At 44.4% G+C, this 125,764-nt stretch overlaps 1 protein-coding gene across 2 annotated transcripts; it reads left to right on the top strand.

The window, feature by feature from the left end:
* The first annotated feature begins 17,407 nt into the window (after window positions 1–17,407).
* Window positions 17,408–101,453, top strand: CBFA2T2 (CBFA2/RUNX1 partner transcriptional co-repressor 2). Of its 2 annotated transcripts, none has more exons than XM_082271839.1 (11): window positions 17,408–17,542; window positions 71,201–71,344; window positions 83,761–84,002; window positions 85,202–85,291; window positions 85,376–85,557; window positions 87,635–87,894; window positions 89,067–89,164; window positions 92,080–92,272; window positions 94,886–94,954; window positions 98,177–98,367; window positions 100,616–101,453. In XM_082271839.1, the coding sequence occupies exons 1-11, from the start codon at window positions 17,515–17,517 to the stop codon at window positions 100,889–100,891; spliced, it is 1,773 nt and encodes a 590-aa protein (XP_082127965.1). In that variant the 5' UTR covers window positions 17,408–17,514; the 3' UTR covers window positions 100,892–101,453. The 2 variants fall into 2 exon arrangements, with proteins under 2 accessions (XP_082127965.1, XP_082127966.1); XM_082271840.1 differs by lacking the exon at window positions 17,408–17,542 and adding an exon at window positions 54,502–54,753.
* Window positions 101,454–125,764: the final 24,311 nt, after the last annotated feature.

Genomic DNA, 125,764 nt, shown 5'->3' with positions numbered 1-125,764 from the left:
TGTCCTTGCACAGAAAAAAAAAGTGCGTATAGAAAAATTAATTAATTAAATAATAATAATAATAATAAAAAAAAAATACCTAGATCAAGGTTTGATCTAGGCCAGTGCCAGGGTTAGTGTTTGTGTCAAGGCCAGAGTCAAATGTCAAGGTCAGGTCAGTATTTTTTTTTTGGGGGCGAGAAAATATTTTTTTTTATTTATTTATTTATTTTTTAAGCTACAGAATCGTTATATATTGTCTGAATACAAGACTCATTTGTATTCGTCCTTGGTGTGCGTTGTGTATTTCTTCCAGATCTGTGCAGTAATCCAGTGTGAGTGCCGGTTCACACTCTTGCGGCTGCGGCGATCGCATGTAATATCGGAGCGCACTGCTCCTTCATTACATGCGATCGGCTGTGCAGTGCGAACTCAGCCATACACTCTGCACTGCACCCGCACCAAAGTCGCACAGGACCCTTTTTTTTCAGCCGCATCAGGATCGAATCGCGTGGTTTACACTTACGCGATCCGATCCTGTGCGAACTGTAAAGATCACACTGCGATATGCGATCAAACTGGGGGTGTTGTTAACACTTCATTGACACCCCCAGCGTATCGCATATGGCAGTGTGAACTGCCAAGGGTGCGTTTGCGATGCGGGAACAGGCTGCAAATTCGCAGCCTTCCCGCATCGCGTAAGTGTGACCCGGCACTGAAACTTTTCCCTCTGTGCAGGAGCTTCCTGTAATAAAGACTGGTCTATGCTGCTAGCTGCCATTACCCTTCTAAATCTGATAAAAGTGGTCCCAGCGCCGGATTCACCCTTGGAGGACCGGAGCGACATCAGGTGTCACTTCCGCCTTTCGGTCTTAAAGAGCTGAATTTTTTTTTGTTGGGAAGAAGCTTGGGCGGAGCTGGGAAGTAGAAAGTGCAAAATGTCTTTTACATTTTTATTTTATTTTTTATTTTTTTTGCTTTTTATGGGTAAATGAGAGTCTTTTTGACCACAGATCTCTTAATAAAGTGCTTATTTCTATTACAAGGGATGTTGCATTCCTTGTAATAGAAATAAAAGTGATCACAAAAAAATAAAAATAAAGGGACAGTGTAAATATAAAAAATAAAAATAAAAAGTAAAATAAATAAGAAAAAAAAATGTAAAGCGCCCCCGCCCCGTCCTTTCGTGCTTATGTGTAGAAGCGAACTCATACGCAAGTCAAGCCGGCATATGTAAACAGTGTTCAAACCACACATGCGAGGTATCGCTACGATCGTTACAACAAGAGCAATAATTCTAGTGCAGGACCTCCTCTGTTACTCTAAGAGCCCATTCAGACTGGCACGACACGACTTGGTGGGGCGACCTGTGAAGTGCACGGTGACCTCGGCGCGACTTGCACGGACTTCATATAATTGAAGTCAATGCAAGTCGCCTCCAGGTCGTCCCAAAGTAGTACAGGACCCTTTTTCTAAGTCGGAGCGACTTGTGTCGCTCCTATTAGAACGGGTCCTGTACTATTCAATGGCGAGCGACCGACCGCGACTTGTCAGGCGACCAAGTCGCCTGACAAGTCGCGCTAGTGTGAATGGACCCTAAACAGGTAACCAGTAAAAAATTGTTAAAGCGTTGCCTATGGAGATTTTTCAGTACCGTAGTTTGTTGCCATTCCACGAGCGTGCGCAATTTTAAAGCATGACATGTTAGGTATCTATTTACTTGGTATAAAACATCATCTTTCACAGTTGCAAAAAAATTGTGATAATTTTTGTGTTTTTTTTTTTTTTAAATTCATTAAAGTGTATTTTTTTTTTTTTTTTAATTGCGTTTGAAAGATCGCTGTGCAAATACGGTGTGAAATAAAATATTGCAACAATCGCCATTTTATTCTCTAGGTTCTCTGCTGCTTGGGGGGTTTTAAATAATTTCTAGCAAAAAATACTAATTTAAACTTGTAAACAAAAAGTTCCAAAAAAGGCCTGGTCAGCAAGTGGAATGCAAAAAACATATACACAATAGGGGGGGGGATTACTAAAACTGGAGCATTTAATATCTGTTGCAGTTTTGCATGGTAACCAATCAGCTTCTAACTTCAGCTTGTTAATTAAGCTTTGGCAATAAAACCTGGAAGCTGGTTTCTATGCAGAGCTGCACCAGATTTTGCACTCTCCAGTATTAGTAAATGACCCCCCCCCATATATCTTAGAACCTACACAACATCCTCTATTAATTGACAGTAAAAGACAGTAGAGAATGTATTTTCCTATGTAAATGCTAAGCTGACAAGGCCATATGGACAGAAGCCCATAGGGGTGAGACTGATCCAATGACCCGCTATGTAAATCAGCTGTTTGTCCAATAAAAGGCACACGCTCCTTCTCTACAAACAGTCAACAGGCCCTCAGCCTGCCACCTGCCCCTGTGACACCAGATACTTGATGAGCACACAAAGTGACAGCCAGCAAAGGACGTGTCCCCAGCAAACACAACACAGACTTGGAATGGTGATTTACTCTGCACAGCAAACATTCGCCAATTATGCATTTCACTTGAAAATGAACTTGGGAATGGAAAACAAAAGGTTAATTTAACAAAAAATAAAAAAAAAACTGCAAGGGTTAAATGCTCATTTTTGTCTAGAGTAGCATTTCCCAACCTTTTTTTTTTTTTTTTTTACTGACAGCAGCCTTTAAAAATATGCAAAATCTCCAGGCAGCAATGACGTAAATGTTACTTACCATCAATGGGAAATCTGACCCTGGGACGAAGAACACAACTACCATGATGAAATCAACTTCACATCAGAAGCCCCCCTTCATATCAGAGGTCCCCCTCCATCACATCAGAGTCCCCATCATATTAGCAGCATCCCATCCATCACAACAAAAGCCCCGCTCTTCCTATCAGAGGCTCCCGAAACATCAGAGTCCCCCATCACAGGGTCCCCTCTGGCAGAGAAAAGGAGGTGAAGCAGGCCTTGACAGAGGTGCACTCTGTCCTCTCCTGAATGCTGGGGGGCAGCCCTGCATGCCACCTTCCCCGGCTCAATGGCAAGCAATGCCATGGCACTGATTCCGTGCATTCTGGCCCTAGAGCTTCATTGGTTGTTATGGCGCTGGTGACCGGCCTGCTCTATGCTAATTCAGTGCAAACTGCATTTGCGACCACCCAGGGGAACCAAAACTGCACCCCAGGGTGCCGTAAAAACCCGGTAGAAAAATGCTGGCCTAGTGTAACTTTAACTAGCAGCTTTACTCACCCTATTCCTCAATCACCCAGGCTTCCTTCTCACCATGTGGCTGCTCCTCTAGTGCCCCGTACACACGCGACGATAGTTGGCCGTGAATTTTCGGCCAACGTCCGATCGGCCGTTTTTCGGCTTGTTAGTATGATGCTTCCGACAACCGACTCCGACTTTTCAGCCGAAAAAAATCTGGTGTGCATGCTATAAAATTTTTGTTGGCCGTCAACACAACGGCCGATTTTCCGTCAGTCAGTACAGATTTCAGCAGACAAAAATCTGATGAGCAAGACTGGGCATGCTCAGAGAAGAAAAAACACACGGAAAGTAAACCAGCACATGACATCACTTCTGAAGTAGATTTTTGTTGGCCGAGAAAATTCGTGTGCAGTCTAGGCACATTCCAACCAACAAAACACAACTTGGACAAAAGTCGGACGATCGGTCAGCTGATAATCGTTGCGTGTGTACGAGGCTAACTCCACTCTCCATCAGCCACACTCTGATGTCATCCTATACTGTGCAGGACCAGAAGTCCTGTATTGTAAGTGAGGATGCCGAGGACCCACCCACAACCCAGAGCGTTGGAGGGAAGAGGAGAGCGCCGGCTGCTGGAGGAGTGAGGGATAGAGTAAGAAAAATAGTTTAATGCTCCGCTAGACAGAAACAAGCATTCAACCTGTGCAGTGCAGGGGGAGCCTCACTTCTAATATTTCCCCGCAGATCAGATTGTAAATTTGTAGCAGCGTAATATATTAGTGTTGATTCCGCTTAGATTGGAAGTTAGGGCAAATTTTTTAAAGTTTAGTATAATATGAGGAAGGGTTAGACCATCTGTCGGACTTTAAAGTATTTTTCAGGGCAAAGTCAAAATATGCTGCACATCTCTGCAGTATATGCACAGTCCCCTATGTTTTGTCCCATTAGACATGTGCGGTTCCTTTCATTCCGAATAAATATTCGGACAAATGTTTAGTTATTCAGAGATTCGGATATATCCAAATGCCCAAATTACAGTATAAACAAAGTTTACCAAATGCTCTGAATAACGAAACAAAATTTGTAGGAATTTACGAATTTTGAATTGAAATTCCATTTGAATTCGAACTGTAAACTTATTTCTGCATTTAAAGACTGTGTGTGTTTTTAGAGTACCATTTCGTAATAATGCTGTCTTTGTTAAGCCAAAAATGATTTAAAGAGTCATTGTAATCATTTGATAAAGATTTTTGTTTTGTTTGTTCTCTTTGCCGCATTCGAATCGCAAAAAAATTGGAAATTTTTGATTCAAGCGATTCAAACAGAAAAAATTGGTAAACTCAAAGAAAATGTAAAAAAGACAAAAAACGAATGCCGAATATGAATTCCGAATACGAATCCTGATTACGAATTGAACAAATCAACCGAATTTAACGAAACTAAATGACTAGATTAACTAATCTAAATGAATTGAAACAAATGTTTTCGTCATGCACTTGTCTGTGTCCCATTCACCTCTTGCTAACCATTAAAGCTTATTTGTGGCAACAGAGCATTTATGTATGGGAACTGGCAGGAAGGGCTTCCAATCATGTGACTGGTGTGACAGCCAACCACAGTGGTCCAAGAACTCCACCTCTGCCTTCCAACATCCAGAACACCTAAAGTACTGGTGGGAGGTAGGTGTAGGAAGATACATAATCTGTAAGTACAGAATATGTGTGGATATGCCAAAAATACACTCAGTTCCCAAAGCCGGCCATAGACGGATCGAAGTTCATCTGGTTCACCAGGACCTGGCCTAATTGCGATTCATTTATGGGCAGGCTGGTTGTACTGAAATTGATCTATCGATCATGTTCAATACAGCCAGCCTGGTTGAAGGAAAGAAAATTCCATAATGAATGGCCTGCCTAACTCCTGTTGGGCTGACCACTGTGAGAACTAGCATTAACGGTAGAGGACTCGGCCCCTCACTTTCTTTTTATTTTTAAGGGCTTTTCCTGCCCAATTTTATGAAAAGAGAGTTCCGAAAAAACACCATAACAGGAGTTTCCCACACAGGGGTATTTAGCATTTGCAGAGAGATAATCCGCACACCAGTTACTGCTCTTAAAAAAATCTTCATTTTTTTTCAAAAACCAAAATGTACAAACTCAGATAAGATCAGTTGACTGATTTCAGCCTATACGGCCTTAATCATTACAGGTTATGACTAAGGCCTCATAGACTGAAACACGTCAACTGATCTTATCTGCGTTTGTACACTGTGGTCTTTGAATAGAGATGAAGATTTTTTAAGAGCTGCAACTGTTGTGGGGATCATCTCTCTGCATTATCTACTCATTATTATATGGGTAGTAGCACGATTCTTCTGTTTGCTATTCAGCATTTGTCTCGCATCTAAAAAAATATTCAGCCCTTCTGGCTTGCACTTGCAGCATTGCTGCTCTGGCCTTACTCTCCAAGCTCTTGTCTGTCTTCTACAAACTGCTCGCCCATCAACGTTTGGACCGTACACTTAGCAGCCCCTTTGCTGCTTTGTCTCCTACCTCTCTCCTGACTTCCAGGCCAGACCTCCCATCTGCAGACGTGGAGCCCAGAACCATGGTCAGGTCACTACTAATAGCCCAGCACACACCTGACCAACTAGTGTGCTGAAAACCTGGACCCAGGGTTAGAGATTTCATCCCACCCGGATCACTTTGAAATTTCCAAGCTTGAAGTCCCAAAACGGGCTTTACCAAACACTGAGGAAACTGAAAAGCCAGTTTTCTCTCCATGACACAAGCTCCCTGGATCCCCTCAACCCACCTGGTTCGGAATTCTGTGTCATATTCTTTTTCTTGACCCTGGCAAGGCAACGCTCTGCCATACCACATACACCATTTTTGTAGACTGAATGGTGTAATCCCTGCCTAGTTTATTTTTGCTAAACTACTACTAACCTTCCCACCCTCCTATTTTCTACAACAGCCTATCTTTAACACAAGGATAAGGCTCTTTATTTTATCTACGTAAGTGTTGTTTTCAAATCTCATTGGACTCATTGGAAAAAAAACTGTCACTTCTGTTTAAAAATAATAATCCAAATTCCAGTGTTGTAGCTCTGTAAATTGAGCCTGAAGGAGGACACTGAACAGCCCTGAATTTCTGACATAATCAACGGGTATTATTTTGTACTTAAAGCGGTTGTATACTGCCTAGAAAAAAAAAAAAACCCTGCAAGACAAAGGCATAATGAGCTAGTATGCATCGCATACTAGCTCATTATGAAATACTTACCTTAGAACGAAGCCCCGACACGGACCCCTGGACACCGCTGTGAGAGCTGTCATGCTCCCTCGGCGTCTCTTCCGGGTTTGGCGGCTCCGGCGCTGTGAGTGGCCGGAGCCGCGATGACATCACTTTCCGGCAAGTGCCCGGCAAGGAACTCTGAAGGTCCCCCGAACCTTCAGAGCGCATGCGCCGCTGGTGTCTGCGGCTGCATACAGGGCAAATATCTCCTAAACCGTGCAGGTTTAGGAGCTATTAATTGTACCTACAGGTAAGCCTTATTATAGGCTTATCTGTAGGTAAAATAAAAAAAAAAAGGGGTATACTACCGCTTTAACGAACGGATATAACAAAACATTTTTCCTGTGGTATATTAACTAGTGATCAACCGATATCGTTTTTTTAATGCCGATACCGATATTTTGGTAAAAATTTTATTTTTGTTTATTTTCTTCAGGTACTCCTTGTGGAGGGATCTGGGGGTCTAAAAAACCCCAAACCCCTCCTCAGCACTGAAAAGTTTGGCTGTTTTGAATGCTGTCAGTTTTTTTAATTCGGAGCCGAGTACCCTGATGTGATTTCATCACTTGGAGACCGGCGCATGCGCACTTGGGGCAGGGATACAGGCTTTCACGGGGACACATCTTCATGCTACACCGGGTCTTCTCTTCGGCGGCGGCGGTGGCGCTAGGATGCCCGGGTCTCCCGGAGGGACGGGAGACCCGGGTGAGCCGTGGAAGGCGGTGGGAGGAGGGGGAGACGTCCCCTCCCGCTCCTTGAAATGACAGCCGAGCGGCTCCTGAGCCGCATCAGTTGTCGTTACAAGTCAGCCGACCGTCGGCTATGGACACCGGTAACGGGGTGATGCCTCTAGCTGCAGGCATCACTCCAGTACAGCACTTTCCCTAAATATCGGCAATATCAGTAACCTCAGGGGCCGATTCCGATATATTGGGGAAAGTGCATATCGGCCCCCGATATATCGGTGTTGCCGATAATCGGTCGATCTCTAATATTAACCACTTTAAGACCGGAAAGGATTTGCCCCCTAAGCCCCGGTTCACACTACTGCGTGTGCGGGGTTCGCATGTCATGTTGGAGTGCACTGCTCCGACATGACATGCGATCAGCTGTGCGGTGCGAGTTTAGCCATACAGTTTGTATGGCTAAATTCGCATCGCACCCGCAGCAAACACGCACAGGAGGCATTTTTGCTGCCGCATCAGGATCGGATCGCACAGCGGTTCACACTTGTGCGATCCGATCCTGTGCGAACTGCACGATCGCACTGCGATATGCGATCAAACTGGGGGTGTCGTTAAGATTACATTGACACCCCCAGCAGATCGCATATGGCAGTGTGAACTGCCGGGGGTGCGTGTGCGATGCGGGAACAGGCTGCGAATTCGCAGCCTTCCCACATCGCATCAGTGTGAACCGAGCCTAAATGACCAGGCCACTTTTTTCAACTTGGCACTGCGTGAATTTAACTGACAATTGCGCAGTCGTGCGATGCTGTATGTCCTTTTTTTCCCCACAAATAGAGCTTTCTTTTGGTGGCATTTGATCACCTGTACGGTTTTTATTTTTTGCGCTATAAACAAAAAAAGAACGACAATTCTGAAAAAAAAAAAAAAAAAAAAACAATATTTTTCACATTCTGCTATATAACATTCTCAAAAAAAAAATTCAAAATCTAAATTTTTTAACATTTTAGGCCAATTTGTTTTCTGCTACATATTTTTGGTAAAAAAAAAATTGCAATAAGCGTATTTTGATTGATTTATGCAAAAGTTATCGCGTCTACTAACTACGGGAAAGATTTATGTCATTTTTATTGTTTGTTTTTTTTTTTTTTACTAGTAATGGCAGCGATCTGCGATTGTTAACAGGCCTGCGACATTGTGACGAACAGAGTGGACCCCTAACTGACATTTTTGACACTTTTGGTGGCACCAGTGACATTACTACAGTAATCAGTGCTACAAATATGCACTGTTACTGTAATAATGACACTGGCAGGGAATGGGTTAACATTGTGGGTGATCAAGGGGTTAAATGTGAGCCTAGGGGAGTGATTCTAACTGTGGGGGGGCGTGGCTTCTGAAATGACCATAGAGACCTGCGATCCTATATAGAAGGATCACAGGAGCTCTATGATCATTCCAGGGAGAAGAACGGTCAGCGGTGTTTACAACAGCTGACTGTTCTCCTCTAAGCGGGGAGCGATCGCGGGTGTCAGGTGGCAATCGGAGCTGCCTGACCCATGCATCGGCTTCCCCGCTGCCGAGTGGGGACGGGAGCGCCCTCGCCCCCTAGCTTCCTGCGCGCGACCGATGTAGATCTACGTCGGTTTGCGCAGGAAAGTCACCTTGCCGCTGTAAATAGGCGGCGGGTGGTCGAGAAGCGGTTAAACAGACTAAAAGGGATGTTGTTTTTTTTTTACCCTTTTAAGTGGTTGTAAAGCTCAGACATGAAATCTGAACAAAGCATATCCCTTATTGTGTCTATTTGTCTAATTCCAGAGCTGCCTCTCTCCTCTGCTATCTGCATGAGTCACACCTTTCACACCTGACAACAAGAGACTAAAAAGTGATAGGGGAGGGAGCTTCAGCACACCGCCTGTGATTGACAGCCTCAGCTCTGTTCCTGTATGCTGTGTGAAAGTGGTGTGTCACCTCCTTCCCATCAGCTCTCACAGAGCTCTGCAGAGTGTAACTTCAGCTCTCAATCTCCTGCTTTCTGGAAGCTCAAACATGCTGTATAAATTCTTCACTTTGAATGCTATGGAGAAAAGACAACTGCAGATAAACAGGTACAACTAATGCAGGAGGATATGTTTTATCTCTGTGTATCACATGAGACCAGTCACTTCACTGGGTATATATTAAGGGTTTGCCACTTTAAGTCAGCAGTTTAACATTATATAAAGGGAAAGGGAAACAATTATTTATGTCTCTTAAATGTCCAATGATTAGCCACTGCACCTGTCACCAGTGATCTGGACAATGACCCTCATTAGACCTTACATGCATTCAGAGTGGTGTCAAGTCAAAAAGGCTCCATTTTATTGTAGTACAAACTAGATGCCTTTCATTCAATGCAATTTACTGATCACCGAGAGAGATCAATGGCCACAAAAAGGACACTTTGTCATGTAAAAGTAAGACAGCAAAGCTGGGTGGTAATTTCCCTGAATTCAAAGCGAATGTAGAGGAAACTATTGGAGTAACATAGACGTCTGCACAGACAGAGTTTTAAAAATAAGTCCACTAAGCACAGTTAAAAAAAAATATACTGGATATGTTAAATAGAACAAAAACATACCTTGGGATTCCAAAAAATTAGAAAAGAAAGCCTTAGACCCCGGTTCAGACAGGGGCGACACGACTTGATGGGGCGACCTGTGATCGGCGCGACTTGCACGGACTTCATATCATTGAAGTCAATGCAAGTCGCCTCCAGGTCGCCCCAAAGTAGTACAGGACCCTTTTTCTAAGTCGGAGCGACTTGTGTCGCTCCTATTAGAACGGGTCCTGTTCTAATCAATGGCGAGCGACCCACCGCAACTTGTCAGGCAACCAAGTCGTCTGACAAGTCGCGCTAGTGTGAATGGGGACTTAAAATGTTACTAAACCCAGGACCCTGCAATCACTATATCTGCTCTCCCACAGTACACAGAACATCGAAATGCAATTATTTTAGTAAATATAAACTGCTAAATACCTTTTCTCATCAGCAGTATATAGCAATCTTGTGACTTCTATCAGTGTCTGGTTAACCACTTTACCGCTGCTCACTGGAGCTCTACTGCAGCAAAGTGGCTCGATAACGTCTGGCGACGTAGACCTATGTCGCCAGACATTCCCCTCTCTCGGCGGCGCGCGCGCGCCGCCGGAGGCTCGCTCCTGCTGTATTCAGTCACAGCGGGAGTCGGGCCAGGGGAGGAGCGGCGGTGATCACCGCCGCTCTTCCCAGATCATCGGGGAATCGAGTGTGGAGATCCGCCCGCTTGTGTAAACAAAGCGGGCGGATCTCCTAAGTGACAGGCAGGGTCAGATTGCAGGATTCAGCATAGCTGAACCTGCGATCTGTCCCTGTGTCACTCAGTCCCCTCCCCCCACACACGTTAGTAAGCACCAGGCATACATTAACCCCTTGATCACCAATAAAAATTAACCCCTTCCCTGCCAGTGTCATTTTTACAGTAACAGTTCATATTTATAGCACTGATTGCTGTAGTAATGTCACTGGTACCCCCAAAAGTGTCAAAAATGTCAGTCAAGGGTCCGATCTGTCCGCCGCAATGTCGCAGTCCCGCGAAAAAAATCGCAGATCGCCGCCATTATTCGTTAAAAAAAAACAGCAAAAACGACAGAAATCTTTCCCTTAGTTAGTAAACGCAATAACTTTTGCGCAAACCAATCAAAATACGCTTATTGCGATTTTTTTACCAAAAATATGTAGCAGAAAACAAATTGGCCTAAAATGATAACAAATTTTGATTTTTTACATTTTTTTGGGGGGAATTTCATATAAAAAAATGTGAAAAGTATTGTTATTTTTTCAAAATTGTCGCTATTTTTTTGTTTATAGCACAAAAAGTAAAAGTCGCACAGGTGATCAAATACCACCAAAAGAAAGCTCTGTTTGTGGGGAAAAAAGGACGTAAATTTCGTTTGGGTACGGCGTTGCATGACCGCGCAATTGTCAGTTAAATTTACAAAGTGCCGAATCGCAAAAAGTGGCCTCATACGTAAGACAGCAAAATCCTCCAGTGGTAAAGTGGTTAAAGCTTGTAGGAGGAGATTTTATTGTGCTCTGACTGTCCTATGAGGCTGCAGGACCCCTGAATTTCTGTCTGGACAGTGCTGATTGTCCCTGTGCTGATTACCTGCACCCTGCAGCTGTATGTGCACAAAGTGTTGGTGATGTTTGGGACTTTATTACCTGAATATGACCAGGTGGTCATTATACGTCAATGATCACAGGATTTGATGAAATTGTAGGCTACAATATATACAATTTAGTTTTTGAGGTTAGGTTTTAAATCTTCTCGCCAATTCAAGATCTGAATGAACCTGTGGGTTAATTTATGTTGTTAGGTGTCTCCAGGTCCATAAAGCTGACAATTAAAATTCCTACTTGCTGGCCTAGTTTATCATTACAGTATTTAGGAATCCCTAAAACCTGTCTTTCAATTTGACAACTTCAGAGGCCTCCACAGCAGTGTAGATTTCCTACTGAACTCCACTAGACCACTGGACAAGGCTTTATGAGCAGAAACCTTCTCCGCCTTATGGTCCTTACTATTAGCTCACAAGGTTGGGCTGACCATCAAAGTAATGGGCCACTAGTAAGACACAAGAGCCAAGGGGGAACTTGTCTTTCAACAAAAGGAAGTGGTCCGAATTTGCATGCTCACAATTCAGGTCTTCCAGGCAGATACAGATAAAAAAAAGAATGGAACCCTGGTCAAGATAGCAGCTTTGCCCTCCCCCACCATTCCTTCAAAGGGAATTGATAAAGGCTGCAATAGGCACAGAGAGGCTGTTCCATCTGGGTTGTGTCTACTGTCATGGGCCCCATCACAGACCAATACCTGTATGCATTAAACTTATCCCAGCCATACATGGATTGAAACTCAGCCGGTTCAGCAAGGACCTGTTGGATTTCTATCCATGCATGGGCAGGCTGGTTGTACAGAAGTTAACCACTTTACCACCGGAGGATTTTGCTGTCTTACGTCCAGACCATTTTTTACGATTCGGCACTGTGCGACTTTAACTGACAATTGCGTGGTCATGCAACGCCGTACCCAAACGAAATTTACGTCCTTTTTTTCCCACAAACAGAGCTTTCTTTTGGTGGTATTTGATCACCTGTGCGATTTTTACTTTTTGTGCTATAAACAAAAAAAGAGCGACAATTTTGAAAAAATAACAATATTTTTCAAATTTTTTTATATGAAATTCCCCCACCAAAAAATGTAAAAATCTAAATTTTTTAACATTTTAGGCCAATTTGTTTTCTGATACATATTTTTGGTAAAAAAAATCGCAATAAGCGTATTTTGATTGGTTTGCGCAAAAGTTATTGCGTTTACTAACTAAGGGAAAGATTTCTGTCATTTTTGGTGTTTTTTTTTAACGAGTAATGGCGGCGATCTGCAATTTTTTTTTTGCGGGACTGCGACATTGCGGCGGACAGATCGGACCCTTGACTGACATTTTTGACACTTTTGGGGTTACCAGTGACATTACTACAGTAATCAGTGCTATACATATGCACTGTTATTGTAAAAATGACACTGGCAGGGAAGGGGTTAATTTTTATTGGTGATCAAGGGGTTAATGTATGCCTGGTGCTTACTGACATGTGTGGGGGGAGGTGACTGAGTGACACAGGGACAGATCGAGGAAGAGCGGCGGTGATCACCGCCGCTCCTCCCCTGGCCCGACTGTGACTGAATACAGCGGGAGCGAGCCTCCGGCGGCGCGCGCGCGCCACCCACAAGGGGAGGAGTCCAGCGACGTAGGTCTACATCGCTGGACGATAATTAACCACTTTGCCAGAGTACAGTCAATGTGACTGGTCGGCAAATGGTTAATCTACTGATCAACCAGCCTGTCAGATTTTGCTCACTCGATAGGCGCTGCTGGATATAGCCGGCAGCGCTGATCAGTGTATTCTGATGGTGAGGAAGTCTCCCCGCCATCAGATACAATAGCTCAGCAGGGAGGATTTACACATCCACATCAAATATGTGGATGAGGGAATCGAGTAATTTTATTTTTCATTCAGCCCGCTGGTTGAACGTAATAAAAAGACTCATCTATGGGCTGCCGTACATACTACCTAGCATGCATGCATTTAACTTGAAATATATATCTGGTGCTAGGTCCACCTTGCGGGTCGTTAACACCAGTAGGCGCACTTATAATGTGACAACATTACATTTTTAAAAGTCTTGTAAGCTGCTTTGTATAAATAATAAATTAGGGGGGAAGTCATGTGACTGGTGACAAAACGCGTAGGGTCAGGACTGGATGACGCCACTGCGCTACACAGCAGTAATTGTACACAGAGAACAGACCGACAGCAGGAGTGTATATTATCAGAATACTGTGTATTTGCATGCAAAATGCTTGGTGCGGTGAAGCACCTATTAAAAGTGTATGAGCTGGGGAAAGGAATAAGGGCCAGTTCACGCCACATGCAGTCCAGTGCATTTTTTTTCTGCATCAAAAATGCATGAATAGTAGGTTATATGGTAGTCAGCAGCTAAGTTTACACCAGTGTGTTCAAGTTCCAGGAAAAAAAGTATAACATGCTGCATTTTTTTCTGCACTGGACTGTACTGAAATGTGGTAAAGCGCACAAAAAATGCGCCAGAACGCACCTAAACGCACTGGAACACACATGTCATTATTTAGGGCCAGTTCACACCACATGCAGTCCTGTGCATTTTTTTCTGCATCAAATACGCATGGAAAGTAGGTTATTTGGTTTCCAATGGCATAGTTCACACCAGTGCTTGCAGTTCCAGTCTGTTCCAGTTCCAGTTCCTGCATTGCACTGTACTGGAAAACGCATCAAAAATGCACTGGAACACACCTAAATGCTCCAAAAACGCACTGGAACACACATGTCCCTATTTGAGATAAAAAAAAAAAAAGAGAGAGGGAAAAATGCACTGGACTGCATCAAAAATGCACCAAAAACACGTAAAAAACACGCATGCAAAAAAGCATCTGGAACGCATCCGGACTGCGTTCTATGGTGTGAACTGACCATAAAGGTTAAGAAAAAAGGGGAACAATGCACTGGACTGCATCAAAAATGCACCAAAAACGCACTTAAACACATGGTCTCTGTGTTCATCTAGTGAGTAGATCCCCCACACAGTTAGAAAGCATCCCCTAGGCACACATTTAACCCTTTGATCGTGTTAACCCCTTCCCTGCTTGATAACTTTTGCGCAACTGGGAAGAAATTAGGGTGCACACCGCTCCAAGGCTGCCTGTAATAGATAATCCCAGTGAAGACTGCAATGTTCCTGAAGCTGAGTGCTCACTAAGGTCCATAGCCTAATGGGCCATACACATTATAAGATTTTCTGAAGACTTACCAAAACCATATAATATGAGGTCAAACCTAAACACGTTCAATTTGTATGCAATCTGGCAGGCCCTTGCACTACATAGAAAAGGTAAATCTGAAGGAAATCTAACCACAAAAGTTGGATAGTGTGTATCCAGCTTAAGAAGTCCATATAGCAAAGAAGAAAACAGCGGCACCTCCAGCAATAAAGGAAACAATGTTTTATTGAAGAATCACAGGTCCAAAAATCGACACACACGAAAACACACTATTCAGCAACTGAATAGTGTGTGAAAAATATTGTTTTTTTTTTCAGAATTGTCGCTATTTTTTTGTTTATAGCGCAAAAAATAAAAATCGCACAGGTGATCAAATACCACCAATAGAAAGTTCTGTTTATGGGAAAAAAAGGACATCAGTTTTATTTTGGTACAGCGTTGCACGACCGCACAATTGTCCGTTAAAGTAACTAAGTGCCGAATCGCAAAATAGGGCTTGGTATTTAAGGGGGCAAATCCTTCCGATCCAGAAGTGGTTAAAGTAACGCAGTGCCGAATCGCAAAATGGCCTGGTCATTAGGGGGTAAAATCTTCCTGTCCTTAAGTGGTTAACCCCATGCATTTGCATGCCTAATGCACAAATGGCGATAAACATATATCCGATGCTAGTTCTGCTGGTTCACACGCACAAACCGAGAGTGCTGTGCACACATGTCGCATTGTATTATTGCAATGCATTGCAGTGCTTGCTTTTTTCTCCCCTTTTCTTATACTTTAACTTATTCTGTAAATAACTCTAATGCCTCGTACACACGCATCGATTATTGGCCGGGAATTTTCGGCCAACGTCCGATCGGCCGATTTTCGGCTTGTTAGTATGATGCTTTCGACAACCGACTCCAACTTTTCGGCCGAAAAAAATCTGGTGTGCAGACTATAAAATTTTTGCTGGCCGTCAACACAACGGCCGATTTTCTGTCAGTCAGTACAGATTTCAGCAGACAAAAATCTGATGAGCAAGACTGGGCATGCTCAGAGAAGAAAAAACACAAAGAAAGCAACTCAACACATGACATCACTTCTGAAGTTGATTTTTGTTGGGCGAGAAAATTCATGTGCAGTCTAGGCACATTCCAACCAACAAAACACAACTCTGGACAAAAGTCGGACGATCGGTCAGCCGATAATCGTTGCGCGTGTACGAGGTATTAGCATGGCAGCATGCCGTGATGCATAAAAGCGCATCAATGCGCTCTGTGCTGCTCAAAAAATCCTATTTTATTTTTTGCGCCACACCAATGCCGATTGCCTTGGGGCTGGTGTGAATGTGTCAGCGATCCCTTATGCCCCGTACACACGTTCCGATAATCGTACGACAAAACTCGCTTTCGACCTGATCTCACGATAATTTGATCGTTAGTACACAGCTTTCGACAGCCGATCACGACAGTTGGTCCAACAAAATCCAAAGGGACGAACAGGAAAACTTCTGCCGTACGACATCTTCTCGAACGATAATCGTTTCGTCAGTACAGTATGCGTACGCTAAAAGTCGATCGACAAATACCAGGCATGATCGGAAACAGTCAAATAATCCGCAGGGGTCAGACATATATATATATACATCACTTCCGATACATAGCTACGAAAAATACACTTGGTCAGTGAATCGTACGAAGAAAATCTGATGGTTGGTACGCAGAGTTGGTTTTTCGATTTTAGTAACATGCAACAATTTACGAAACATTAGTCGTACGATTATCGGAACGTGTGTACGGGGCATTAGGGTAAATATTTGCCCCGTACACACGTACCGAATGTCGGCCGAACGATCGGCCGTCTTTTGTCCGGTGCTGTCCTGTCGGTTGAAAAGTGCTAAAGACTGCACACGAATTTTGTCGGCCAACAACAGCCGACTGCAGAAGTGATGTCATGTGATGGTTAACTTTCCGTGTGTTTTTTCTTTTCTGAGCATGCCCAGTCTTGCTCATCTGCTGTTAGTCGGCCGAATTCTGTACTGACTGGCGAACAATCGGCCGTTCTGGTGACGGCCAACAAAAATTTTATAGCCTGCACACCCGATTCTGTTCGGCCAAAAAGTCGCAGTCGGAAGCATCATACTAACAAGCCGACAATCGGCCGATCGTTCGGCGGCCGAATATTTATGGGCGACAATCGACAATTGTGTACGGGCCTTTAGAGCCCATTCAGACTAGCGCGACTTGCCAGGCGACTTGTCAGCCTGACAAGTCGCGCTCGGTCGCGGTCCATTGAGTAGTACAGGACCCGTTCTAATATAAGCGACACAAGTCACTCCGACTTAGAAAAAGGGTCCTGTACTACTTTGGGGCGACCTCAGAGCGACTTGCATAGACTTCCATTATGTGAAGTCTCTGCGAGTCGCGCCGAAGTCGCGGTGCACAGCGGTGCACGCGACTTCACAGGTCGCCCCCCAAAGTCGTGTCGCGCTAGTCTGAATGGGCTCTTATACTTATATATTTTTATTTTCTTATTATTTATTTATTTTTATTATTATTTTCTTATTATTTCTTATTCTTATATTTTTTTATACAAGTGTCTGTTGTTTATTAAACAATTTATGTTACAACACTTGGAGCTTGCGCACACATAGAACATATTTATGTTTTCTTTTATTTATTTTATTTTTTATGTCATTGTATTTAGTTAAGTAGGGACTACTGCATTGCTACACTTTTCTATGGAGGAGAAAGTGATCCAGAGGAGAGGGGGAAGAGTCCTTTAGAAGGGGGGGAGGGGTTCACTCCAGTAGTCTGTATGCAGGCAGAGCCCTCCCCATTTCTCCTTGTCTCTCCCTGATCCTTTTCCAGTCCCACAGACTCCTCCAACTCCAGCTCAGAAAGCAGGGGGGGCAGAGAGAAGATCGGTTACATTGTATTACACACAGGATATATAAGATGGTTGGGATCCCTGGATCATTTCAATGTAAGTACTGATTCCTATTATCACTTGTTGGGAGCGGTGGAAGGGCAGGCTCGCCTTCTTCTTCCATGTTGATGGAAGGGGCAGCAGAAACATTGCAAGCGGGCTGCACTGATCCCTTGGTATACAGACTGTGTTGATGTTTTGCACTTTGGTGTATGTTGTAACTGCTTGTTGCACATCGAGGGCCTGCAACGCTGAAGGAATCCTAAAGCGCACTGAAAAAATGATGGAGTTCTGTCCATGCATCCCTGATAATTGTGTTCTGGACGGTTCTGGGTTTTGAAAGTTTAACCCAGAAAATACTCCTTGTTGTTCCTCTGAAATGACCATTTAATTCCTTTCTCGTTCTTGTGGACCAAATATTTACGAGTGTCATGGTAGACCTTTAAGTTGATATTTCTAAGAGCCCATTCACACAGGGGCGACACGACTTGCTGGGGCGACCTGTGAAGTCGCGGTGCACGCTGGCGCGACATGTACGGACTTCATATAATTGAAGTCAATGCAAGTCGCCTCCAGGTCGCCCCAAAGAAGTACAGGACCCTTTTTCTAAGTCGTAGCGACTTGTGTCGCTCCTATTAGAACGGGTCCTGTGCTAATCTATGGCAGGCGACCCACCGCGACTTGTCAGGCGACCAAGTCGCCTGACAAGTCACGCTAGTGTGAATGGGGTCTAAATCAGCCTTTCATAACCAGGGTTCAGTGGAACCAGGGGGCTCCTCCAGAGGGGTCAATGCCACTTGAAAGAGCCAGCGACACAACTCCAATAATCTTTGAAGTTGCTTCTAAGGGGGCTTTTTGATCACTGTTGTCAGGGGGGCATTCTTCCCTCTGGCCACCAAAGAATTTGTGTATGCAGGGGTTATCCTAGACCTGAAAAAGATTTATAAATGCCATGTTAGCCCTTTGTGGATATTTCTAAATCAGTCTTTCTCAGCTAGGGTTCCGTGGAACCTGGGGGTTCCTCCAGAGGTTGCTTCGGGATGCTTGAGCTGTGTGGTTGATTGATTTTCATTTGAGGGTGCCTGCATAGTTCTGGGGTCAATGCCACTTTGAAGAGCCAGCGACACAACTATAATAATCTTTGTTGCTGTTTCTAAGGGGGACATTCTGATCACTGATGTACTTTGGGACGACCTCGGAGCGACTTGCATAGACTTCCATTATGTGAAGTCTCTGCAAGTCGCGCCGAAGTCGCGGTGCACGCGACTTCACATGTCGCCCCCTAAAGTCGTGTCGCGCTAGTCTGAATGGGCTCTTATACTTATATTTTTTTTATTTTCTTATTATTTATTTATTTTTATTATTATTTTCTTATTATTTCTTATTCTTGTGGACCAAATATTTACGATTGTCATGGTAGACCTTTTAAGTTGATATTTCTAAATCAGCCTTTCATAACCAGGGTTCAGTGGAACCTGGGGGCTCCTCCAGAGGTTGAGCTGTGGTCCCATAGTTCTGGGGTCAATGCCACTTGAAAGAGTCGGCAACACAACTCTAATAATCTTTGAAGTTGTTTCTAAGGGGGCTTTTCGATCACTGTTGTCAGGGGGGCATTCTTCCCTCTGGCCACCAAAGCATTTGTGTATGCAGGGGTTCCCCTAGACCTGAAATAATTATAAATGTCATGTTAGCCCTTTAAGTTGATATTTCTAAATCAGCCTTTCTCAGCTAGGGTTCTGCGGAACCTGGAGATTCCTCCAGATGCTGTTTCTGGATGCTTGAGCTGTGTGGTTGATTGATTTTCATTTGAGGGTGCCTGCATAGTTCTGGGGTCAATGCCACTTTGAAGACCCAGCAACACAACTGTAATATTTTTTGTCGCTGTTTCTAAGGGGACATTCTGATCATTAATGCACAAGGGGGCATTCTTCTGGCCACCAAAGAATTGTTTTTTTGCAGGGGTTCCCCTAAACCTGAAAAAGATTTCTCGAGTCTCCTGGAATAAAATAAAGTTTGGAAAAGGCAGGTCTGGATCCTCTATTAAGCATGAATCAGAAGTATATAACAGCAGTCCTTCTGATCCAGGCTTCTGTGGAACCTGAGGGTTCTTCCAGATGTTGCTAGGTGTTCTTTGAGCTGTTTTTGCGTGACTTCCCATTTTAGGGTTCCTACATAGTTCTGGAGCCAATGCCACTTGAAAGCATGAGCAGCACTACACCAATAGTGTTTTAAGCGGTTTTAAAGGTCCAGTCTGACCACCACTGAAAGGTGGGCATTTTTCTGACTGGTCAGCAAAGAACTGGTTTTAGAAGGGGTCCTCCTAGACCTCAAAGTTATTTTAAGTAATATCCTTGGGTATAAAGGTTGGGAAAGACTAGATAATAAGCATGAAACAGAAGTCTGTAGAGAAGACTTTCTCAACCAGGGTTTTGTGGAAACCTCCAGAGCTTGCTTGAGCTGTGGGTACTTGATGGTGCCGGCGTAGTTGTGGGCCAATGCCATTTGAAAGAGTCAGCAGCTCAATGCCAAGCTGGTTTCTAAGGTTCTAGCTGTTTCTAAGGTTGGTCAACTGACCGCGACTATGAGGGGGCATTCTTCCCACTCTCAACCATTGGTTTTAACAAAGATTCCCCTAGATCTGACATTTTTTTTTCAAAGCTTCCTCTGGGGCAAAAGTTTGGTTATGGCTTTTCTATATCATCTAATTAGCATAAACCAGATGTATATACAGTAGCCTTTCTCAACCAGGTTACCATGGAACCTAAGGGTTCTAGATCAGGGGTCTTCAAACTTTCTAAACAAACCAGTTTAATTTCCTTCAGACTTTAAGGGGGGCCGACTGTGGCCATTGGGAGTATGAAATGTCCCAGCATTAGTGGGAGTAAACATTCCCCCATCATTGGTGTCAGTGGGAGAAATTGTACCACATCATTGGTGTCATTGGGAGGAATCGTGCTACATTGCTGGTGTCATTGGGAGGAAATGTGCCCCATCGTTGGTGTCAGTGGGAGGAATTTGCCCCATTGTTGGAGTCATTGGGAGAAATTGTGCCCCATTGTGGGTGTAATTGGGAGGAATTTCGCTCCATAATTGGTGTCAATGGGAGGAAATGGAACACCATCACTGGTGTCATTGGGAGGATTCGTACCCCGTTGTTGGTGGAATTGGGCCCCATTGTTGGTGTCATCTGGATGAACTGTGCCCCATCATTGATGTCATTGTTGGTGTAATTGGGAGAAATTGTGCCCCATTGTGGGTGTAATTGGGAGGAATTCTACTCCATAATTGGTGTCAATGGGAGGAAATGGAACACCATCACTGGTGTCATTGGGAGGAATCGTACCCCAGGGGCGTAACTACAGGGGTTGCAATCGCAACCGGGCCCCATGCTCCAGGGGGCACATGCAGCTCCCCTGTACACCTGGATAGGAGGGGTGGTGGGGGCAGCACGTAGAGGAATCACTGCCCTCCTTTTTCCTCCTGTAGCTGCAGGAGGAAAATGGAGGAGATTGGTTCCTCTGTATGCTGCCCCCGCCACTCCTCCTATCCAGTTCACTTGTGTTCTGCTGACTTTGGGCCCCTGTGTTCTCCCCTGGTCCCCCCCCCCCCCCCACTGTGCTCCCTCCCCTGCCGGCTTCTGCAAGGGATGTGTCACAATAGAGAACCAGGAAGGGTCGGTAAATATGTAATTTACCAGCTCCTTCCTTTTCTGAATGGACAGAGTCATAGTCAGTGACATTGTAAAAAAATAAAATGATAAAAAATTAATACAATTATAATACCAAAAAATAAAAACTACTGGCACCAGTGGGTGAACTTCATGGATCGCAGAGGTCACACTTGCGACCAAGCCCTGGCATTCCACCAACGTGGGGAGGCCCCAAGATTGCAGGAAGGGGGCCCAGTGCAGAACTTGTGAAAGGGTGCCACTGCGGGACCATAATAAAGGGCCCCGCAAGCAGAGTAAAGGGCACCAGGATCAGTGGGAAGAGCCCCAGGCTTGAAGGGAAGGGTTCCGGCCAGGAGCCTGGGGGGCCCTTTATGGTTTCTTGCATCGGGGCCCTGAAGGTTCTAGTTACGCCTCTGTCGTACCCCATTGTTGGTGGAATTGGGCCCCATTGTTGGTGTCATCTGGATGAACTGTGCCCCATCATTGATGTCATTGGTAGTAATTGTAAGTGTCATTGTTGGTGTCCTTGGGAGGAATTGTTCCCTTCATTGGTGTCAGTGAATAAAATAGTGCTCCAAGGAATGGATAAAAGCAAGCAAAGGGCCACAGTTTGAAAACCACTGTTCTAGATCCTCTAATAAACATGAAACAGAGGTATATAAAGTGATGTGGTAATTTTAAATACTGTGGCTCATCAGTAAATGTCCTCAAAAAACTATTATAAGAAACTGACCATGAATAGCACTATTTGTAGTAGTTCAAGTGTTGCTAATGATTAGGGTGCATTGGGGATATTGAGCCACCAGTTCTGGACTGGAGTTGGGCAAAGATTCTCTGCATGCTGGAAATCCTTTAAAAACTCTGCAAAAAAAAAAAAAACAATGATTGTATTAAACTTTTCTACATTCAGTTATTTCTTCTTTCTTATATCCACTATATCTACACTGTAATTTTAGTGTAATTTTCTGAGATAGTAGGCAGTAGCTACTATATCAATTGAACCATGTCCCTGGAAATTGCTGGAAAGTAAATTGTGATGCAATGTGTGTGTGGTCTACAGACTGTTGCTGATAAATAGATAATTTGATGTCCATGCTGTGTGATGGCATTTAAGGCATGCTGGGGTGTAATGTGGCTTTTTATCAGTATGGAGAAACTGCTGGTGGTGAGACCAGAAACAACAAAAGGAGTAGATGTGTTACAGGAGATAAAACTTAAGTTTACTACACACAGTCTATTGTACAGTCTCTTAAGATATATGAAGAAATGTAAGAACTACGTTGCGTCAGAGCCTACCTGAGCCCCAATTCACACATGAGAAATTTGGAGCAGTCTTCCAGGAGCACTTCAACGCTTGACCTGAGATTTCCATGTTATTCTATTGAAGCCATTCACATCTAATGTGCCAGCGCTCAACGCTCATAAAAAGTAAAGGAGCTTCATTTGAGCATGATCATGTGTTTTTGGCTGCATAGACTTCAGTGGAAGAGCCTGATAGATGCTCAAGTGTGAATCTAGGCTCATATGTAGCGTGAGTGTTGTTAGGCGATTTAGGCCCCTTTCACACTTGTGCAACTTGTCATGCAACTTTGGACATCAGAGTTGCACGACATGTCGTTTCCAATAATACTTATTCATATATGTGCAACTTCAAAGTAGTTCATGCCCTACTTTGGTCTGACTTTCATGCAACCTGAGGGCCATAGGCTTTAATGTTAACCCTCAGAAGTTGCATGAAAGTCATACCTGAATGTTATACAATGCAACTTGTGTGCAACAGTTGTCCATTAAACTTGTCAAAGCCAAAGTCGTATTTAACTTGCACCCATCCAAAGTTGCGTCAAAGTTGTATCAAAGTAGAACCAAAGTTACACTCCAAAGTTGGCGCAACTTTGGAGTCGTACAAGTGTGCAAGGGGCCTTAGAGGTTTTTTTTGCACATGACTTGCAAAAGAGCAGAATTGCACATGTAGGACTACGTCGCTGGACGGAATCGAGCCACTTTGTCGCAGTACCCTCAATGTGAGCGGTCGGCAAGTGGTTAAAATGTTTAAAGTTAACTCCATTTTCATGGGGAAAAAAATAGCAAATAAAAAAAAAACAATATAGCATATACGAGCGCGACACAAGTCATATTATAATTGAATGTTATTAAAAATTACCTTTCCTTTTCAAACTGCAGCTGTTGTAACTTTCTGAAAATGCAGTGCAATATGGCTGCCTAGAGCTGTATTGTACACAGAATGTGTACTGAGCACACTCCAGAAATATTATTTCCTGCTTGTGTGATTGGCTCACCAATTTCCCCAGAAAATACAAGATACAAGTTTTCTGGTATCCCAAACAACAAAAATGTTATTTTTGGTGAGATACTCCCAATAGGAACACGTCTAAAGTGATGCAGGCCAACCAGCTTTCCTCATTAGTGCTCTGCAGCTGCACAGCTGATTGATAATTATGAAACCACTCCCATTAGACCCACTCAGCACAGAGGAACAAACAATGATTTCTTAAAAAATACCAAAAGGTAGGAATCTGCAACAAAGGTTGTTATAATTCTTGCATTGTACAGAGATCCCACAGAGGGGAATGTTTTTTTTTTTTTCAACAAAAGTGGAGCTTGAAAAAGCAAAGTAGAGTTTTGTTGAGAAAAAAAAAAACATTCCCCTCTGCCAGAAATCTGACTTGTATCTTATGCCCCGAACACACGTACCGATTGTCGGCCGAACAATCGGCCGTCTTTTGTCCAGGGCTGTCGTGTCTGTTGAAAACTGCAAAAGACTGCACACGAATTTTGTCGGCCAACAACAGCCGACTGCAGAAGTGATGTCATGTGATGGTTAACTTTCCTTGTCTTTTCTTTTCTGAGCATGCTCAGTCTTGCAAATCTGATGATTGTCGGCTGAATTCTGTACTGACTGGCGAACAATCGGCCGTTCTGGTGTTGGCCAACAAAAATTTTAAAGCCTGCACATCAGATTCTATTTGGCCGAAAGTGCGCTGTCGGCTGTCGGAAGCATCATACTAACAAGCCTACAATCGGCCGATCGGTCGTCGGCCGAATATTTACGGCCGACAATCGGTACGTGTGTACGGGGCATTAGGCAGACTTCTGGGAATATCAGTGAGCCAATCACACAAGCAGGAAATGACGAGTGAATCTGATGGAACCTCTACAGCCCCGATTTGCCTCCGTGAACAATGACAAGATAAGAAGAAATGGCCGCACATCACTGGAGTTCCAAATGCCTTTATTGTGATATCCAAAGTGGCACGACAAATTAAAAAAACTGACAGCATTCAAAACTTGGCATTTTGAATGCTTTTCAGTGCCGAGGAGGGGTTTGGGGTCTTTTAGACCCCCAGATCCCTCCACAAGGAGTACCTTTAAAAAAAATATCGGCAGATATCGGCCGATACCGATATCCGATGACCAAAATATCGGTATCGGCATTAAAAAAAATATCGGTCGATCACTAGTTCACACCCATCCGATAAGATTCAGGTGTGGGGGAAAAAGGGTCCTACAACACTTTGGTGCAAATGTGATGCAATTTAAGCCATACAAAATATGTGGCTCAAATTGCATCACACAAACATCACATGTGATATGCACAGGAATGCGGTGCATTTTTGGTGCAAATCACATGCGGTGTTCAGCATGCACCAGTGTGAACCCAGGCTATGGTCCATGAACAACACCTCGAAACAGAACCCAGGCTTAAAAAAAGCAATGGAATAAAAAATGTAAAAAAACGCCAGTCGGCAGCGTTTATTTACGTTAGAGTGTTTTTACAGCTGAAAAACGCCACTCAAAACCCACTAGTTTTTGGAGTTTTTTTACAGCCAGAAACTGCCCCTGCCAAAAACTGCTGAAAACAGCCTATGTGTGCATGGATACATAGCCTAACATGCTAGGGCATTTATTGGCTGTAGAAAAAAACATCTGACGCCAAAAACAGCAGCTGTAAAAACGTCCCGTGTGCATGAGGCTCTAAGACCAAGAACTGAGCGATCAAAGATCGCTAATCACTCGGGGTGGTTGTATGATCAGATTGTACAGTGTATGGCCAGCTTTAAATTAATTGGGCAATCGGCAAGGGAGGACTGGGCCGGGGGGCAGGGGGGCAATTGCCCCCTGGGCTGCTCTGATGCCCTGTACAAAGGCTGCACTGCTTCTGCCACAGACATGATTCCTGGTGAAGAGAAGTAAAAAGTCCCCACCGCTGACCTACTGAGTACGGTATGAAGACAAGTACAGAGCACAGGCCTCCCCCCAGCATGGATGGTGTAAACTGTGTCTGAGCAGAGGCCGGTTCCATGCCCCACTCGAGACTCTCCCCTGGCCAGCCCCCAGCTCTGCCCAACAGCCTCCTGCTGGCCAGGTTGGGAACCCAGATTCGGCCAGTGAGTAGAGAGTATCTGGAGCGGAGCTTTAGCCTAGAATGGGGGTCAGGAGGAGGCCGGGAAGAGGGAGAGTGGGAGGGGAGGTGAGTCGCTGCACCGTGGGCCTCTGGACTGTACTTGCCCCCCTGGGCCGAAAGTTGCCAGTCAGCCCCTGGCAATCGGTGATCGCATTTCGTTGCTCTGCCCACTCTACATATATAGGTGAACTTTGATAGCTTGGGGTTAATGGAATTGTGCATTTTGTCATTGCTGCTTGTGCCTTAGTACATATTTCTGTGTATGGTGGTTGGGGTCCTGTCAGTGGAAGATCTTGGTGGGGGGTGGTAATCCCGAGGCACTTAGCCTGTGTGTATATATAGATAGCACTGGTCCGCACGACGTTCTGTAAATATTATGTCTCTGCATGGTGTGATGTTTATTTCAATATATAGTGTTACGCTGTGTATATAGTTCAGCGCGGCCTGTATCCTTTTTTGGTCCTTTTCTACGATGGGGGCCACGCTCTACTACAATGCAGTAATGTCTCTGATCAAAGACTCTTCTATGTGGCTTTGGTGACATTGGACCATTGGGTCTATTAAATCAGACCTGTAGAGGATTCCCCCCATTAGGCCTGATTTACATATTTCAGAACGCAGTAACATGCTTTAAAACGCATTCAAAAAGGCGTGTTAAATATATTTGATGTCCAAAGTTGCATGAAAAGCCACACAAGTGTAAATGGAGTCTAAGGTCTAGCATTAATTGTTAGGGTTAGCGTTCTAACCCTGACCTTAGCCTTTAACCCTAGACCCTAACTTGTGACTTTGAACACATAAAAGATCCTGAACTACTTTGATGTGAGAGAGTGTAAAGTTGCATCAAAACCGCACTCCATGAACAGAACTGTCATACTTTTCTATTAGCCCAAAAAAACAAATGCAAAACGCATCAAAAACTTAACACTTGAGCATTTGGTGAGGGTCCAATGAATTCTATTACACGCAAAATGCAATCCGCTACTGAAAAAAAGTCCATGGCCCTTTCCAAGAAAATGCAGCGGCTCAAAACGCTGTAGTGGGTTTCTGCAAAGCTCACTAAAAAACGCATAGGTGTGAACCAAGGGTAAAAACACAGATCTTCACCTGGTTTGGCCACCCATGTGAATGGAGTCTAAGAAACTGGATTGGAGATGTACCTCTTTCTTGTGGTAGAGTGGTACCGTCTGAAAAGGGGGGATGTTCAGGGCCTGTTTTAAAGAATAGGTGTACCTCGTCCCTTGAGTTCAGCTCCACCTAGTCCAGTACCTACATCTGCCCCTTTTTCAGCGATGTTCACTGTGAGGTCCTTCAGAAAGCATCTTCATCGGGTCCTCTACAGCCCCGCTATGAGGAGAGAATCACTCCATAGGACTGCCGGGGTTCACCAAGAGTATAGCTCCACTATGAGGAGAGCCTCACTCTACAGGACTGCCAGAGTCCACCAAGAGTACAGCCCCACTATGAGGAGAGCCTCACTCTACAGGACTGCCAGGGTCCACTAGGAGTATAGCCCCACTATGAGGAGAGCCTCACTCTACAGGACTGCCGGGGTCCACCAGGAGTACAGCCCCACTATGAGGAGAGCCTCACTCTACAGGACTGCTGGGGTCCACCAGAAGTACAGCCCCACTATGAGGAGAGCCTCACTATACAGGACTGCCGGGGTCCACCAGGAGTACAGCCCCACTATGAGGAGAGCCTCACTCTACAGGACTGCTGGGGTCCACTAGGAGTATAGCCCCACTATGAGGAGAGCCTCACTCTACAGGACTGCCGGGGTCCACTAGGAGTATAGCCCCACTATGAGGAGAGCCTCACTCTACAGGACTGCTGGGGTCCACCAGGAGTATAGCTCCACTATGAGGAAAGCCTCACTCTACAGGACTGCCGGGGTCCACCAGGAGTATAGCCCCACTATGAGGAAAGCCTCACTCTACAGGACTGCCGGGGTCCACCAGGAGTATAGCCCCACTATGAGGAGAGCCTCACTCTACAGGACTGCCGGGGTTCACCAGGAGTACAGCCCCACTATGAGGAGAGTCTCACTCTACAGGACTGCCGGGGTCCACCAGGAGTATAGTCCCACTATGAGGAGAGCCTCACTCTACAGGACTGCCGGGGTCCACCGGGAGTACAGCCCCACTATGAGGAGAGCCTCACTCTACAGGACTGCCAGGGGCCAACCAGGAGTATAGCCCCACTATGAGGAGAGCCTCACTCTACAGGACTGCTGGGGTCCACCAGGAGTATAGCGCCACTATGAGGAGAGCCTCATTTTACAGGACTGCCGGGGTCCACCAGGAGTATAGCCCCACTATGAGGAGAGCCTCACTCTACAGGACTGCCGGGGTCCACCAGGAGTATAGCGCCACTATGAGGAGAGCCTCACTCTACAGGACTGCCGGGGTCCACCAGGAGTACAGCCCCACTATGAGGAGAGCCTCACTCTACAGGACTGCCGGGGTCCACCAGGAGTACAGCCCCACTATGAGGAGAGCCTCACTCTACAGGACTGCCGGGGTCCACCAGGAGTACAGCGCCACTATGAGGAGAGCCTCACTCTACAGGACTGCCGGGGTCCACTAGGAGTATAGCCCCACTATGAGGAGAGCCTCACTCTACAGGACTGCCGGGGTCCACCAGGAGTACAGCGCCACTATGAGGAGAGCCTCACTCTACAGGACTGCCGGGGTCCACCAGGAGTATAGCGCTACTATGAGGAGAGCCTCACTCTACAGGACTGCCGGGGTCCACCAGGAGTACAGCCCCACTATGAGGAGAGCCTCACTCTACAGGACTGCCGGGGTCCACCAGGAGTACAGCCCCATTATGAGGAGAGCCTCACTCTACAGGACTGCCGGGGTCCACCAGGAGTACAGCGCCACTATGAGGAGAGCCTCACTCTACAGGACTGCCGGGGTCCACCAGGAGTATAGCGCCACTATGAGGAGAGCCTCACTCTACAGGACTGCCGGGGTCCACCAGGAGTACAGCCCCACTATGAGGAGAGCCTCACTCTACAGGACTGCCGGGGTCCACCAGGAGTATAGCGCTACTATGAGGAGAGCCTCACTCTACAGGACTGCCGGGGTCCACCGGGAGTATAGCCCCACTATGAGGAGAGCCTCACTCTACAGGACTGCCGGGGTCCACCAGGAGTACAGCCCCACTATGAGGAGAGCCTCACTCTACAGGACTGCCGGGGTCCACCAGGAGTACAGCCCCACCTAGAAATGAATGAGTCCTGGTGCCCAATGGAAGGATGAGGAGGACCTTATGAGGACTTGTCCTGAAGAAGGGATGTGTGGGTTGGGACTGGGACATTAGAGTGGGAACAGGGTTAGGTAGTAGACCAAAAGAAAAAGGCCTAAAGGAAAAAAAAAAAAAGCACAGGCATTAGGAGGCAACAGTATCACTGCAGTGAAAAAAAGATGAATGGGGTGCCTTACTCTAATGCATAAAATAGGATGAGTTAGGGCTGGTTCACACCATACGAGGTGCAGGAAAATCGTGTTTCTGTGCGCATTTCATGCACCCCACAGGGAGGCGTTTTGCCCTTATTAGGTGCAGGGTTGCACTGATACCGAGTATCAATGCAATATCAATACTAAGAATTTAAACAAGTACTCATACTCGTGTAAATACACTGATACCTGAAAACAATACCTTTGCGGTGCGATTTGAGCCCATTAATTTTGTACTGCAAAGAATTGCTTGCGATTTAAACAGGAATGTGATGCGATTCCTGTCCGAATCACATGCAGTTTCCGAAAAGAGGTTTGACCGCACTCCAGTGGATGAAGATAAAATAATCCTTTTATTAAGATTGTAAATACAACAAGACAAGACAATTGAGCCACAGACAGTTGACGTGCTTCACAATTCAAAATCGCTTAACCGCTTTACGACCGCCCGCCGCAGTTTTACTGCGGCAGGAAGCCGCTCCTGCGCGAACCGCTGTAGCTGTATGTCGGTCGTGCGCAGTAGGTTAGGGGGCAAATGCGCCACGCGCTCCCGCCCCCACTCGTCAGCGGGAAAGCTGATGCACGGGTGAGGCGGCTCCAATTGCCACCTGACACACGTGATCGTTCTCCGCTGACAGCTGACCCTTCTTCTCCCTGGAATGATCACAGAGCCCCTGTGATCCTTCTATATAGAAACACAGGTCTCTATGGTCATTTCACAAGCAACCCCCCCCCCCCCCCCACAGTTAGAATTACTCCCCTAGGCTCACATTTAACTCCTTGACTCCTTGATCACCCACAGTGTTAACCCCTTCCCTGCCAGTGTCATTATTACAATAACAGTGCATATTTTTAGCACTTATTACTGTAGTAATGTCACTGGTCCCACCCCCCCCCCCCAAAAGTGTCATAAATGTCAGTCAGGGGTCCGATCTGTTCGCCGCAATGTCGCAGTCCCGCAAAAAAACGTAGATCGCCGCCATTACTAGTAAAAAAAAAAAAACAATAAAAATTACATAAATCTTTCCTGTAGTTAGTAGACGCAATAACTTTTGCGCAAACCAATCAAAATACGCTTATTGCGATTTTTTTTTTTTTTTTTTTTTTTTTTTTTTTTTTACCAAAAATATGTAGCAGAAAACAAATTGGCCTAAAATGTTAAAAAAAATTGATTTCTTTAAATTTTTTTGGGGAATCTTATATAGCAGAATGTGAAAAATATGTAAACACGGCAGACCACTGTTCTGTCAGTGATGAGCACAGGGATCCTGCGTTCCTCCAATTTAGAAACACAGGTCTCTGTGTTCATCCAGTGAGTACATCCCCCACACCGTTAGAAAGCACCCCCTAGGCACACATTTAACACTTTGATCGCCCCTGGTATTAACCCCTTCCCAGCCTGTGTCAGTACTGTAACAGTGCGTATTTTTAGCATTGATTACTGTAGTAATGTCACTGGTCCCCCTCAAAAGTGTCAAAAGTGTCAGTTAGGGGTCCGATCTGTCCGCTGCAATGTCGCAGTCCCAATACAAATCGCTGATCACCGCCATTACTAGTAAAAAATAAATAAATAAAAATTACATAAATCTTTCCCCTAGTTTGTAGACATGATACAGTGGGTACGGAAAGTATTCAGGCCCCCTTAAATTTTTCACTCTTTGTTATATTGCAGCCATTTGCTAAAATCATTTAAGTTCATTCTTCTTCCTCATGAATGTACACATAGCACCCCATACTGACAGAAAAACACAGAATTGTTGACATTGTTGCAGATTTATTAAAAAAGAAAAACTGAAATATCACATGGTCCTAAGTATTCAGACCCTTTGCTGTGACACTCATATATTTAACTCAGGTGCTTTCCATTTCTTCTGATCATCCTTGAGATGGTTCTACACCTTCATTTGAGTCCAGCTGTGTTTGATTATACTGATTGGACTTGATTAGGAAAGCCACACACCTGTCTATATAAGACCTTCCAGATCACAATGCATGTCAGAGCAAATGAGAATCATGAGGTCAAAGGAACTGCCTGAAGAGCTCAGAGACAGAATTGTGGCAAGGCACAGATCTGGCCAAGGTTACAAAAAGATTTCTGCTGCAGTGGCTTCAATAATCCTCAAATGGAAGACGTTTGGAACGACCAGGACCCTTCCTAGAGCTGGCCGTCCGGCCAAACTGAGCTATCGGGGGAGAAGAGCCTTGGTGAGAGAGGTAAAGAAGAACCCAAAGATCACTGTGGCTGAGCTCCAGAGATGCAGTCAGGAGATGGGAGAAAGTTGTAGAAAGTCAACCATCACTGCAGCCCTCCACCAGTCGGGGCTTTATGGCAGAGTGGCCCGACGGAAGCCTCTCCTCAGTGTAAGACACATGAAAGCCCGCATGGAGTTTGCTAAAAAAACACCTGAAGGACTCCAAGATGGTGAGAAATAAGATTCTCTGGTCTGATGAGACCAAAATAGAACTTTTTGGCCTTAATTCTAAGCGGTATGTGTGGAGAAAACCAGGCACTGCTCATCACCTGTCCAATACAGTCCCAACAGTGAAGCATGGTGGTGGCAGCATCATGCTGTGGGGGTGTTTTTCAGCTGCAGGGACAGGACGACTGGTTACAATCGAGGGAAAGATGAATGCGGCCAAGTACAGGGATATCCTGGACAAAAACCTTCTCCAGAGTGCTCTGGACCTCAGACTGGGCCGAAGGTTTACCTTCCAACAAGACAATGACCCTAAGCACACAGCTAAAATAACGAAGGAGTGGCTTCACAACAACTCCGTGACTGTTCTTGAATGGCCCAGCCAGAGCCCTGACTTAAATCCAATTGAGCATCTCTGGAGAGACCTAAAAATGGCTGTCCACCAACGTTTACCATCCAACCTGACAGAACTGGAGAGGATCTGCAAGGAGGAATGGCAGAGGATCCCCAAATCCAGGTGTGAAAGACTTGTTGCATCTTTCCCAAAAAGACTCCTGGCTGTATTAGATCAAAAGGGGGCTTCTACTAAATACTGAGCAAAGGGTCTGAATACTTAGGACCATGTGATATTTCAGTTTTTCTTTTTTAATAAATCTGCAACAATGTCAACAATTCTGTGTTTTTCTGTCAGTATGGGGTGCTATGTGTACATTCATGAGGAAGAAGAATGAACTTAAATGATTTTAGCAAACGGCTGCAATATAACAAAGAGTGAAAAATTTAAGGGGGTCTGAATACTTTTCATACCCACTGTATACTTATATATTCAATATACTTTAATTGGAATTTGTTTTTGTTTTTTTACTGAAAATATATAGCAGAATACATATTGGCCTAAATTGATGGAAATTTTTATTGGGAATGTTTTATAGCAGAGAAAATATTTTTATTTATTTATTTTTTTCTGAATTGTCGCTCTGTTTTTGTTTTATAGCGCAAAAAATATAAACCGCAGAGGTGTTCAAATACCACCAAAAGAAAGCATGATTTGTAGGAAAATGAGGACATACATTTTATTTGGGTACAGCGTCGCACGATCGCGCTATTGTCAGTTAAATTAACGCAGTGCCGAATCGCAAAAACTGGCCTGGTCATTAAGGGGGTAAAACCCTCCGGTCCGTAGGGGGCTAATCATGTCTATGGTTACCCCTAGTGTCAGCCCCCCCATCCTGATCTATTAAAATGCGCCACATAAACTCCACCTACTTAGGTTTGGTGTACATCACACACGCTTCTGGCCAATTTGGGGGGCCCAAAAATAGGGGCCATCCTTTAAAAAGTTGGACTTCTGGGAGACGGGCAATAGAATTACGCAGCTTGTTCACACTCCTTCCATGAAATCTATTTGTCGAATGACATGTTGAGTTTCTATATCGTTCACCATGGTCCAATAAATCTGATGAGTGGCCCAGAGACTGGAATACTGCATGGAGCCAAAGTAAATTCCTTTTTCTCTGTGGACATTTCCAGGCCCCGCGGAAGAAATGTCTAAGTTATGGTGTGTGAGCGTTCACAGAGTCAGCCCGTCTCCTGAACAGCTGCTATAGATTACAGCCTGAGACTCCATTGATTAGAGGTTTTTTTTCTCTTCTTTTTAAACAGACAAAAACCGACCCGCGTATAAATAGATTTTCCTTGAAGAATTTTTTTTTTTCTTTAAAACGAGAAACGTGTTACGAGTTTGCAAGTTTCCCGACATGTGTTTGTCGTTATCGCCGTACACATGTGCGACGCATGTGTGTGAGCAGGTAAAAAACATCAACTCGTTTTAGGGATACATCGTTGGAGCCAGACTGTCTAGCTTCCAAACTTCACCCCGGGCTCCAGAGTTTCAAGGGAATTCTTTATATAAATATCCAAATTCATCCGTTCCGCAGATGAAAAGACCACTGTCCAAGTCACGTCGTATTTTTTCATGGAAAAAAAAAAAAACTGATAGCAAGATCTGTTTGAAGAAGATATGTTGGAAAAGGCAAAAATTGCAATATATATGATCAAAAATGCCTCAAAACTCCGCAGTAGCCACAAATGATCTATTATACAATATACACTACATTACCAAAAGTATTGGGACGCCTGCCTTTACACGCACATGAACTTTAATGGCATCCCAGTCTTAAAGCGGAGTTCCGGCCTCAAAATCGATTATGGGCCATCCGCTTGCTAAGGGGAACCTGAAAAAGAAATGGATACTGGCGATTTTTTTTTTTTTTTTTTTTTTTTTTTTTTTGGTCGCTTACCTTATTATAGAAGAAAATATACTCACCTTCCTTCCACTTCCTCCCTCTGCGGCCGCGGCCCGCGCCGTCTCTTCCAGTTTGCGATGATTCCTGGGAGCTGAACGTCATCGCTCCTAGGAATCAATGCGCCTGCACCGGCCCCGCTCGTCACTTCCGGTGCAGGCGCGGCATCACTGCACAGCTTCGTCACTTCCGGTGCAGGCGCGGCATTCACTGCTAAACAGCTTCTGGGCATGCCCAGAAGCTGCGGAGGGATGACACGCCCCCACTGGAAGTGACGAGTGGGGCCGCGGTGCAGTGCATTCTGGGACTCCGATGACACAAAGAGGACGCGCTGGCTTCAGCTGCCCACACCTGAGATGGCAGCGCTGGAGAAGAAATTTTCAAGGTAAGTATTTCTTCTTACAGGTAAGTGCGACCCGGGACAGTTCAGAGGCTATCCATTATGGAATGTACTAGCCCGGACTGTCCCGGGGGTATTTTTAGCTCAAATTGTAGTTGAGCATCATGGGAAATGTAGTTCCAAAACATCTGGAGTGCCAAGGTTCGCCATCACTGGTATATCATATAATTCTACTTTGTGTGCACGAGATGCCATTACAAGTCCAGATTTTACCTTTAAAAAGTAGCATTGACATCATCATTGTGCTGTAGATAGCCTGGGCAGTGAGCAGAGCTGTGGGAGGAGTCTATTAGATTCCACCCACTACAGGCTGCAGAAAATTACAGGAGGGGGCGGAGACGAGACCAGTCACCCTGCACAAGGAGAGAGAGCAGCAATGAGCGGTCTGCACAGAGGTAGAATCTCACACTGGATTACTGCACAGATTTGGAAGAAATACACAAAGCACACCAAGATTCAAGGAAGAATGTAGATGATGAATGTGTGTACACAATATTTGCTTATCCTGGAGTCCAGCTTTAAAGCTAAACAGTTGCATATAAATGTGAAAACCCTACTCCAGAGTTAAGCCGATGACCTCTCTCTTCTTTACTTTAGCTAAGCAGGACAGCTTGGTCCCTGACCCGCCCCTAGTGCGGTTAATTGGACAATGAAGGAGCTTCAGTAAACTGATGAGTTTGTCACTCTGCTCTCTCCTTCTTTCAGGAAGCTTTCAGTGTTAAGTCAGCCATAGATGGTGCAATTTTCTTTTCTGCCACCATGAGCTGCATGAAAGAAAGTCGCTCCATTCCCCCATCAACACAGTCACTATTGATAGGGGAATAATTCCTGTGGAGCCATTGTGTTCTCCCAGCAGGGAGGGATTTAGGGGAGCCATCCCTGCCAGGAGGAAACACAGTGATTATTGCTAGCGGCTATATAATTGGATGAAAAATCCAACAGGTTGGTTGTACCCAAATTGATAGATCTTGAGTACAATCAGCCTGCCCATACATGGTCTGAATTTCAGCCAGTCCCTGCTGAACCGGCCAAAATTCCAAATGTCTATGGCCAGCTCTAGATTTGACAGCATTGTTCAGTGCAGTAGGGTCTGATTGGCTCTAGGATCTTCTGTGCAGGGATTTCAAGAAAAAATTATTTAGGTACTTATAATAGCTGCTTTTATGAATTACATGTTTTAGTTATATATTATAGAACACCTAGCTGGATTCAAGACCTATTTTTTCAAGCTTGAAGCTGTTATGTGAAACCATCTCCCTTGATATTAAATTGCCATCATCCTCTGGACACCAGCTGGAATTCCAAAACAGGGTCAAGGAGGGAGTTCACACACAAAATGCTGAAATGAAAGACACAGGACAGAACAGGACTGATTGACATAAAATAACATCTGCAGTATATCTCCGTGTTTATCTACCTTTTTGTCATATTTTATACACTGAGAGTTGGTAGGGAAGGTATTTAGGTTGATCAGTTCAGAAGTACAATTTAGGAGGTGGAATCAATAAAAATAATTTTTATAGTTTATAAATTAATAGTGTTAAGTAATTTATTCAGTTAATTTTTATTATTAAAGATATACATTGCATTTGTTTTGTCGGTGGCCACTCCAAGATGGAAACAGGGAAGTAGCGTCTGGGTAGGGTTGGCTCATCGCCAATAATGGCCTGCTCTACAAAGCTCCATCACCCCTCCCTTATCTATATCATGTTATCAGCTATGCACCAGCAACCATACTATAAATGGGGAAGCTACAGGCTAATTTAAATGCCTGCCCATTCTACTCCTACCATCCCCACCGCTCCCCCCATCAGTTTGACATGATGCGTAGGCTGGCGATCATCTCTACAGGTGTCAAGTCTCTTTAGCGATTCTGTGGCTATCTTTCATTGCTTTGGGTGTTGAATCACCAGCATGGCTGGAAATCAACTCTATGGGTGTCCGGTTTCTTTAGGGATCCTGTGGCTGGCAATCATCCCTATGGGTTTCTAGTCTCTTTAGCGGTCCTGTGCCTGGAGATCATCCCTAGTGGTGTCAAGTCTATTTAACAATCCAGTGACTGGCATTCATTCCGACGGCTGTCAAGTATTTAGCAATCTCACGGCTAACAATCATCATCACTATGGGTGTCAAGTCTCTTTAGCGATCCTGTGGCTATCATCTTTGTGTGTTGAATCTCTTTACTGATGCCGTGGCTCGCAATCATCCCAATGGGTGTTGGGTTTCTTTAGGGATCCTGTGGCTGGCAATCCTACCTACGGGTTTTCTTCCATTGCTAGTGATCATTTCTGCGTGTGTCAAGTTTCTTTAGTGATCCCATGGCTGGTGATAATCTCAACAGGTGTCAAATCTGTTTAGCAATCCCATGGCTTACCATCATTGCTTTAAGTTTCTTTAGCGATCATGTGGCTGGCAATCATCCCTACAGGTGTCAAATCTCCTTAGTGATCCCATGGTGGGCAATCATCCCTACAGGTGTCAAGTCTCCTTAGTGATCCCATGGTGGGCAATCATCCCTACAGGTGTCAAGTCTCCTTAGTGATCCCATGGTGGGCAATCATCCCTACAGGTGTCAAGTCTCCTTAGTGATCCCATGGTGGGCAATCATCCCTACAGGTGTCAAGTCTTTAGGGATCCAATGACTGGTGATCATCGATATGGGTGTCAAGTATCTTTAGCCACCCCGTGGAAAATGCTATTTCCTATGGGAGTCAAGTCTCTTTAGCGATCCTGTGGCTGCCAAACATCCCTACAAGTTTTAAGTCGCTCTAGTGATTTTGTCGCTACTGATCATCCCTATGGTTGTCCAGACTCTTTAGTGATCCCTTGCCTGGCGATCATCCCTACAGGTGTAAACTCTGTGATCCCATGGCTAACAATCATTGCTACAGGTGTCAGGTCTTTGGAGATCCTGGGACTGGAAATCCTCCCTACGGATGACAAGTCTTTTTTCGATTTCATGGCTGGCGATCATTCCAAAAGGTGTCAAGTCTCTTTATTGATCCCATAGCTAACCATTATCGCTGAAGGTGTCAAGTCTCTTTAGTGATCCCATGGTTGGCAATTATCCCTAAGGGTGTTGGGTTTCTTTAGTAATCCCATGGTTGAAGATTGTCCCTACGTGTGTCAAGTCTTTAGAGATCCCATGACTGGTGATCATCGCTATGGGTGTCAAGTATCTTTAGTGATCCCATGGTTGGCAATCATCACTAATGCCTCGTACACACACATCGATAGTTGGCCGTGAATTTTCGGCCAACGTCCGATCGGCCGATTTTCGGCTTGTTAGTATGATGCTTTCGACAACCGACTCCGACTTTTCGGCCGAATAAAATCTGGTGTGCAGGCTATAAATTTTTGTTGGCTGTCAACACATCGGCCGATTTTCCGTCAGTCAGTACAGATTTCGGCAGACAAAAATCTGATGAGCAAGACTGGGCATGCTCAGAGAAGAAAAAACACACGGAAAGTAAACCAGCACATGACATCACTTCTGAAGTTGGTTTTTGTTGGCTGAGAAAATTTGTGTGCAGTCTAGAGCACTTTTCAACCAACACAACAACACTGGACAAAAGTCGGCCGATAATCGTTGCGTGTGTACATGGCATAAGGGTGTTGGGTTTCTTTAGCAATTCCATGATTGAAGATTGTCCCTACATGTGTCAAGTCTTTAGAGATCCCATGACTGGTGATCGTCGCTATGGGTGTCAAGTATCTTTAGCGACCACGTGGAACATGATCATTCCTACAGGGGTCAAGTATCTTTAGCGATCCTGTGGCTGACAAACATCCCTACAGAATTTGAGTCCCTTCAGCGATTTTGTGGCTACTGATTATCCCTATGGTTGTCCAGGCTCTTTACCGATCATCTCTACAAGTGTAAACTATCTGTAGTTTGAAGATTATCCCTACGAGTGTAACGTCTCTTCAGCGATCCCATCACTGGTGATCATCCCAAGTCTGGCGATTTGCCGCCAACATCACTATTGCTAGTGTGACATGGTCCATAAACTTCAAATTTTCCTTTGCAGTTTACCATGTGTTTTTTGTATGTAATAGATGCATGTAATTTTACTGTGAAAAGAACCTGCTGACAGCTTGTCATTCAATTTCTCAGTGGCCTCATTGTACGCGGCCTCTGGGTGTGTGTGAACAGCCAGGTGTGTGCTGAGACCCAGCAGGTGTGTCCTCACACTCCTACACCTGGGCTTCCTTCTGCTTTTCCCACCAGGTGCATGAGTCTCCGCATGACCACAGGCTATATGGAAGGGGGGGGGGGGGGTTACATAAAGATCTATAGAAAGATATGCCGCTGTTCGTTTATCCAGCCCTTGCCATGGGGATACGAAATCGCTCCATATCTCTATCTGCATCTCTGTTCCTTTTCTTTGTCGTCCACCCCTCCTTTCTCTTCGGAGGAACAGTTGTGTTTATAGTTTAACAGAGAGAAGAAAGGAATTTTATTTTAGCCAGATGCACTTTTCTAAGGGAAAGCCAGCCCAGTATTTATATGTTAACAGCCCACTCAGCTGGGTGACAAAACATTTCCTTCTTGCAACGAGGGGCCTTTTGTGTGGCTAATGACCCCTCCCAGAGTCCTTTGCAGCAAGCTGCCTATTAGCTGGCTTAGTAATGTGGTTTGAGAACACAAAGGGAGCGTTCCACGCTCGCAGATCAGCTGCAAACAATTCTGTTCGGAAGAATGAATTTGGCTTATTTACTTTTCATTTCTCAATGACAGTCGCTGGGTAAAATGTATAAATGTGGTGTTATATTTCTCAATTGCTTTTCAAGCGCAACATTTTCCCCAAGGGGATTCCGTCTTTACTACCAGAATATTCATGTATTTGTATAGTTATTCCCTACATCAGTGCTTCTTGAGTTGGTCCTATAGCAGGGAAGGTTTTCGTTTTTCATAGACATCTATAAGGGCCTGGTCACACAGTAAAAGGTAAAACCCCAGCCAGAAAAACAGTACTGCCTCCACCCTCACCATAAACCATCTCTAGGCCAAGGGTCTCCAAACTTTTTAACCAAAGGGCCAGTTTACTGTCCTTCAGAATTTAGCGGGGCCGGACTGTGTCCATTGGGAGTAAAAAAAAGTCTCAACATCAGTGAGAAAAAAATATTGCCCCTTGTTTCATTGGGGGTAATTGTGCCCTATTATTGGCGTCAGTGGAAAGAATTGTACCCCATCATTGGCGTCTTCGGGAAGAATTGTGCCCCATCGTTGGCGTCTTTGGGAAAACGTGTGCCTTGTCGTTGGGGTCATTGGAAAGATTTGTGCCCTATTATTGGTCTCACTGGATGAAATAGTGTCCCAGAGGCCAGAAAAAACAAACAAAGGGCCGCATCTAGCCCCCTGGGTTGCAGTTTGGAGACCACTGCTCTAGACCAGGGCTTCCCAAACTTTTTTGGGCCGAGACCCACTTCTAAATACAGTTATTTTTCCTGATCCACTTGCTTGTAATTGAATATTGTAAAGCCCTACAGAATTTGTTGGCGCTATATAAATGCAAATAATAATGCATATTTTAAAGGGAGGGGGATGTTAAATTAAAAATAGAAGCTGCCATGAACTCCTGACACCGCCGGGCTACCTGGTCCTGAATCCATCGCGATTTGACTGCTCTGAATTTGCGCATAATTTGCGTGGGCTCACACAGCACAATTTTAAGCTGGCCCGTTCTCAGTGATTTCTGGCTCAGCATGACCCACTCAAATGCAGCTCGCGACCCACCAGTGGGTCCCGACCCACAATTTGGGAACTCCTGCTCTAGACTATTTTGTTTTAAATCTTCTAGTCCGAAGTACTCCATGTTCCCATGATCTTCCAGTCCACCAGTTATGACAAAATGGTCTTCTGAACTTTTTCAACATCTCGGTCTCTAATCTTGACCTTCCCTTGTGTTGGCATCATCATCACATTTGCATTGTAGGGAGTGCAGAACCAGCGTCCACGTCATCAGGGTGGGAAGTAGGAGCTTACAGGGATTCTCAAACTACGGCCCTCCAGCTGTTGCAGAACTACACATCCCATGAGGCATTGTAAAACTCTGACATGACTAGGCATGATGGGAATTGTAGTTCCTGAACAGCTGGAGGGCCGTAGTTTGAAGACCCCTGTGCTAGAAGAACATTTCACCCTAGAAGATCGGAGGACTGGGATAATAGCTGACATGGATTAGGCTCCATTCACACCTAAGCGTTCACAGAACGTGCAAAAAATGCATGTTGTGCTTGCGGTGCCAATCATTGTTAATGGTACTCTGAACACGGCAAGCAGACACGCATTAAAACGTGCAAAGCTGAACTCCTAAAAAGGTATATGAGCATCTTTGGCATCCTCTGAAATGAATGGGCTGTCCTTTGTGTGGAGCACGCAAAGCATGTCAATAGCCCCTAGTAGTCACCATTTTACCAGTGATGGTTTTCAAGTAAAAAAATGAAGTTTAAACTAGTGGTATAGAAAAACACTCGCGCCAAATTCTAAAACTTGAAAGTAAATGGGACTGCTGCTGCTACAACCCCCCGGGGTAAGTAATTTTTTTTTGTATTTTGAGTATAATATAGATAGCACACATAGATTGAGGAATTGCGCCGCTAATAGCTAGTTGGCTGTTATATTTTTATAAGTTTAAACTAGTATAGTGTGTCACATAACTCAAGTTATGCAAAGGAAGAAGGGGGAATAGTCAAAATATAGGCTTAGTATAGCCAGCTGATATGTGATGATGGTGTCCATAGGCATGGGATGTTAGGTATGTATCCTCAATGTGCACAGGTTAGGGATTCAGCTCAGCAGAGGCTGGCTATGGTCTCCACTATTCCACTTGTTGGTGTCTTGCAACCAATGATGTGCTTGTCCCTGCATTCACAGAAGCACAGAAATTCCTCTGTCCAGACCCCCTCCGCCTCCAGGCTCCTGCCCTGTTGCTACAGCAACTCTGAAAACCTTAAAGTGGAGAGGGGAACTCTGATGTAAGGGGAGACTGTGATGTGAGCCCTCATGTAAAGAGGGGAATCTGATGTAAGGGGGACTGTGATGGGGACCTTGTGGTAAGGGGGGGGGGGCTGTGATGGGGACCCTGATATAAGGAGGGACTGTGATAGAGACCCTGATGTAAGGGGGACTGTGATAGGGACCCTGATGTAAGTGGGGGACTGTGATGTGAACCCTCATGTAAAGAGGGGACCCAAATAGGGAATCTGATGTAAGGGGGACCGTGGTGGGGACCTTGATTTAAGGGGAGGGGGGGCTGTGATGGTGTGATGGGGACCCTGGTGTAAGGGGGGACTGTAATGGTGACCCTGATGTGGGGGGTGGGGGGACTGTGATAGGGACCCTGCTGTAAGTGGGTGACTGTGATGGGGACCTTGATGTAAGTGGGAACTGTGATGGAGACCCTGATGTGAGGGGGAGGGACTGTGATAGGGACCCTGATGTAAGGGGGGGGGCTGTGATGGGGACCCTGAATTAAGGGGGGACTGTGAGGGAGACCCTGATGTAAGGGGGAGACTGTGATAGGGACCCTGCTGTAAGTGGGTGACTGTGATGGGGACCTTGATGTAAGTTGGACCTATGATGGAGACCCTGATGTAAGGGGGAGAGGGGAGCTGTGATGGGATTTTGACATTTAATCCTCCAGATCTCTCATACTGCATTTCCCTATAGAGCAGCTCCGTGGGAGGCCTATTATGTCAGCCATGTATGGTTCCACTTTAGAAAGTGATACAGTATAACCTCCATAATTGCTAGACAAGCCACTTTGTAATAAAAAGCACTCCAGGATCACAAGTCTACTTGATGGAGGTGATACGAGTGCGTAACACTTGTAATGCTCTTCTCTCCATGTAAAGGTTCAAACATAAGGACGCCTTTTGTTTTATTCTACAGATTTTTAAGTACCATATCCTCCACTTACAGAATCTGAACAACCTTTTCTTGTCATAACTAAGAATTGACTGCTTAAGCGGAGTAAGCTGTAGATAACGTGCTTTTCATCTTTGCAACTAAATAGGTTTCACTTTTTAAGGGATCTTTTTCAATTGCACAGACTATTCACAGTATAGTAATAAAGGACTCCGCAGAAATTGTGATCAGCAGTATCGGGTACAAGAACTGCCCGCTACAAGTGGTAAAAATTAAATATAGCTATTCTGCATTTTATTTTTCAGGGTTACATTTAGTTTTTTTTTTTTTTTTTTTGTGCATTGTGTATCATAAACAATGGGCTTGGGTTTTTAGGTCAAAAAATGCTGTTTTCACCTTTTTTTATTTCATTTTTTTTTATTTTACTTCAATGGTTCTGTTCTTCTCCAACCTCTCTAGCCACTTCCTGTCTATATAGGATAAGAAGGGGAGAAGGCGCCTCTAAGTGCAGCATTGACAATGTTTATTTGCACACAAAAACGTCCAGGAATGCCCATCAGAGTCTTCCCTTACATCCAGTAATGCCCATCAGATTCCCCCTTACATCCAGGAATTCCCATCAGAGTCCCCCCTTACATCCCGGAATGCCCATAACAGTCCCCCCTTACACCCAGGCATTCCCATCAGCGTCCCCCCTTACATCCAGGCATTCCCATCAGAGTCCTCCCTTACATTAAGAGTCTCCCCTTACATCCAGGCATTCCCATTAGAGTCCCCCTTTACATCCAGGAATGCCAATCAGAGTCCCCTCTTACATCCAGGAATGCCCCTCAAAGTCTCCCCTTACAGTCAGAAGTGGCGTCAGTCCACCCTTTGGATCCAGGAGCGCCCAACAGAGACCCCCCTTACATCCATGAACGCCCATCAAAGTCGCCCCTTACATCCAGGAGTGCCCATCATAGACCCTCCTTACATCTTGGAACGCTCATCAAAGTCCCCCCTTACATCCAGGAATGCCCATCAGGGGGAATGAGGGAGGATGACCACTGCCGGCCAAATGGGGTACTTTGGTTGACAGTTGCCATAGTTTGGAGACCTCAGCCTAGAACATGGACCTTACAATATATACAACTTTTCCGGAATGAAAACCACACCCACAGTTGTCCACCCTGCTGTATTAAATTTTCTCGCCAAACCTCAATAATTGAACGTCAATTTGACCCCATTAACTATAAGAAAGTCAAATGAATGTTCCAAAAGCTAAAAATTTTGAACAAAATTCCATTGGCGTACTGCTATCTATAGCACGATTGGAGGACGGCCATTCAAGAATCTGCAGTCCTCTATCCAATGGTCCTCAGATAACCGGGAACATGCGTCACCCCCATGACCGATCAATCCCCTGATATTTTTCAGCCATCCCTTCCCCAGCCACTCTCCCTTTTAGCGGTGAAGAGCATAGAGCACTTCTTATTTGTAATATCGTACCGCTTATTAATTATGGATCGCTTCTGCGCGCAGCAAAACATTCCTGAGCTCAATTTGAGGCGGTTATTTTCCTCTGGTGGAATGACATCTTTGTTTACACACATGGAAAGGCACTTTGTGAAGTTTAGAAGAAACCAGCGAGTCCATGCTTATACAAAGTCCAGTCCACACGTTGGAGGAACCCCCCCCCTCTCCCCCTCCTCGGCCCTCCAGGCTATGCTGTAATGACATGCTGTGTAATAGAGGTGGTGGGTGTCTCACTTCCTTGTGAAATGAATAGCTCCAAGCAGCTCAGGCCCCATCAGACTTCCTGGAGCCATAGGCCGGACTTGTGGAATGCAGGCAGACCTCACTCTCTGCTCCCTTCTGCAGGCCCAACAATTACGGGGCGTAGATTCTGTGGTTGGCCGTGGGAGATCAGACTTATCAAACTGCTGTAGACCAGAACTCCATATGTTTAGTGTCAAGAATAGCACAGCGATATCCTATAACAGAATGGTGACTTTGTAGGAGAGGGAAACAAAATCTGGCCATACCCGCTGGGCTGAACGAGAGAACCCAATAGATTCCCCCATCCACACTAAACTGTCCAGCTCCCCATCACCTGCGTCTGTGAGAATATCCGTACAATGACTGTAGCTGATTGGCTGCAGTCACTGTTCAGCCAACTTTTTCCTTCAATTTCTTAAAGCAGAGTTTCACCCATTCTTCCAGAAGCACATTTGTGAGGTCAAGCACTGATGTGGACAAGAAGGCCTGGCTCGCAGTCTCCGCTCTTTTTCACCCAAAGGTGTTCTATCGGGTTGAGGTCAGGACTCTGTGCAGGCCAGTCAAGTTCCTCCACCCCAAACTCGCTTATCCATGTCTTTATGGACCTTGCATTGTGCTCTGGTCCAAATCATTTGGTGAAGGGGCGATTATGGTGTGGGGTTGTTTGTCAGGAGTTGGGCTTGGCTCCTTAGTTCCAGTGAAGGGAACTCCCAAGGCGTTATGGACAATTTCATGCTCCCAACTTTGTAGAAACAGTTTGAAGATGGCACTTTCCTGTTCCAACATGACTGCGCACCAGTGCACAAAACAAGGTCCATAAAGATATGGATGAACGAGTGTGAGTCCTGACCTTACCCCGATTGCAGTGGCGTTACTAGGGTTGGTGTCACCCGGTGCGGTAACTCACGGTGTCACCCCCAACCCCTTTTAATAATGTGTGTTCAATGCAGAATGACCAGCGTGCCCCCTTTCAATGCACAGTGACCAGCGTGCCCCCTTTCAATGCACAGTGACCAGCGTGCCCCCTTTCAATGCACAGTGACCAGCGTGCCCCCTTTCAATGCAGAGACCAGCGTGCCCCCCTTTCAATGCAGAGACCAGCGTGCCCCCCTTTCAATGCAGAGACCAGCGTGCCCCCCTTTCAATGCAGAGACCAGCGTGCCCCCCTTTCAATGCAGAGACCAGCGTGCCCCCCTTTCAATGCAGAGACCAGCGTGCCCCCCTTTCAATGCAGAGACCAGCGTGCCCCCCTTTCAATGCAGAGACCAGCGTGCCCCCCTTTCAATGCAGAGACCAGCGTGCCCCCCTTTCAATGCAGAGACCAGCGTGCCCCCCTTTCAATGCAGAGACCAGCGTGCCCCCCTTTCAATGCAGAGACCAGCGTGCCCCCCTTTCAATGCAGAGACCAGCGTGCCCCCCTTTCAATGCAGAGACCAGCGTGCCCCCCTTTCAATGCAGAGACCAGCGTGCCCCCCTTTCAATGCAGAGACCAGCGTGCCCCCCTTTCAATGCAGAGACCAGCGTGCCCCCCTTTCAATGCAGAGACCAGCGTGCCCCCCTTTCAATGCAGAGACCAGCGTGCCCCCCTTTCAATGCAGAGACCAGCGTGCCCCCCTTTCAATGCAGAGACCAGCGTGCCCCCCTTTCAATGCAGAGACCAGCGTGCCCCCTTTAATGCAGAGACCAGCGTGCCCCCTTTCAATGCAGAGTGAACAGCGTGCCAAGCCCCCCCCCCCCCCCCCCGCCCGAGACCAGTGCACTTACCTGTAGCGGCGGCTTCTCTTTAATCCCCGCGTCTCCTCAAGTCCTCAGTCCTCCCGCCTCCTCCTCGGCCAATGGCATGGGGTTTGCCTTTTGGCCAATCAAGAAGCGGGTCTCAGACCTGCTTCTTGATTGGCCAGGAAGAGGATCCGTGTGACAATAGTGAATTTTCATTCGCTGTTGTCACACAATGGGTGGGCTCGGGGCGCACTGCTCTGCGCCCCGGGTCCACCCTTAGCTGAAGCCTATTAGAGCCTCTGGCTCTAATCAGATGATTTAAAAAAAAAAAAAAGCCCCATTGAACTCCATGCGTCCGGAGCCCCGCATGTAGATTAGGGGGCCGGATGCATGGATAGGGGGGGGCGGCGCCCCTGCACCCCCAACGCACCGGCCGCCACTGGCTGGGAATAACGCAGAGAGACGGTCTTGATGCGATTTTTTTTTTTTTTTTTTTTTTTTTTTTTTTTTTTTTAGATTTCTCTCCCCAGTGCATGAAAGATGAAACAGGGGAGACCCACTAGAAGGACATCTGTACTCAAAACACAGGGGGTCCTTGCAGGCCCAAATCTGTCTGGGGAGTGGCCCTGGCTTGCACACAGAGGAGGAGGAATACTTCACACTGACACTGTGTAAGGATGAAACTTACTGAGAGTGAGACAACACAAGCACTGCTGCATGATGATCTGCTAAAAAAAACATACTGACCGACATAATGAAGCACATAATCTATCTGCATATTTATTTGCAATATCACCCGCACGCACCTCACTACTCACCTCTCCCTAGCATTGCCGTCACCGCGACTGGCTCCGCCCCCGCCCGCGTGAACGTGAGGGCGGGGAGTGAGGGAGGGGAGGCTCAGGGCGACCGAGAGGAGGAGCATGTAAGAGAAGTGCACCCTAGGCAGCTGACACTCAGTACTATGCGGCGCAGCGGCGATGCGATGGCGGCCCACATAGATGAGAAAGAGAGGCAGAGTGGTGTCACCCTCCCCTCGGTGGACACCCTGGTGCGGTCCGCCCCACCCAGCACCCCCCTTTCCTGCCAGTGCCAAACGACCCTGGCAGGAAAGGGGTGAACACTAGGGGTGATCAAGGGGTTAAGTGTGCTCCTAGGGAGTGCTTTCCAACTGTGGGGGGAGTGAATGCCCTAAAGGAAAAGAGAGATCTGTGTTTCAGCCTAGCTGAAACACAAGATCTCTCTTTTCCTTCCAGACAGAACAGCGGTCTGCCTTGTTTACAACTGTCATCCCGCCGAACGATCGGCGGGTCCCGGCAGACACCGCTAGTGCCGGTGTTCCGTGAGAATTACCTACCCGTGAGAAAAACCTACCCTCGTCACTTCCGGTTCACGGCAGTCTGTGTAACGCGAGCAGTTACATTAAAATAGCTGTGCTGCACTATGAGTCATCTCCGCTCCTGTCCCGGTCACTTCCCTGCTCTCGGCTACTAAATATAAAAGCGGCGGCGGCTGTATGAAAAGATAAATCACGGAGCCGCCAGCCGCTTTTATATTTACTAGCCAAGATCAGGGAAGTGACCGGGACAGGAGCGGAGATGACTCATGGTGCAGCACAGCTATTTTATGTCACCGCCGCATCGGTAGATTTTTTTAACGGACACCGAGATCGTTTCAGACTAGTGCGCATGCACACTAGTCTGATCCTCAGCTCTTCCATTAGGTATCCGGGGCTGTGAGCATGCGCACGGCTGCGCTGCTCAGCTGTTCCTGGCCGGAAGTGACGAGGGGTAGGTTTTTCTCATGGGGTAGGTAATTCTCACGTTACACTGGACCCGCTGATTGGCTCCCGCTGTATCCAATCACAGCAGGAGCGGCCCTGAAAACCTGTGCACAAAATCACGTACATGTACTTGATTTAGCACAGCCGGACTGCCCTGCTGCAGTATATATGCGGTGGGCAGTCCGGAAGTGGTTAAGCTTTGGGAAACACCAGGTGTAAAACTATTCAATCAGTCTGAGCTAACTACAGCCCAGCCAAAATCTAACATGGCAAATGCAATACAATGTGGCTCTTGTATTGAAAAGTTTGGAGCCTGTACTAGTCCATCTAACACAGGAGTGTCAAACTGGCGGCTGTCCAGCTGTTGCGAAACTACAAGTCCCATCATGCCTCTCTCTGCCTGTGGGAGTCATGCTTGTAACTGTCAGCTCTGCAATGCCTCATGGGACTTTTAGTTCTGCAACAGCTGGAGGGCCGCCAGTGTTCTTCTCCACAGAAGGGTGATTATGCTGCTACTCCATAGATGCAGTAAAGGAATGAGTGTAGCCATCCTAATACAGGGAGTGTTACTGGCAGGATCATTAGGTGAAAATGGGGAAAAAGCCTAAAAAAACTAAGGCAGCCATCACATCCAAGCATTGGTAAGCTGCAATATATACATTTTTTTTTTTTTTTTTTTTTTTTTTTATTTGGGGTTTAAATATGTTTTAAAAACTGAAAACATAACACAGGGCAGCACCTGTCATACTAAACCTCTTTGTTTCATTATATAACTTTCCTAGGTTTGTTTTGCTAGTGACATAACTGCAGACTGCTCCATTCTACTTGGGTCCAACATACATAGAGGTGACATGACTGCAGCTGTGCATTCAGTACAATTGAAAGCTTTCTTCAGACTGTAAGAAGTGTATTGCTGGTCACAGGAGAATACTTCTCGGTCAAATTACCTTGCCAGAATGTATTTTTTGGGACAAGTCCAGCCCAGCATGGGAGAGGGATTAGATGGGGTTAAAAATCAGATTCCAGATGGAGATGGCAAGTAGGAGGAAGTCATATGGGATCACTTTGCTGCTCGTGGCTCGGTGACATCATAATTTCCTTGTGAGCTTAATGCGGGCGCAGACCACATTGCTGCGTGTGCCATAGTCTACAGAACGCTAGAAGGTTACTACAAATGGATGGCAGATCTGCCTAAATGTTCACCACTTGGGCCTGCTTGCTCATTGGAAGAAAGCCTTCTTTATTTTACATTTCAGATATATTTTAAGCAAATTACAACTTGTGATGTAATATTTAAAGCTAAACTCCAGGCAAACCACTAAATACACAGGTAATGTTTTACCTGCCAAATGAATCATAATTTTGATCACTGGATCGTTTTGCCCAAAACCTGCAGATGTCTTCCATATCATTTCAGGATTTTGAGACCTCTCTCTAAAGCCCCGTATACACGAGTCGAAATTCGGCCGGGAATTTTCGTCCGACGACCGATCTGCCGATTTTCGGCTTGTTAGTATGGTGCTTCCGACAACCGACTCCGACTTTTCGGCCGAAAAAATTCTGGTGTGCAGGCTATAAAATTTTTGTCCTCCGTCAAAACACGTCCGATTTTCGTTCAGTCAGTACAGATTACGACATGGAAAAATCTTATGAGGAAGTCTGGGCATGCTCAGAGAAGAAAGAACACAAAGAAAACAAACCAACACGTGACATCACTTCTGAAGTAGAATTCTGTCGGTCGACAAAAGTTCAGTGTAGTCTAGAGCACATTCCAACCAACAAAACACAACTCTGGACAAAAGACGGACGACCGATCGGCGGAAATTCGTTTCGTGTGTACTAGGCTTAATTTCACCTAAGACAGCCTTTCTCACCCTTTTTAACATGGAAGAACCCTTGAACTAAGCTTCAGGTTTTGGTAAATCCCTCTAATAATTACCATTTCTATAACCCATGGGGCATTAGCAAGAGCAGTAGGTTGATATATAAGAAAAAATTAAAGAATAAGGAATGTGAAATGCTTACAGTACTTGATACCCTTAGGAGCGATACACAACAAAATTATTTAAAGTGACAATATTGCTTAGAAAAGAAAAGCAGACAGTGAAATTAGTAGCGTGCCCTCATTTTGGTGGTCTATGGAGAAGACCCATCTTACACTGGTGGTCAGTGAAGAATACCCTCTTTGCCCTTACAACGAGATGAAGTGTCCTCTTATACTGGTAGCAAGCGGAAAAGTTGGTGATGACTGGGGAAGGGTCCCCTTACATTGGTGATCAGTGGAAAAGACAGTCTTTGCCCTTACAACGAGATGAAGTGTCCCCTTATACTGGTAGCAAGCGGAAAAGTTGGTGATGACTGGGGAAGGGTCCCCTTACATTGGTGATCAGTGGAAAAGACAGTCTTTGCCCTTACAATGAGATGAAGTGTCCTCTTATACTGGTGGCAAGCAGAGAAGTGCCTCCTACTTTGGGGATGACCAGAGAAGAACCATCTGACATTGGTGGCCAGTGGAGAAGACACCCTTTGCCCTTAAAATGCGATGAAATGTCCTCTTATACTGGTGGCAAGCGGAGAAGTGCCCCGTACGTTGGGGACGACTGGAGAAGGGCCCCCTTACATTGGTGGTCAGTGGAGAAGACAGTCTTTGCTCTTACAATGAGATGAAGTGTCCTCTTATACTGGTGGCAAGCAGAGAAGTGCCTCCTACTTTGGGGATGACCAGAGAAGACCCATCTGACATTGGTGGTCAGTGGAGAAGACACCCTTTGCCCTTAAAATGCGGAGAAGTGCCCCCTACGTTGGGGACGACTGGAGAAGGGCCCCCTTACATTGGTGGTCAGTGGAGAAGACACCCTTTGCCCTTAAAATGCAATGAAATGTCCTCTTTACTGGTGGCAAGCGGAGAAGTGCCCCCTACGTTGGACGACTGGAGAAGGGCCCCCTTACATTTGTGGTCAGTGGAGAAGACAGTCTTTGCTCTTACAATGAGATGAAGTGTCCTCTTATACTGGTGGCAAGCAGAAAAGTGCCTCCTACTTTGGTAATGACTGGGGAAGACCCATCTAACATGTTTGTAGCATGTCCACACTCTTGACCTTCATTTCCTCCGTTAGGTCTGCAGTTTCTGACAGCCCTCTCAAGCATTACATATATTGAACATTATGTGACACCTATTGGTGATGTCAGGGGCTCCTTTTGAGGCTCATAAGTTGACAACCACTGCTGTGGAGGCATCCTAAGGTTCAATGGAGCCCAGTTTGAGAGAGGCTGATTTAGGAAGTTGGAGCTATGCCTTCCCCATCCTACCGATGCGTGTCAGAACGGCCTGGCATTTGGCAGTAACAGGTAACAGCAAGGTTCTGGCTGAGAATACAGTTATGTGTAGGCACGTCTAGGTTCCTGCAGCAGTGTTTTTTTTTCTTTCATGACAGTTTCTTCGAAGGTGATAAGCTATAGGATAGCCACACCAATGATCATAAGAAAATAGCTATGCCACTAGGAATTAAGTTAGCGTCGTGATTGAATACAATAAACACCATAACTCCTATAATTTTCCATGAGCTCTATTATTTCAAGCCTGCACAGTTCTCAAGTCCTGATGAAGAGGGAGTGCCTGAATCCCCCCAAAAAATAAGTATGAAATAATTAAAAATCAGCTTAGATTCTACAATTATTGGTGTAGCACTCATTCCTATTTTAAAGTTTGATTTCTCCCCTGGGTTCCCTTTCCAGGGTGTGTTGTTTAATGAGAACAGCCTGAAAAATCATTTGCTAGAGCGTTCAATAGAACCATTATGGACTTGACAAATTCCAAATGAAAACCCATGCCAGTGCCATGCGATGCCGTGTGAAGCACATTACAAAAAGTTCCTGAACGAAAACCATATTCACAGTTAGAATTTTATTAGTTCTAGAAACTCTTTATATCCTTATACATTGATTGCCGATTTGAACACATTAAGTATTAGGAAATCGAACAAATCTATAAACAAATATTTTTTTGAGCCAAATTCTACTGGTGTAAAGCCAGCTTAAAGCGGAACTATACTCACCTTGGATCCAGCGATGCGGCATTTTGGATCTCCCCACCCGGTCGCTGATGGCCAGCTTCCAGGTCTCGATTGGCGGCCGCTTTCATTGGCTAGACGGTATGAACACAAAAGTACTTGGTGAAGATCTATGTCATTAACAAATTAACTATGTTCATTTGGCTGTATTGGGGCAAAAATAAAGCTTATATGTGCCCCAATATGACCAAATGAACATATTTTGTGGACTGTGATGCTGTTCTGTGTGATGTTTGTTTTAGATGATAATTGGACTTGTATGTATGCACAAATGCGATCCAAGGATGGTAATTAAACAGTTCAGACAAAATAGTAATTGTTTGTTCTTGCCAATATGGTCATTTTACTTTGAATGTTAATTTATTTTTTAACCTGCATGTTTAGAATAGTGAAGAACCTTGGTGTGTGTAGGTAGTTGGCCAACAATCTCCCAGTAGAGTAAAGCCCCGTACACACGCGTCGAAAATTGGCAGGGAATTTTCGTCCGACGACCGATCTGCCAATTTTCAGCTTGTTAGTATGATGCTTGCGACAACCGACTCCGACTTTTCGGCCGAAAAAAATCTGGTGTGCAGGCTATAAAATTTTTGTCCTCCGTCAAAACACGGCCGATTTTCGTGCAGTCAGTACAGATTTCGACAGGGAAAAATCTTATGAGCAAGACTGGGCATGCTCAGAGAAGAAAGAACACAAAGAAAGCAAACCAACACATGACATCACTTATGAAGTAGAATTTTGTTGGGCAAGAAAATTCATGTGCAGTCTAGGCACATTCCAACCAACAAAACACCACTCTGGACAAAAGACGGACGATCGGTCGGCCGATAATCGTTGCGTGTATACGGGGCTTAAACCTGATACAAACCTGGGCAATTCAAGCTAAGAATATGATTAATAAAAGCTCAAGCACGGGTTACCTTCAGAGAAAAATAATAATTATAATGACCTGCAGATCTGAAAATAGACAGTTAAAGTGGTGGTAGTAAACTTGGGAAATGCAAAATCTGCTGACAGGCAGGGCCTTTATAACATAAGAGACCCTAGAGGTCTCTTCTTTCATAAATCTCCCTCCTGCCTGACAGTGGGTAATGTGATCTGAGCCACCCATCCGCAGTTCAGACCACATTTACGGCCCACTCTGCGTGTCACAACAAAGTGACTCCCATGCGTCACTGCTGCCTGGCCATTCAAAAAGCCAAAGATTCTGAACCCAGAAGGAAGACCGGTTGAAGATGGAAGAACTGGGGAGCCATGACAGTGCAGCACTGAAGGGCTCAGTTGGTAGGTAAGTCTGTCATTATGTACTAATATGCAGTGCAAGCTAGTACATTATGACTCAAACCTTCAGGGGGTCCATTATTTTACATTGACTATGAGACTTTACTGCCGCTTTAAAGTTATATGCAAATCTTTACTTTTCATACAAAGTCAAGCTTGGTCCAGCTCTAACCTGTTCCTCCCTGTTTACCCATTTATTCAGGGGGGTAACTACAGGGGTTGCAATTGCAACAGGGCCCTATGCTCCAGGGGACCTGTGTGGCTCCCCTGTACACCTGGATAGGAGGGGTGGCGGGGGCAGCATGTAGAGAAATCACTGTCCTCCTTTTTCCTCCTGTAGCTGCAGGAGGAAAATGGAGGAGATTGGTTCCTCTGTATGCTACCCCGCCACTCCTCCTATCCAGTTCACTTGTGTTCTGCTGTCTCTGGGCCTCTGTGTGCTCCCCTGGTCCACCCCTACTGTGCTGCCCCCCACACTGTGCTCCCTCCCCTCTCCTACTGGCTGCTGCAGGGGATGTGTCACAATAAAGAACCAGGAAGGGGTCGGTAAATATGTAATTTTCACAGTTCCTTCCTTTTCTGAATGGACAGAGTCATAGTCCGTAACATTGTAAAAAAAAATAAAATAAAATGATAAAAAATAGTACAATTAAAATACAAAAAAATAAAAACTACTGACACCAGTGGGTGAACTTCCAGGATCGCACAGGTCACACTTGCAACCTGGCCCTGGCATTCCACCAACGTGGGGAGGCCCCAAGATGGCAGGAAGGGGGCCTACTGAACTTGTGAAAGGGTCCCGCTGTGGGACCGTAATAAAGAGCCCCGCAACGAGAGTAAAGGGCCCCAGGATCAGTGGGAATAGCCTCATGTTTGAAGAGAAGGGCCCCTTTATGGTTTCTTGCACCAGGGCCCTAAAGGTTCTAATTACGCCTCTGCATTTATTTGATGGTTGGGCTTATTAACCTATAGAAATTGCTGTGGGGACCCCAGCTTTAAAGCTTTTTCTTTATCTTTCTATCTGATTGTTTTTGGTCATGTAGTTTTTGCTGAAGATGAGCTTTTCAGTATATATCTAAAATTAAAATTTACAGGTTTTCTTTAAAAATTTAAGAGAAGCAGCCATAGCATTTCATGCTTCAAATGCCAACCCAAAAGTAGAAGTTGAGTTTACAGTGATACCATTTATTGATTATTGTCGACGACTAACCTGGCATAACACTATGCTGCTGTCTAATATTAATCCAAAATAATGGAGCTGACCCTATCTCCTGTCCTGGAACTAGTTTGTGTTTTGTAAGTCGGAGAATGGGGTTGATTAACTTGAACTGGGGAGTGCAAAATTTGGTTCAGCCATCCATGGTAGCCAATCAGCTTCTAAATTCAGATTGTTCAATTAAGCTTTGACAAAATAAAAACTGGAAGCTGATTGGTTTCTATGAAGAGCTGCACCAGATTTTGCACTCTCCGGTTTTAGTAGATCAACCCCAACGTCTATCATGACCTTCTCACAGAGGTATTTTGCTTAATAACATTGTCCCATTAAAAGAACAGTCCTGCGTCTGCCCTGTTGTCACATAAGATCTAAAATTTCTCCCTGTGTATGGATATCTTGAGCGCTCCAGACAAATCAATATTTTCCAAGCTGTAAAAGGAATGGCAGTCTTGCGGCCTTCTCTCTCTCCCACCCCTCTGTGCATCCCTCTTGGCTCGGCGACGTCCCCGCTGGTGCACCCAGCCATGCACAAGCCCTGGGTACATTAAGGACTTCCAGTTCTATTGGCTCTGAGCCAGCAGTAGGTGTATATCTAGTGACATAGACATGCAGGAAGCCCTAGTAACAGAGCTGGAGAGAAGGAGAGCGCCAGGCAGCTATAGTCAGGAGGAGGGGGTGTCTCTCCTCCAGGAGGAGAGGAAGGGGGGGGGGGATAATTCAGTTTGACAACACATCTGCAGTCCATCTGCGCCAGCACAGTCCTGCTTCTTCCAACACACTGAGGCATCACAGATGTGTTAAACACACGCAGGGGCGGAGGGCTATCCCACTCCATTCAGCCCAAGAAAAAAAAAATCCTATTTAAAATTCCAAGCTGGCAGATCCCAGACGGTAAGTGGCTTGCATTTCAGCGCACTCCCCTCTTGTGTCCTTGACTAGATCAACACCCCTGTCCCCACTGCAGACTTCTTATAATGGGTTAATAGAATAAGCTTAATTAGTTAAGAAAAAAAAAAAAAAAACTATATACATATACTTTGTTATTGCATGCCTTGTCATCCGCCTTGCCTGCTATTGGAAATAACTGTCATGAATGTTAAGAGGATGGTACAGGGGAGTAAAATGGGCTGGTGCTGGGCCATGGAGAAACTGGCGGGTCTATTTTTTTTTTTTTTTTTTTTTTTTTTTATATATGTGACCCCTACATTAACTTATGAACCTTAATTTGTGTAATAGGTATTACATATGCATATATACATATGCTTTACTAGAATAAGACGTATGAACCCTTGCATGTTAAATACATGTGTATTTTAAGGTATACAATATATATATATATATCTATCTATCTGTATATCTATCTATCTGTATATCTATCTATCTATATCTATCTATATATATATATATATATATTATCTATCTATCTATCAAATGTAATTAAAAATAATAAATAATAATAATAAAAATTGTATGTATGAGTGTGTGTGTGTATGTGTATGTGTATATGTATATGTGTGTGTGTATGTATATATATATATATATATATATATATATATATATATATATATATATATATATATATATTAAACTATTTATCTATCTGTCTATCTTAAAATGTATTTATGTACATACGTATGTATTTTTTTTGTATGCTTGTGTAGCTTGTACTCTATGACTAACATATCATCAACATCATTCTGTCTAGTCTTTCATTGTATGGGCAAATTATTGTAGAATTCAGTAGACAGTCAACAACAGCCAGCAGTTGTTTCCAAGGACCGGTCCTCACCCAAATTAAAGGAGTTTTGGGTGGCATTAACCTTTATTAAGTATTTGTACAAAACTAAGCCACAAATTATTATTAAGGTAGCAAAAGCTTCTTGCCAATGATAGTACGTAAATTATAGTCAAGCTTTTTGCTAATGAGAATACGTAAGTTATATTCTAGCTCAAGGGTCTCCAAAATTTCTAAGCAGAGGGCCAGTTAACTGTCATTCAGGTTTTAGGAGGACCAGACTGTGGCCATTGGAATTAGAAAACATTCTGGTGTTAGTGGGATTAAACAATGCCCCATCATTGGTTTAATTAGTGGGAGAAATAGAGCCCCATTGTTAGTACCCGTGGGAGGAATAGAGCCCCATCATTGGTGTCTGTGGGAGGAATAGTCCCCCATCACTGGTGTAGGGGAAAGAATAGTGCCCCATCAGTGGTGCCAGTGGATGGAATGGTGCATCAAGGGCTGAATAAAGGCAAGCAAAGGCCAACATCCAGCCCGTGGGCCACAGTTTGGAGACCACTGCTCTAGCTCAACCTTTTCAACACAGAGGAACCCTTGAAATATCCTTCCCGTTTCAGGGAACCCCTGCTAAAAATTGTTACATCTAGAACTCATGTTCCATTAGTGTGATGGTCAGTTTGGAAGAATGCTCCTTACACTTGTGATCATTGGGAAGAATTACCCCCTTAGAGATAGCTAAAAAGATGAATGGTGGCGATGAGAACTTCACTGAAAGGCAGAAATCTCTTATTTCTCAAGGGACCCCTAGCAAACTCTGGAGCAGGGTTTCTCAAACAGGGTTCCTCCAGAGGTTGCTTGGGGTTTCTTGAGCAATTTCTTCCAGATAAATAGGTCCCCACTGACACCACTGATCTTTTTAGCTATCTGTAAGTGGGTAATTCTTCCCAATGACCACAAGTGTAAGGATTATTCATCCCACTGACCATCACACTAATGTATCATGAGCTGAATATATAGACGGTAGTTATTTTTAGCAGGGGTTCCCTGAGACCGGAAAGGTATGTCAAGGGTTATTCTGTGTTGAAAAGGTGGCTCTGGAGGAACCCTGGTTGAGAAACCCTGCTCTAGCTTTTTGCTAATAATACTATGTAAATTTAGTGGAGTTCGTTGAAATTAGAAAATTATTTTTTTATCCCCATAATTTTGGACAAATGAGCATAAATGAAATTTAGCATTGGCATATTGATCCACTCTTTCTGTCCATTGACAAAACCATAGGAACGAAAAAATGTGGTATCTAGGTTTTTATTTGACTGTGAATGGTGTCAGTTATGACTGCATAAAACATTCTTTTGCAGTTAGCATTAATTCTAGGGGGAGCAAGGACCTAGAAGCCAAAATAAACTTGGCTTGCCACATCTTATGATAAACATTGAAGTCAATAATAAATTGAAAGTTTTCAGGTCATGGGAAATCATACTGCTATATCTTCATATTTTTTAGAGTTGTCGTCATAGTGTATAATGTATGTTTGGTTTTCAATAAACACACTGATGCATTATAAGCTATGGGCTAAACTTAGATTAAACAGTAAATCCCATTTATCAAGGTGTCTTAAATTGGATTTTTCATCAAAATTGAGCTAGCGCTATTTAGTAGACCCCCATCCACAATTAAAAACAGTACGAACAAATACCGATTAATAAAATTAACAATTAAAAAAACATTAGAGGCGCATTCTCGTGAGATTTGGGATTTGCAGCATTCCCAGGATCCCACTGCAATGAGTGACTTCACTGGCACTAAGAAAAGGAGGCTGGAATCCAGGAGTTTTTTTTTTTCCTTTCTTTTTTGTTATTTGTTTGTTGCTTTTTACATGGTTAGAGAAAGTGGCTCACTACTTAGAGCCGGTTCACACTGAGGCGATCCGACTTCGGGGGGTGACCTGTGAAGTCGCGTGCACCGCTGTGCACCGCGACTTCGGCGCGACTTGCAGGGACTTCACATAATGGAAGTCTATGCAAGTCGCTCCCAGGTCGCCCCAAAGTAGTACAGGACCCTTTTTCTAAGTCGGAGCGACTTGTGTCGCACCTATTAGAACGGGTCCTGTACTACTCAATGGACCGCGACTTGTCATGCTGACAAGTCGCGCTAGTCTAAATGGGCTCTAAGTGGTACCATGCATTTTGATACTTAGTCTGCTTACAGCATAACCCCCCCCCCCCCAAAAAAAAATGCAAATGAATACATTGTTGCTTACTTATCGGTGGATGTGGTGGCTGCAGCAGTTTTCTGATGTTCAGCCAAGAACACACCTTCTGCCATGGAGTGGCTACATTCGCTCCTCCACTATATCTATGGAAGAGCAACATAGCCACCCTTGGGGAGCAGCGTTGTCAATCAGTGGAGAGGGTGGTTTTGGATGGACCAGTAAATTTAGATGACTAAGAATTTAAAACCCAACTCCAGCTAACACGTATTAAGCAGTTACAGCAATAGTTTGTTTTTTGACCGTGTTGGGTCTTTCAAGATATAAGGCCTCATGTACACTGGGCGTTTTCTCCACTTTCCTGAACGTCTTTCTCCTGGCGGGAGAAAAGCAGCGTATAAATAATAATAATTTATTCTGGCCATTGAAATGAATTAATGCTCAAGTGCTAAATTCACCTGGTGTTAATGCATGTTTTCTGACAAAACGCTGCTGCTCCTGAATTCGTCGGTAGTGGGGGGTTTCTGCCTCTAAATGCCTGTAAGCGGCTATGTGTGCATGGACACATAGACTACCATGAAGGGGCGTTTAGAAGCAGAAAGAAAAGTCCAACGCTCCTAAAAGTGGCCTTTTAAAACCCAGTGTGTATTAGGCCTAAAACTGTAGGCTCCTGGCTCCAAAGTACACAGTTTGCTGACTTCTCTAGACTTTGTATTTTTTGATAAGCCTTTAAAGTAGAGTTCCAGCCAAAATCAACAAGACAATTATAGGCTCTAATGAGCGGGAAAATGTATAAATGTGAAAAAACTTTCCGTGCTATCCCTGTGTATTAACCACCTATTACTCAACTCTATATACTATAGGAAGCAGCTAGCACCACTATGCATCCAACCACCTGTAAAAAAATGCATTCTATATATATATATATATATATATATATATATATATATATATATATATATATAATCACAAAAAAGTGCAGCACTCTCCTTCAATAAAGAGCATTCAAATTATAGTGCATAAATGAATATCTGAAGACAGTGTAAAAATCACCTATATATATATATATATATATATATATATATATATATATATATATACTAAATTAACATGAGTCAGTCTTTTCGTTTAAATATACATATACAGTCCATCAATAAATGATTCAATGTCCGTGAAAAAAAGGTTGCAATCCCATACACCAGAAACTCTTCAGTAATTGCCTCTGATTACCACAGTGCTCTTCACCCCACCTATGGGTGTCTTCTCACCTACTTGAATGGACCTCACTAATTAAAGGTGGTCTATATGCGCTTTGCAGTGGTATAAGTGGCACGGCTTCCACTGGGTGTACACTCCAAATCCGTGGCTCTCAGTGGTATCAATCATATAGGAGGCAAGAGGAAACAACCATAGTGCAAATTGCTAATAAAAAGTATATAATTCCATATACATATCCACTCACATTTTAGGAGTAAAAAAACGAGCATTTCACAATGCAATCCTCTGCACACACAGCTCCACCTAGTCCTAGCGTGATTACGTCACCACCCACCTCACGCGTAGCGCCCAATGGGCTTTCTCAGAGGTTCAGAAGACTGAACCTTTGACTGCCGGGGACTGCCTGGGTGGATGCCAACTGCAGAGCTGAGGTCTAAAAGGCTGAGTACAATCTGCCAGACTAGGGACTGATGAGGTAGATGCAATCTACAGTGCTGGGGACTGATAGGCGGGGTTCAATTTGCAGGGGACTGATGGGATGGGTGCAATCTGCAAGGCTGGAAACTAACATGGTGTCTGCTATATACAGCAGTGGTCCTCAACTCCGGTCCTCAGGGCCCACTAACAGGCCAGATTTTAAGTATTACCTTGGGGAGATGCAGACTAGAGTACTGCAATCACTGAGCAGCAAATGATATCACCTGGGATTTATTTCAGTTATCTTGCAAACCTGGCCTGTTAGTGGGCCCTGTAGGCCAGGGTTGAGGACCACTGATCTACAGAACTAGAAGGGTCAGTAGCTCTAATATCCCCTACATCTACATGAGTGAAAATGAAGCCATTGTACATCATTCCTTTCCTACCATGAACAGAAGTCATTGAAGACCCCCACACAAGAAAATGTTTGGAGACCTCCAATTCTAAAAAAGAATAATGAAATGACAGGGTAGCAGTGCAGTGCCTTGGCTGCATGGTTGAGTGTGGGGGGACATAGAGGGAGCAAAAACATGGCAAGTCCTCCTTAGAATTCCATGGAGAATCAATGATCAACTAATTTCCCATCTGAAAAAGTTGAATGTCCAAAATGTACCAGCAACAGCAGTTGTAACTTTCACGGTATTACAAATAATGAATGTTACAGACTCCCAGATTCCCCATCGAACCATGTACGGCGTCTACTGCACCTTGACATGGCGAATGTGTGGGCCAGTTTGGTCAATGAAAATCCTTTTTACCTTTGACAAGAAATCCGTGAAGGTCCGAGAGTGAATACATTTTGAAATGTAGAAGAGTGATGGCAGAAAAGTGACAAAGAAGTCCATCAAGTCGGCCCCATTTTTTTTCTTATATTTGCTTTTTAACCTTTTTTGTCAGAGTATAGATCTAGAGGGAGCAAAAACATGGCAAGTGCTTCTTGGAATTCCATGGAGAATCAATGATCAACTAATTTCCCATCTGAAAAAGTTGAATGTCCATAATGTACCAGCAACAGCAGTTGTAACATTCACTGTATTACAAACAATGAATGTTACAGACTCACAGATTTCCCATCGAACCATGTACTGGGTCTACTGCACCTTGACATGGCAAATGCGTGGGCCAGTTTGGTCAATGAAAATCTTTTTCACCTTTGACAAGAAATCCGTGGGGGTCCGAGAATGAATACATTTAGAAACATAGAAGAGTGATGGCAGAAAAATGACAAAAGTCCATTTTTTTCCTTTTTTTTTGCTTTTTAACCTTCTTTGTCAGAGTATAGATCTTTTGGGTTCAGGTTTAAAAGATTATGGGATAGGTATTGTATATTTTTGTTTATTATTATTTGATTAATACCTAAATTTTTTTTTTTAAGAGGAACCTATTTGTTTTGTATGAAGATTGCTTATATTATATTATAATGTAATAATATATTCTTGTTGTGCAATTGAGATATACTTTATAGCTGGTGGTTAAATGTCAAGGGTTAACTACTTGGCACTCTGTGTAATGGATGTTTTGTCCCCAAAGTGTGCTTGATGTGCCGCTGGTGTCCACTAAAAAAATAAAAATTCATTCCAACTTGTTGCATTTCTGGATCAGCTGAGCCCAAGATAAACCCATGTGCGTGGAAGAGTGAAGAGGAGGTGGAAAAGCACTTTGCTATTGTCTAGTAACAGATGTGCGCTGTGCCTCCCCCCTCGCTACTGACACCAGGTGCAGCCTGTGCTACTCCTAATCCCAGTCACCAACGCTCATCTGTTTCCATTGTCTCTTAAGGAAATTAGCATTGCATTCTGACCTCCCCTATGGTTGCAGGTGACTGTCACAGCATCAGCTGTTGTCCTTGACTCCTGTGTATAACAGACATATGAGGAGGAGAGAGGGGAGGACTTTTTTTGTGCTTCAATTAGTCCTTTACACAACAAAACCGTGCATGATTACACTTCGTACATAAGTAGTTTGAGGTGGTCATTTATCCTTGCAAACTTATTTTCTGTAGGGTCATAAACTCTACAAGTTCCATTGTATCCCTAAAAATAACTATACCAACTGTTTAAAAAAAAAAAGTGTCCGTGTCCGCTGTGTACGTTTTGTATTAAGTAGAAAACATATTTAATTGTGAAATTATGATGTGTACCTTGGAGACTATGGAGCTAAGTATATTTAAAAGACGAGTATGTGTTTAACTTGTAGGAGGTACCACATTGAGCAGATAAATATGTGCAACTGAAGGAGTTGCAAATAAAAAATAATAACAATAAATGTAGGATTGTACAAATTCTGTAACCTCTCATTTATCAAGGGATATGCATCTGTCAGTGCTTGAGAATGTGGCATTTGCATGCAAAATACTGCCAACCTCAGGGCTAGGTCAAATTCAAATGTCACTTTTGCCCAGGGGCAGACTGGCAACTTTCGGCCCAGGGGGCAAGTACAAACCAGAGGCCCATGTCGCAGCGACTTCTTCCCATCCTCCTTCTGACCCCCATTCCATACTGAAGCCCTCCTCCAAATAGTCTCTACTTACCGGCTGAATCCGGGTTCCCGACCTGGCCAGCAAGGGGCAGTTGGGGGGAGCTGGGACAGCTCAGCCGGGGCTGGCCAGGAGAGAAGAGTCTCCAGTGGGGCATGGAACCGGCCTCTGCTCAGAGTTTACACCATCCATGCTGGGGGAGGGGCCTGCACTCTGTCCTTGTCTTTAACCCACACTCATTAGGTCAGTGGCAGGGACTTTTTACTTCTCTTCCCCAGAAATCCTTTAGATATGTCTGTGGCAGAAGAAGCAGTGCAGCCTTTTTACGGGGCATCACAGTGGCCCAGGGGGCAATTGCCCCCCTGCCCTCTGGCCCAGTCCTCCCCTGCTTTTGCCCCTACTTACATATTGCCTATCCCTAACCTTTTTCTTCACCCATATTAAACTATGGTTTAACCACTTTAGCCCCGGAGGATTTTCCTGCTTGACTTCCAGGCCACTTTTTGCAACTTGGCTCTGTGCAAATTTAACTGACAATTGCGCGGTCATGCAACGCTGTACCCAAACAAAATTTACGTTCTTTTTCCCACAAACAGAGCTTTCTTTTGGTGGTATTTGACCACCTCTGCCCTTTTCATTTTTTACGAAATTAATAAAAAAAGAGCGAAAATTTTGCGAAAAAATTGACATTTTCTACTTTTGACAGTTAAAAAATATCCAATATATTCAATTGTTGTCATATATTTAGGCCACTGACGTGTGTGGGGGGGGGGGGAGGGGGTTGTGTGACACAGACACAGATCACAGGCTCAGCTATGCTAAATCCTGTAATCTGTCCCTGCTTGTCACAGAGGTTTGTGTAAACAAAGCGGGCGGATTTCATCACTCGATCCCCGACGATTGGGGAAGAGCAACGGTGATCACTGCCTCTCCTCCCCTGGCCCAACTCCCGCTGCGTCTGAATACAGCGGGAGCGAGCCTCCGGTGGTGCGTGGCGCAGAGAGAGGGGAGAATCTGGTGACATAGGTCTACATCGCCAGACCTTAACGAGCCACTTTGCCGCAGTACTGTCAATTTGAACAGTCGGCAAGTGGTTAAATGAGAAGTACGGGGAAAGCTCGTTTGGCTGTACTTCTCCTGTGGATCACAGGAATGCAGTGCGTTCTGCACTCCTGTAACCCATTTTCAGCACACAGCGGGCTGCAGCCTGCTGATGTCGGCTGACGTCACAGAGCCGGTGCAGGCTCGGGCAAGATCACGGCAATGATGTCGGGATCCGCCCACATGCCTGGACCGGCACCCGACTTAGCCTCTTAGCGGGCCGCGGAGAGTCTGAGCCGGCCACTCATCCCCCTCCAGTGAGTGTGGGGTGCAGAACAGAGAGCGGGTGACTGACAGTCAGCAGCTCTCTGCTCAGGGAGTTGTGAGAACCAAGTGATCAGCAGTGTTTGATAAAAAAAAAACCTCATACATCTCTTTTAAAAGAGAAGTACGGGAATTATTTTTTGGGGGAATCATACTAACTTAGGTGGATGCAGCATCGGTCCGAAGCTGCATTTGTCCCTCGCTGGCTGTAAGACTGAAAACCGAGTGATCAAACACCGCCAATGGCTCGGTTCTCAGAGCTCGGTGAGCAGAGAACTGGTGACTGCCAGTCATCGCATTGCATCTCTGCTCTGCCCCCCGTGCTCACTGGAGCACTTGGCTGTGAATGGGGTGGGAGCAGAAAGCTCAGGCTCTCAGCAGGTCTTTGAGAGGCTGGGCCTGGTGCTGGTCCAGGCATGTGGCCAGATCCCGACCAAATGGTCACGATCGTTCCCGAACGTGAACCGACTCTGTGACATCAGCAGACAGCGAACTTCAGCCTGCTGTCTGCTGAAAATGGGTCACAAGAGTGCAGAACGAAGCTTTGGCTGTAGTTCACCTTTTAGAGTATATTTAAAGCTAAGACTTTTTTTTGTTTTTAACCTAGGGTGATGGGGGTTAAAATGAGCCTCATTATGGTAACAGTCCCATCCTTGATCTTCTGATTGCAAAACCAGCTCAGTTTTGCAACATGTTTTTTTAGCCAAACCTAGGCGTACAGACAATGGCTCCATGACATCTGATATTCCCTATGTTGTTTTTAGCTTTACTGCACAGGGGGTTCATCTTGAACATATTTATACATTAAAAGGGTGTTCATTCCATGTTGAGCACATCTGGTTCTGGGGGTCCCAGGACACTCATAAGGACCACAAAGATGGGTATAGTAGTTTAGATAACATGACAGGCTTAATTGGTAATGCAACATAAAAAAAGCCAGCACTCTTTTTTATTTTTGAAGACTTTTAAGTCCATACATGGCCAACATGCTAACAGGTTTCGGCTGTTAAGACAAAATATGAGCTATGATTAAGGCCTTAATGGTCCAAATGCATTAGTACATTGGACATATAAGGATGTATTTGCCTTTTAAAATAATAAAGGCAAATAAGGATTCACAGTAAAGTTCCTACTTCTTGTATGTTGGATTTTAGTTTGCAGATAACAGGAGCCTTGCCATGGCCTTGCCATGGCACCAGCGTTCTATGAGTGGATAATATAAGGCAAATAAGGATTCGCAGTGAAATTCCTGCTTCTTGTATGTTGGATTATAGTTTGTAGGTAACAGGAGCCTTGCCATAGCACCAGTGTTCTATGAGTCGATAATACAAGGAAAATAAGGATTCGCAGTGAAATTCCTGCTTCTTGTATGTTGGATTTTAGTTTGAAGGTAGCAGGAGCCTTGCCATGGCACCAGTGTTCTATGAGTCGTAATACAAGGAAAATAAGGATTCGCAGTGAAATTCCTGCTTCTTGTATGTTGGATTATAGTTTGTAGGTAACAGGAGCCTTGCCATAGCACCAGTGTTCTATGAGTCGATAATATAGGGCGTGAAGTTTGAGTACACTTATTTTCTGTATCTCCTTAACTGGTAATGAGCAAGTTTTTATTTTGGCTTCATACCATTACTAACCAGTAAAGAAAAGGATTTAATAAATGGATCACAATCTTGTAGTAAATTGGTCCCAACTATTCAAAGGTTTGTTTTTATGATCTTCCTCTTGAGCCTTGGTTGATAAATCTTTTGTTCTATTCTGGAGAAGAATGGAATGCATATTGAAATAGTGGGATTTTCCCAAGGAAGCCTCTGAGCTGGACACTCTGGCCATTGTTCAACTGCACAGCTTAACTCTTTAATTCCTTTACAAGTACTACTTCTACAGTGCATATTATCACCCGCAGGGCCTGGCATATGGTGTGGTGTTTAGCCTTCAGAATTGGAGACCTGGGACTAGCGGATAATTTAATTTATACGTGGCAGGTGTGGCATGGATGACGACCTAATTTTCCTATTAAGCTCCTGCTCCGCATTTTATTATCTCCAAATGATTTCTAAGATGGTAGTAAATACTGTATAATGTTGTGTCTACTGCAGTGTTTGTTATCTACAAGAACCAGAAACGAAGGTTAATAATTGAAAAAAGTAGGGTGTAGGTTGGGCAAAATGGATAGTCATTGAGACTATTTCATACGTGAGATAACGAGTCACAGGAGAGCTAACCAAAGTGGAGGATGGATATAGGTATCTTCTCTCCATAGCTGAAAACTGTCACAGATTCCCCTTGTTTAATACATTTCAAGGATGGTAGTAAATGCTATATAATATTGTGCCTACAGCAGTGTTTGTTGCCCACAAAAACGAGAAACTCATGTTACTAGTGGGTTAAATAACTGAAAACAGAAGTCTGTAGGTGGGGCAACTTGGATAGTCATTGAGACCATTTCATATGTTATAGTTATTAACTGCCACTGATTCACGTTTTTTAACACCTCTTCATAATTTCTAACCTTTTGAAGATCTTTTCAGATGTAGATTTAAAGTGAACCTGTCACAAACGTGGGCAATAGAAACGTATATAAAGGAGAAAATCATAAGCCGAGCTTGTCGTCTTTTAAAACCATGAAATTGTTCAGTAGGCAGCTGAAATGATGTGATAATCTCTACCTGACTTCCTTTCCTTACCTGTTGACCTCTGAGGCTGTCTACCATAATCAAAGGACCAACAAGGAGGCAGGATTAGTGGGGCCAAGAGCAAATTTCAAGATTTGCATGTAAATGTAGCTTTCTCTGTCTCTGGAGGTACTTTTCATTTTTACATTTGGTTTTCCATTAGTCAGTTTTCTGAATTACGAAAGTAGTACTTATGTAGCAGAAGTAGATAGGGAATGGACACACCCCAGTTACATAATTCATTTAGTATCAGAATCCAAAAAAATATTTAGCTACGTCTGCTGGTACTTTTTTTCTCCGCTATAGTATTTGAAAATGATGAATGTGTTCCTTTAGATCATGGGTGTCCAAGCTTTTGGCTTCTCTGGGCCACATTGAGTGTAGAGCAATTTTCTTGGGCCGCATATAAAATATATACTATAGTTAAGGTATATAAGTAATAAAATGCCGCCAAGCCCTTCCCGCGTTCCCGTGACGCCGACCCCCCCCCCCCCCCCCGCACTAATTTAACACAACTAGAGGATGATCAAATGAAATGGAATCAGTATACATAGGATTACTTCTTCTGAGAGATATTAAAGGAACACTCTAACCACCATGACCACTTCAGTGATTTGAAGAAGTGGTCATGGTGGTAGGAGTCAGAAACACTGCACATGCTCGCCTCCCCTCCGAGGCAGCCTCTGCCTACCGTTAGTTGAAAGCCGCTGTGGCCATGCCCCTGACCCGACTTCCTTCCTCCCCAGCAAAAAAAAATTGTCAGGGGGCAGTGGGCCGCATTGCCTGTGGTTCCGGGCCGCATGTGGCCCCCGGGCCGCAGGTTGGACATGCCTGCTTTAGATTAATATGATCGTTTGGTTTTAGATATGTTTTGTGCAATATAACACATTTGAAAGTTGGCGTGCCTGTAGAGACCTGTTGCATGTCAGTAGCACTCACCTCCATTTGCAGTGTGTGTTTCACTGGAGAAGCAGTGCGTGGCTTGGACTTGATTGGGCTCCTCAGAGAGGGTGATTTGCTCCTGGAGGAGTCCCCACTGTCTGCCTGGTGGGCTGCAGGTACTTGAGTGGGTCCCCTGGCGTCCTCTGCCCGGTCAGTGAGGGCCTCTGGCGCGAGCCGCGGCTCACGGCTGCCGCCATTTTGTTGTGGACCGTGGCCTAGCTGTATAAAGTAGTTTTCCATTTTTGGCGGCGATGGGGCTCCAATTTACCCTTAGGCATTGCTAGATGTGATTAGCACAGAGCCAGCATTGTCCAGAAAGAGGGTCAGGGGTGCTGCAGCCTCATAGGACAATCAGGGCAGAATGAAAACTCCTACAAGCTTTAACCAAACACTAATAGAAGTCACAAGACTGCTATATACTGCTGATAAGAAAAGGTATTTAGCAGTTTATAGATCCTAAAATAATTGCATTTCCATGTTCTGCGTTCTGTGGAAGACCAGATATAGTGAATGCAGGCTCCTGGGTTTATTAACACTTTAGGGCTCGGTTTGCACCTGCATAAATGTGAATGGTGCCTTAAGTATATTTCTTCAGCAAGAAAGTATCTTGATAATATTTGAAATTATTCTATTCTGGAAACTTCTGACTTTTAGGTCATGTTGCATAAACAATCTTTATATGCAGCTCTTTTTTTGTGTCCAGTGAGTGTATATCTGCAATTTGCTGCTTTTTATGACACTCTGGATGCACTGATCTTGGGCACGTTTTTCATTTTGGCACTGCAGAGGTTAATATCAGAGGAAAACCTCAGCTTGGCAGAAACGGGAAACAGATGGAAAGTGGTTTTACCACAGCGCTCAGGGAAAAACACAGAGAGGATTCTAGAAAGCTCACAGTCAGGGAATTTTAGTTCAAGATTTCAGATCCTTTTTTCATGGGGCATCATTTATTTGTGTACTGAATATTTCTCTTTGACCCTAAACCCTATTAACGGAGGCCTACGCAAAAAAGATTGACAGTCGATAGCATCTGAATTTCAGCCTGTTGTGGGAAAATCAGTTTCAAAATAGATTTCGATTGGCTACATAGCAATTTTAGTGCAATTTGTGGCCTTATAATAGGTGTAACTTTCTCTACAAATGTTGATATTTTTGAAAATGTCGGTTGAACTTGTTCTTATATGCTTTACTTAAGAGAAAAATCTGTTTCTGGCAGTTCTATGAATAAAATGTAATCTATTTGGTTCCTTAATGCTTGGCAAAGTAGCTAAAAGAATACAGAATATATTGATGTCTACTGAAGGGCCAATTTCTGTCCAAGAAAGTTGGAAGAACTATTCGAAAAATCCAAAGCTTGAATAATGTGCTATGACATGGATAGGGTTACGTTGACCTAGGTCAACCCAATCCTCGTATGAAAAGCATTTACTATTCCAGATGACTGTGTTGGTAAAGTAGTCAAAACAAGATAAAACTTTATGGACAGACCAATTTTTGGCCTGAAAAGGTGGACCTTATTTATTAGCAGTCAGCCAGTGTTGGCAGTGCCCCCATATTTGGAGGCAAGAGATAACCACTGGGATACAGGTCGAAGAAGAGGGGTATTTGAACATCTTACCACAAAGCCTACCGTCTTGTTCTTACCCTCTTACCCCAGTGATTGGACTTAACCACGCCGGAGGCGCGCTCCCGCGCGGTCACGGACCCCCCCGCGCGCGTGCCTGCCGGACCCAATGTCCGCTGGGCACTCGCGATCGTCTGTGACACCGGAAGAAAGGCAGGCGGCTGATGTAAACAAAGCCGCCTGTCATTCTTCCCTGTGTAAGAATGGAGATCAGACGGTTCTACTATGTAGGACCGTTGATCTCTGTTCTTACACCAGTAGCCATGTCCAATCACAGTTAGAAGCACGCCCCTAGGACACACTTAACCCCTCCCTCTCCAATACAGTTAACCCCTTCACTGCCAGTGTCATTTTTACAGTAACAGTGCATATGTATAGCACTGATTACTGCAGTAATGTCACTGGTAACCCCAAAAGTGTCAAAAATGTCAGTCAAGGGTTCGATCTGTCCGCCGCAATGTCGCAGTCCCGCTAAAAAAAAAAAAAAAATCGCAGATCGCCGCCATTACTCGTTAAAAAAAAAAAAACAACAAAAATGACAAAAATCTTTCCCTTAGTTAGTAAACGCGATAACTTTTGCACAAACCAATCAAAATACGCTTTTTGCGATTTTTTTTTTTTTTTTACCAAACATATGTAGCATAAAACAAATTGGCCGAAAATGTTTAAATTTTGATTTTGACTTTTTTTTTTTTTGGGGAATTTCATAAAAAAATGTGAAAAATATTGTTATTTTTGCAAAATTTACACTCTTTTTTTGTTTATAGCGCATGATCAAAAAAATCGCACAGGTGATCAAATACCACCAAAAGAAAGCTCTGTTTGTGGGAAAAAAAGGACGTCAATTTTGTTTAGGTACAGCGTCGCACGTCCGCGCAATTGTCCATTAAAGTCACGCAGTGCCGAATCGCAAAATAGGCCCTGGTCAGGAAGGGGGTAAAATCTTCTGGGGCTTAAGTGGTTAATATTACACTAAAATGGATGGAATCTCCATCGGTTCAGCAGGGACCAGCCAAGATTTGATCCATCTATGGGTAGGCTGGTTGTTCTGAAGTCGATCCATTGATCGACTTCACAACAAAATCCAATGTCATATCCACACAAGACACACCAAGGCTGGGACCATTGAGGTAAAGGAAACTGTTTGCTATATTCCCTGGCAGTACACCTAAAACCAAGAACAGAAGAGTAGATAAACCATGCCGTATTCCCAGTGGTGTATTTTGGTTTTGTGCTGCCCTAGGCAAGACTAAAATTGGGCACCCCCCTTCTGACTCCTATGTAAATTTGCCCCACTCCTTCCTTTTTAACGGATGTGACTCCCTCCAAAATTAAAGGACTCCAAGTCCCAGCATGAACCCCTCAGAGAGAGAGGGGGGGGGGTGAGAGAGAGAGGGGGGATGAGAGAGAAAGGAGGGGGGTGAGAGAGGGAGGGATAAGAGAGAGGGGGGGGGTGAGAGAGAAAGAAAGAGAGGGGGTGAGAGAGAGAGAGGGAGGCATAAGAGAGAGGGGGGATGTGGGAGAAAGAAAGAGAGGGGATGAGAGAAAAAGGGGGGGGAGAGAGAGAGGGGGGGGTGAGAGAGAAAGAAAGAGAGGGGGTGAGAGAGTGGGGGGGGGGGTGAGAGAGGAGGGGCTGAGAGAGAGAGAGAGAGGTGAGAGAGGGGGGGGGGATGAGAGAGAGAGAGAGAGAAAGGGGGCGAGAGAGAGAGGTGGCTCTAGCAACCAGTGGCCAAAAGAATCTCAGGTGGAGGGGGGGCGGCTTTTTTGCTCCCCCCCCCTGCAAAGTGCTGCCCTAGGCCTGGGCCTTGTTGGCCTAGGCCAAAGTACAGCACTGCGTATTCCACTAGCAGTATGAATTTAGGTGTACAGATCGAGATTGGTGGGGAAAAAAAGCAAGTGCAGGGGCAGCAACAAACAGGATAGCACTAGCAAGCCGGACAGCAGTCTATAACCTTTTGATATATATGGGACTGTGCTGACATTCAGCAACATGATGTGTGTGTGGCTGAGTGCCACCCCCAACAGCCCTGCCACCCGAGGCTATGACCTATGTTGTCTATGCAGGCATCCAGGTCTGGGTACAAAATGCAGCCATCTGGTCCTCATACAATTTCAACTGTCCTCCACACAATACAGCTGTCACATGAGATCAATCAATGGATGTGTATAGCCAAATTTCTGTTTCAGATCTGGTTGTCTGTAGCTGATTTAGAAGGCTTGTGCGACCTGATTTTGTGCAAAGGCATCAAAAGATATTGAATGTCTGTAAGAATGAGTTATCGATATAGTATACTCGTTTACAGTACATCATTAACGAAAGTTAATGGTATATGCTGGTCTTTTCGGCACAGTAAAAGTAGAACATTAAAGCCGAACTTCAGCCTTCCCTTCAGTCTTGCAGAGTTGTACAGGTTCCTTTGATATTGCTTACTCAGATTTTACTGCACACTGTGAGCTTCTCACAATGGAAAACTTTCAATTAATCATTTCATTATCATGTAATGATGGGGGGAGGGAGGAACCATGAAAGGCAAAATGTAGGATAAACATCAGCTTTGATAGAGTGTGTGTCTAGTAGTCTCTGTATTCATACTGTACCCTCTCTGTCACTTTGTAGTTCCTGGAGACAAGAGGGTGCCAGCAATGCCCGGGTCCCCCATGGAAGTGAAGATTCATTCTAGATCCTCCCCTCCCACCATGGCACCTCTGCCACCAGTGAATCCATCTGGCCCAAGGCCTGTGTCGTTTCCACCCTCCTCACGTATGTATATTGCACTTTGTGTACTTTTTTTGTTGTTGCATTTACTGTATATACTGTAATAGAATACTTTGCACCATTCACATCTTTCCCTGTCCTAAAGTGACATCACAGTCTCTAGTCTAGTTGGGTATTCACACACTCTCGGATCAGTTTGAGTGGCTGTTGGAACAAACTGGAGCACCTTGGAGAATCACATGCAAACACCATGAAGATAGCACCTAATGTAGGAATTTATCCTAATACCCCAGTGTTACAGATCAACCATGCTATCCTCTAAACCAGTCATCTCAAAACCTTTTATTACGTAAGCCACATTGAAAATTTTAAGAATACTTGAGGCCAAAAAAAAAAAAGATTAATTAATTATAGATTCCCCTTACATCAAGGTCTCCATCAGAGTTCCCCACATACATCATGGTATCCATCAGAGTTCACCCCCCTTACATCAGGGTATCCAACAGAGCCCCCCCTACATCAGGGTCCCCGCCTACACCAGGGTCCCTATCAGAGTTCCCCCCCTTACACCAGGGTCCCCATCAGACCCTCCCCCCCACATCAGGGTCCCCATCAGAGTTCCCCCCTTACATCAGGGTCTCCAACAGAGCCCCCCTACATCAGAGTTCCCTCCTACAACAGGGTCTCTATTAGAGTTTCCCCTTAAATTAGGTCCCCCATCAGAGTGCTCCTTACATCAGTGCCCCATCAGAGTTCCCCCCTTACATCAGGGTCTCCAACAGAGCCCCCCTACATTTGGGTCCCCTCCTACATCAGGTCCCCCATCAGAGCTTGCCCTTACATCAGGTCCCCCATCAGAGCCCTACTTACATCAGGTCCCCCATCAGAACCCTACTTACATCAGGTCCCCCATCAGAGCCCTACTTACATCAGGGTCCCTATCAGAGTTCCCCTCTTACCACTGTAACGCTTACAGTGTGCTGCAAAGCAGGTCTGGATGGAGGACATTAAATGGAGCCATACTGGTTCATATGGACCGGGATGGATTCTTAATCTGGGGCAGTAAAAATAGTGAGTAGTCAGTGCTGGGCTTTCTTACCTGAAAGCCTAGCATGCACTTCAGAGTGCAATCCAAGTACCATGTATCATAAGATTATTTGTAAAATATAAATAAACAATTTGCTCCTGATGGTCAAATGCATGAGGAGGGGTGGGTCTTAACACTCAGCCTCCGTCCTCTGCCTCCGTCCTCCGTACTGTCAGCCCAGTTCCTGGTTATTGTTTATCTCTCAATCGTATGACCACCGTGACAGCCCGCCTCCAAGCATTCAGATCCACTTAAAGGGCCCCTGCCTGGTGACAAGAGATTAATGTGGTATTAAACCAAAAACTAAAAATTTAATATATTGCAGCTTACAATCATTGGATGTGATGGTTGCATTCGGGTTTTTTTAGCCATTTTTCCTTCTGTTTTCACCCGGTGATCTGGCCAGTAACACACCTTCTGTATTAAAGTACCCCCACTCTGGATAAAGGAACACAGGGGATACCTTTGGAAAGCAGAATTGTCAGTCTGGGGGTAGGGGAGTGTTGGATGTACTAGCCGATTTACCTACACTAAAAAAATCGAAGCCAAACTCCAGCTCACACTTTATAAGCAGTTACAGCAAACAGTTGCTCTCCTATGGGAATAAAGGTTTTACATGAATAAATAAATACTGATCATTATAAGCCCCCCTGCCTGTGTTAAATAGTTTGTCTCATCCCCATAAACTGATATATCTGCAAGAGAGCTTGCTCTTTTGAAAAAACAACAGACTTACTGGCCAGATCACCAGGTGAAAACAGAAGAACGAAAGCCTAAATAAGAAAACAAACAAAGTCATCACATCTAAGTAAGCTGCAATATATTAAACATTTACTTTTGGGTTTATTACCAATTTAAGGACTTGTGAATGTAAAAGAAAAATTATTTATATCTGATCCAAAATCTTTATGGCTTCCATTGTAAGGGTAAGCACTGTCAAAACTGTTGCAAGGGGATGTTTGTGATTTGAGAAGTACATTTGTAGTCCTCCAGTCCTCCAGTTGGCTTCAGCTCCTGATCAGTGTATTCTGACAATGGTGAGTCCCACTATCAGAATACAATGTCCCAAAGGGGGGATTCCAACATGCACCTTGTTTATGTGGAAGAAGGAATTGCTGGCTGACAAAACCAAAAAAAAAAACATCTATGGGAAGCTTTACTGTCCTGCTGTATTATCTTTGTTGCCCCGTGATGAATATACCTGGGGTATATGACCCTCCCATAAATAATGTCTGCAAATAAAAGGCAGAGTCTAGAAATGTAAAACACACTAACCCGCGCTTCTATGGGTAAGTAGAAACAGCAGCTAGCACAAAAAACTGGTGGGATAAAACACAATATAAACAAAATTAAAAAATGTAAAGTCAGCAGCTACAAATACTGTAGCTGCTGACTTTTAAATAGTAGAACTTACTGGATTACCTGTCCAGGGAGCCCGCAATGACCGGACCCGAAGCCAATTTACGTATCGGCTCTCAGGTGCCGCCGCCATCCAGAGTAAGGGAACCCGGCAGTGAAGCCTTCCGGCTTCACTGCTGGTCCCCTACTGCGCATGCGCAAGGCGCGCTGCGCTTTGTAATTGGCTCAGTGCCGGAGGAAAAAGGAGGGGGATGAACTTCCGAGGGACAGCGCCGCTGCGCTGTCTCCCAGGAAGTGGGGAAGGGTACCTGTCAAAAACAGGTACCCGTTCCCCCCTCCCTCATGAAAGGTGCCAAATGGGGCACCGGAGAGGGTGACGAAGCAGATCAGCGGAGTTTCACTTTTAAATGGAGCTCCGTTTTAAATAAACATCAGATGACTGAGAGAGTCCCAAAGTGGTCAAGCCAGAATATTCCACCCCGGTGTATCACTCCATATGAAAAAATGTGAACATGATCCTCCACCATCACCGATAGACACACTGATTCTTACCGCAAAATGTAGACCATTATTCCTACAATGGTCAATTGCACATTGAGTGATTTCAAGAGGATCACACAGCCTCTAATCCGGATACATCTTTATAGTCCAACCGCTCCTCAGCATCCAAGATAGGGCAAATAAGAATCTGGAAAAAGCCAGTAAAAGAGTCTCATGGTGTAGTAGATTGAATTTGATTTATTTAAAAGCTAGAAATACACTCACCAAATGACTGACAAAATATCACCTGTAGTATAGTAAAACGTTATGGTGTTTCAATCCAACAAAATGGCCGACCTCCGGACGTGAAGACGTATGCGCAGAACCAACTCCTCCCAACGCTGTTTGTCATGTAGACGTCATCAGGGGCGTTGCTCTTTGGGGAGTGTATTTCTATCTTTTTAAATAAATCAAATCCAATCTACTACACGAGTACTACATGAGACTCTTTTACTGGCTTTTTCCCGATTCTTATGTGCCCTATCTTGGATGCTGATTAGCGGTTGGACTATAAAGATTTATCCGGATTAGAGGCTGTGTGATCCTCTTGAATAACTCAATGTGCAATTGACCATTGTGGGAATAATGGTCTACATTTTGCGGTAAGAGTCAGTGTGTCTATCGGTGATGGTGGAGGATCGTGTTTACATTTTTTCATATTGAGTGATACACCGGGGTGGAAGATTCTGGCTTGACCACTTTGGGACTTTCTCAGTCATCTGATGTTTATTTAATTTAAAGCGCTGCATTTTGCTTATATATAGAGATTTGAAATTCCCCACACATGTCCTCAGTAGCTGAAAATTTGTAAATGGTTAATTCAGGGCCGCCTTCAGGGGGGGACAGCCCATACACATGTAAGGGGCCCAGGCATCCCGAGGGGCCCGGGACCGGGGGACTAGTGTTCGACCACTCTGAGGGGGGGGGGGGGACACTCGCTGCCCGCCGCTTTTTCTAGTTTTGATGTATGGCCTTTCTGTTTGGGATTTCTGCCCATATCAGTGGCAGCTTCTTGCTTAGGCGATGCGAGTGTGTGGGAATTCTCCTTGCATGCATAGATGAGAGCGAGGCCTGGTCCTGTCATTGGCCAACATCATCCCCACCACCACCACTGATTCCATCCACCCCTGCTGCCACTGATCCCATCCAGGGGCATAACTACAGGGGACACATGTGCAACCTTGTCCCATGCTCCATGGGCCTGTGCGGCCCTCTGTACACCTGGATGGGGGGGAGTGACGGGGTCAGCATATACAGGAACCGATCACTCCATTTACCTTCAGCAGCTGCTAAATGCTCGCTTTTTCTCCTCTCCCTCCTGTAGGCATTCCGTGGCCAGGTGATTAGGCCCAGGGAGGCCCAGGCCCAAAGCTGTGTGAGGGGCCCCAAAATTTCTGATGGCTGCACTGGGTTCATTTAGTTTGCTGCGGTCCACCCAAAGCCTGAAAATCTGTTTTTTGTGTGGATTTGGCTTTTAGAAGACATCGAACACCTACTCTGTGTATGTTTAAACCCCCCCCCCCCCAGACATACTGTGTTATTTGGCTTTATGTTTGCTTGCGTTCTGTGGATGATTCAATGTTAACCTTACCGTATCATGACTCATGAATGGAGACATTTTAAAATAATACACTTCCTAATTTTACTAGCCTGGTAATGCTTTTTTTTTTGTTACCCAGCAAGGCCAGATACTTTTATAGAAAACCTGTGATGAAGGGAATATGTGGGCTGCTACTAATGAAATCTTTCCAAAAATAATAGTTGCCTGGCTGTTATAATGATCAGATTTCAGTACCTTCTGGGTCTTTTTGGTCAAGAAGGCAGAAGATATAGATCTGAAACCTTTTTCTGGGTGCTGATCACGCTTACATGCTCGGGGTCAGTGACTCAGAATTGGAACAAGAGGCTCAGCCAGGCAACCAGCCATAAGCCATACCAGCCAGGCAATCAATCATAAGCCATAACAGCCAGGCAACCAATCATAAGCCATAACAACCAGGCAATCAGTCATAAGCCACAACAGTCAAGTAATCAACCATAAGCCATAACATCGGGGCAACCAGACATAAGCCATAACAGCCAGGTAACCAACCATAAGCCATAACATCGGGGCAACCAGACATAAGCCATAACAGCCAGGTAACCAGTCATAAGCCATAACAGCCAGGCAACCAACCCTAAGCCATAACAGCGGGGCAACCAGCTATAAACCATAACAGCCAGGTAACCAATCATAAACCATACCAGCGTGGCAACCAGCTATAAGATAGAATAGCCAGGTAACCAGTTATAAGCCATAACAGCCAGGCAACCAACCATAAGCAATACCAGCGGGGCAACCAGCTATAAGCCATAACAGCCAGGCAACCAGTCCTAAGCCATAACAGCCAGGCAACCAACAATATGCAATAACAGTGGGGCAACCAGTCATAAGTCATAACAGCCCGGCAAACAGCCATAAGCTATAACAGCCAGCTAACCAACCCTAAGCCATAATGGTGGGGCAACCAGCTATAAGCCATAACAGCCAGGTAACCAATCATAAGCCATAACAGCCAGGCAACCAACCATAAGCAATAACAGTGGGGCAACCAGTCATAAGTCATAACAGCCCGGCAAACAGCCATAAGCTATAACAATGCAGCAACCAGTCAAAAGCCATAACAGCCAGTAAACCAGCCTAAAGCCATAAAAGCTAGGCAACCAACCATAAGCAATAACGGGGGCAACCAGTCATAAGCCATAACAGCCTAGTAACCTGTCAAAAGCCATAACAGCCAGAAAACCAGCCTTAAGCCATAACAGCCAGGCAACCAACCATACACAATAATAGCGGGGCAACCAGTCATAAGCCATAACAGCGTGGCAACCAGCCATGAGCCATAACAGTGTAGCAACCAATCAAAAGCCATAATAGCCAGGAAATCAGTCATAAGCCATAACAACGTGACAACCAGTCATAAGTCATAACAGCGTAGCAACCAGTCATAAGCCATAACAGCGTGGCAACCAGCCATAAGCCATAAAAGCCAGGAAATCAGTGTTTTCAGAAAAAGGTCAACAATGATACCCCTTTTAAGGCTGAAGTGTAGGTATGGCAATTTTGGGATCCCTGTGAAAGCTGGAAATCACTGTAGTAAAAAAACGCTACTCTAGTCATTGGCGCTGGCTGCCGGGTCCCATGCTAAGTGGCTGCATTGCTGCTTGGTGAACACCTCCTTAAATGTGGTGGTTTGCAAAAATTTTCTTTACTACCTGGAAAAATATTTCTCTCCTTTGTTTTGAATATACTGCATTTCAGTTAAAGTTTTTGTGCCTGGAGTTCAGCATTAAAAAAAGGGTAAAATTGTTTTTGTACACTTAACTAGCCAATTCTTGTGAGAGTTTGTCTAATCTAATTGGTTGGGACGAAATGCTGTAGCGTCAATGGCTTCCCTTAAAAAAGCCTACAACTTACACTATATTGTCAAAAGTACTGGGACACCTGCCTTTACATGCACATGAACTTTAATGGCATCCCAGTCTTAGTCCGTAGGGTTCAATATTGAGTTGGCCCACCCTTTGCAGCTATAACAGCTTCAACTCTTCTAAGGCTGTCCACAAGGTTTAGGAGTGTGTCTATGGGAATGTTTGACCATTTTTCCAGAAGCGCATTTGTGGGGCCAGGCACTGATGTTTGAGAGAAGGCCTGGCTCACAGTCTCCGCTCTTAATTCATCCCAAAGGTAGTCTATTGGGTTGAGGTCAGACCAGTGAAGTTCCTCCACCCCAAATCCATGTCTTTATGTCTTTATGAATCTTGCTTTGTGCACTGGTCCAAATCAATTAGTGGAGGGGGGGATTATGGTGTTTTTCAGGGATTGGAATGGGCCCCTTTGTTCCAGTGAAGGGAAGAACTCTTAAGCCGTCAGCATATCAAGACATTTTGGACAATTTCATGCTCCCAACTTTGTGGGAACAGTTTGGGGATGGCCCCTTCCAGTTCCAACATGACTGCACACCAATGCACAAAGCAAGGTCAATAAAGACATGGATGAGCGAGTTTGGGGTGGAGGAACTTGACTGACCTGCACCTCAACCCGATAGAACACCTTTGGGAGGAATTAGAGACTGCAAGCCAGGCCTTCTCATCCAAAATCAGTGCCTGATCTCACAAATGCGCTTCTGGAAGAATGGTCAAACATTTCCATAGACACACTCCTAAACCTTATGGACAGCCTTCCCAGAAGAGTTGAAGCTGTTATTGCTGTAAAGGGTGGGCCAACTCAATATTAAACCCTACGGTCTAAGACTGAGATGCCATTAAAGTTAATGTGTGTGTAAAGGCAAGCGTACCAGTACTTTTGACAATATAGCGTATGTGTAAATCCAGTACTCTTGCTGTTTATCCCTTTACCTCTTTGATATAAAAAGTCATGTGAATGCATTTATTTTTTATGCATTTTCTGATTTACCAGTTATCTGATCCCCTCTTTTATTGGTGTGGCTGACAGATGACTGATGGGGTATGGAGTTTATATCGGCTGTATACATTCAGGAAATGTTATGTGTTGCAGCCAGGATGCTATGACGGTTTTATTACTAGATGTTCAGTTCATTAGGATAATGCAAGTTTGTGAACACTGAGAGTCCTGGTATGATCCCAAGCAGTATGCGTTAAAATATCTCTTTAGGTCTCCTTTTCACCTAAATTTTCACTTTCCCTACAATTTGACTTCTAATTTTTCAGCAATTATTTGTGTTAAAACTGGACCTCTATCCAGAGCAAACCCGGTAAAATTGTCTAATAGTCTTATGTCCCTAGCAGGTTCTCCAGTGCCCAGGGAACTGTGCCCCCCTCCCCTGGATGTGGGTGCCTCCAACCGTCCTCTGCAACTGGCATCTATGATACAAGCACTACAGCACTGCTTCTACCTGTCTGACAGTTGCAAGGCACAACAAAAAGAAAAATGTCAGGTAGTCCCGGAATGCCAGTACCCCTCTAAGTACACCAATGGTGCAGACAATGGACCTAACCACCGGAGACTTTACTGCTGCTCTTCCCAGGCTCCTCCTGTTAGGTAGGGCAGATCCCAAAAAGCAGGTCGGGTCAATAAGGGTTCTTCCAGACAGGCAGTAAGCTTACCACCCTCTTAATGTTGTTTTTTTTTTTTTTTTTTTTTTTTTTGTGTCAAATGGCAATTTTACATTGCCAGAACATGCCACAGCTGCGAGTCAAGCTTTTGCCTTGGTGTTGCAGTGCAGTCCCATTAATCTCAATGGGCAAGCTTAACAGGTGGTGCTGCCTGTCCAACTCTGCAGCCTGTGTTTAAAAAATACAGCAGCTGCAGCTTCTGTACAACCCTATCAGTCTGTAATGTTAGAATCCAGGTGGGCAACGGGGGAGGGGGGGGGGGGGCATTAAAATCATTGCTCAGCCACCTGTTTTTACTGCTTCCTGACCCCCTGTGTGAAATTGCCCTAAAGGATGGTAAGGATGAAGGCAGACTCTCAGCTTGGTTGAATGCACTCTATGGGCTGCTGCCTTCAAGCACCCCTCCAATACATTAAGTTACTGTACCCAGGGCAGTTACCCCTCTTGCCCCCAACTAGTCTCAGCCCTACATGCTCCCCAGTCCACTGCTAGAACCCCTCATCCTAAGCAGATACTGACCACTTGTGAAGTTTAGTATTGGCATAGGGCTGAGCATACCCTGTTCAGTCATGTGACAGCGGTCAGGCCTTGGCGTGGAGTAGTGGCGGGAGCAGATAGATCGACGATGTTTTTCTTTTAACGGGTCGTTGAGGATCTGCATCACTGGATGACGTTATTGACGATAGACTTACATCATGGGACATTTTTTGCAATTGCATTCCCCAAAATCCCCACTCTCAAACTGCCTCCCCCACTTACTTGATTTGCTGGGTGCTTCTCCCTGCGGCATCCTATTGTTCGAATTTGGAGTGGCTGCACCTGCACAAGCAGGTCATCCATTCACTGATCCTTTCACTGCAGCTGATGGATTTAAAAATTGTGCCAGCAGAAGTGTGTCCTTGTAGTTCACTGTTAACTTTCTCCATCTCTATAACAGGAGGTCCGTATGGACCTGGTGCTGGGATGTGAATAATGCATGAGCCTAAGAATTGCATCTATGATGCACTGGTCTGCAGGCATCAGTGCAAACGTTAAATAAATATTAATGTGGGTTATTTATTACATTTTTGCAATAGGTGGACTATATTTTTAAATTAGGTGTAATTTATGCCAACAGGGCGCTTCCAATTGGATAGTAGGTAAACAACATTAATTTCCGATATTGTACATTTTTCTGGGATGGTGTGATTAGCAGTGTCTGTGATGAAGCTTTTGTTGACACCTAAGGGCAGTTAGTGGTATGGTATTATACATTTTTAAAGGAACTGAATAATGTTTGTAAATTCTTTCTTTCTGTATTTCTAATGGTAATAACTAAAAAAAAGGTCTCATTTTCATTTTTATTTCCCATGACATTAAAGTATTGCATATTAATACTTTACATAAAATGTTCAATTCCATTCAGCTCTTTCCCCATTTCCATGTATTTTCCAGGCTGTCATTGCTGTACTGAAAAATAGCAACTTGTTTACAGAGCTCAGTATCTCAAGCTAATAATTACTGGTGATCCCGTGACTGGCAACAACTTACCACCAACAGGATTGGTATAGAAGAAAGAAAAGATACTCATTTCCATAATGTCACTCCCAATCCTGAGGCATCATTCTCTTACTGGTTAGGGAAATTCTGCAGCATTTCTGAAAGCAAGGAAGCAATGCAATGCTGGTCCAGCCAGCAAGGGGGTAACACTACAGAAATGTTGTTTCTCAGCCCTCTGTAGTGATCCTTTTGCTGAGGTATTGCCTGCAGCAGGATGGCAAGTGTCAGATAGATTGCACATAGCCAGTTGGAACCGCACACTGCTCAGGTCATCTTATTTCTGCGATGGGTACAGCCAGTTTTTTCTGATATACTGGAAGTCTGTAAAAATCAATGATGGGCTGGCACTGCCTGCAGCTGTTTGCACAGGGATGGATGCTCCTGGATGCAAAGTTTTCTGCATCGATGGGTACATATCCATCCTTAACAGCCCTGGACAGTATCAGCCTGTCATTGATTTGTAGAGCCTTCTTGTTAGCAGCCGATCCAGGAACAACTTGCCATGCCTGTCTCAGAAATACGCTAATCTGGGCAGTATATGATCCTAATCGGCCCACAGCTATTCTTCCTGGGGCCATTAGGGATGGAAGGGTGCCCTGAATACAAACTATCTGCATCAAGGGATGTACGTCTATCCCTTACATCTGTGCACAGCCCTGGATAGTGTCAGCCTGTCATTGATATGTACAGGCTTCCTATCAGCGGCATAACTAGGAACACCTGGCCATACCTGCCTCAGAAATACACTGATCTGGGCAGTATATGATCCTAATCGGCCATGTGCATGAGCCCTAACACACACAAATGATTGAGTCAGAGCAATGACTCCTCCTTCCTTCCCCCTCCATCTCTGTGCATGTTTTTCACTCAGAAAGAGAGAGCCAGAAAGTAAGCAGCTTCTGCTGTGCTATCTTCTATTGCATAGGTGTCTTAAATTTGTATTTATAAAACAAATGTAGTACCCTCCTAGATAGGTGCTAGGTAGGGAGAGTAGTTTTGGCTCTGCCTACCTATCAGGAGAGCATCAGGCAAAATATAGCTGCACTCTGCTTATCAGGGAAGCATGATCACTAGTTAGGCCTGTCCAGTGTGTCTGATGTGTGATTCCTCTGGGCTGAGGGAGGCCTGTTGGACAGTGGAGGAAACCCAGCCAGTGACACACAGGCTTTTGTAGCTGTCTCAGTGGGTTGGCACAGACAAGTGGTGCATCCTGGGATATGCTATAAAAGCCAAGAACACATGTGGCAGGGTGTCTTTGGGCGGGAAGCCAAGTCCCAGAAGGAGGGTGACGGCTGTCCCCTCTTCTGAAGCTGTGGAAGGTGGTCACAGGTAGTCAGCCTAGTGAACCAGAAAGTGTGGCTGAACCCAGAGGTCCAGTGGAAGCTGACTAGTGGAGTTGGAGGCAACGGTGGTTCTGGAAAAACAGTGTCCGTGAGTACAGAACAAGTTGCCCAGGGGTCTGCCAGGAAGGGGACCACTCCAGGGGCTAGAGCCAGCGGACAGGTGTCAGCACACAGGCAGTGAGAGTAAAGGGGGTACCAAGTTAGAACCCTGAAGAGAATAACCAAGCAGGAACCTTTAAAGTATCTTCACTTCAGTGGCAAGGTGAAGCAGCGGCCTTGCCACATTCTACAGTTAGCTGTCCTCAAGACTGTGAATAGTTGGAGTATCCCACTCATCCCTTCTCCTATCCAATTGCTATATAAAAACACAAAAACAACATCCTCTGGATTGATTGACTGAGCTTCATTGCTGTTTATCTGCTATCAGTTGCTAAGGGTAACCCAGGGGAATCCAGAAAGTGTAATTCTCAGCAGTCCTCTAGGGGGCAGTGCTACACAAAAATATTAGAATAGTGAAAAATATATATAAAAAACGTTTACAAATGTATTCATTTACATAAAGTGGCAGGAAACCACTTAACCTAAAGTGTATATAAAACCTAACAATAAACCTTTCCTGTTCGCTCCTTTTTGGTTTCTTACACGCACCATTGAAAATGTTTAGTTATATTTGTTTGATAAACGCAAAAAAAAAAAAAAAATCAATTGATCCTGACGGAAATATTGTGAGCTGATAATTTCCTGTGCTTTCTGCCTCTGCTGACTATTATCAGTTATCAATAATAATCGTTCCCTGTGGGCTACTGACCACCTTTCCCCTTTGTTATGGAAATTACCGTATTTTTCGCCGTGTAAGACACAATTTTTTCTTCCCCAAAACTGGGGGGGGGGGGGGGGGGGGGGAAGCTGTTGCGTCTTATACGACAAATACACATTTTGCCTGCCAGTGGTGGAGCCAGAGGGCTAGCCAGAGGAAGTCCTTCCCACCCCTGTTGCCACCTCAGCCCCGCTCGCGCCTCGCGCTCGCTGAAAATATACGCTCAGTCATAAATAACATTAGCTGCCCTGAAGTTGAACGAGTGGGTAAGAGAGGAGGACGTGTTCTGTAATCCCAATACACTACCTATACTAAGGTGACAAAGTTACAGTTTTTTAGTTCTTCTAAGCTTACTAGAGAACTGTAAAAGAAGGATGTGCTATGAGCACGTAGCTGGTCTGCATCCTCTGCAACTACTATGGCACCAACTCTAGTTAGAAATTATGGAAATTAGTCATATTTCTTACTAGACATCTGACTCACAGAATTTGAACTACACTGGATGCAACTGCCACAGTCTAATGCTAATGTATTCTTACTTGTGATATTTTCAATCCATCTTTTTGTCAGCTTTTTCTGCCCTGCTTATTTGATAAATACTCTGCACACGAAGCTAATCAGTATCTCTCTCATTATTCCTCAGTTTCAAATGGTATGAATCATTCTCCTTCTTTACTGAACGGAGCTCCGTCCCCTCCGCAGCGTTCCAGCAATGGACCTTCCTCCTCGTCTTCATCTTCACTGGCCAATCAGCAGCTGCCGGCCACCTGTGGGGTGAGACAGCTCAGCAAACTCAAGAGGTTCCTCACCACTCTGCAGCAGTTTGGCAACGACATCTCCCCCGAGATTGGAGAGAAGGTCCGAACCCTTGTTCTTGCTCTGGTGGTAAGTGTGCTTGAAAGTAAGGGAAGAAATCTCAGGGTCAGGAAGGGTGGGGAAAATACAGAGTATACAGTGCAAAATACCGTTGGAAGTTATTTTATAGAGGTTGTGATGGCAGCATCACTACCGATAGCATAAATATCCATCCTTCCCCTTAGGCCAGGGTACTAAGTGTAATCCTGGACTCTGACCTCGTCTTTCAACCCCACATCAAAACATTGTCAAAATCTTGTTGTCTTAAACTCCCTAACATTTCCAAAGCATATCCCTCCTTGACAATGCCAAGCTACTAACCCACTCTCTTGTTTTGGCTTGCCTATTCCAGCTCCCTCCTCATTGGCCTACCTCTACAGTACACCGGACATCCCCCCTTCAGTTTTTCATGAATGCTGCTGCCAGACTCAACCAACCTACAAGCCCCCAGTATCCACCATCCACTCCTGCTAATCCCTCTACTACCTTTGGCTCACTCAACAAATTAAATTCATTAACATGATGCAAAGTCGTCTACAACTCTGCCCCAATCTGCATCACCAAACTTGTCTCAAAATACCATCCAAACCATATTCCTCACTTCTCCCAAGACCTCCTGCTCTTTAGCTCCCTTTTTCCTGCTTCCCTCAGTCACTTCCAGGACTTTTGCAGAGCCTCTCCTATCCTCTGGAACCCTTTACCTCAATTTGCCTACTTTATTTGCCTTCAAGAGATTCCTAAAAACTCATCTCTTCAAGAAAGTCTATTTTACCTCTGAACTTTTACTTTCTTCATCAACTCATCTTCATTTTTTGTCACCTGTCCTTCCCTTTTAGATTGTAAGCTCTCATGACCAGGGCCTTCTAACCCTCTTGTCTTTAGTTGTATTGTTACTGTACTGTCTCTCCTTAGAATTTGAAGTGCTGTGTCAACTGTTGACACTATCTGTTGGATTGTGTTAGAAAGGACAAGGAACAGCTTGGAGCTGTTGTCCTCTCTTCTCCTTTGTCAATAAAAACTTCACATTTTTGGATTTTCTCTCATCTCCTGTCCTGGTGACTTTGGTCATCACCCTTTCCAACTCTATCCAAACCTTGAACATTTGACTGGAATTTTAAAATAGAAGAAAAGATAAGCCCAGTGTAATTTTAATAAAAACAAACACCCCCTCGGTTCTTCCTGTTCAAAATTTGCTTGACTGATAATTATTTCTTCTTTCCATAACCTAGAACTCAACTATAACCATAGAAGAATTTCATTGCAAGCTCCAGGAAGCCACCAACTTTCCTCTCCGACCCTTTGTCATCCCATTCCTCAAGGTGGGTGTTTCAGCCACATCCTGAGCTGGTTGCTTTGTGGCAACTCTTGGCTTAAATTAATACTATTTTTGGTTGTATCTCTAGGCCAACTTACCGCTTCTCCAGAGGGAATTGCTGCACTGTGCCCGCACGGCCAAGCAGACTCCATCTCAGTACTTGGCACAACATGAACACCTGCTACTCAACACCAACACATCATCCCCATCTGATTCCTCTGAGCTGCTCTTGGAAGTCAATGGCAATGGGAAAAGACACAGCCCAGAAAGGTAAAGAGAAAGAAGATGGTGTTTTCATTAACATTAATAATTAAAAACTATACATAGAGTTATGAATTTTAAAAATTAACATACAGTATACCGATATAAGGTATTTATACCAAGTTCATTTTACATAGCATATCAAAAAACAGAATAGACTACATTTCCTTTAAAGAGGACCTCCAAGAAAGAAATATAGGTAACCTGTAGTTAAAATAAATATGGAAGTTTTCATTTTTGAGCATCTTTTTATAATGCTAGTTGCTGGCTTGTCAATCCATAGCCAAGAAAGCACTGAAGAAATTAAGCAGTGTGACAACCAACTACTAGCATTTTTAGGAGAGGATAATAATGACAGTCCCCAAATTCCTCAGTATAGACTCTCTTTACGTTCTGTCACAGCCATTTTTAGGTAACTTTTAGCTAAGGGTTCGAGGAGAGATGAAGGTTAAGGCCCTTATCAGAAATGTGCCAGGAGGGACTAGTTGTAAAGCAAGATGCTTGCAGATACTTGCTTAGCTCTAGGAGTATCTTTAGCAGCCTCTTGTCTTAAAATCTTTTATTTTCAATATTTTTTTATTGCAGAATTTAAGCCTACAATGTGACAGCATTGTACAATGGGAGTCAAAATAATTTAATTGACAACAGTCATTAAGCTGCCCCCTCGAAAACAAAAGCAACTGCAATTTACTATAATTTATATATTGGGAGTATCCCTACACCTAAGGCATCAGTGTGTAAACCTAAAGTAGTCATTTGGCAGATGAAGAATGAGGAGTGCGTGGGGTTCTACAGTCTTTTTAAATCTGTACCTCTTATTTTCTGAAAAGGACACCGGTTTAAGACACCCCTTGTAGACAGTAACAAGCTGAGGTCTGCGTCAGAGTCATTGACCCAAAATAAGTAAAACTTGGTGCACTCTATACAGTATAACAAGCTTTATGTACTAATGGGCAGAGGTGGGGGACTTGAGTCACATGACTTGACTTAAGTCACACTTAAGTCACCAGTTTGAGGACTTGAGACTTGCTTGACAAAATTAATAAAAGACTTGATTTGACTTTGACCTGGTATTCATGACTTGAGACGTGACTTGAGACATATGACTCGAAATTACTTTACTTTTTGAAGTTATTAAATATTTGCATCTTCTCAAGATGTGTTAAAGCAATATTTTGACTTGATTTGTGACTTGACCAAATAAATGACTTGACTTGACTTGCTTGACTTCTAGCAGGGACTCGACTTGACTTGCTTGCTTTTCGCCACAGTAACTTGGGACTTGCTTGAGACTTGAAGGTTAAGACTTGAGCCTTGCTTGTGACTTGCACATGTGTGACTTACTCCCATGTCTACTAATGGGTAGCTGCAGTAATATAGATAATGGATGGCACCATTCCTCACAAATCAGGCCATATGTGGATGTCCACAGAGCCTATCGCATTTACATTTTAAAGCCCATGCTTGAGCAATGTTGGAGTTCTGGTAACATCCACATAGAGACATTCACCTAATTCAAGTAAGCAAAATGTGTTTAAAGTTGACCTGTCTTGACTAACATTATGATTACAGATATGCCTGCCAGAAATTTTGTTATTGGTAAAATTCACTTATGTGTGCCTGGAGAGCCCCCATGGTGGCAGGAGCACACTGTCATGGTGGCCTCAACATCAACTCCACCTTAAAGTTGTGATTTGCTGCCCACCTTCCCTCTATCTTTCTCAACCAGGGTTTTTCAGAACCCTACGCTTTCTCCAGATGATGCTAGGGGCTCCTTGCACAATGAGCAGCTTCTGCCTCTCAGATAACTACCCATTGATGCCGATAATCTTTTAAGCTATCTGTGGGAGAGCTTTCTTCCCACTGACTTTCATGCTAATGTTCTGTGAGCTATAGATATGGTTAATATTAGCAGGGTTCCCTGAAAACAGAAAGTGATTTCAGGGGTTCCTCTATTTCAAAAAGGTTGAGAGAGGTTGCTCTACCCAATCGGTACCTCCATTACCATTATAGAAATATCTTACTGAAATGTTCTGTTGATTATCAATCTGTTCACATATTTCTTTTTGAACTGTGTTGTTTGCAGGAGAGAAGATCACGTGTTTGAAAGGGAGCCTCTACCTCCTGAACCACCTGTGAAGAGGGTGTGCACTATTAGCCCAGCTCCCCGTCACAGCCCGGCCCTGTCCTTGCCTATCCTAAATTCTTCTAACCAGTATCACCCCACCCCACCTCCTCTACAACACTACTCATTTGATGACATTCCAGGATCACAGATGTACAGAGATCCACTGTGCAAGATGAGTGAACACAGAGAAGTTAGAGAGCGCCACCATCCGGTGGGTGGTAAGTAAAGGCCTTGTCAGCTGATCTATACAAAGTAGAGGAAAATAAAGTGTATTGTGGCCAAAGCAACTGATCAAGCACCGTTTGATGTCGTGCCATAGAAAAACAGTCATTCTGGGTGATGCCAATAACACATTGGGCTCTATGTGAGACCCGTGAGTCATTCTATCAGAAGAGCAGTGGGAAATCTTGACGTATAGCACCCTCTAGAGGTAGAATGAGACAGTGTTCTCACTTAGCTTCTTGGGCCCCTAGTCACCCCCTTTTTTACAGACTACAGAGCAGTGATGCAGAATTGGCATCTTTACTCCTGCTTCACTTGGCTTGATTTATGGTGGAAAGAAATAGTGCCAACCGGCAAAGCTTTCAGGCCAACTGGAGCTAAAAGTTTAATTTAGTTTTGAATAGGGAAGCAGGGAAGGGTTGCAACCTCCTGTCAGGTTTTTATGACATATTTAAATACATTTGTAAGTCAAAGAAGGAAAGCTGATGAAAAAAAAACACAGGTAAGACATACCCCCATTAAAAAATATACATAAGTGTCCATTGACATGAAAAATGTAGCAAAAATGCATTAAAAATACTGAATATAAATTCATATTTTCTGATACAATTTTTTCCTGTCAATAAACCTTTGTATATCTTATAGTGATGCACCTTGGTGGTGTCTGTTTTCATTGGTTCTACCTTCTTTGGCCTAATTTGAGTATATAGTGTGATGACACCTGCCCAAAAATTGAGAAGCCTCTGTATGTATACAAAATTGAGTAAATATAATTAAATTACATTACAGCACTCCTCATTTTTTATTGTCTCTTTTTTTTTTTTGTTTAGTAGGTTTTAGTGGAGTAGGGGTTGAAGATTTAAGAACATTTTTATTGCTCTTCCTTCTAGTCCATTTGACAACTGCCATCCAAATTTGTTATATGGGTATCATGGGGACAGGAAATGAGGAAAATCTCCTCAATGGGGTTAAAGGCAGAGATAAAAAAATGTCTGAAAGTTATATTATTTTCCCTCTGGCCAAATTAAAAGAAGGAATGAGCTGGAGTTGAGTTTTAAAGGGTTGAAAGGAAAGGATTAGGAGGCAGATTGCATTTCCTGAAATTTTGTAGGGTTTGGTGTGATTGGCAGAGATTAATTCTAATATAATGCTATATGTTTGGCTTCAGGGGTTAACGGCAATGTGACCAATGGTTACCAAGAGGAGTTGGTGGATCACAGGCTGACTGAGAGAGAGTGGGCAGAGGAGTGGAAGCATCTAGACCACGTAAGACAGTCTTTTCATTATCTGATGACACTTAGGGGTGTTTGTGTAAAACGTTTGCTGTGTAAAAATGACAAAAATCGGCACACTAAAAATAAAAATTGCCATATTTTCTCTAATACATGTAGTTCATACATCATCAGCTCCATCTAGGGGCTTTACTGCGTTTGTTTCCCGATTGAGGTATTGTTGGGAAAAAAAATATTGGATTATCGCACCTACATAACCATAGTCTGGCTGGTTACTTTTGCATTACCAGAGACTTGCCCCATACACCCACATTGTGTGGTCATTTACTGTTACATGTATCACAGAGCTAGTAGCAATGAAGACCTTTTTCGGTGTTTACATTTCCAGGACTTCTTGGTACATGTTCTAGCAGCACCAGTCTATATGGACATTTTCCACAAATTTATGGTCATGGATGATTCTTCTTCATCATCTTCGAGCTCAGTTTAGGACAATAGTGGGCAACTGGGCAAAACCTTTATCTTGCTTTTTCCATACATTGGTCTGGCACCATCCAGAGGTTTGTTTTATTCTGGAAAATAAAATGCATACATTGCTTCGGCTAGAGCAGGGGTCTTTAAACTTTTTAAACAAAGGGCCAGCTTACTGTCCTTCAGATTTTAGCGGGGTGGACTGTGGTCATCGGGGTTAGAAATTGTCCCAGTGGCAGTGGGAGTAAAGAACTCATCTTTGGCATTAGTGGGAGGGATAGTGCCCCGTCGTTGGTGTTAGTGGGAGGAATAATGCCCCATCATTGGTATCAGTGGGAGGAATAGTGTCCGATCATTGGTATCAGTGGGAGGATTAGTGCCCCGTCCTTGGTGCCAGTGGAAGGAATAGTGACCCATCACTGGTATCAGTGGGAGGAATATTAACACATTGTTGGTGTTAGCGGGAGGAATAGTGCCCCATTGTTTGTGTTAATGGGAGGAATATTGCCTCATCATTGGTATCAGTGGGAGGAATAGTGCCCCATCATTGGTGTTAGTGGGAGGAATAGTGCCCCATCATTGCTATCAATGGGAGGAATAGTGCCCCATCATTGCTATCAGTGGGAGGAATAGTGCCCCATCATTGCTATCAGTGGGAGGAATAGTGCCCCATCATTGCTATCAGTGGGAGGAATAGTGCCCCATCATTGGTGTTAGTGGGAGGAATAGTGCCCCATCATTGGTGTTAGTGGGAGGAATAGTGCCCCATCATTGCTATCAGTGGGAGGAATAGTGCCCCATCATTGGTGCTAGTGGGAGGAATAGTGCCCCATCATTGGTGTTAGTGGGAGGAATAGTGCCCCATCATTGCTATCAGTGGGAGGAATAGTGCCCCATCATTGCTATCAGTGGGAGGAATAGTGCCCCATCATTGTTGTTAGTGGGAGGAATAGTGCCCCATCATTGGTATCAGTGGGAGGCTTAGTGACACATTGTTTGTGTTAGTGGGAGGAATACCTCCCCATTATTGGTATAAGTTTAAGGAATAGTGCCCCATCATTGGTGTCAATTGGAGAAACAGTGCCCTGTTGTTGTCAGTAGCAGGAATTATGCCTCATTGTTGGGGTCAGTGGGAGGAATTGTGTCTTGTATCAGTGGGAGTAAATGTGCCCCAATGGCCAGATAAAGGCAAGCAAAGGGCCACATCTGGCCCCCGGATCGCAGTTTGGAGACCACTGGGCTAGAGCATCTGGGATGCACTTTAATGCTCCCTAAAGCTGTGCAATATCCTTTAGATTTACCAATAGACCCTTAAGCTTTACAGTTTGGTAAATCTAAAGCTGGCCATACACAATAAAATCTGATTATTTGGTAAGTCTTTTAGATTTACCAATACTATTTAATTTGAGGGCTTATCTTCTCAATCTATTCAGTTTGCACCCAACTAGGAAAGTACTTTTACAACATGGTTGATGGTAGATCTAAAGGAGCTTGGACAATCAGACTGTAACAGATATAGTCATCTTAAAGGATACTGAACAAAGTTTGTCAGGTTTAGGCCTTGTTCAAATGGGCGGCAAGGGGGTGGTAAAAACAGACGGTTGAGCTTCAATTTTACCACCGCATGATCTCCCACCTAAAGAAGAACATGCAGCTGCTCAGGGCTGTACACACAAAAATTATACTCCTTGTCATACTGGGCAGGCAATACTGCCGCCAAATGCATTTAATTTAAAGTGGATGTAAACCTCAAACATGATATATGAACAAAGCATGTCCATCTATAGTGTGTACTTGTCTCAATGCAGAGCACTAAGTGTCATTTTTGTCTGCTGCTTCGTTCCTCTGCTAACAGTGTTAGTCATGTCTGACAAGTTTTCCTAACACCAGCAGAAAAATAGTGACAGGGGAGGGCACAGCCTGTGATTGACAGCCTCAACTTTGTACCTGTATGAAAGGGGGGGGTGTGTCCCTTCCCTCCAATCATCTCCCAGAGTTCTCCTCACAGCTGTACTGTCAGCTCTCCGCCCCCTGCTTTTAATAGCTGAGAGATCCTGTGTAAATTGGCCACTTTGAATGGATGTAGGGGAAAGACAGCTGTAGTTACACAGGTACCACTTATGTAGGGGGGATATGTTAATCTCTGTGTATCATCTGAGACCAGTCATTTCACTGGATATAGGTAAGGGTTTACAACCACTTTAAGTGAAAAGGACCTTCCTGGAGCTTTGTGTAATGCTCGCGGAGCAGTGATGTGGCTTTTCAGGGTTAAAACATGTGATGAGAAGGCAACAAATTGCCTCCCAGCCACCTGTCAACCACCCCCTGAAAAGCAATCCCCTGGGGATCACTTTTCAGAGGGGCTTTAAGGATAGCCAACCGTGTGAACATGCCCTGAGAATCCGGATTTTCTGTTTGTTGTCAGCTAGTTCTTTTTCATTCGTAAACCACTTCATCTTACAATATTCTTTTCAACAGGCCTTGAACTGTATAATGGAAATGGTGGAAAAGACAAAGCGTTCTATGGCCGTGTTACGTAGGTGTCAAGAAGTGGACAGAGAGGAGCTGAATTACTGGAAGAGACGGTACAATGAATCCTCAGAACTCCGGAAAGGAAGCGAGCACTCGAGCAGGCAACACAGTCCAACCAGCACCGAATCTGGTACCAATGGTGAGAACGCCTCTGGTTACATCACTAGCTGACTATGGCTTGATACAATGTTCTTTCTTGTAGGTTGAGGACATATGAAATGCTATGTATCTCTATGAGAACTGCTTCAATTGACACTACTGAAGTCGTTGCGACTTCAGAAAAGGTTTCTGCACTACTTTGATCTGATTTTGACACAACGTCAATGCCAGAGGGTGTAAAAGTCAAATCAAAGTAAATCCAATTTATATTATGGGATACAACAGGAGGAACTGAGATACACAAAGGTGGGTTGGAAAACTCAAAACTCCCAGGTGGACAGGTACAGAGTCAGGAATTTTGGTTAGTAGATGTTGCTGTTGGAGACTTCAAAATATAAAAGAAGGCAGGGGATAAATCACCCACTAGGCTTTACATCTGCCTAATATCACTTTTGGTGGACCACCCTAAAAGTGGCTGAAAACTCTCACATATACCCAATGAAGGGACAACAATTAGAGTATGGGTAGTTTGGCCCGAAAACATAGACATCCATAGATGGGGCTGAGATTACATATATATAGGTAGTCCGTTTATGTCTATATGGCTACCGCCACAAGAGAACAAGTCCACTGGAGCAGGGCTAGTCTTCAAGAAGGGGGGAGTAGCAGCTGTTTCCCAACAACATGTAAAAAAACTGAAAAAAGAGGCACCTCTGAGTGTAGACTGTTAAGTGGTTTATTGAAATAATAAAAGAGTAAAACTCACATAGTGGTATGTTAATACCGGCTTTTCGGGTATTCCCATTACCCAGGGGACGTTCAGAGGTGTAGGGGCCATGGTGCCCGTGCTGGAGCTTTGTTGCTGCCTGGTCACGCTGAATCTGGCCGGCAATCACTGTGGGAAGGGAAACAGCCAGGACCGAGGGTTGGAATGCACGCTGGAACCAGTGCTGCATCTTGGCCTAGGCCAACAAGGCCCAGGCCTAGGGCAGCACTTTGCAGGGGGGCAGCAAAAAAGCTGATGGGGCTGCACTGATATGCTGCCCTGATGGGCACTGATATGTTGAAATGATGGGCACTAATAGACTGCACTGATGGCCACTGATGAGCAGGACTGATGAGCAGGACTGATGAGCAGGACTGATAGGGCTGCACTGATAAGGCAGCACTGATGGGCACTGATAGGCTGCACTAATGGGCAAGAAGAGGCTGCACTGATGGGGCTGTACTGATGGCCACTGATGAGGCCGCACTGATATGCTGCACTGATGAGGCTGCACTGATGGGCAGTAATGAGGCTGCACTGATGAGCACTGATAAGGCTGCACTGATGGGCACTGATGAAGCTGAACTTATGGGAAGTCATGAGGCTGCACTGATGGGCACTGATAGGCTGTGGTTTACAGATGACAGGGCGGGTCATAAACAGGAAAGGGTGTGGCCTTTACTGGAAGGGGTGGGTCATATTTAAATTAGGGATGCCCAAGTTTAGTCAGGCCTAGGGCAGCACAAAACCTAAATACACCACTGGCTGGAACACAGCATCGACCTCTGACCTCACTAGTCTGCGATGCGTTTTGGAGCACGCGCAACAGGTGGAAGAAAGGAGCTTGCATTGTAACCTTCCACCTAATGCGCATGCTCCGAAACACGTCACGGACTAGTGACGTCAGAGGTCGATACTGCGATGAAACAGAGATGAAACAAATCCTCCTACATAAGTTGTACCTGTTAATTTCCAATCTTCTCTTTTCTACAGCCATTCCAAGTGCTGAATTTTAAATTTTGTCTGAGCTGTCAGAAAAAAGGGGGCAGGGAGCTGAAGTCAAACTCTGCAGAGCTTAGTGAGGAGAGGTCTGACAGCTGATTGGAGAAAAGGGATGGAAAGGGATAGAAAGGGAGGACCCCCGCCCCTTCACTCAATACACAGGAACAGACCTGAGGCTGTCAATCAGCTGAAAATCCCTCCCCTGTCACCATTTTGCGCTTGGTGTCAGGAAAACTTGTCATAGCGGAGGAACAAAGCAGCAGGCAAAAGTGGCACTTAGTGCTCCTAACTGAGACAAGTACACACTCTAGAGGAATATGCTTTGTTCATATTTCATGTCTGAGGTTTACAACCACTTTAAAGCAACTTTGGCAGACTGATGGACCTTGTGAAACTCTTCTAGACACAAATAACAAGGAGTTCTCCATGTTAGATCTTGAACACCCTCCTAAGACCCCGTTCACACTGGGGCGACCTGTCAGGCGACCTGGTCGCCTGACAAGTCGTCGTAGGTCGCCTGCCATAGAGTAGCACAGGACCCGTTCTAATAGGAGCGACACAAGTCGCTCCGACTTAGAAAAAGGGTCCGGAGCTTCTTTGGGGTGACCTGGAGCGACCTGCATTGACTTCAGTGATATGAAGTCCATGCCGGCCGCTCCGAGGTCGCGGTGCGAGCTGCGCACCGCGACTTCACAGGTCACCCGGCAAAGTCGGGTCGCCCCAGTGTGAACGGGGTCTTAAACCAATGACCATACTTAGTATCAACAAACCAAAACCATTTATAATAGAAACAGTGCCTTGATCTACGAAGTATGTTTTTTTTTTGTATCATTATCATGTGTTAGGATTTTTTACATTTACTTATATTTTAATTTCCACTTTCAGATCTTCAGAGGGACTTTAGTAGCAGAACAGGAGGAAGCTATGTTACTGATGAGATCTGGAGAAAAGCAGGTACTTAGATAAAGTACAATGGCAAGAAAAAGTATGTGAACCTGAGTCAGAGCCCAGACCTTAACCCCATAGAGATGCTATGGAATGACCTCAAGGGAGCCGTACACACCAGACATTCTACAAATGTGTCTGAGCTGAAGCAGTTTTGTAAAAATTGTCAAAAATTCCTCCTGAACGTTGTGCAAGTCTGATCCAGAGCTACCAAAACTGCTCGTATTCAAAGTAATTGCTACCAAAGAAGGGTTGACCAAGGATTTGCTTACTTTTTCCTCCTATCACCGTGAATGTTAATTGATGATTCCATTGTTGTGAATATGCCTCGGAATTGCTATAGTCAGATGTTTGACCATGTACTTTAAGCGCCGGTTCACACTGGCGCGACGCTACTTTCAGGGGCGACCTCCGAGATCGCGGTGCGAGCAGCGCGCCGCGACCTCGGAGCGGCCGCCACAGACTTCATAACATTGAAGTCTATGGCGGTTGCCTCCTGGTCGCCCCAAAGAAGCTCCGGACCCTTTTTCTAGGTCGGAGCGACTTGTGTCGCTCCTATTAGAACGGGTCCGTAGCTTCCCTATGGGAGGCGACCTGTGAGGCGACCAGGTCGCCTCACAGGTCGCCCTAGTGTGAACCGGGGCTAAAAGCTGACCACTATTATAGAGACACCTAGTGGTGATAAATTAAAATTATTATGGCACATGCATATGGGCGCATTTAGGTGTACAGCACTGGAATCCAGCATACAGTATTTCCATACCCAGGAGTCCACAGGTGTTGCATACAACAGCAGCCAGCAACTGTAACCACTCATCAGTGCTTACATGTACACAGGAGCAGATGAGCAACCCTGGACTGAAACAGTTTGCATCCAAGGCCGCTCACGACAGGCATCTGACTGTATACAACATGGACTTCCAGGCACAGAAAAACACGTAATGATAAATTCTGATGCTCAATGCCCAAATGCATCTATGTGCATGAGCCCCTATACAATACTTTATATAAAGCTGTATGCCCAACTAGGTTTCAGTATATAAGTTTTTTTTTTTTTTTTTTGCCTATTCATAAGTTAGACAACTTAAAAATATTTGCCAGAATATCATCCTAGTTCATTTTAGTTACTATAAGTAGTAGTAGTACTATAATTTGTCACCATTTCAGGAGCATGCAAATTTTTTAGATTTTATATTTTTAGATTTGACATGTTTGGTATCAATTTACTCAGTACAACATCATCTTTTATATTTCACCAACAGTTTGGTATTATATTGTGTTTTTGTGCACTAAAAAGCATTTAAGTTTATTTTTTCCTCAAAAATGTGGCCCAGATGTGGCTAAAGAAAACCTCTTAGGCACACATTAGTTTGAGTGTATGGTTTAGGAGATCAGCTAATGGTTTCATAATCTAACACAAAATTGTTCAATTCTGAAATTGGTTGAGGGCTATATGGCAGGAGTAACAGGAATTCTGAAACTGGTTGTGGACCACATAAAAGGAGTAACAATAATTCTGGAATTGTTTGTGAACCACATTGAAGGAGTAACAGTAATTATGGAATTGGTTGAGGGCCACATGGAAGGATTAACAGAAATTCCGGGAATTGTTTGTGGACCACATGGAGAGAGTAACAGTAATTCTGTAATTGGTTCAGGGCCATATGGAAGGAGTACCACCATTTTTGGAATTGGTTGAGGGCCACATGGAAGTAGTAAAAGCAGAGGCGTAACTAGAACCTTCAGGGCCCCGGTGCAAGAAACCATGAAGGGCCCCTCGGACCCCTGGCCGGGGGCCCTTCCCTTCAAGACGGGGGCTCTTCCCACTGATCCTGGGGTCCTTTACTCACGTTGCGGGGCCCTTTATTACAGTCCCGCAGCGGGACCCTTTCACAAATTCTGCAGTGGGCCCCTTTCCTTCCATCTTGGGGCCTGCAGCTACAGGAGGAAAAAGGCGGACAGTGATTTCTCTACATGCTTCCCCTGCCGCCCCTCCTATCCAGGTGTACAGGGGAGCAGCACAGGCCCCCTGGAGCATGGGGCCCGGTTGCGATTGCAACCCCTGCAACCCCTGTAGTTACGCCCCTGAGTAAAAGAACCCCTGGAATTGGTTGAGGACCACATTGAAGGTGTAATAGTAATACTAGAATTGGTTGAGGGCCACATGGATGTAATACCAGTAATTCTGGAATTGTTTAAGGACCACATGGAAGGAGTAAAGATAGCTCTGGAATTGTTTGTGGACCACATGGAAGGAGTAACAGTAATTCTGGAATTGGTTCAGGGCCATATGGAAGGAGTACCACCATTTTTTGGAATTGGTTGAGGGCCACATGTAAGTAGTAAAAGAAACTCTGGAATTGGTTGAGGACCACATTGAAGGTGTAATAGTAATACTGGAATTGGTTGAGGGCCACATGGATGGAGTACCAGTAATTCTGGAATTGTTTGTGGACCACATGGAAGGAGTAACGGTAGCTTTGGAATTGTTTGTGGACCACATGGAAGGAGTAATTGTAATTCTGGAATTGGTTAAGGGCCACATGGAAGTAGTAACAGAAATTCTGGAATTGTTTGTGGACCACATGTAAGGAGTAACAGAAATTCTGAAATTGGTTGAGGGCCACATGGAAAGGGTACCACAAATTTTTAAATTAGTTGAGGGCCACATATAAGTAGTAACACAAATTCTGGAATTGTTTGAGAACCAAATGGAAGTAGTAACAGAAATTCTGGAATATATGGACCACATGGAAGGAGTAACAGAAATTATGGAATTGTTGTGGACCACATGGAAAGAGTGACAGTAATTCTGGAGTTGGTTGTGGACCACATGGAAAGAGTAACAGTAATTATGGAATTGGTCAGGGGCCACATGAAAGTAGTAACAGAAATTCCAGAATTGGTTGAGGGCCACTTGAAAGGAGTAACAGAAATTATGGAATTGGTTGAGGGCCACGTGTCTCCATTTGGACATGTCCAATCTACCCCATACTTTTTAAACTTAGCCCCAGCTGTTTGGCACTTTGAGAATTTGGACATTCCCTTGAATATAAGAACATAATCAATGTGTAGCTCCTTCCTATCCATGTGTAATATGCTTTGTTCGACCTAAATAAAACGTTAAAATCTTACTAATAGAGAATTGTAAGATGTTTTGATGTATTCATCATCCATCGCAGCCTAATTGTAACTTAGAATGTACCGTAACTCCCTGCTCATCTTTTCCAGAAGAGGCCGTAAATGAGGTGAAGAGGCAAGCCATGTCTGAAGTACAGAAGGCCGTATCTGAGGCCGAACAGAAAGCATTTGAGATGATTGCATCAGAGAGGGCCAGGATGGAACAGACTATTGCAGATGCAAAGAGGAGAGCAACAGAGGATGCGTTCCTTGTAGTGAATGAGCAGGAGGAATCCACTGAGGTATGAGCCAAACTGCCCTACTCTACACCTTTTCATATTGACATTTGTGAACCATTAACTTGCTGTAATGTGTTTGTTAGCATTATAGTATTGGTCTGTTTGCTTCAACCCAGTGACCTGAATGCTAACACCAGTTCTTTTAGAGAACTTAAAGTATATTTAAAGCAATTTTTTGTAATATTTTGTTTTTTAATAAGAGTAGGAAATGGTTAAAACCCTTGTGTCCTGTTGGGGAATTTTTTCCTTACTTTCTGTCTTGAAGACACAAAAGGGAAAGAGTGGTAATACTCAGGATTAAAAGCGCATTATGGGTTTTCTCGATAGAGAGCACAGAAGAAGCTGTTTACCTTCAGGCTCTCTCACATGTTTAAAACATTACATAGAGTCGCCTGAAGGGTTCCAAAGGGAGGGGTGAGTCAGCTTTAGCTATAGGGCTGTGTAAACACTGGGCCTTTTTTTACAATAAAGGAGCCAAGAAAAGCCTAGAAAACATGTAAAAATGATTTGAAAGCTTCCCACGATGGCTGGGTTAGAGAATACAACATTTTAACATGCAATATGAATTTCATATTCATTTACCTGATTCAAAAAAAGAAAAATGTTTTTATCTTATATTTTAGGCCTTACTGTAATAATAAAAAAAAGGTAAAAACTAACTTTTAGAGCACACCTGTCTTTTACCTTTTCAAGGCATAGCAACACGACAAGTTTTTTTTTTTTTTTCTCCTATCCCCAGCAACAAATACATTTTCTTCATTTGAGGCGTTCATAGCCTTTCAATCCTGGTGGCTAAATAGAAAAGTAAAGCGTAGGTATGAATTTGCTGCTGGGGAGACCTACATTAAAGAGGGCTTGTTGCTTTGCCCTGCATTGTGTACTTTAAAGAAAATCTGTGCTGGGGGAACTTGTATGTTACATGCCATTGTTGTTCTCCCCCTCTACAAGTTTTCCTTAAAGCCCAACTTCCGGAAGTGTAAAAATCATCCCCTAGGGTAAAATGCTCATTTAGCCTAGGGGAGAGTAGAATCACCTACCTGATCCTCTGCTCCCCATGCTCTGGCAGTAGACTGTCTCTCGGCATAATTACATCCAATGCAGGGGAACAGACCCTACATAGGTTCTAATGACATCCAAACCATAGAGCGTAGGGGAGAAGATGCTGCGGGGACCGGCAGGGCCATCTTACCGAATGGGCACGCTGGGCAGTTGCCCGGGGACCCCACTTGCCCGGGGGGTCCCACCTGCTCAATGAACCAGCCCAAGTTAAGAATTAGTCCCAATTCCCGTGTGCATTCTGCCGCTGAATTTAGCAGGTGTCAAGCGCCTGTCGGCCCTGCGCTGCTGTCCGGCCACTTGGGCAGTGGAGGGGGAGCCTACAACTGCAGGAATGCCTGTCCGCCTCAATGGGAATAGACACACAGAGGACAGTAGAGTCTGACTCCCATCCGTGTGTGCTCACCGGACCCAGTCATCCAACTTGGAAGCGGTCATTACCCTGGCACTGCTGTACAAATAAATATCGCCTTATCGATAATTTGCATTTTTATTCTCGTGGGTGATTGTGTAGGCAGGGCCCCAGTGCACTGCATTGCCCGGGGCCCTTTAATGCTCTCCGGACCGGTCTAGCCCCACAGAGTATTGGGCAAGTAAATCTTCCTTACTTTAATGAGCAAATGAACCCTTGTGCGTCCACACTGCATAGGGTCATTTTTACCTTCCCTGGAGTTGAGCTTTAAAGGATAATTATACTTTTGATTCAACCCCAGTTGTATAGCCCTCTAAGATAATCTAAGCTAGAACTCTTTCACCCAGGTGCATACTTACTTCTCAATGGCAGGTGTAGTGGTAGCCAACCATAGTGTTTATATTCTCCATGCCAAAATCTCCTCTGGCTTTGCCTGGGCAATAACTTTCAAAAGACATGACTGGAGTTATACTCACACATAGGAGATTCTAAGAGCAGGCCTCCATTCAAGTCTGTAGGGTATTACAGCTGCAGACATGGGCAGCCTCAGTACTTATGTACTGGGGTGGGATTGTTCTAGGTTGGATCACTTTAGATAACTGGAGAAAGTTTTTTTTTTTTTTTCCAAAGTGTAGCTGTACTTTTTAAGGATATACTGTACATGCATAGACTTTTGCACCAAGAAGCATAAAATGGTACATGAAAATGAGTGAACACCTTTGTACTTGTAGCATTCTGCATCTAACTAAATCTCTTACAAGACCTCACTATTTATCCCTGCAGACTTGTTGGAACTGCGGCCGTAAAGCAAGCGAGACTTGCAGCGGATGCAATATTGCTCGTTACTGTGGATCGTTTTGTCAACACAAAGACTGGGAGAAGCATCATCGGATCTGCGGACAGACCCTACATGGTCCAGCCAAGTCCCTAACCTCAGTCCGCTCCCTACTGCCGAAACCCGCCGACCCTCTATTGCTTAGCCCAGCTGTTGAACGCTCCTCCAGCGCCACCTCTCGCTCTTCCACTCCTGCATCTGTGACCGCCGTGGAAAGCTTGTGAATACTGAACTTCCATCCCAAATGTCCCATCTAACATTTTTTTTACCTGCCATTTGTGGATTTGGATTGAAAAAAAAAAAAAGAAAAAAGTGGTCACGTTACAAAAATCAAACCTCTCCATTGAACCCATTTAAGCTATCTATACATTTCAGATACACTTTTATTTTTAAAGGAGACCTAATGGACCAAAATATTTAACTTGTAGGACCCTGTACAGCACCCTGGACTATGAACACACTAAAGAGGCACAAAGCATAGTGAAAGTTGTTGAACATCTCTGATTTTGTCATCATTCTCTGGCAGAGAGCAACCAGTAGGATAATTTATCAACTTGTACAAATCGCCCTTTTGTCAGCATTGGGCTGATTCTTCCAGCTTGGAATAGAAAGACTATTGTATATTTAAATTATTTTACTCTAAAAGCAGCTATACCAAAATGGCAGTATATAGCATTACAAAAAATTGCATGTTTTTATTTTTTTTTTTCTGAAAGTCTTCCCTGTTGTTGTATATGCTTACCTTTGTAGTTAACTTTTTAAATATGTACTATTAAAAGTAAAGAGAAAAAAAGGCTTTTAAACAAAGTATTATTTAAAATATGGCTGACTATACATAATCTGAAACACTACATACAGTATAGCTAATCAAAAAGGGAGGTAGTGAGAGCAAGTGAATAATTAACATCTGTTTTGGAATTTTGGTAGAAATTTGAAACTCTAAAACGTTCCTGGTATCACATTTAGTAACCAAAAAAAAAATAATTTTCTTTTCGTACATCACAGGACACAGACCCATAAATCATGACATATGGGTTATATAGCCACCTATAGGTAAAGGACACTGGCAACCAATCAGAATTGATGATCCCCTATATAACCCCTCCCACACAGGAAGTACCTCAGTTTTTTTGCCAGTGTCTGAAGGTGAAGGTCGCTGTAGAGAGTCGCTCCATATGTTTGTTATGTTTTAAAGAAGAAAACAGAAGATTATGCTACATACCCCGATCAAAGATCACTGGATCTAAGGGGTTAGCTATCAGATCGATCTAAAACAGTCAATGGACTAAAAAGATGGTACCTGAGCCACGGGAAGCAGATACAAGGTTTTCCTGTAACGCTCTCCTTTTTAGGCGCTGGACCCTGGGATCCGGCCCTTGGAATACCAAACCCCAAAGGCGCTCTGTGCAGGGTGCTCTACAGGTTCAAGGCTGTGGCCCCTCTTATATAGGGCAGTGCTCCCCAACCTTTTTATCGCCGCGGACCGGTCGATGTTTGATAATCTTTCTGTGGCCCGCTGAAGGGGGGGGGACATCAATGCACAGTGACCACATCGTGCCCCCAATCAATGCACAGTGACCACAGCGTGCCCCAATCAATGCACAGTGACCACAGCGTGCCCCCAATCAATGCACAGTGCCACAGCATTGCCCCCAATCAATGCACAGTACCACAGCATTGCCCCCAATCAATGCAGAGTGCCACAGCAATGCCCCCAATCAATGCAGAGTGCCACAGCAATGCCCCCAATCAATGCAGAGTGCCACAGCAATGCCCCCAATCAATGCAGAGTGCCACAGCAATGCCCCCAATCAATGCAGAGATGCCAGCGTTCCCCCTTTCAATGCAGATGCCAGCGTTCCCCCCGCGAGACCCGTGCACTTACCTCACGGCATGGGGTTTGCCTTTTGGCCAATCAGGAAGTGGGAGGACCCGCTCCCTGATTGGCCAGGAGGAGGATCCGTGTGACAATAGCGAATTTTCATTCGCTATTGTCACTCAATGGGCGGCTCGGGGTGCACTGCTCTTCTCCCCGGCCACCCCCTGAATCAGTTCAGGAGTATGCAGAGGATGTGGAAGATCAAGCTGAAGATTCCACTTCCGGGGAGTCAGAGGAGTCTCAGCTTCTCAATCCCAGAGATTGTTTATTTAGTCTCTTACTGAGATGGTCTGCTCTGGATACAAGTTTCTTCCCCTAGAGACAACTGAAGCCTTTTTTTCCTCTCCAGGCTCATTGTTCCCTCCTCAGAGTCTGCGAACATTTCCCATACATCCGCTCTTGGAGCAAGAAGTGTATAATGATTGGGATCATCCTGATAGGATTTATGTTCCACCTAAAATGTTTTTTTGTTATATCCTATGGAGGAAAAGTTTACTAAGAGGTGGAAAATTCCCTCTGTGGATGCGGCCATTTCTTCGGTTAACAAGAGTTTAACCTGTCCTGTAGATAATGACCAGGTTTTTAAAGATCCAGCTGATAAAAGGTTGGAGTCTATTGAAGGCCTCCTTTTGTGGTTGCAAGTTCTGCAGTACAACCAGCAATAGCAGCCATAGGGGTGTGTCAGTCTTTGAAAGACCGCATAAAGTGAGTGTCCAAGACAATTCCTTCTCAAGGAGAGTCTGTGGAAGATCTGTCAGATCTGCCTTGCACTTTGTGTTTCGCAGTGAATGCTCTTACAGACTCCATAAGGCACATGTCACGGTTTGCTCTGATGACAGAGCATATGCACAGAATCCTTTGGTTGAAGAGCTGGTCTGCGGATTTACCATGTAAAAGATTATTGCCTAGCTTCCCCTTTCAGGGAGAACGCCTTTTTGGTGATGATCCGGATAAGTATATCCAAACGATCTTGGGGGGGGGGGAGAGTACATTGCTACCTGTAAAGAGGAAAGCAGGCATCCTCCTTTTAAAATCTCCAGCACTCATAATACCAGTGCTTCTATTTCCAGGCAGTGGCAACGGCCTCAACTGTTTGCATCCGGACCCAAGCCTTCAGGGCAGGGTCAGAAAAAGCCCTGGGCCCAGAGATCAGTCAAGTCTTCCCTCTAAGCCCTCTCTGTGAGGGGGCACCCCCACTCACCTGGGTGGGGGGAAGGCTTCTGCAGTTCTCAGGGGTATGGGTGAAGTGAATTCAAGACAACTGGTTTGTCTCCACCATTTCACAGGGATACAGGCTGGAATTTCGGGTATTTCCACATCCTCGGTTTGTAAGGTCAAGTATACCGACAGATCCCCTAAAAAGAAAGTCTCTCTTTCGGGCATTAAACCAGCTGAAAGCTCGAAGGGTGATAACTGAGGTTCCAGACAACAAAAGGTTCAAGGGTTTTTACTCAAACCTGTTCATAATCACCAAGCAAAGCGGGGCTGTGGGACCTATTCTGGATCTCAAAGCTTTAAACCAGTTTCTGAATGAATCCGACTGGGGAGCCATTCTTGAGGAAGCTACTGTCCAGGGGAAATGGTTTTGGGTAGAGCGTTGTCTCCCCATCAACGTTCTGGAAATTCGTGCAGTCAGTCGGGCTCTGAAATTCTGGATGCCCAGACTTTGGGGTCACCCTGTCAGGGTGCAATCCGACAATGCCACAACCGTGGCTTATGTCAACCATCAAGGAGTCGCTCAGCCCAGAAAGAGGTGAATATCATCCTGTCCTGGGCAGAGAGGTTTGTGCCATGCCTGACAGCAGCTTTTATTCCAGGAATAGAGAACTGGCAGGCAGATTTTTTGAGCCATCAACAGATGTTTCAGGAGGAATGGTCCCTAAATCCTGAGATTTTTCAATCGATCAGCCTATGCTGGGGAGTCCCAGACGTAGATCTGTTGGCATCCAGGTTCAACAACAAGTTGGAGAGATTTGTGTCCAGGACCAGGGGTCCACTCGCAGTCAGGGTGGATGCTTTGGTGACTCCTTGGGAGGAGTTTTCCCTGATTTATGCCTTTCCTGAGGTGCAGCTGATACGGCGTCTGTTGCACAAGATCCAGCTAGAGGGGAAACCAGTAATTCTGGTCACTCCGGCATGGCCCAGGAGGATTTGGAATGCACAAATCCAGGAGTTGGAAGTGACGAGGCCTTGGGTTCTTCCACTGCGTTTGGACCTGCTCTCAAGGTCCGATATTCCACCCTGCTGTACAGTTTCTAAATTTGATGGCTTGGCTTTTGAAGCCTTGATCTTGGAGAAGCAGGGTGTATCTGGCCTGGCAGTTCATACGCTGATAAACGCTAGTAAACCAGTCTCTAGAAATAATCATTACATTGCCTGGAAATGGCATCCCCACTCATATATTATAGGGAGAATTCTAGCTTTCCTGCAAGTGGGGGTAGATATTAAATTAGCATTGAGCATGATTAAAGGGCAAATTTCAGCTTCACCAGTTTTTTTCCAGAAACCGATCGCTTCCCACTCCTTGGTTCAAACCTTCGTCAGGGGAATATTGCGTTAGCTTCCACCTGAGAAGCCACCATTGTGTCCTTGGGACTTGACTTTGGTGCTGGCAGTTTTGCAAAAACAGCCTTATGAACCTCTGGGGCAGGCTCCCCTGGTTCTTTTGACCAGAAAACTGATCTTTTTAATTGCAATAACTTCAGCTAGAAGGGTATCGGAACTAGCAGCTCTTTCCTGTAAAGAGCCTTTCTTGATATTTTATCAAGATAGGGTGATTTTATGTCCACACCCAGATTTTTTGCCCAAGGTAAGTGTCTGCTTTTTATTTGAATCAGGACATTATATACTACCTTCTTTTTTTCCAGATCCTCACTCAGAGGAGGAAAAGTTATTGCATTCTCTTAAAGTAATGCGTACACCTAAGTTTTACTTAAAGGAGACCGCTCAGATTTGTAAGACCGAGAGCTTGTTTGTGCTGCCAGAAGGGGGTTGGCAGCATCTAAATCTACAATTTCTTGTTGGATTCGCCAGGTTATTACCCAGGCGTATGGTTTAGTAGGAAAGATTCCACCTTTTCCTGTAAGGGCACATTCTACCAGAGGAGTAGGTGCCTCTTAATCTCATTACCATCAAGCCTCTATGGCTCAGATTTGCAAGGCCGCAACCTGGTCACTGTACATACGTTCACTTGTTTCTACAGAGTGGATGTTGGGACCCAGGAGTCTGCTGTAGGGCTGCAGTGTTCTGCATGCGGCGGTGTAATCATTCTTTTGTGGTCAGATGGCGGTATTTTTTGGTGTCCCCCCCTCCCCTTAGATGCATTGCTTTGGGCCATTCCATATATTATGATTTATGGCTCTGTGTCCCGTGATGTACAAAAAGAAAAATAGATTTTTAATTCATACTTACCTGTAAAATCCATTTCTTGAAGTACATCATGGGACACAGAGGTCAGAGGTTTTTATTGCTTGCTACAAAACTGAGGTACTTCCTGTGTGGGACGGGTTAAATAGGGGGTCATCAATTCTGATTGGTTGCCAATGTCCTTCACCTATAGGTGACTATATAACCCATAAGTTATGATTTATGGTTCTGTATCCTGTGATGTTCTTCAAGAAATGGATTCTACAGGTAAGTATGAATTAAAAATACATTTTTTTTTTTTTTGATTACCCCCACCTTCTAAGCTACACACCTTCCAAATTCTCTCCAGTGACAGGTCCTCTGTGGCTAGTTAGGGTGGTCTCATTGGGCAAGGACTTAAGGGTGGGTAAAGCCTTGATATAGAACCAAGGCCTAAATCTAGACTCTAGCCTTCCCTTCAGTCTTGCACAGTTGTACAGACTCCTTTCCTCAAACTCTTGGTTTGATTTCACTTCATACTGTGAGCTTCTTGTGCATTAGAAGCTGCAGCAAGTCAGATAGAGCCTCATCTCCTAGCTGGGGGACATCCAGCATCATCTAGACCAGCCATTTTCAACCAAAGCTCTGTGGAACTCTAGAGTTCCTTGAGCTGTGGCTGATTGGCCTCCCATTTGATAGTCCCTGCCTAGACACTAAATTATCTTTTTAGCTAATACAGTATAAGGGTGCCATTCGGACCGCCACTTTAAGGGGGATTTTCTTCTCACTGGCCACCAAGGTAAAGGGCATTTTTCACACTGACCCCCAATAAATTGGTTTTAGAAGAGGTTCCCTGAGACCTGAAAATTATTTCCAGGGTTCCTCTGGGGTAAAAAGGGTGATAAATACTGATCCTGATTTTTAATAAGTTAGTCACTTTTGTATGGTTTTACACTATGTGGAGTTTTCTTTTTCATTGAGTCTTTGTGGAGAAGAGATTGTGATCCTTGTTCTGTCTGGATTTTCTTCTGTGGGAATGGTCTGTATCCAAGCGATCTATCGGTTGATGCTGCTACTACGATTGAAGCCCACCTGGATGTCCTTTGGCTTTCTATCCATCTATACATGCTGGTTTAGACCCACTAGGCGTAAGCTTATGTGAGTCCATTTCATCCGGTAAGCCCCCTCTGATGTTGGTGGTGGTTCCTGTGCAGGAGTTTGAATCATTCACCTGGAATAACGTTTGAAGATTTTTGCTTTTTACTTCCTATTTTGGACTCACTTTGGACTTTTTTTTTTTATTCTAGTAATTAGCCAATATTATCATTGCATTATCTGTCTATAGTATATGTGTGTATTGTATCAATTGTCACATAGATAACTTTCATCTTTGCACTACATATCCACCCCTTTCATTTGTTTGATTTCGGTTCTTTCAATCAAGGAAACGCAGCATCACATGTGGACATTACCCTGGGCTGGGTTGACATTTTGACTAAAGCCCCGTACACACGTACCGATTGTCGGCCGTAAATATTCGGCCGACGACCGATCGGCCGATTGTAGGCTTGTTAGTATGATGCTTCCGACCGCCAACAGCGCATTTTCGGCCGAACAGAATCTGTCGTGCAGGCATTAAAATTTTTGTTGGCCAACACCAGAACGGCCGATTGTTCGCCAGTCAGTACAGATTTCGGCCGACAGACAGCCGATTAGCAAGACTGGGCATGCTCAGAAAAGAAAAAAGACAAGGAAAGTTAACCATCACTTGACATCACTTCTGCAGTCGGCTGTTGTTGGCCGACAAAATTCGTGTGCAGTCTTTTGCAGTTTTCAACAGACACGACAGCCCTGGACAAAAGACGGCCGATCGTTCGGCCGACGATCGGTACGTGTGTACGGGGCTTTATTGTCAAAATGTCAACTAAGCCCTAGGTAATGTCCACATGTGATGCTGTACCTCCTTGATTGAAAGAACCAAAATCCAAACCATAACCATCTCGCCTCCTCACCGCCTGCCAAACACACTCTGAAGAGTGATCCATGGCGGTTTGCTTTCCTGAGGGGCGTCAATAATAGCCACTCATATGAACAAGCCCTAAGAAGTTTACACAGAATCTTTTGACATAAAAGCTGGCATGCAGACAGTAGGCTAGGATAGATGCTTGTTTTGGGACCTTGAGTCACGGGCATAGATCCAGGTCACAACTGATCAGGTATACTTGATCTCTAGCCATTGTGCTTAGCCAGGGCAGATGTCTCAACATCTCCTGTTGATGAACCCTATTGTGTCCAAAAATCCCAGTTCATACAGTTTCAAAGCCTTGAAGAAGGGGGAGTGTTGGTTTCCACTAAACATGTTGGCTTTTTTAACCCATGTTGCTTTAATACAGGGTCTCCTTGCTTTCTAAACAAAGGGCCAGTTTACTGTCCTTCGGGCTTTAGCAGGGATAGACTGTGGCCAATGTGAGTAGAAAATGCCCCAAGCATCAGTGGGAGGAATAGTGGCCCATCATTGGTGTAGTGGGTGGAATAGTGGTTCATCTTTGGTTTAGTGGGAGGAATAGTGCCCCATTATTGGTTTAGTGGGAGGAATAGTGCCTTATCATTGGTCTGGTGGGAGGAATATTCCCCCCTTTATTGGTTTATTGGAAGGAATAGTGCCTCATTTTTGGTATCAGTGGATGCCTGGTACAGATGAGGATCAGGAGTGTTGCAACCAAGGTCTACTGGTGTTTGAGAGATCCGCTTTCTAAGACGCTATTTATCTTTATACATAGAATGCAGGAAGGTAAAAAAACCTTGAGCCTTTAGAACCACTTTATTGTCAGTGGGAAGAATGGTGCCCCATCATTGATGTCAGTGGGAGGAATGAAGCCCCATCATTGATGTCAGTGACAGTGGGAGGAATAGTGCCCCATCATTGATGTCAGTGGGAGCAATGGTGCCCCATCATTGGTGTGAGTGGGAGTTATATTGCCCCAATGACCAGATAAAGGCAAACAAATGGCCACACCTAGACCCCGGACTGCAGTTTGGAGACCACTGCTCCAATATAAGGTAAATAAATCAATAATTTTTCGACTCTACTACCATTGGTGTGGTGCTGTTACTACTTGCTCAACTCTTGGGCTTTAACAATGGTGGCAGATTTGGAGTTCCTGGCCTTTCAGGGAAGCTTAACCGGAGTCAGTAAGCTTCATGAACCAGTTTCAGCTTTATAACATAAGATTGCAATCGTGAATAATCCAGTTACCCAAAACCTTACTTCTCAACCCCTTCAAATACAACACACACCCGGCCCTTTGCCATAGCAAAATAAGTCACCTTTGGATATATCCTATATCCAAATAAATCCCCTACAAATTTCATTCTGCCTTATATTTCCAAATGTATATTATTGTTAGTAAAGATAAATTGACTGCTATATTTGAAGCCCAGGAACACTCAAAACTCCTAAATTGCATCCAGAAAGTATTCACAGCGCTTCACTTTTTCCACATCTTGTTATGTTACAGTCTTATTCCACAATGGATTAAATTCATTATTTTCCTCAAAATTCTACATACAATACCCCATAATGACAATGTGAAAGAAGTACGTTTGAAATTTTTGCAAATTTATTGAAAATAAAAAATGAATAAATCAATCAAAATCATACATAAGTATTCACAGCCTATGCCATGGCACTCATAATTGAGCTCAGGTACATCCTGTTTCCACTAATCATCCTAGAGATGTTTCTACAACTCGATTGGAGTCCAGCTGTGGTAAATTCAGATAGGACATGATTTAGAAAGGCACACAGCTGTCTATATAAGGTCCCACAGTGCATGTCAAAGCACAAACCAAGCCATGAAGTCCAAGGAATTGTCTGTAGACCTCCGAGCCAGGATTGTATCAAGGCACAGATCTGGGGAAGGGTACAGAAACATTTCTGCAGCATTGAAGGTCCCAATGAACACAGCGGCCTCCATTATCCATAAATGGAAGAAGTTTTGGAACAGGATTCTTTCTAGAGCGGACCACCCAGCCAAACTGTGCGATCAGGGGAGAAGGGCCTTAGTCAGGGAGGTAACGAAGAACCTGATGGTCCCTCTGATAGAGCTCCAGCGTTTCTCTGTGGAGAGAGGAGAACTCCTCAGAAGGACGACCATCTCTGCAGCACTCCACCAATCAGGCCTGTATGGTAGAGTGGCCAGATAGAAGCCGTTCCTCATTAAAAGGCACATGACAGCCCATTTGGAATTTGCCAAAAAGCACCTAAAGGACTCTCAGACCATAAAAAACAAAATTCTCTGGTGTGATGAAACAAAGATTGAACTCTTTGGCCTGAATGGCAAGTGTCCTGTCTGGAGTAAACCAGGCACCGCTCATCACCTGGCCAATACTATCCCTACAGTGAAGCATGATGGTGGCAGCATCATGCTGTGGGGATGTTTATGAGCGGCAGGAATTGGGGGGACTAGTCAGTATCAGGGGAAAGATGAATGCAGCAATGTACAGAGACCTTCTTGATGAAAAGCTGCTCCAGAGTGCTCAGGACCTCAGACTGGGGCGAAGGTTCAAAAGGACAATAACCCTAAACACACCGGCAAGATAATAAAGAAGTGGCTACTGAACAACTCTGTTAATGTCCTTCAGTGGCCCAGCCAGAGCCCAGACTTGAACAGGATTGAACATCTCTGGAGAGATCTGAAAACGGCTGTGCACCGAAGCTCCCCATCCAACCTGGTGGAGTTTGAGAGGTCCTGCAAAGAAGAATGGGAGAAACTGCCCAAAAATATGTGTGCCAAGCTTGTAGCATCATACTCAAAAATACTTGAGGCTGTAATTGGTGCCAAAGGTGCTTCAACAAAGTATTGAGCAAAGACAGTGAATACTTATGTACATGGGATTTTTTTTGTTTTTTATTTTTAAGAAATGTGCAAAGATTTCAAACAAACCTCTTTCTTATTCTCATTATGGGGTATTGTTTGTAGAATTTTGAGTAAAATAATGATATTAATCCATTTTGAAATATGGCTGTAGCATAACAAAATGTGGAAAAAGTAAAGTGCTATAAATACTTTCTGGATGCACTGTAGCTTAAACCTTTTGTTCAAAAATGAATAAAAAAACTGTTAAATATTCTACATGTTACTATGGGTAAGAAATTAGACTCCACACTTCAAAGTTCCATCTTAGGTGCTGGCTCAGCCCATCCTCACTGAAGCAATCAATTATGCCAGAAACACGGCACGCCGAGATGCAAAATTATATCTTTCCTTTATTGAAATAGCCAGCGGATACAAGATCAAAGCTGACACATTTACTACTAGGCATGGTGTTTTTTCACAAAAACCTGCTTCTGGAACTAAGCAAAGAGATCCTGTCACCAACCTAAACAAATGCAGGGGAAAGCCCAGAAAATCAAGAATTTAAAAGTTTACTTGCAGTAGAGCTGCACGATTCTGGCCAAAATGAGAATCACGATTTTTTAGCTTGGAATAAAGATCACGATTCTCTGTGTAACAAAAAAAAAATTGGGATAACTTTACTGTTACGTTTTTTTTTTTATTCATTAAAGTCTATTAATTGCGTTTGAAAGACTGCTGCGCAAATACAGTGTGACATAAAATATTACAACAATCGCCATTTTATTCTGTAGGGTCTCTGCTAAAAAAATATATAAAATGTTTGGGGGTTCTAAGTACTTTTCTAGCAAAAAAAACTGATTTTAACTTGCAAGCAACAAGTGTCAGAAAAAGGTCTAGTCTTTAAGAGGTTAAGCTTCCTTTCTCCCTGGCAGAGGGAAGGAAAAGATACAATGTAATCATTTTGTTTATAGTTACTGGGAGACTTAATGCTGATAGGCGTTTGCGGGAGGCTTTTTTTTTTTCCACAGCTGTTCTCTCTGCTTCCTCACAGCTATGCAAAGAATTGAGCATATGTCAGGTTTAGATCGTCGGGGGGGGGGGGGGGGGGTAGAATCGAGATCGCGATTTTCATACGATTAATCGTGCAGCTCTAACTTGCAGTGATATTTCCTGTCCATAAATGATGTTCTGTTGACTTAAAATGTGCCTGTAAACTTGCCAAAAATGTTGACTATTTTAGGAAGAATCTGTTCCCTAACAAAGCCCCCTCTCTTCCTGCATGTTAAAGCCCTCTCCTTCTATGGAAGTGTCTAATTAATGTCTGTGCTGGCCTAGCTCCACCCCAGCATTTTTATGTAGCTGTTGAGAGTACAGACCAGCAGCTGGGGGAAGAATCAATGAAATACAAGTGCAGAGATGTCACTGCACTTGTGATCTATCGAGATCTATGAGTCTCTCTGCTGCAGTGGCAGATGGGACTCATAGAGGTTAATTTACTAAAACTGGAGAGTGCAAAATCTAGTGCAGCTGTGCATGGTAGCCAATCAGCTTCTAACTTCAGCTTGTTCAATGAAAACAAATCTGGAAGCTGATTGGTTTCTATACAGAGCTACACTAGATTTAGCATTCTCCAGTTTTAGTAAATCAACCCCATTGTCTTTTTATTCACAGATCTAGAACTTTTACTACCGTGTTTCCCCAAAAATAAGACCTACCCCGAAAATAGGACCTACTGTGATTTTCCAGGATTTCTGCAATATAAGCCCCACCCCGAAAATAAGTCCTAGTTTCACCGGTTCCGGACCGCCCACTGCATATTTACTGCAGCAGGCTGGCCCTCCTACGTGAAACGACGTAGACCTATGTCAGTCGCGCGCCTGCAGCTAGGGGGCAAACGTGCTCCCGCCACCACTCAGCAGCCGGAACTCCTATGCACGTGGCAGGCGGCTCCCATTGCCGCCTGCCACCCACGATCGCTCCCCGCTGAGAGAGAAGAACGGTAAGCTGTTGTAAACACAGCTGAGCGTTCTTCTCCCTGGAATGATCACAGAGCTCCTGTGATCCTTCTATATAGGATTCCAGGTCTTTGTGATCATTTCACAAGCCACTCCCCCCCAGTTAGACTCACTGCCCTAGGCTCACATTTAGCCCCTTGATCACCCACAGTGTTAATCCCTTCCCTGCCAGTGTCATTATTACAGTAACATTGCATATTTTTAGCACTGATTACTGTAGTAATGTCACTGGTCCCCCCAAAAGTGTCAAAAATGTCAGTTAGCGGTCTGATCTGTCCGCCGCAATGTCGCAGTCCCACTAAAAATCGCAGATCGCAGCCATTACTAGTAAAAAAAACAAAACAATAAAAATGACATAAATAGTTAGTAGACGCGATAACTTTTGCTCAAACCAATCAAAATATGGAGCAGAAAACAAATTGGCCTAAAATGTTAAAAAAATTTTGATTTTTACATTTTTTTTTTGAGAATGTTATATAGCAGAATGTGAAAAATAATGTTTTTCTTTTTTTTCAGAATTGTCACTATTTTTTTGTTTATAGCGCAAAAAATAAAAATCGCAGAGGTGATCAAAAAGCACCAAAAGAAAGCTCTATTTGTGGGAAAAAAGGACATCAAATATATTTGGGTACAGCGTTGCATGACCGCGCAATTGTCCGTTAAAGGAACGCAGTGTCAAATCACAAAATATGGCCTGGTCATTAAGGGGGAAAATCTTACGGTCCAGAAGTGGTTAAAGTGGTTGTAAAATCCTATAGTCCACTCTAATACAGTATTATATAATGTACAATGTGTGTGTTTCTGTAATTTTATTGTGTCAAATACCTTTGTTACAGCGCCGCTCACCTGACCTCCTGCTGCTCTCCTCCTCTTCTCCCGGTTGTCAGGGGGGGGGATTTCAGCCCCTCCCTCTGCTCCCCCTGGAGAGCACCGGCGGGTGACGTAAGCGTCCAACGGCGCTGTAACAAAGGTATTTGGTACAATTATTTTACAGAAACACACACACAGTACAGTACATCATATAATACTGTAATAGATTGAATTATAGGGTTTTACAACCAATTTATATCATATAATACTAAATGCTAATGACTCCTGCCCTGACAGGCAGGGAGGGAGAGCGAGATAGAAGAAAGGGGGCACAGGAACTGGAAAATACACATTACAAAACCTACCCTGAAAATAAGCCCTACTGTTGTGTCTTTTGTTGCCAAAATTAATATAAGATTATTTTTGGGGAAACACGGTATATAATGAATAACTTCTTTTCCTAAATGGAAACTGCAGACCAAGAGAAAAGTGTGTTATGGAGAAGCTTACTGAGAGTGACATAGTCCAGCACTGTTTACTGCACTGCCTTATCACTCTTGTCCCAAGGTTCACAGGACAAACATTAGTATAATTTTACACCACAAGATAGAGCTCTTGTCCTTTTTTAGCTACTGCCTTTATTAAAACAAATCAAATAGCATTATATAAATACATAGATGTTTTCACTATTGGTGTTATCATTAAAAGGTTCTGAATAAACATTACCTATGAGAGCAAGTCCTTACAGTGCCTGAAGTGTGCAGGCTGATTTTTAAAACAGGAATATTTATTTTATTTAAAAAAAAATTCAATAGTAAAAATGGTAAAAAATAAGTTTAACTTGTTATTCAGCAAACACTGAAGCTGTTCAAAAGTTTTCTCTCTTTACATCTAAATTCTCTGTGTAGCCACCCTGTCGCCAGAGGTATCTAGTAATTTAGTCCCCCAGGGTAGTGACACCCCCCCCCCCATATGGTTTAAGCTTGCCGCTGTTTCCTGTTTTCCTGTTTCCACCACTAGGTGTCACTGGCCCCCAGGGCAATAGTTAAGGGGTTGGTGGCAATCTTATGCTATTTACAATTTATGTCCCTTTTGGCAACTACTAAGAGGTTGATGACCAGTGGTGCATGCTGGGGGAAGCTATAAATGTTTGGTGAGTGGCCTGGTGAGCTTGCTTACCCCCCTGGCTGTGGCCTGGGAAGGTGTGTGCAATGTTTTGTGCTGTGTAGGCTAGAGTCTGCTTGGAGCCTAGCACAACATTCCTCAAGTTGTCCTGCCTGGTCTAAGAGGGTACAGCACCCAAGGTGCTAGAGCAAGAGAATGCTGCTGGAGGGGGGATTGATGTCCACTCTTAGGATCCTAGCATTCCTTGGATGGAGTAAAAAGCTGATGGAGACTTATCCTAACCCTCTCTTTTTGTGATTCGGAGCAATCAATCTGAAGAAAAAGGCTAAAGTAACTGGTGCCCACCATTGGCGTGACTATCTCTACTGCTTTATGGAATCCAGCCTGGGCTAATGTCAGCCCTCTCTCTGCACTGGAGGCAAGTTCTCTTATACCCCGGCAAGGAGGGGCACTACATCTGTACCCATCCATAGCCAGAATCCAAAGAGTACCTCACAAGCTCACTGGAAATGTATTTATTGCAACAAGTGCTGTGTAACCTAATCTTTCTCCACTCCCTGTTACACATTGCAATCAAACTTGTAGCATCCTCCTAGATAGTGTAGGCTGTAAGGCTCCTCTGTAGTCAGTGGAGCATGGGTTAATTGCTCTGGTCTGCTCCAACAGGCTGCTAATCTGATTACTTTCCCCTGCCTTCTAGGATATTCTAGAAGCATAATGGGAAGAGGAATAGGGAAGTAGCTTGAATATTTATGGAGATTCAGCCAATCCATGGGAAGGTGTGAGTAGGTGGCTGGAGAGCCCATAAATAGTCTAAGGTTTAGAGCAGAGGTGCATTCCTGGGAGCAGTTCTGTCAGAGAAGTCTCATGTTTGAGGGGCCTGCCCTTCAAGACAGCCTGCTGGAGGCACTGCTTGGAGGGCATTGAGGCCCCAGCTATAGCCTAAACTGGGAGGCCTATGTCTCTGTCACTGAAGAATGCCCAATGGATATCAGATGAAGGCAACTGATGAGCCTGTGGCATTGTGAGTACTAACTTACATCCTGTGCCCTAGAAACTGTGCCATATTCAGTTCTACAAAATACAAAAAAACAAAAGGGAAGTCCTAGGCATTTTTCCCATCAAGTAGCCAACTTGGTGGAAGCTCTCTGCCAGAATAGTGGGAAGTGAGGTGTCCACAGTAATTTCTTGCCCTTTGAGGTATGCCATGCTTCCCCCTACCCATCCGAGTTTAACTCGGCAATAAACGTACAAAAGTCACCCCTAGACAGTTTATTTGAGCCAGTGAGAAAGAATAAATTGCCATGTGCCTGATTATGTGTGCACAAGGTTTGGGGAAACCGTGGCAGTGGCTCCTTCGGGAAGGGGGGATACAAACTTTTACGTTTTGGCCTGTTGGCTGGAACTATTTTTTTTTTGCACATCAAGATTTTGGTGAGAGCTAACCAATAGCCAGAAGGGGGTCTATTTGGGATTACCTCTCATTATATCACAAGCAGGTGCCCTCAGATCACCAGACTACCAGCAAATGTGAGAAGGTTGGAATGGAACACTACAGCAATGCATCTAAAACACCACAATGCTTGTTACATCAAATATACAGAAAAAGATCAGTGCAACACCAGCCTAAAATAAATCAAAATATGAAAGCAGATATGCACTCAGGGTCAAAATATCAAGTCCTAATAAAGTCCAATAGTAAATAAACAGTGCAGCGCTAACATAAAGAACACACAAGATCCCACAGAGTGATGTCAGTGCTTCTGATTAAATCTTTCAGGTGATTCAGGTGCAAATCCTCCACCATAGGCAACAATAGCAGCACACCTCACTCCAAGACCCCTGAGTCAACAGGTAGGTCAATTGCGCTTCTCCCCTTTGGGGTGACCAATCTATTCTCCTATACACATCCACATATAATCAAGGTATCCTGGGATCATGCTGGACTAGTGATCGCCAGCACAAAATTTCTAGGGTAATCTGGTCCTCAAATCCTCAGCGTATGGTACATGTAATTAAAGAAATATGTAGTGCTCTCTGCTTGGAAAGTACATTTATTAAGAGCCAATTAAAAGCACTTACAAATCCAGCACTGTGACCCAGTGCCCAGTATACAGCGTGTGAGTGTAGATACACGGATGATCCCTCTTCCTCATGTGACTCCTCCTCCTCCGTACGCGTTACATCCTGTGGGCGTTGATCCGATAATAAAGTCCCACCCACGGGACGTAATGCTTACAGAGGAGGAGGAGTCACATAACATACACAGAACATAGAATTGCAATCATATTAGTAAATATAAACTGCTAAATACCTTTTCTCATCAGCAATTAGAGCAGTCTTGTGACTGCTATCAGTGTCTGGTTAAAGCTTGTAGGAGGAGTTTTCATTCTCCCCTGACTGTCCTATGAGGCTGCAGAATCCCTGGACAGTGCTGATTGGCTCTGTGCTGTTCACATGCACCCTCTCTAGCAATACACACCAAACTGTGCTTGTATAGCTTGTCCCCGAGCTCTGTACTATTAGGAAATCATTAGGGGACAATGGGAGAAAGAGAGGATCAGAGAAGACAGGATGAAACATCCTTTTTACACAATGCAGAAGATTAACCCCCTAGGTTCAACAGTGAGTATAACAAGCATGCTTTACTGCATATATAGACTAATTTTACTATTGAGGGTTTAGTAACACTTTAAAGCATTAATAAACCGCAGTTGATGGAAAAAAAATCCCCTGCAAGGCAATGTCATAATGTGCTAGTATGCATAGCATATTAGCACATTAGGAGAGACTTATCTTAGAAGGAAGTCCTCCAGCGACACGTTGTTGCCGCTAAGAGGGCTGACATCTTCCCCGATCATGTCTTCCGGCTACATGAGTGGCCAGGGGCACAATGACGTTACTCTCGTGGGAGCCACTGTTTATGGCCTGGGCTCTGAATGCCGACCTTCAGAGCGTATGTGCTGGTAACTTCACTGTCTGCATGCACTCTGAATATCTCCTATACTCTGCAAGTTTAGGAGATATTCACTGTCCCTACAGATAGGCCTTACTTTAGGCTTGCCTGTAGGAACAAGTGGTGGAACAGAGTTTACTACCACTTTAAGAGACACTTGAATCTTTATAATAGCCTCAGGAAGACTGCATTAGGCATACAGGGTTCATTTCAGAGTGGCTGTGCTGTAGTAGAAGCTCTGAGGTTAAAAGGGTCTCATTTACACTTGCAAATTAGTCTGTCAGGACCTGGATCTCCTGCTGGTAGCGCTGCGCTTTCCAGAAAAGAAGATTGTAGTTCCAATATTCACCAGCAGGTGTCTCCCAACAGCCATCAGATCCCAGTAATCATCTCCACCTGATGCTGGCAGCTGAAAGGGTATTTAGTCCCTCTCCTGCTGTTGCACCTTGCTTTGCTTGCTAAGCTTGTTTTTCTTTGCAGCCAGATGCTAGCCATTTATCCTGTGCCTGCGCTTGATTGTGCTCTTTGCCTTGCACTTATACCCTGAACCCTGCTGCTTTGTTCCTATTTTCCCTTGTTCTTGATCCCAGTTTCGGTTCCCCTTTCTTACATGTTCCCTATACCTCCAGTTTTACCTTGCTTTCTTGTGTTCTCCTTTTGTATATTTGGTATATAGTTAGTTCAATAGTTAGGATTTTAGTTTTTTAGTTTCTGTCACTGGGTTTTTGGTTTACTTGTATCTTCTATGTTTGCTGTTTGCTGGTGTTTGGATGTCCTTTGTTTGCCTATTAATAAATTCACATATATATTATATTTATGATCTGTTTCCTGGTGCAGCTATGCAGATTTGGTGATCTCTGCTGCTGATTCCTGAGTTAGCGGGAGCAGTTAGTGAATATATGTGGGGGTTCCTGGCTATTAGCTGCAGCCGGGAAGCCCCGTTGAAAGCAAAAGGAGGCTGACAGCACCCGCAGCTATTCGTAGCCGCTTGCATATATTCGCTCAAGCAGTGGTTACCTGTGATGACTTCTAGCCTGCAAACTCCCCAATGGGACCCCCTCTCATACCCAGACCCCATAGAAGCTGTGTTGGCTGGTATAGCTTTAATTATGCCACTGATACATGGGGGTCTATTTATAAAAAAAAAAAAAAAAAATTAATGTCACAAGCATTTACCCACCCATAACACATTTTTAATAGTATTATCTCCTATGAACCTCAGCTCCATCCAATGACCAGAATGTGGCATTTTCCTAAAATACCTTAAACAGGAAAATATCGCATTACAGGGAACGAAAAAAGTATTTGATCCCCTGCTGATTTTGTACATTTGCCCACTGACAAAGAAATGATCAGTCTATAATTTTAATGGTAGGTTTATTTTAACAGTGAGAGACAGAATAACAACAAAAATATCCATAAAACAAATTGCAAAAAAGTTATAAATTGATTTGCATTTTAATAACTGAAATTAGTATTTGCTCCCCTATAAATCAACAAGATTTCTGGCTCCCAGGTGTCTTCTATACAGGTTGTGATGGGAGTCACTTTGGTTGGGGGGCCCGTGGAACACAGATTACCTTAGAGAGGTTGGGAAACTCCTTGTCCAACTTCCCCGACCCCTCTTCTGTGTAAGTCACCCTGTGTCTTTTAGGGGCACAGGGTGACCAAGAACCCCAGTTGGGTCTGCACTAATCAGACTCGCTGTACAACCACACCAGACATTTTGTGTTGCCCAGGTTATCCTTGGTTCTATATGTGTGGTTTGTGTTAAAAGAATGAAGGCCTCTTTCACTTGGGACAATAATATTTCTGTATATAAGTGAAGGTGCGCTGGTAAATGGATGAAAGCTGCTACCTGAACTGTGCTCCAGTGAAATAGTTGTGTAAATAATAGGTGCGCTAAACAATAATAAATCAACAGTGTGATAAATATAAGCAAATAATAAACAATTTGCATAAATGGTGATCAAGTGGAATCAATGTGATAACAATAATCAAAAGTCCAAAATCCCACTGGGTGTCTTGGATGAACTTAAAACTTATTGGCGCAGAAACTCATAAAAATGTGGTGCATTCCAAAAGTCCACCAAACTCCAAGTGTTTAAGGTTGAAAAGGTGCACTGTATGTTGCCGGTGCTCTGTGATGAAAACTCCCGCCACCAACACACTATCCTCCTTACCAAATATAATAGGTAGGAAAACAAAACTCTTTGAGTGCTGTGGGAAGGAGGAATCAAAGTAACCACCCTGTGAAAGTTGCAGGATTGGCCTTTTACCAAAAACCAGGTAACTCAGCGCAGGGAATGTACATAGGTGATGCCTTTTCAATCTGTAATAGTCGGTGACTGTTTTCTCTAAGGGTCCATCCCGCTATTGTCTCTCCAGGTTAAACATGGGCATGATGTAAAAAAGAAGCATACAGACCATGGCGTGATATCCCCGAGATAATTTAATGAATATAAAGTATTGCACTTACATTCACTGCGGAAAACAGTAGCGACGATACAGACTAGCTGCCTGACTCGGCTGCAGACCGAGCAGTGCTGGACGTCCGTGGCGGCGCGACACGCCTCCTCTCTGACGGCGTTTCCTCTCAAACGGGCTTCTACTGAGATAGGAGGGTCCTTGGAGGGTTTTGATTATTGTTATCACATTGATTCCACTTGATCACCATTTATGCAAATTGTTTATTATTTGCTTATATTTATCACACTGTAAATAATATTTCTGAACAATATCACTCAAAAAATATATGAAGATAAACAATTAGACTTTTCAGATTACTAGAATATTGTAGGAGTGCCTTATAGACCCTTACTAGATAGTGAGGTGGGGTGGGGTTTGGTATTGTTAAGTGCCTGTATCCCATTGTTCTATTGTTTCTGTCTGCCTTAAGATCAACCTATTATGGGATGTATATGTGTATGTGGATTAGCTGCTAATGGGGAGGGGGGATTGTCCCACAGTGTACATCTCTTTGTGCCTGTGTTTGAATAAACAGTTCTTATTCTGGTTTGCTCGAAAACTTGTATTGCCTAGTTCTTGGGGTAACTATAGCCAGATTTAAGGGTCTTGTGTTCCAGAGGTTAGGAAGCAGCTTCTTGGCAGATATACCGAGTCAGGGTGTCCAGAGTCCGTTACATTGGTGGCAAGCAGTGGGATGCTTACTGCAGTCTGGGACATCCAAACCTCCTTTGGGATCCAAGGTCCGGATAGCAGGAGAGGAGAGGTACAGATACCAGCAGCCATGGAAGAGGAATTCGGAAGGAGGTTGGAAGAGATGCGAATACAGCACAGGGGACCAGTGTCAGAACAGGTCCTGCTAAGATGGTATGATTCAATCCGCTTGGAACTCTGGAAAAAAGCGCTAGCCCGTGAGCAGCGATACCGGCGAAAAATCCTCCCCTCCTTCCAGGAATGGTACTGGTCACAGTACGAAGTGCGAGTTGTGTTTTTGGGGAGACAACCGCACAAGGAATGGAAAGCTGAGTTAAGCAGGCTGGTGCAGGGGGAGATGCGGTTGGACGAGAGCTATAGAATCCTCTGCTACCCTGACTTTGGGAGCGATTTGGAGTGGCGTTTGGAGGAAATTTTGGAATATAGAGAACAGATGCTGAATGTCTTGGAAGTGCACTGGAAGATTTGGAATTTCTAGCCAAAAAGGAATGGGAGCTGGAGATCACCTACAGATGGCTGCTAGACTCTGCTCAGCACCAGGTCTGGGCTCCCCTTACCTGGGAATATCCAGAAGTACCAGCTGACTGTCCGGAAATTCTGGCTAAAGAGTCGGCAATGTGGCACAGTAATAGTGTGCTTTTCACACCTGCACCCACGGTTTTGGATGCGGAGGTCTTATGGCAGATGCAGAAAGTGCTGTCTCACCTTGACGAACCTGTTTCTGCACAGGATGAGTTTGGATGGAGGAATGCATCTGTCTAGCAGCTGGATAAAGGTAAGGGAGATAGAGCGGCCAGCTCATCTTCCCAGCTGCAGTTTAACCTGCCTAGCGGTATCCCCAAGCGTGACTCAGGGTGGATTTTTCCTGCTGTTATCGGTATCCCCGAGTCACGCTCGGGGTGAATGTGCAGAGCTGTGCAGAGCGAGCAGCTGTGTGTCTTACCTTATCCTGGCGATCCAGCGATGATCTCCCCATTGCTGTGATCGCCGCCGAGATCCCCGCCGCTCGTCTGTCAGTCTGAGGACTTCCTGGTTCCGTTCCCTGCAGCAGCAATGCTGCATGGGAGCGGAACTAGGGAGGGAAATTCAAATGTTGCACCAAACACTAACATATAAAAAGGAGGTGATACAGTGTAATCTGAGAGGATTACACTGTATCACTTTGGTAAAAGACACAGTGCCCTTTCAGTGCCCCTTGCCATTGTCATTTGTGAGAAATAAAATCATTTGAAAATGGCATCAAAAAAGCGCTGTCCTACATGAGCACCGTGCACAGCACCTCCACTGCCATGGTCCGCACAAAACACGGAACAGATGTGCTGAAGCCGCAAGTCGTGATCGACTACAATCACACGATGGGAGGTGTCGACCGAGCCGATCAGGCAATGACCTTTTACCCGGCGATGCGGAAGCAACAAAAAAAGTACTACAAAAAGATTTTCAGGCATCTCCTTGAACAGTGCCTTTGGAACGCCTATATCCTATACAAAGCCAACACTACCATACCCCTTGTTCATTCGGACTTTATCTGGAAGGTGGCTGAGCAGATTTTCGTCAACCACCCGACGCCATCAGTATCTGCTAACAGACCCGGACTGTCTAGTTCCATGCTTCAAACTGTTTCACACTCAGGATGTGTATTGAATTTCTTTGACAAATTTCATTATTTTTCATTGCATTATTGAATAAAATTATATTATTGATTAGATTTTAATTCATGTGTTTGTGTTTCAAATTTATCACATCTGGGATGTCTACTAGAGTCTTGTTTTGGTAAGTTTTAAGTCAGTAATTACTAAGAATTGTAGGCCTAATTTAAGGACTAAATGTAACGCCAAATTTCCATGCAAAAAATTGTACCGATTTTGGTACAGAATTCCTGACGTAATCATACCGCCAGGGAGGTTAAGGGCTCGAGAGAAGAGGAAGCTGTCCTCATTCCCCAGCCACGGATCACAGATTTAAGTGACTTTCCATCGGAGGATGATATGGATGATAAATCACCCGCCAAAGTGTTGGCACTGTGCCCAAGTGCCACCAGCCCATGCCCTGGACTTTCAGTAATTCCAGAGACTGGGGATTTAATAGATTTTACTGCTGAGGAGGAACATCCCAGTGAGCCTACAGCAGCAGAGCGGACATCCAAACATATCGCTGCTGACCTCTGCCTGCAACAGTTGGTGACCCAGGAAGATGTGTGCAAGGCTACTGACTTTCCTGCAGAACAGCTGGCATCAGGGCCTAACATCACTGAGCTCTGGCCAACATCAACAGTAGCTTCAGCCTCCCTTAGAGAAGAGGCAGCTGGCCTTTCTGCTACACCACCGACAAGGACATGGGATTTCCTGCCAGCAGCATCTGTGGAGGTACAAGAAACATCTCCAGCTGAAGCGCTGAAACCTGGACAGAGGGTCAAAGATCTCTGCCTCACACCTGCGGCAGTTATGGAGGCCCAGGGTGAGAAGGGAGAGGAGGTTGTTGTCCTCCCTCCACAACAGTCAGTCAGAGTGGAGGAAACTGTCTTCCCTCCCCAGCCAGGATCTGTGCACCTGGGAGACGGTACCAGAGAAAGGATGTCCTAACAGCCAGATGAGGGTAAGGAAGATGGAGCAGCTGACTCCCGTTCCCAACAGCAGACAGCACCCCAGAATGATGACACCAACCCAGCAAAAGAGCTGGCAACAGAGCAGAGTGCGTCTGGCCTCTGCCTTCAACTAAAAAAAGAATGAGTTCCTGTGGTAGTGGATGGGACTGCGGTCTTCCCCTTTATATCCCAGGGATGTTGAGCAGTCGGCCCAGGTCCCCAACAGCATGAGGGAGTGAGCCCAGCCACCCTGTCTTCTCCCCAGCGGCTGAAAGGACTCCAGAGAGAAGTGCCAGTCCACGCTTCTTCCCCGCAGCGGGTATGTTCTACGAGAGAGGCAGAGGTTTGCTAGGTGAATAATGCTCAGTTCGGGACAATTTGTTTGGGATACTGTGCGGGTACAGACATTAGGGGACTGGAACTACAGACTAACTTCAAAGTCAACCCATTTGGGGTTCGTCACTGGGCATGAAAGACAGGTACTTAATGGACACTGAGAATATGGTTTGGATTACTTCAAATGGGACAGTAATATTTATCAACCATATATCTCAAGAAATATATGAAGACTATTCCTGGCCTGTTTGATTTTGAACATGTTCATTGAAAGAGCTAATCACATTGGCCTCTGTTCCATGTTCTTCAATATTAGAGACGGACAGTCTGTTACTGGTGGTCTCTTCTTATTGTCTGTGTATTGAGGTGCGATGTGTATTCTGTTAAGCCTGTCTGTCCCATTGTTAATTGTTAATGAACTCACATGTTGTTTCTGTCCAGATGGCTGGATAATTAGTTCAGGTTAATTCTATTTCTGTGTACAATTTCATCTGCATATGATAATGTAATCAGGCAACCGTTGACCTGGTGGGGTAATCTGATCAAGAGGGGGATGTCCATCCTGTATAAAATCTGTGTGAATCTGTTCAATAAAGGAGAAGGTTCCAGAAATTGTACAAGCTAATTTGTCGGCTAGCTCTGTATGGGGGGCGGCTAGAAAATCTGATATCTATGCTCAAGACTAAAAGGTATACTGACAGAAGTCCACGAGCACAGTATGGGTCGCGGTTCCGTTACACAGGTAACAAGCTGAGATTAGGAGCACTCTATTAAAGGACGTGCTCCTAATCTCAGCTTGTTACCTGTATAAAAGACACCTGTCCACAGAAGCAATAAATTAATCAGATTCAAATCTCTCCACCATGGCCAAGACCAAAGAGCTGTCCAAGGATGTCAGGGACAAAATTGTAGACCTACACAAGGCTGGAATGGGCTACAAGACTATCGCCAAGCAGCTTGGTGAGAGGGTGACAACAGTTGGTGCAATTATTCGCAAATGGAAGAAACACAAAATAACTGTCAATCTCCCTCGGTGTGGAGCTCCATGCAACTTCTCACCTTGTGGACTTTCAATGATCATGACAATGGTGAAAAATCCGCCCAGAACTACACAGGAGAATGGAGGTGGAAACAATATGCTTTGGGGGTGTTTTTTGGCTAGAGGGACGGACAACTTCACTGCATCAAAGCGACGATGGATGTGGCCATGTACTGTCAAATATTAGTTGAGAACCTCCTTCCCTCAGCCAGGGCATTAAAAATGGGTCGTGGATGGGTATTCCAGCATGACAATGGCCCACAACACACTGACACTGCCAAGGCAACAAAGGAGTGGTTCAAGAAGAAACACATTAAGGTCCTGGAGTGGCCTAGCCAGTCTCCAGAACTGAATCCCATAGAAAATATGTTTAGGGAGCTGAAGGTTTGAGTTACCAAAAGTCAGCCTCTAAACCTTAATGACTTGGAGAGGATCTGCAAAGAAGAGTGGGACAAAATCCTTCCTGAGATGTGTGCAAAACCTGGTGGCCAATTACAACATCTGAACAAGCAAAAAATTGGGGGAGCAAACCCTGAACATGTATATCTAAAGCCGGTGCAGATATCGTGCTCAAGCCCACCACTGCGTCAAAGTACCCCATTATCAGTGGGTCCTACACTATCCATAAAAAAGGGGTGAATCCAGCCTCTCTTACCCTTGGAGACAACACTCCTTGCTGGGAAGGTGTGCTTATGCACTGCAGGGGACTCCTCCTATATCTACTTGATAGAGGACACCAATAGAGTACAGGTGTGTGTGGGGGATGGGATGCTCAACCTCAGAAGTCTGGTCAGACCGAATACATAATAAACAAGCAAAAAATTGGGGGAGCAAACCCTGAACATGTATATCTAAAGCCGGTGCAGCTATGGACCAAGCAACATGTATATTAAAAAAGAATAGCACAACCATGCAAAAGAAATGACTATCAAATATGGAGACAATCCATAAATAAAAATGGGGATTTAG

This window comes from Pelophylax lessonae, assembly GCF_965119305.1.
Source record: "Pelophylax lessonae genome assembly, chromosome: 11".
NCBI classification, from domain to species: domain Eukaryota; kingdom Metazoa; phylum Chordata; class Amphibia; order Anura; family Ranidae; genus Pelophylax; species Pelophylax lessonae.
This window is presented reverse-complemented; position numbering and strand designations above follow the sequence as displayed.

What these genes read in the sequence shown, in the direction of transcription:
- CBFA2T2 (XM_082271839.1), top strand. Translation starts at nt 17,515, where the DNA reads ATGGTTGGGATCCCTGGATCATTTCAAT. An exon ending in GATCCCTGGATCATTTCAAT is followed by an intron (nt 17,543 to 71,200) that starts GTAAGTACTGAT and finishes GTCACTTTGTAG; the next exon opens with TTCCTGGAGACAAGAGGGTG. An exon ending in TGAGATCTGGAGAAAAGCAG is followed by an intron (nt 94,955 to 98,176) that starts GTACTTAGATAA and finishes CATCTTTTCCAG; the next exon opens with AAGAGGCCGTAAATGAGGTG.